Source organism: Mauremys mutica, chromosome 7 (assembly GCF_020497125.1).
Source record: "Mauremys mutica isolate MM-2020 ecotype Southern chromosome 7, ASM2049712v1, whole genome shotgun sequence".
NCBI lineage: Eukaryota > Metazoa > Chordata > Testudines > Geoemydidae > Mauremys > Mauremys mutica.
Window position 1 is genome coordinate 978395 of NC_059078.1, and position 139691 is coordinate 1118085.

Consider the following 139691-nt stretch of genomic DNA (forward strand, 5'->3'; position numbering starts at 1 on the left):
GGAGCCCATATAAGTTGGCGCCCATGGGCTCAGGAACCTCTAAAGTGGGACATCGGTGAGCACCACTTTCTCCTACACCAGATTCAGAGGTGGAGGGAAACCGGTCACAAGTTCAGCAGCCTGAGTGTGAGATGACTTGACCCGATGCCATTGTTCTGGGGGGTCTGTGCCCAAAGGGTTTGCACGGCACTGCTGTGCAGGGAGACAGGCGCACAGGGGAGCCACTGGAAGCATAGACAGTGGGACTCAGGTCCTGGCCTCTCCCTGCCCCCCCCGCCCCCTCCCTAACACAGCTTTGGTAGCATTGCAGGGCTTTGGGGTACCTCTGAAAATGGCTGGAGGGTTGCTAGGACATAAAAAGACCACAGGGGAGCATCGGCTTGGGACTCTTGTTTAGTGTCTGGGTCTGAAACTTCTCATCATTTAAAAGCAGTAAGGCCATGCCCCCTCCAGTAACCCTCCCCCTCCTCGCCCCCAATGGGCTGCAGGAAGTGAGAGCTCAGCAGGACAGGGAGGTTGCAATTATCCCAAAACCAAATGACGCTGCTTATTACGACAGTCTGTAACCCACTAACAACCGCCCCCAGCTGCTTCCCCCTTCCTCCCCCTGTGACGGGGGGCAGGACGGATGAAGTTAACCGGCTGCTTCCCTGGAATGGGCCCTGGAAATCCCTGTTAACTGCTCAAGACAAACAATCCCTTTCCCCTTGTGTAGCTGGGACCCCCACAGCCCCTCTCCCAGCCCTGAGGAAAAGCTCTGTGCAGCTCTGAAGCTTCTGTCCCTCACAACAGAGGCAGAGCGGGCAAGAGACATTGTTCCTCCCCCCAACCCCTTACCCACGAACCCAGGCCAGCCTGTGTGCACCTGGCTGGCCCGCCCTGCTCCTGGCGGCTGCACTAGGACCCAGGTGTGTGGGAGCAGCAGCAGGAAGCTGGGCTTGAACCCACTTGCCCTTTGCCTGGCAGCCTGAGGCTCGGGAAGGGGAGGGGAAAGGGCAGGGCTGGGACTGGGGCAGTGTGCAGTGCAGTACAGACCAGAGCACTGAGCTGAGTGCAACCAGGTGGGATCCCAGGGCTGTGCTGGCTATGCCAACCCCCTCTGCACGGTGCCTGGCTGGGGCTGGGGGGCTGAGTGGGAAGCCCTGAGTCAGGTGCTCTTGTTTTGGGGGCTGGCTACTCCCTGGAGGACCTAGGAGCTGTCGCTGCAGCCTGGCCCGAAGGGAGGCCTGAGCTGGGTGCTGGCTTCTGCCAGGGGAAGGGGCTCCCCGCTGGAGCCACTCATGGCTGGCAGGAACAGCCCCTGGCGCTGGCTCTGACCCCGCAGGCCCAGGAGATGCAGGCTGCGGGGCTAGGGCTCTTTCTCCTGCTCCTGCCCAGAGCGGGGCTCCATGCCCTCCCGGACTCTGTCAACTGCTCCCAGGTGTGTATGAGCTGGGATTGGGGCTCTCCACTGCCGCTCAGGAGGCGGCTCTGCCCTGGGGGGCCACTGATGGGGCGCAGGCAGGTTGGGGGCTGTTGAGTCCCCCTGACAACACCCAGCCTCAAGCCCTGGTTGCACCCCGGCCCATGGGCCTGCAGGTGTTGGTCTCTGTTTATGCTGGTAACCGGCCCACCTGCCTGGCACGGCCTTGGCCTCCCCCTGCTCCGACCATGGCTGGGAAGCTGCCGCAGAGGGTCCCTCTCCTGGCAGGAGGGGGGCAGGGAAGGGCAGTTCCCAGGGGGGTGCCCTGCCTGGGGACAGATACCCCAGTAGCAAATGGGTTGAGTGGGTCTGTGTCCCACCAGCTGGTGCCAAGGCTTTGGGGACTGGGGTGGGACAAGCTGTGCCGTGGGGCTGGCCTGTGCTGGGGGTACCCAGAGCCAATTTACCCCCAAACCACCTGCCAAGAGAAACACCCTGTGAAGGCCTCCCCACTTGCCCTCCCGCTGTGGTGAGAGTGGCAGGATCGCTCAGCCCTGGGCTGGGGCATGAGAGCTGGGGGGGACGGGGCAATGGGGGGGGGGGAAGGAGGCGGGGAGGTGTAGGGGCCTGGCTTGGGCAGAACCGGAGGGGGGGCTCTGCAGGCCTCAGTGGGCCCTGGGGGAGCCCCTTCGGCCTCTCTGAGCAGGTGATGAGTGTGACGGGGGCCTGGCCCCCCATCATGGCTGGAGGGGGCGCCCTGCCCCGGTACTGGGGACTGGCAGGGAGGGTGGGCCCCCGACGCAGGGCTGCGCAGGGCCTCCTGCGTCAGACAGGGAGAGCTGGGCGTGGGCCTCCGCGCTGCTGTTTGCTCAGCTAACAAACCAGCTGGGCCTGGCAGCTCTGTGTGCTCAAGCCATAAACCCGGCCTGGTGCTTGTGGCCATGGAGACGGGGCCAGCAGGGGCAGTGGGGCGAGGGGCCGGGCTCTGGGCTGCAGCACCCTGCTTACAGCCCGGGGAGAGCCAGCGGGGGCTGGGCCAGGCCGGGCCACTAATCCCCCCACTGGGCTTGGTGCCCTGCTCTGTTGCATTACACAGCGTGGGCGACACTGACCCCTGGACTGGCCCCCCCAGAGCCAGGCACAGAGTGCCCAGGAGGTCTGCGTCCCCTAGAGCCACTGCTGGAATGAGGGAGGCCTGGGGGTGTGGGGCTGGCTAATGCAGCCCTGGCCTCTCCCAGCAGGGGGCGCTGTGGGGGCAGGGCAGGGCACTGGCTGTGGGGAGCTCCCAGCAGGGGGCGCTGTGGGGGCGGGGCAGGGCACTGGATGTGGGGGGAGCTCCCAGCAGGGGGCGCTGTGGGGGCAGGGCAGGGCACTGGCTGTGGGGAGCTCCCAGCAGGGGGCGCTGTGGGGGCGGGGCAAGGCGCTACCTAGGGGGGCTCCCAGCAGGGGGCGCTGTGGGGGCGGGGCAGGGCGCTGACTATGGGGGCTCCCAGCAGGGGGTGCTGTGGGGGTGGGGCAGGGCGCTGGCTGTGGGGGAGCTCCCAGCAGGGGGCGCTGTGGGGCAGGGCAGGGCGCTGGCTGTGGGGGAGCTCCCAGGAGGGGGTGCTGTGGGGGCGGGGCAGGGCACTGGCTGTGGGGGAGCTCCCAGCAGGGGGCACTGTGGGGGTGGGGCAGGGTGCTGGATGTGGGGGAGCTCCCAGCAGGGGGCGCTGTGGGGTGGGGCAGGGTGTTGGATGGGGGGGAAGCTCCCAGCAGGGGGTGCTGTGGGGGCAGGGTGCTGGCTGTGGGGGAGCTCCCAGCAGGGGGTGCTGTGGGGGGGCAGGGCGCTGGCTGGGGGGGCTCCCAGCAGGGGGTGCTGTGGGGGCGGGGCAGGGCACTGGCTGTGGGGGAGCTCCCAGCAGGGGGCGCTGGGGGGGGGGGGCAGGGTGCTGGATGTGGGGGAAGCTCCCAGCAGGGGGCGCTGTGGGGGCAGGGCAGGGCACTGGCAGGGGGTGAGCGCCCAGCAGGGGGCGCTGTGGGGACAGGGCAGGGCGCTGGCTGTGGGGGAGCTCCCAGCAGGGGGCGCTGTGGGGGTGGGGCAGGGCGCTGGATGGGGGGAGCTCCCAGCAGGGGGTGCTGTGGGGGCGGTGCAGGGCGCTGGCTGTGGGGGAGCTCCCAGCAGGGGGTGCTGTGGGGGGGGCTCCCAGTAGGGGGCGCTGTGGGGGCAGGGTGCTGGCTGAGGCGGGGTCCATGCAGCGGGGGCAGCATGTGAATGGGGAGGACCTGGCTTCTCCCTCATCTTTCTCTTCTTCTCCTGCAGGGCCTGTCCTGCCGGCTGCTGGGTAAGTACCATATTGCTTTGTCCGACAGGCGGCTAGAGCGCTGTTTCTGGGGAAACGTTGGTGGGTGGGCAGGTGGAATCCCCCCTCCCCCACAGCAGGGGTCTGGCCATGCTCTGTCCACAGGTAGGGCATGTGACCCTGGTGTCTGGGTCCCCAGGCTCACTAGGCTCCCACAGCCTGTCCTTCAAGCACTGTGGAAACCTCCCGCTCAGTGGGGCTGAGGGTCCCCGGTGCCCAGCCCCCGCTCAGTGGGGCTGAGGGTCCCTGGTGCCCAGCCCCCGCTCAGTGGGGCTGAGGGTCCCTGGTGCCCAGCCCCCGCTCAGTGGGGCTGAGGGTCCCTGGTGCCCAGCCCCCGCTCAGTGGGGCTGAGGGTCCCCGGTGCCCAGCCGTGCCCTGTCACAGAGTTAATAGAAATCAGAGAAATGTTGGGGGTGAAAAAGACCTTGAAAGGGCAACTAGTGAAGTCCAGCCCCCGCGCTGGGGCAGGGCCACGTAACCCTGGACCATCCCTCGCGGGGGGTTGTCCAACCTGTGCTCAAAACCCTCCAGTGACGGGGATCCCACAGCCTCCCCTGGAAGTCTATTGCAGAGCTTAGCTCCCCTGAGAGGGAGAAAGGGTTTCCGAATATCTACTCGAGATCTCCCTGGCTGCAGATTGAGCCCATCACTTCTTGTCCGGCCTTCCATGGACATGGAGAACAATCGATCCCCGTCCTCTTCAGAGCAGCCCTTAACAGACGTGAAGACTGTTCTCAGGTCCCCCTCAGTCCTCGTCTCTCCAGGCTAAACAGGCCCTGGTTTTAAAGCTTTCCTCCCAGGGCAGGTTTTCTAAACCTTCCATCATTTGTGCTGCTCTCCCAGGATTGTCTCCAGTTTGTCCACATCTGCCCTACAGTGCGGCCCCCAGACCTGGACACGAACCCCCGCTGAGGCCTCGCCAGTGTCCCACTCTGCTCGGCAATCCCCTCCCATGTCTGACATACGACACTCCTGTTAATACACCCCAGAATGATACTTACCTTTTCCACAAGGGCATCCCATTGTTGACTCATATTCAGTTTGTGATACTCTATAACCCCAGATCCTTCTCAGCAGTACTACCACCTAGCCAGTTATTCCCCATTTTGTAGTTGTGCTTTTGATTTTTCCTTCCTAAGTGAAGTGCTTTGCCCTTCATTGAATTTCATCTTGTTGAATTCAGACCAATTCTCCATTTCCCAAGGTCAGTTTGAATTCTAATCCTGCCCTCTAAAGTGCTTGCAACCCCTCCCAGCTTGGTGTCATCTGCAGATTTTATAAGCGCATGTCCGCTCCATTATCCAAGTCATTAATGAAAATATTGACTAGTACTGGACCCAGGCCTGACCCTGATGGGCCCCACTAGTTCAAAAAAGAACTAGATAAATTCATGGAGGATAGATCCATCAATGGCTATTAGCCAGGCTGGGCAGGGATGGGGTCCCTGGCCTCTGTTTGCCAGAAGCTGGGAATGGGCGACAGGGGATGGATCACTTGGTGATTCCCTGTTCTGTTCATTCCCTCTGAAGCACCTGGCATGGCCACTATCAGAAGACAGGATACTGGTCTAGATGGACCTTTGGTCACCGTCTGACCCAGTATGGCTGTTGTTATATTCTTACAAGATACAGCCTTCCAGTTTGACAGCAAAGCATTGATAACTACTCTTTGAGTACAGGCTTTCAATCGGTTTTGCACTCACCTTATATTTTCATCTAGTCCAGTGGTTTTCAACTTGTGGTCTGTGGACCCCTGGGGGTCCACAGACTGTCTAAGATTTCCAAAGGGGTCCGCACCTCCATTTGACATTTTTTAGAGGTCTACAGATGAAAAAATTTTGAAAACCCCTGCTCTGGCCCACATTCCCTTAGTTTGCTCATGAGGCTGCCAGGTGGGACTGTGTCAAAAGCCTGACTAAAATCAAGATACACCATATCTACAGCTTCCCCCCCCACACCCATCCACTAGACCAGTAGCCCTGTCTGAGAAGGAAATTAGGTTGGTTTGGCATAGTTTGTCCTTGATAGATCCATGCTGGCTGTTCCTTATAACCCTATTATCCTCTAGCTGCTTACAAATTGATCATTTAATCACTTGTTCCAGTATCTTTCCAGGTATCGAAGTTCAGCTGACTGGTCTGTAATTCCCTGGGTCCACTTTGTTCCCCTTTTTAAAGATAGGTGCTATGTTTGCCCTTCTCCCATGTTCTGGGTCATGACCCATCCTCCAGGAGTTCTCAGAGATAACTGCTTCAGCTAGTTCCTTAAGTACCCCAGGGTGACTTTCATCCAGCCCTGCTGAGGTGAATACAGCTAACTTCTCTAAATGTTCGTTCACCTGTTCTTTCCTTATTTTTACTTGCATTCCTTCCCCCGGTTGTGTTGAGCATCTGGTCACCATTAGCCTTTTTAATGATAATTGAAGCAAAATGAGCATGAAACACCTCAACTTTCTTGATGTCATCAGTTATTAGCTGTCCACCCTTGCTAAGCAGAACACCTGCACTTTTCCTTGTCTTTCTCTTTCCCCAGTGTATTTATAGTATCTTTTCTTCTTGCCTTTTATGTCCCTTGCTAGTGTAACTCATTTTGTGCCTTGGCCGTTCTGATTTTGGCCCTGCACACTTGTGTTTTTCTTTTTACTCCTCCTTAGCAAGTTGTTCATGTTTCTGCTTCTTGTAGGATTCCTTTTTGATTGTCAGGTCATTCAAGACTCCTGATGGAGTCATACTGGCCTCTGAATACTCTTCCTACCCTTTCCTTCACATCGGGACAGCTTGTAATTGTGTGTTTGTGCCTCTCCTGAACTCCTTTATTCCCTTGATTTCCCTATGGGCCCTGACCTACAGATTCGCTACCAATTCCTCCCTGTTGGTCAGAATCCCAGAATTTGATAGCTGCTTTCAACTACCTGAAAGGCGGTTCCAAGGAGAATGGAGCTCAGCTGTTCTCAGTGGCGGCAGATGACAGAACAAGGAGTAATGGTTTCAAGTTGCAGTGGGGGAGGTCTAGGTTGGATATTAGGGAAAACAATTTCACTAGGAGGGTGGTGAAGCACTGGAATGGGTTCCCTAGGGAGGTGGTGGAATCTCCTTCCTTAGAGGTTTTTAAGGTCAGGCTTGACAAAGCCCTGGCTGGGATGATTTAGTTGGGGATTGGTCCTGCTTTGAGCAGGGGGTTGGACTAGATACCTCCTGAGGTCCCTTCCGACCCTGATATTCTATGATTCTATGTCTGGTCCCAGGTAAAAGACCCATGACTCTGGGAGCCCAGTTCTCTGAAGATGTCCACGCAGTGTGCAGAGGCGGTCAAAAAAGCAAACAGGATGTTAGGAATCATTAAAAAGGGGATAGAAAATAAGACTGAGAATATATTATTGCCCTTATATAAATCCATGGTACGCCCACATCTCGAATACTGTGTACAGATGTGGTCTCCTCACCTCAAAAAAGATATTCTAGCACTAGAAAAGGTTCAGAAAAGGGCAACTAAAATGATTAGGGGTTTGGAGAGGGTCCCATACGAGGAAAGATTAAAGAGGCTAGGACTCTTCAGCTTGGAAAAGAGAAGACTAAGGGGGGATATGATAGAGGTATATAAAATCATGAGTGATGTGGAGAAAGTGGATAAGGAAAAGTTATTTACTTATTCCCATAATACAAGAACTAGGGGTCACCAAATGAAATTAATAGGCAGCAGGTTTAAAACAAATAAAAGGAAGTTCTTCTTCACGCAGCGCACAGTCAACTTGTGGAACTCCTTACCTGAGGAGGTTGTGAAGGCTAGGACTATAACAATGTTTAAAAGGGGACTGGATAAATTCATGGTGGCTAAGTCCATAAATGGCTATTAGCCAGGATGGGTAAGGAATGGTGTCCCTAGCCTCTGTTCGTCAGAGGATGGAGATGGATGGCAGGAGAGAGATCACTTGATCATTGCCTGTTAGGTTCACTCCCTCTGGGGCACCTGGCATTGGCCACTGTCGGTAGACAGATACTGGGCTAGATGGACCTTTGGTCTGACCCGGTACGGCCTTTCTTATGTTCTTATGGCCTGCTGCCAACCCCTGAGTTCGTGTGTCCAGCCTCCTGAGCGTCCCACTGGCAGCTCTCCCTCATTCAGGCTGTGGGGCTCCCCTGGTCTTTTCCAGTCCTCTGTGGTTATGGGTCGGTGCCAGCTAGTCTGTGACACCCCATTCCTATGCCCCAGCCAGCTACCCTCCCATCTCCTGCAGTGCCCGAGGAGCAGCATTTTAATTTTTCTGCACCTGCAGGGCAGTGATGCCAAGGGGCTGGGCACAGTCACACGGTTCATAACAGTGTTACAGACAATCCCCACCTTGTCACAGCCCCCACACCTGCTGGGGGGAGGCAGAGTGCCCATTGTCCAGCTGCCCTGCTCCATGCCCGCTGAGGGCAAAATGCCTGGTACCAGGTCTGCTCATGTTGTGGGGTGGGATGTGTCGGAATAAATGGTTTTCTCTCTCCTCTGCAGAGGACGATGTGCTGTGCAGCCCTGGGGCTGTGGGGCTGGCCTCTGGTCCAGTTCTGGTGCCAACCCAAATGACGATGGAGTCTGTGCTGCACTGCGCAGCAGCGTCTGACTGCTCCCCCTGCGTGCAGGTCAAGCTGCAGCTAGCTGTGCTGGGTGAGAGCAGGTTGGGGCAGTGTCACGGAGTCCCCGGGTGATGCTGGCTCTGCTCCCTACGGAGCCGGTGGGTGATGCTGACTCTGCCCTGGGGGCCCCGGGCGATGCCGGCTCTGCTCCCTACGGAGCCGGGCAGGACTCTGGGGGAGCCTCCTCTCTCAGAGCAGACGGTCCCCAGGGCAAGAAGCTCCCACAGCTTCCACCTTCCTGGGTCTGAGCTCGGAGCATCCAGCATCCCCTGCCCCTCCGTGCGCTTCCCGCAGCCAGTCGCCCGGGCGGGGTCCTGGGGCAGCCAGAGGGCCCTGCCCCCCCACTCCGCAGGCAGACGGGACTCTCAGCCAGCCGGGGAAACAGCAGGTTTATCAGTCGACAGGATCACGGCGAAGGGCAGAGCTCGTTAGCACAGAAATCAGGGACTTTCAGCCAAGACCATCTTTGGGGGAGGGGAGCCCAGAACCAGGGCTCTGCCCCTCCCCCTGCGCCCCAAGCCAGCCCAGACTGACTCCTTCCAGCTGCCTGGCCCCTGCCCAGCCCGTTGCTCCTCCTCCGGCCTTTGTCTCACTTCGCTTCCCCTGCCAAGAGTCACCTGGTCTCATCCCCCTCCTGGGTCTCAGGTTACGAAGGGGCGGCCATAGCATCCCTGCAGGCAGCTGGAGCAGCCCCCACAAGTCACACACGCTTAGTCCCACCACCCAGGCATTGGTGCAATACACAGGGAAACTGAGGCACGCACAATTCATGCAAAACAGTAAGACTCACATACAACATAACAAGGGAAAATCTCCACTTCGTCACAGGCAGAAAGGCAGCCCCAGAGCCCAGTTCTACCCAATTCCTGTGCCCCCCAGGTATGAGAGTGCCAGTGGCTTGGGGCTGTCCCCCCAGGGGCAGGGTGGAGGCAGGAGTATCATTTCCCTCGCCTTAGTGCAGTGCCCTGGGCCCCTCAGCCTGGCCTGTGCTGAGCCAGCCAGGCATATCTGCTCTTGGCCGGTCAGGGGGTTGGGGCTGGGTACCAGGTGCCAGAGGTGTGAGTGTGTCTGGCTGGGGCCCGCTCTGGGCACACGCTGCCCCACTGTCTGTGTGGCACAGTCTGGTGAGTGGCTGTTTCTGTTTCAGGGCCCCAGGAGGAGGTGGCAGGCGAGGGGACCCGAGACGGACCTAGGATGGATGCCCTGCAGCATCAGGACAGTGGTGAGGGCCTGCGGGCAGCACCGACCCCGTGCCCCTCTCCCTGCCCGCTGGGCCCCTGCCTGCCACTCACGGCTCCCTTTGCTCCCTGCTCTCCCAGGGCCGCTACGGAGCTGGGTGCTGCTCTCGGGGCGGACGTACCCCTCCTCCCGCTGTGTCGCCATCGAGGTCCAGCTGCCCCGCGCCCTGGCACAGCCCAGCGACACCGTGGTATGCGGCCCAGCCCTGCGGGGCCTTGGGGAGACGGACTGACCCAGACCCTGGGGGATGCGCTCGGCTCCCCAGTGGGGACTGAATGGGCGTCACGTCCAGGCCCCAGGAGAGATGGAGGAGGGGCTGGGCTGGGCCTCCTTGGCTGAGTGACCCCTGGCCCGGGGGGGGGGAGGGGCTGGGCTGGGTCCCCTTGGCTGAGTGACCCCTGGCCCCCGGGGGGGAGGGGCTGGGCTGGGCTGAGCTCCGTCGGCTGAGTGACCCCTGGTCCCCCGGGGGGGAGGGGCTGGTCTGGGCCCCTTTGGCTGAGTGACCCCTGGCCCCCGGGGGGGAGGGGGTGGGCTGGGTCCCCTTGGCTGAGTGACCCCTGGCCCGGGGGGGGAGGGGCTGGGCTGGGCTGAGCTCCGTCGGCTGAGTGACCCCTGGCCCCCCGGGGGGGAGGGGCGGGACTGGGCCCCTTTGGCTGAGTGACCCCTGGCCCCCGGGGGGGAGGGGCGGGGCTGGGCCCCTTCGGCTGAGTGACCCCTGGCCCCCCGGGGGGGAGGGGCTGGTCTGGGCCCCTTTGGCTGAGTGACCCCAGGCCCCCCGGGGGGGAGGGGCTGGGCTGGGCCCCTTCAGCTGAGTGACCCCAGGCCCCCCGGGGGGGGAGGGGCTGGGCTGGGCCCCTTCGGCTGAGTGACCCCTGCCCCCGGGGGGGAGGGGCTGGTCTGGGCCCCTTTGGCTGAGTGACCCCTGGCCCCCCGGGGGGGGAGGGGCTGGGCTGGGCCCCTTCGGCTGAGTGACCCCTGGCCCCCCGGGGGGGAGGGGCTGGTCTGGGCCCCTTTCGCTGAGTGACCCCTGGCCCCCGGGGGGGAGGGGCGGGGCTGGGCCCCTTCAGCTGAGTGACCCCAGGCCCCCCGGGGGGGGAGGGGCTGGGCTGGGCCCCTTCGGCTGAGTGACCCCTGGCCCCCGGGGGGGAGGGGCTGGGCTGGGCTGAGCCCCGTCGGCTGAGTGACCCCTCTGCTCCCCCAGGGCTCCATGTGGTTTCATTGCTTTGAGGCGGCCTTGCGAGGGGAGCTGCACGTCACATCCTACACGAGTCCCCGGTACCGGGAGGTGCTGAGCCAGACGCACCGTGTGCCTGGTGAGTGCCTGCCCACAGTGCCAGCGTGGCACAGCCCCCAGGCCTGGAGCAGGGGGATTCCAGGATTGATAACCTGCTGCTGGCCCCTCTCCCATGACTGCCGGGGGGAGGAGCCGCCCTTCCCCACCTCCGCCTGTCCCCAGAGCTGTCTGTGGCCCCTGCTGACCCCTGCACTGTCTTCCCCCCAGACTGTTCCTGGCCTGCAGCACGGGCTGCCATCCGGCTGTGCCAAGGTAGGAGCTTGTGATGCCTGATTCATGCAGGTGTCACCAACTCCCTAATGGGCCCCCCTTGCTGAGCATCTTTGGGAGCCAGACACCCCCCCCAGCCCATTGCTGTGGGGCCGTCTCACGTGGCCCCCTGGGCCTGGCAGCTGGGTCAGTTCCAGCCCCTCCGCCCAGGGGAAGCTGGGCACAGAGAGCTCGGGGGTCACCCACTGAGGCCCTGGCAGGGCTGAGGCAGTGAGTGAAGGGGGAGGGTCCCTGGGGCAGGGCTCTCTGGGCTGGGGGTCCCTGGGGCAGTGAGGGGTCCCTAGGGCAGGGCTCTCTGGGCTGGGGGTCCCTGGGGCAGTGAGGAGGTATCTGGGACAGGGCTCTCTGGGCTGGGGGTCCCTGGGGCAGTGAGGAGTCCCTGGGGCAGGGCTCTCTGGGCTGTGGGTCCCTGGGGCAGTGAGGAGGTATCTGGGGCAGGGCTCGCTGGGCTGGGGGTCCCTGGGGCAGTGAGGAGGTATCGGGGGCAGGGCTCTCTGGGCTGGGGGTCCCTGGGGCAGTGAGGAGGTCCCTGGGGCAGGGCTCGCTGGGCTGGGGGTTCCTGGGGCAGTGAGGGGTCCCTAGGGCAGGGCTCTCTGGGCTGGGGGTCCCTGGGGCAGTGAGGGGTCCCTGGGGCAGGGCTCTCTGGGCTGGGGGTCCCTGGGGCAGTGAGGAGGTATCTGGGGCAGGGCTCGCTGGGCTGGGGGTCCCTGGGGCAGTGAGGGGCCCCTGGGGCAGGGCTCGCTGGGCTGGGGGTCCCTGGGGTAGTGAGGGGTCCCTGGGGCAGGGCTCTCTGGGCTGGGGGTCCCTGGGGCAGTGAGGGGTCCCTGGGGCAGGGCTCTCTGGGCTGGGGGTCCCTGGGGCAGTGAGGAGGTATCTGGGGCTGGGCTCTCTGGGCTGGGGGTCCCTGGGGCAGTGAGGAGGTATCTCGGGCAGGGCTCTCTGGGTTGGGGGTCCCTGGGGCAGTGAGGGGTCCCTGGGGCAGGGCTCGCTGGGCTGAGGGTCCCTGGGGCAGTGAGGAGGTATCTGGGGCACGGTTCTCTGCGCTGGGGGTCCCTGGGGCAGTGAGGGGTCTCTGGGGCACGGTTCTCTGGGCGGGGGGTCCCTGGGGCAGTGAGGGGTCCCTGGGGCAGGGCTCTCTGGGCTGGGGGTCCCTGGGGCAGTGAGGGGTCCCTGGGGCAGGGCTCTCTGGGCTGGGGGTCCCTGGGGCAGTGAGGAGGTATCTGGGGCAGGGCTCTCTGGGCTGGGGGTCCCTGGGGCAGTGAGGAGGTATCTGGGGCAGGGCTCTCTGGGCTGGGGGTCCCTGGGGCAGTGAGGAGGTATCTGGGGCAGGGCTCTCTGGGCTGGGGGTCCCTGGGGCAGTGAGGGGTCCCTGGGGCAGGGCTCTCTGGGCTGGGGGTCCCTGGGGCAGTGAGGAGGTATCTGGGGCAGGGCTCTCTGGGCTGGGGGTCCCTGGGGCAGTGAGGGGTCCCTGGGGCAGGGCTCTCTGGGCTGGGGGTCCCTGGGGCAGTGAGGAGGTATCTGGGGCAGGGCTCTCTGGCCTGGGGGTCCCTGGGGCAGTGAGGGGTCCCTGGGGCAGGGCTCGCTGGGCTGGGGGTCCCTGGGGCAGTGAGGGGTCCCTGGGGCAGGGCTCTCTGGGCTGGGGGTCCCTGGGGCAGTGAGGAGGTATCTGGGACAGGGCTCTCTGGGCTGGGGGTCCCTGGGCAGTGAGGGGCCCCTGGGGCAGGGCTCTCTGGGCTGGGGGTCCCTGGGGCAGTGAGGGGTCCCTGGGGCAGGGCTCTCTGGGCTGGGGTCCCTGGGGCAGTGAGGAGGTATCTGGGGCAGGGCTCTCTGGGCTGGGGGTCCCTGGGGCAGTGAGGGGTCCCTGGGGCAGGGCTCTCTGGGCTGGGGGTCCCTGGGGCAGTGAGGAGGTATCTGGGGCAGGGCTCTCTGGGCTGGCGGTCCCTGGGGCAGTGAGGAGGTATCTGGGGCAGGGCTCTCTGGGCTGGGGGTCCCTGGGGCAGTGAGGGGTAAACTGGGGCAGGGCTCCCTGGGCTGGGGGTCCCTGGGGCAGTGAGGGGACCCTGGGGGAGGGCTCTCTGGGCTGGGGTCCCTGGTGCAGTGAGGAGGTATCTGGGACAGGGCTCTCTGGGCTGGGGGTCCCTGGGCAGTGAGGGGCCCCTGGGGCAGGGCTCTCTGGGCTGGGGGTCCCTGGGGCAGTGAGGGGTCCCTGGGGCAGGGCTCGCTGGACTGGGGGTCCCTGGGGCAGTGAGGGGTCCCTGGGGCAGGGCTCTCTGGGCTGGGGGTCCCTGGGGCAGTGAGGAGGTACCTGGGCTCGCTGGGCTGGGGGTCCCTGGGGCAGGGCTCGCTGGGCTGGGGGTCCCTGGGGCAGTGAGGGGTCCCTGGGGCAGTGAGGAGGTATCTGGGGCAGGGTTCGCTGGGCTGGGGGTCCCTGGGGCAGTGAGGAGGTATCTGGGGCAGGGCTCTCTGGGCTGGGGGTCCCTGGGGCAGTGAGGAGGTATCTGGGGCAGGGCTCGCTGGGCTGGGGGTCCCTGGGGCAGTGAGGGGCCCCTGGGGCAGGGCTCTCTGGGCAGGGGGTCCCTGCGGCAGTGAGGGGTCCCTGGGGCAGGGCTCTCTGGGCTGGGGGTCCCTGGGGCAGTGAGGGGTCCCTGGGGCAGGGCTCTCTGGGCTGGGGGTCCCTGGGGCAGTGAGGAGGTATCTGGGGCAGGGCTCTCTGGCCTGGGGGTCCCTGGGGCAGTGAGGGGTCCCTGGGGCAGGGCTCGCTGGGCTGGGGGTCCCTGGGGCAGTGAGGGGTCCCTGGGGCAGGGCTCTCTGGGCTGGGGGTCCCTGGGGCAGTGAGGAGGTATCTGGGACAGGGCTCTCTGGGCTGGGGGTCCCTGGGCAGTGAGGGGCCCCTGGGGCAGGGCTCTCTGGGCTGGGGGTCCCTGGGGCAGTGAGGGGTCCCTGGGGCAGGGCTCTCTGGGCTGGGGGTCCCTGGGGCAGTGAGGAGGTATCTGGGGCAGGGCTCTCTGGGCTGGGGGTCCCTGGGGCAGTGAGGGGTCCCTGGGGCAGGGCTCTCTGGGCTGGGGGTCCCTGGGGCAGTGAGGAGGTATCTGGGGCAGGGCTCTCTGGGCTGGCGGTCCCTGGGGCAGTGAGGAGGTATCTGGGGCAGGGCTCTCTGGGCTGGGGGTCCCTGGGGCAGTGAGGGGTCCCTGGGGCAGGGCTCGCTGGGCTGGGGGTCCCTGGGGCAGTGAGGGGTCCCTGGGGCAGGGCTCTCTGGGCTGGGGGTCCCTGGGGCAGTGAGGAGGTATCTGGGACAGGGCTCTCTGGGCTGGGGGTCCCTGGGCAGTGAGGGGCCCCTGGGGCAGGGCTCTCTGGGCTGGGGGTCCCTGGGGCAGTGAGGGGTCCCTGGGGCAGGGCTCGCTGGACTGGGGGTCCCTGGGGCAGTGAGGGGTCCCTGGGGCAGGGCTCTCTGGGCTGGGGGTCCCTGGGGCAGTGAGGAGGTACCTGGGCTCGCTGGGCTGGGGGTCCCTGGGGCAGGGCTCGCTGGGCTGGGGGTCCCTGGGGCAGTGAGGGGTCCCTGGGGCAGTGAGGAGGTATCTGGGGCAGGGTTCGCTGGGCTGGGGGTCCCTGGGGCAGTGAGGAGGTATCTGGGGCAGGGCTCTCTGGGCTGGGGGTCCCTGGGGCAGTGAGGAGGTATCTGGGGCAGGGCTCGCTGGGCTGGGGGTCCCTGGGGCAGTGAGGGGCCCCTGGGGCAGGGCTCTCTGGGCTGGGGGTCCCTGGGGCAGTGAGGGGTCCCTGGGGCAGGGCTCTCTGGGCTGGGGGTCCCTGGGGCAGTGAGGGGTCCCTGGGGCAGGGCTCTCTGGGCTGGGGGTCCCTGGGGCAGTGAGGAGGTATCTGGGGCAGGGCTCTCTGGGCTGGGGGTCCCTGGGGCAGTGAGGAGGTATCTGGGGCAGGGCTCTCTGGGCTGGGGGTCCCTGGGGCAGTGAGGGGTCCCTGGGGCAGTGAGGAGGTATCTGGGGCAGGGCTCTCTGGGCTGGGGGTCCCTGGGGCAGTGAGGGGTCCCTGGGGCAGTGAGGAGGTATCTGGGGCAGGGCTCTCTGGGCTGGGGGTCCCTGGGGCAGTGAGGGGTCCCTGGGGCAGTGAGGGGTCCCTGGGGCAGGGCTCTCTGGGCTGGGGGTCCCTGGGGCAGTGAGGAGGTATCTGGGACAGGGCTCTCTGGGCTGGGGGTCCCTGGGCAGTGAGGGGCCCCTGGGGCAGGGCTCTCTGGGCTGGGGGTCCCTGGGGCAGTGAGGGGTCCCTGGGGCAGGGCTCTCTGGGCTGGGGGTCCCTGGGGCAGTGAGGGGTCCCTGGGGCAGGGCTCTCTGGGCTGGGGGTCCCTGGGGCAGTGAGGGGTCCCTGGGCTCGCTGGGCTGGAGTCTCACTCGCTGTTCCATGGCAGTGCCCAGGCTGCAGGTCTCCATGGGGACAGAGCACGTGGTGGTGCAGTTGCAGGACGTGCCCGTGGAGCAGAACTTCATTGTGTGGTTCTATTGGAACCAGACACTTGAACTCAAAGGACTCAGGACAGAGGTGAGTGAGGGGCCGGCCCCAGAGTCCTTCTTCCCTATCCACTTTGTACCCTGCCCCCTGTGCCCTTCAACCCCCCCCACTCCTCTGGACCTCCCCAGTGCCCAGCCCACAGCCTCCCTGCGGGCCCCCAGCGGCACTCTGGCCTTTGTTCCCTGTAGCCCTCCATGGGAGGGGAGTGGGGTCGAGAGCTTAGATCCAGGGGCTGGGAGCCAGGACTCCTGGGTTCTGCCCCAGCAGCCTGGGCTGAGCCCTTCCCTCAGGTTCCTGCTCTGTGCCACGGGGGCACTTTGTGGCGCTGGCAGTTGCATGGCAGCGAGGGGGTGGCCAGACCGGCTGGCAGGTGACCAGTGTCTCCTCTGTTCCTGTCTGCAGAGGGGTACTCAGAACTTCAGCCTGCCCTTCGCCCAGCTGCTGCCCTGCCTCTGTCTGCAGGTAGGGCCTGGGCTGGGACTGCTCCCCACGGGGCCTGGCACTTGGCAGGCACTTAGGGGGGGCCCAGCGGCGGGTGCTGTGCCCAGGGTGGAGGCACTGAGAGCCCAGGGGTTCCCCAGGGCGGAGTGGGGGGCCCAGCAGGGGTAACTGAGAGCCCAGGGGTTCCCCAGGGCGGAGTGGGGGGGGCCCAGCGGGGGTAACTGAGAGCCCAGGGGTTCCCCAGGGCGGAGTGGGGGGCCCAGCAGGGGGCACTGAGAGTCCAGGGGTTCCCCAGGGCGGAGTGGGGGGCCCAGCAGGGGGCACTGAGAGCCCAGGGGTTCCCCAGGGCAGAGTGGGGGGCCCAGGAGGGGGTGCTGTTCCTAGGGTGGGGGGTGGGATCACTTTGTGCTGCCACACACTGTTTCTTGCCCAGGTCTGGCCAGATATCCCGGACCCCCCCAGGATCAGCCGCTGCCCCTTCACTCAGGGTAACTAGGCCACAGTCATCTACACCTGTCTCGGGGCGGGGTGTGCTGGGGGGCTGGGCTCCTGTCCGTGTGCCGGGATGGGAAGTTGCGGGGATCTGGGTTGTCTGTGCGCTCTGTGTGTGTGTGTGGGGGGGGGGGTCATGTCTGTGAGCTGGGCGGGTATTGGGGGTCTCTCGGCAAGGGTTGTATCTGTGAGCTGGGTGGGTGTTGGGGGGCTCCGGGCGGGTGTTGGGGGGCTCTTGGCAGGGGTTATATCTGTGAGCTGGGCGGGTGTTGGGGGGCTCTGGGCGGGTGTGGGGGGGCTCTGGGCAGGGGGTATATCTGTGAGCTGGGTGGGTGTTGGGGGGCTCTCGGCAGGGGTTATATCTGTGATCTGGGCGGGTGTTGGGCTCTGGGCGGGTGTTGGGAGGCTCTGGGCAGGGGTTATATCTGTGAGCTGGGTGGGTGTTGGGGGGCTCCGGGCGGGTGTTGGGGGGCTCTCGGCAGGGGTTATATCTGTGAGCTGGGTGGGTGTTGGGGGGCTCTCGGCAGGGGTTATATCTGTGATCTGGGCGGGTGTTGGGGGGCTCTCGGCAGGGGTTATATCTGTGATCTGGGCGGGTGTTGGGCTCTGGGCAGGTGTTGGGGGGCTCTGGGCAGGGGTTATATCTGTGAGCTGAGCGGGTGTTGGGGGGCTCTGGGTGGGTGTTGGGGGGCCCTGGGCGGTCGGGTTCAGGTAGTGGGCAGAGTAGTGAGCTGTGCCAGGCTGTCTCCTGCATAGAGCAGGCTGGCGCGGCTGGTAGCGAGAGGGAGGGGGGAACTGCAGGCGGGTGGGTGAGGGGTGTGCCTGGGACGGGCTGAGCCCTTTGCCCCATGGCTGTTGCAGACCCTGCGGCGTGGACCCGGCTGTGGGCACAGGCCCAGCTGAAGCTGCATCTCACTGGGGAGAGGCTGAGCTGCTCCGTGTCGGTGCCATGCATGGTGCCAGCCGAGCTCGTGCCCTGCTGGAGGCTGAAGAGGGACGGGCCCTGCCATGAGCTGCCCCACCTGCGCCAGGCCCTCACCGTGCCTGTAAGTAGGTCTGCTGGCCGGGGCTGGTGGAGAAGGGGGCAGTCGTTTGGGGGAGGGATGGGGAAGGGCAGGGCAAGGTGGGGGGATGGGTCAGGCAAGGTTGGGGAAGGGGAGGTGGAGGGGTGGGGATGGGCATCGGGGGGCAGGAGCAGAGGCGGGATGGAGCAGTGCGTGCTCGGGGGCTGAGGTTGGCATGTCATGTCCCCTCCCTCCTCCCTGCAGAGTCTCCATGAGTTTGGGACGTTGGAGCCTCATCCGAACCTGTGTGTCCAGGTAGGAGACCCTGGGCAGGGGGCACCAGCTGGCAGCGCCATAGGGCCGGGGCGCCGCGTTCCCGCTCCCTCCGGGCCGGGCCGGGACCCCCCAGCAGCGCCATAGGGCCGGGGCGCCGCGTTCCCGCTCCCTCCGGGCCGGGCCGGGCCCCCCCAGCAGAGCCATAGGGCCGGGGCTCCATGTTCCTGCTCCCTCCGGGCCGGGCCGGGACCCCCCAGCAGCGCCATAGGGCCGGGGCGCCGCATTCCCGCTCCCTCCGGGCCGGGCCGGGACCCCCCAGCAGCGCCATAGGGCCGGGGCGCCGCGTTCCCGCTCCCTCCGGGCCGGGCCGGGACCCCCCAGCAGAGCCATAGGGCCGGGGCGCCGCATTCCCGCTCCCTCCGGGCCGGGCCGGGACCCCCCAGCAGAGCCATAGGGCCGGGGCGCCACGTTCCCGCTCCCTCCGGGCCGGGCCGGGACCCCTCAGCAGCGCCATAGGGCCGGGACGCCGCGTTCCCGCTCCCTCCGGGCCGGGCCGGGACCCCCCAGCAGAGCCATAGGGCCGGGGCGCCGCTTTCCCGCTCCCTCCGGGCCGGGCCGGGCCCCCCCAGCAGCGCCATAGGGCCGGGACGCCGCATTCCCGCTCCCTCCGGGCCGGGCCGGGACCCCCCAGCAGCGCCATAGGGCCGGGGCGCCGCGTTCCCGCTCCCTCCGGGCCGGGCCGGGACCCCCCAGCAGAGCCATAGGGCCGGGGCGCCGCATTCCCGCTCCCTCCGGGCCGGGCCGGGACCCCCCAGCAGCGCCATAGGGCCGGGGTGCCGCATTCCCGCTCCCTCCGGGCCGGGCCGGGACCCCCCAGCAGAGCCATAGGGCCGGGGCGCCACGTTCCCGCTCCCTCCGGGCCGGGCCAGGACCCCTCAGCAGCGCCATAGGGCCGGGACGCCGCGTTCCCGCTCCCTCCGGGCCGGGCCGGGACCCCCCAGCAGTGCCATAGGGCCGGGACGCCGCGTTCCCGCTCCCTCCGGGCCGGGACCCCCCAGCAGAGCCATAGGGCCGGGGCGCCGCGTTCCCGCTCCCTCCGGGCCGGGCCGGGCCCCCCCAGCAGCGCCATAGGGCCGGGGCTCCATGTTCCCGCTCCCTCCGGGCCGGGCCGGGCCCCCCCAGCAGCGCCATAGGGCCGGGACGCCGCGTTCCCGCTCCCTCCGGGCCGGGCCGGGACCCCCCAGCAGAGCCATAGGGCCGGGGCGCCGCATTCCCGCTCCCTCCGGGCCGGGCCGGGACCCCCCAGCAGCGCCATAGGGCCGGGGTGCCGCGTTCCCGCTCCCTCCGGGCCGGGCCGGGACCCCCCAGCAGAGCCATAGGGCCGGGGCGCCGCGTTCCCGCTCCCTCCGGGCCGGGCCCCCCCAGCAGTGCCATAGGGCCGGGGCGCCGCGTTCCCGCTCCCTCCGGGCCGGGCCGGGACCCCCCAGCAGAGCCATAGGGCCGGGGCGCCGCGTTCCCGCTCCCTCCGGGCCGGGCCGGGCCCCCCCAGCAGCGCCATAGGGCCGGGGCTCCATGTTCCCGCTCCCTCCGGGCCGGGCCGGGCCCCCCCAGCAGCGCCATAGGGCCGGGACGCCGCGTTCCCGCTCCCTCCGGGCCGGGCCGGGCCCCCCCAGCAGCACCATAGGGCCGGGACGCCGCATTCCCGCTCCCTCTGGGCCGGGCCAGGACTCCCCGAGTGCCCTCAGAGCTGCTTCCCTGTCCCGGGTTTATGCCCTGCCCCTTCAGTTCACCCCTTTCCCTCCCCCAGACTAGTTGTTGTTTTCTCTCCAGGTGTGGAGTGGTGGGCAGGTCCGGCTCATGCAGTGCCTGCAGGAAGGTGAGTGCCACGCTGGGATGCTGATGCCAGCTCTTCTCTAAGGGGAGCCAGCTGGGCTGGGGTTCCCCTGAGCCTGGTGCCCCCTCAGCCTCTCCTCTGCCCTAGGTGCCATGCAGGGCCAGCCGGCCGACTTCTTGCTGATGGAGACCAGGGACCCACAGGGGAACATGTTGCTCTGTGCCATGGAGCGAGGCACCTGCGTTCCACTAGCCAACTCCACCTGTATGGTGAGGGGCCCCTTGCCCTATGTGGCTCCATGGAGGGCAGGAGCCCCGGGCAGGGCCCACAGGGACCCCCTCCCCAGGCCCTGCCCGCAGGCTGCGGGCCCAGCAGCTCCTGTACCATTCTCATCCTTTGCCTCCTTTGCAGGGAGTTGGGGTGCGGGCCCTGGAGCAGCAGCTGCGATGGGATGTGCAGTCGGGGCAGTGTCTGCAGGTCAGTGCCGTGGGGGAGCGGTATTGTCACACCCATGGGTGTAGATGGGCCCTTGCGCTGGGCCAGTAACGGGCAGTTGTCTCCACAGGTCTGGCGTGCTGAAGGCAGCCTGGTGGGCACCGGCTGGGCCTGCTCGCTGGAGAAGTGTGAGTATGTTGGGGGACGAGGAGGCGGGGCGGGGGGCAGGCAGCAGCCTGGCTCCCATTGAGCCAAGGCCTCTCTGCTCTGGAGCTGAACAACGCTGGCTGGCGCTCAACCACTGGTGCTGGACCCATGGGCCCAGTGCGGGGGAAGGGAGATGCTGGACCCCCAGCCCACAGGGAGAGGGCAGAAACCAGCCTTCCCACCTGCCTCGTGAAGGGGGCTCCTAGTGGCTCCGTTGGGAGGGAGGGATGGGGTGCAGCTCCCTGGTAGGGGCAGGGCTTAGAGGAGGGCCTTAGGCAAGGTGCCCGCCCATGGCCAGGCGCTCCCTGGGCTGCGGCGATTCTAGAGAGAGCAGGGAAAGCTGCTGAGCTGCCAGGCCGAAGCCCTGCCCTGCCCAGTGTGAGTCCTTCGAGCCCGCCTTGGGATAATTCGCTGCCACCAGGGGCCCTAGCCCTGACCCCTCCCACCCCCGTGCCCTGAGCACCACCTGCCCCTGATAGGGTTGCCAACTTTCTCATCGCACAAAACCAAACACTCTTGCCCCACCCCTGCTTACTCCACCCCCTCCCCCGTCTCTTGTTCTCTCCCCCCTCACTCCCTTGCTTATTTTCATCCGGATGGGGCAGGGGGTTGTGGTTCGGGAGGAGGTGAGGGGTGCGGGCTCTGAGTGGTGCTTACCTCGGGGGCTCCCTGGAATTGGTGACATCTCCCTTGGCTCCTAGGCAGAAACTCAGCCAGGTGGCTCTGCTTGGTGCATGCTGCCTCTGCCCATAGGCACCGCCCCCGCAGCTCCCATTGGCTGTGGTTCCCGGCCAGTGGGAGCTGCAGAGCCAGCGCTCAGGGCAGGGGCAGTGCGTGGAGCCTCCCTGGCCATGCCTCTGCCTAGGAGCTGAGGGATATGTCACCGGTTCCGAGGAGCCACGTGGAGCCAGTTAGGGAGCCTGCCAGCCCCACTGACCAGACTTTTAATGGCCCGGTCCGTGGTGCCGACCGGAGCCGCCAGGGTCCCTTTTTGACTGGACATTCCTGTCGAAAACTGGACACCTGGCAACCCTAACCCGTGTCCTGGCAGATCTCCGGGCCCGCTGGGTGCTGGCTTGGATGGGGGTTCTCCTCAGCACCTTCTGCATCCTGCTTCTGCTCCTGCTCAAGAAGGAAAATCTGAAAGGTGAGAGCTCCCCTCCCCCTTCCCACGGGGTGCGCTGCCCTCCCCACTCCCTGCACTGCCAAGTCCCCTTCTCCACCGAGCCCTAGGGCCGTGTGGGGCACTGGGGCCAGCACTGACTGCAGGGCAGAGCACCCCCTACTGAGCCCCCCTCTGAGAGCACAGGCCCCCTAGTGCCCCACTGGGGCCAGCACTGCCTGGTGGGCAGAGCGCCCCCTACTGAGCCCCCCTCCGAGAGCATAGGTCTCCCAGCAGCACACTGGGGCACTGGGGTAGCACTGACTGTGAGGCGAGTGTGTCCCCTGATCTAACATGTGCCTTAGACAGAGCTGGGGTTTGCTCCACCTATTTTTGGGTGGGCCTGGTTCTGCTGGGGTGGGTGCGGGACAGGTGCCCGACCTGCTAACTCACCATGTCTTCCCCTTTCATCTTCCAGGGTGGCTGAAGATGCTGAAGGAGGATTATAGCTCTGGGGGTGAGTGCTTGGGGAGAGGGCGCCCTGTGGCAGGTCTGAGTGGGGTGCTGAGCCCCAGGGCACCTGGGGGCCAGGGCCAGGACAGCGAGGAGGAGCAGGAGCCCCGATGCAGCTCTCCAGGCTGGGATGCTGCAGCTGGGAACGCATGCCCTCACACCTGGGCCTGGGGTGGGGGCAGGGCCCCATGACCCTGTGCCCAGGGCTCTGTCCCTGCCAGGCAGAGCTGCCAGAGCCTGAGTGAGCAGAGCATGGGGCCAGGCAGGGGGTGGTGACTGGGCTGCTGGGCCGCACACAGCCTGTCTAGCCCGCCCTGGCCACTCCATGGCTCTGCCCAGCCTGATGCTAAGTGCTCATGGCTCTCTCTGTCCCAGCAGGCCTGCTGCGGGGCCGGCGCGCCCTGATCCTCTACTCGCCCGACCACGCCGGCTTTGAGCGGCTGGTGAGCACCCTGGCCTGCGCCCTGACACGGCTGCAGCTGGCGGTGTCAGTGGAGCTGTGGAGCCGGGCCGAGCTCTGTGCCATCGGCCCCATGCAGTGGTTCCATGCCCAGCGGCTGCGGGTCCTACAGGAGGGTGGCACAGTGGTCCTACTGTTCTCCAGGGGCGCCGTGGCCAGGTGCACGGAGTGGCTGCTCTGGAAGCCGGGGGAACTGCTGCCCCAGGATGATCCGTACAGCGCCTTCTCGGCCTCCCTCAACTGCATCCTCCCAGATTTCCTGGCTGGCAAGGCTGGGGGCCGGTACCTGGTAGCCTGCTTTGAGGATCTCCTCCAGCCGGCTGACATCCCGGAGCTCTTCCGCTCCGTGCCCATCTTCACACTGCCCTCCCAGCTGCCCACCTTCCTCCTGGCACTGGCTGGCACTGCTGCAGGCAGGGAGCAGAAAAGCAGCCTGAAGAAGCACTCCCTGTGGATCAGCGACAGCCTGCAGCGCGCCATCAAAGAGTGCCAGCTGCAGGAGCCCAATGGGCACTGCTCACCACAGGCGTCCGCCCTGCCTGGGAGCGGACAGGTACCGATGGGTGCAAAGAGTGAGGCTGGGGAGCTCTCTCCACCCATGGACTCCACGTGACTGAGACTCTGGGCACTGCCGGTAGACAGGATACTGGGCTAGATGGACCTTTGGCCTGACCCAGTGGGGCCGTTCTTATGTTCTCCTGCCAAGCCAGAGTGTGTCTGCCACTGTCTCTGCGCCAGCTGGGCTGGGCATGGAGGGAAAGACTCCGCTGGCACCTGGCTGGAGCATATGCTGGCAGGGCCTGGCCCCTGCCCTGCGGCGGGCTCTGCGGGTCACTGCCCCACACTCCCAATAAAGGCTGGTTATTTTTCTAATGGTGCGTGGGCGTTTCCTGGGCTCCGGGCTAGAAGCAAGTAGCTGGGGCCTGGCCACGAGTGGGGCAAGGCTGGGGCAGGTCAGGCGGGGGCTTGGCTGTGACACTGGTGCCCATGGGAGCCAGCCGAGGTCACTCAGGGTGAATTGCAAACAGAACGGGGCAGACAAACCCTAAATGCTGATGGATATTCTAATACTTAGATTTACCAACCAGCCCAAACCAGCCTCTGTGTTACCTCCCTGGTTACTCAGAAGTCCAAGCAACGCAGTTCCCTTAAAGTACCTAGCCTCAGGCCTCTTTCCAGATGCATACATCAAACATATGGTGGTGATAAATTCTGAAAATCTTATTTCATCATATAAAAGAAAAGGTTCTTCCAACCCCAAAGGATCAGCCACACACCCAGGTCAAATGATAACTTACCCAAAATACACGCTTATAGCCAATTCTTATTAACTAAACTAAAATTTATTAAAAAATAAAAGAGAGAGAGAGAGTTGGTTGAAAGATCAATATACAGACAGACTTGAGTTAAATTTATTGAGGTCCAGATCCATAGCAGAGATGGTGAGTTTGTAGTTGCCAAAAGTTCTTTTAGAAATAGTGATAGAATCATAGAAGATTAGGGTTGGAAGAGACCTCAGGAAGTCATCTAGTCCAATCCCAACTAAATCATCCCAGCCAGGGCTTTGTCAAGCCTGACCTTAAAAACCTCTAAGAATGGAGATTCCACCACCTCCCTAGGGAACCCATTCCAGTGCTTCACCACCCTCCAAGTGAAATAGTGTTTCCTAATATCCAACCTAGACCTCCCTGCACTGCATCTTGAATATATTCCATACGTTATAGTCCAATGTTCATCAGGGTTTTCCCCAGGAATTGAAATTAGGGGGGCTGTTCGAATTTACGGGGTGGGGGGTCAGGGCCGATGAGGGGTGAGACTGTGAGGGTGAAGGTGGGCTGTATGGCACCACAGTAAAAACTGAAAACTCTTTCATGACCATTTTATTAGATTTAACTCATGTTTTGAAATCATCACACAAATTAAAGTTGGCTACTCAAGCATTCTATGAAGCACGACATCTACGTTCTTCTTGGTTTCTTGTTATAATTTTGCACAACTCTGTTAATGAATTTCTTGAATGCAATGCGTTCATCTTTGATGGCTTCTTGTGTGTCCAGTACGTCCATTCTTCAATTGATATGCTCATTAGTTCATTCACATGATCAGGCAGAAGGCGACTTCTTTCAGAACACAAAATTCTATTCAATGATGAAAAAGAACATTCAACTGTAGCTGCTGTGACTGGGAGTAGTAAGAGATGAATTCCTACTTCTTTCATCCCAGGAAGCATAGGATAAAGAGCGGGTCAAACCACTATGAAAAAGAAGTTGAAGTCAAATCTTCATTCATTCATTGTATGATATTCCACTCTGTGTTCAAATTCTCTATTCTGTCCTGAGCACGTGGCAGCCCCATTGCTGGTAGTGCCTCACTCCACTCAGCTGTTGGTGTTTTTCTAGGACAGGGATCTGTAAAAGCGACATAGAGGTTGAATAGAATCTAGAAGTCGCTGTTGTAGATTTTTAAGAATCAAGTCTGTGTACTTTTTCAGTTCTCTTAACAAACACTTCTTGTCCTCTTCACTTAAGGATTCAATATAAATGCCTTTATTAGTCAACTTCTGGACTGAAGTCTTTGCTTCTTCCAGTACTATTTCAATGGATAGCTCTCTGATTGATCCAAATGTAGCTTCTATTGCTGGACAAAGATCTCTTATTGTTGTAGCAGATGCCTGGATGGCATTGTGGTTTCAACAATAGACTTACGAGAGAGAGAATGGCAATAGTCTTCTCTGACCGTAGTAGCAAAAGTAATCCACCAGCGTCACTACTTTGATCCATCCCATCTTGGTAGATAGTTTCCAAAGCCAGTAATAACGGCTGGAGTAATTTTAAGACAACAGCCAAGGATCGCTCATGAGAAAGCCAGAGGGTTTTCCCAGGTTGGACTAATTTGAACTTCAGATCCAGTGTATCTTCTGTATTTTCCAAGATATTCAGTCTTTTTGGACTCTTGCTGAAAAAATAATATAATGAAGACATTAAATGTATAGCTTTTTAAATGTCTTTTGAAGAGTCTGCAGCTCATACTAGCGCTAGTTGGAGTAGATGGCCTCTGCAGTGTGTATAGGAGAGATTAGGCATACACTTTTCTTTGAGCAAAGCTTGTACTCCACCATATCTTCCAGAGAAGTTTGCAGCTCCATGAAATGCACAAGCAGCCATCTGTTTAGAGTCCAAATGACAAGCATTTAACTCTTCTAAGATGTGGGTTGTCACAGATGTAGCCCAGTGCCGTAACAAGGGTGAGACGAGTGAGGCACTTGCCTCGGGTGCGCAAAGTGGAGGGGCACAGCTCTACTGCGATCGGTGGTGCTTTGGCGGCAGCTCTACTGCCGCCGCTTCTTCGGTGGCAATTCGGCGGCGGGTCCCTGAGTCCCTCTCAGAGGGAAGGACCTGCCGCCAAATTGCCGCCGCTGCTTCATTCATTCTTTGGCGGCAATTCGGCTGTGGGTCCTTTTCTCCGAGAGGGACTCAGGCACCTGCCACCGAATTGCTGTCAAAGAGCCTGGAGCCAGCCCTTGCCTCAGGCACAAAAATTCCTTGTTATGGCTCTGATGCAGCTGATGTGTCTTCTGTAACTCAAACATCTAGAAATGCATCTACTTGCCGACCACTGACATCAAGATAACGTACATAATGATGTAATACATGATGCCCATTTGCATCAGTACATTCATCAGCCATGTATGCAAATATTTTGAATGTGGTGAGAGAGTTCTTCACCTTTTCAACTGTTGAGTCTTTCACTGTTGCACCGCATGCTTCTAGCCAGTCAGTTGAGTTTCTTGCAGAAAGATAGTGAGTATTTGCTGGTCTTGTTCAGAACCAGTGTTCAACTTCAGGATGAACAAGTGACAATGCCCTTAACATTGGCCTCCAGTTTGTAGTGTGGTATCTCTGGCTTAAATAGAGAGTATGATGCCACAGCCATGTTTGTTCGCATGAACTGTGTTGTGTCTCCAGCCTTCTTAACAGCCTCATTAACACTCACCAGTGTTGTCCTTGGTCAGTAGAGACTCGGAGTTCAGAGGTGCTTTCACATGAGTTCAGCTCCCAGGTTGGGGGCAAGAAGGCACCTTGCTCGTTCCTCCAGCTGCTCACTGTTTGCTCTGGCCACTGTTGTTCATTGTGCCACCGTTCACTCCATTGCTCTGTTGCCTGCACCATCACCTTCTGCTGCCACCTGTGACCTCTGCGAGTTGGTCTCTTGAGGTTCCACCAGCTCTCAGTGATTTCAGCTGAGCTCTCAGTGGGGGAACCTCGCTGCTAGTGCAGTCTGGGCCGTCTCTTCCACAGAAACACTGTCCCACAGCAGGTCTAAGCACTTAGACCTGATTCTCAGTGATTTCAGCTGTAGCGGTCACTTAACAAAACAAAAGCCTCTCTAGGGAGCCTAATCAGCTCTGTCTTTAAACAGTGGAGAGGGCAGGTCAAATAGTACTTGTGACTGGCAGACCATCAAGCAAAACACCTGTCCCCACCCTCTCTCTTGATGCCCTCAATCAGCACAGGCTAAGTACAGTTCTACTACCCTCTACTCATACAATAAGAACAACAACATTAAATTACCCCCCACCTCGCATTCAAGTGATCTGTAACCCAACCCCGGCCAAAATCTATCACTTGGGCAACACAGCTCTGTTTGCTGGATACCTAGGTAGATTAGGTGTGACTGTAAATACAATCTGGTCCCGAAGCCTTTTCCCCCAGCCCCTAGCTCAGGGGTCCCCAATGCGGTGCGGCATCCATGTACGCCCGCCTACTAGCCGTCGGACAAGCAGCCACCAAAATGCTGCCGAGAAGTGTCAATGTCAAGAAGCACTATCTCTGAAATCCCGCCGAATTTCAGCAGCAACGCCTCTTGATGACGCTCTTCATGGCGGCATTTCAGCAGTGACACCTGTTGACGTTGCCGCTTCATGGCGGCATTTCGGTGACTGCTTGTCCGGCAGCCACGGTCCTCGGTGGCTAGTCGTCCGGCGCCCGCCCCACGGAAAAGGTTGGGGACCACTGCCCTAGCTCATCAGTAGCTATCAGGGAGCACTCATTTAGACTTTGCTTACAAATCATAATTTGGCCAACATCACCAAAATGAATGCACTGGTAATAATTGGAGATATACCAATCTCCTAGAACTGGAAGGGACCTTGAAAGGTCATCGAGTCCAGCCCCCTGTCTTCACTAGCAGGACCAATTTTTGCCCCAGATCCCTAAGTGGCCTCCTCAAGGATTGAACTCACAACCCTGGGTTTAGCAGGCCAATGCTCAAACCACTGAGATATCCCTCCTGACATCATCATAAAAACAAAAGCTGTATAAGGAAGCTAGTCTATGTTCATACTTTTTCAGATGCACATATTTTATCATACACTTTATATGCTTTTAAAGTATGTATTATTGTTTCAATTTCAGTTCAAATTTCCAAACAATCACTAAATTGGCAACACTGCATGTAACTAATTCACAAAACTGGGGAGGCGGTGTTGGGGAAATTAAGGGGGGATGTAGGGAAATTCCTGATGTCCATATTCAGGGTGACTCCAGTCAATGACTGGGGATCTCAATCCTTATGGCTCAGGGTTTCCCCCTCTTGAAACGCAAAGCAGATCTGAGATGAAGAAGGATCATGTCCCAGGGTTTTTATATATTTCCAGCAGCCTTTTGGCCTGAGCAAACAACAGGCTTAACTTTCTGTCTTCCAAACATCCTGGCCGGGGCGGCTCTAGTTTTTTTGCCGCCCCAAGCATGGCAGTCAGGCAGCCTTCGGCGGCTTGCCTGCAGGAGGTCCCCCGGTCCCGCGGATTCGGCGGCTTGCCTGTGGGAGGTCCACTGGTCCCACGGCTTCGGCGTACCCACCGCCGAATTGCCACCAAATCCATGGGACTGGGGACCTCCCGCAGGCAGGCCAACGAAGGCAGCCTGACTGCCGCCCTCGCACGGACCAGCAGGGCGTCCCCTGCACGTTTGGAGCACTGGTGCCTGGCGCCTCCGCAGATCATGGCAATTAGCACAGGGTAATTTATCCATTAAACAGTTCAGATACAGGTTACCACAACCTTCAAAAAGACATATGGACAATAATACTATTTCCCTCAAGTGTCTTTCTAAACGTTAATATTCCTTTTTTGATCTTTGAATCAAAGCCATAGCAATAGACAAGACTTGTTTGCTTACATCACAAGACCTGAGCAAACATCTACCCTTCTATCTCTAACAATGCAGACTTGCATTTCAATGCTCTATTCATTTACATATCTTCCTAACAAGTTGGCCATGGGTCATGTCAGTCTGTGAGTTAATTAACTCTTTCTGGCCTTGTGTCACCTTTCAATGAGAGATTATATTACACTCTTAATGTCACACCCCCAACGCAAAATTGATGCAGGAAGGGATGACACAAACATGGCCGAGTGGATCCCAAAAGCTCTCCATCCTAGGTTCTGTCTCACTAGGGCCATGGCTACGCTTGCAGATTTGCAGCGCTGCAGCAGGGTGTGAAAAAACACCCCCTCCAGCGCTGCAAGTTGCGGCGCTGCAAAGCGCCAGTGTGGTCAGAGCCCCAGCGCTGTACCTTAATCCCCACAGGGAGGTGGAGTACAGACAGCGCTGGGAGAGCTCTCTCCCAGCGCTGGCGCTCCGCCCACCCTCGCGCTTCAAAGCGCTGCCGCGGCAGCGCTGTGCAGCGCTAAGTGTAGCCATAGCCTACAGCTTGTGCTGGGTTAGAAGCCGTGTCAGTGTATAACTGAAATGGTTTATCAAAATCATGTTCAATAACAAATTCAAGGCAGGGCCGCCCAGAGGAGTCAGGGGGCCTGAGGCAAAGCAATTTCAGGAGCTCCTTCCATAAAAAAAAGTTGCAATACTGTAGTAACATGTATTTGGAAATGTAAAAAATAACCAGTAAAAGACATTCAAAAATTAATTTTTAATAATTTGAAAATACACGAAATACATTATTTAAAAACATTAAATGCTTTAATGGTATGTATACATTTGCAATTATATAATGCTTCTTATGAAATCATTTTTTTACAAATTGTTATGAACATTAATTATACAGCTGCAAATTTTGTCCTCACTTTCATTTTGACGAACTCATTAATAATGTCATCAAAACTTATGTCTTTGGCCATTTCATATTCTATGCTCAAAGTGAGCAAATAGTTCAGCGTTTCTTCCCTGGTGGCTGAACGCAAACGATTTTTAATCAATGTTAGCTTACTAAATACATGCTCTCCCGGTGCTACTGACACTGGCAACAGTGTTAGTAGGCGTAAACAAATACAAATCTGTGGAAACACATTTTCCAACCCTTTTTTGAAGAGAGCATTAAGAAGTGTAAGTGCAGAGGTTATATGTCCATCAACTCTTAAGTTGGAATCTTCTTTTATTTTGTAAAAGATTCTAAGTTCCTCTTTAAGATCTTCTCTTTGCATGTCTTTGGATATGTGGCCAAAGTGTCAACAAAATTTTCTATAGAAGATTCATCTTCTTTATCTGGCGGACACAAAATGGGTGAAAATAAATTTGAGACTTCAGCCATTCTTTCGCCAAGACCTCCTAGCTCTGATAGAAGCAAATCCGTTGTCGGGAAGAACACCTGTGCTTTGAACTGAATGTCAGGAGAGTCAAACATATAGTCTGCATCCCCTGTGACATCAAAGAATCGCTTGTTCTTCCGGATCCTTGAGTCACTTTTCATTTTGGGGTTAATGCCGAGGCTTGAAGCGACTTGTTTGGCTTCTTCAACAAAAACTGGCCAAGAATCTTTCAGTGTTTGAATTTCCTTGACTAAGTTGCTCAAGTGTTTAGCTCCCTCTTCCATTGTTAATTTGGGGCTTTGTAGGACCTTGTTCTTATCCTCAATACAGTGAAGCACTTTAAACCATATAAGAAGTACAAATTCAAATGACTTAAGCCACTTAATCAAACATAAGAACATAAGAACATAAGAACATAAGAAAGGCCGTACTGGGTCAGACCAAAGGTCCATCTAGCCCAGTATCTGTCTACCGACAGTGGCCAATGCCAGGTGCCCCTGAGGGAGTGAACCTAAAAGGCAACGATCAAGTGATCTCTCTCCTGCCATCCATCTCCATCCTCTGACGAACAGAGGCTAGGGACACCATTCTTACCCATCCTGGCTAATAGCCATTTATGGACTTAGCCACCATGAATTCATCCAGTCCCCTTTTAAACATTGTTATAGTCCTAGCCTTCACAACCTCCTCAGGTAAGGAGTTCCACAAGTTGACTGTGCGCTGCGTGAAGAAGAACTTCCTTTTATTTGTTTTAAACCTGCTGCCTATTAATTTCATTTGGTGACCCCTAGTTCTTGTATTATGGGAATAAGTAAATAACTTTTCCTTATCCACTTTCTCAACATCACTCATGATTTTATATACCTCTATCATGTCCCCCCTTAGTCTTCTCTTTTCCAAACTGAAGAGTCCTAGCCTCTTTAATCTTTCCTCATATGGGACCCTCTCTAAACCCCTAATAATTTTAGTTGCTCTTTTCTGAACCTTTTCTAGTGCTAGAATATCTTTTTTGAGGTGAGGAGACCACATCTGTACACAGTATTCGAGATGTGGGCGTACCATGGATTTATATAAGGGCAATAATATATTCTCAGTCTTATTCTCTAGCCCCTTTTTAATGATTCCTAACATCCTGTTTGCTTTTTTGACCGCCTCTGCACACTGCGTGGACATCTTCAGAGAACTATCCACGATAACTCCAAGATCTTTTTCCTGACTCGTTGTAGCTAAATTAGCCCCCATCATGTTGTATGTATAGTTGGGGTTATTTTTTCCAATGTGCATTACTTTACATTTATCCACATTAAATTTCATTTGCCATTTTGTTGCCCAATCACTTAGTTTTGTGAGATCTTTTTGAAGTTCTTCACAATCTGCTTTGGTCTTAACTATCTTGAGTAGTTTAGTATCATCTGCAAACTTTGCCACCTCACTGTTTACCCCTTTCTCCAGATCATTTATGAATAAATTGAATAGGATTGGTCCTAGGACTGACCCTTGGGGAACACCACTAGTTACCCCTCTCCATTCTGAGAATTTACCATTAATTCCTACCCTTTGTTCCCTGTCCATTAACCAGTTCTCAATCCATGAAAGGACCTTTCCTTTTATCCCATGACAGCTTAATTTACGTAAGAGCCTTTGGTGAGGGACCTTGTCAAAGGCTTTCTGGAAATCTAAGTACACTATGTCCACCGGATCCCCCTTGTCCACATGTTTGTTGACCCCTTCAAAGAACTCTAATAGATTAGTAAGACACGATTTCCCTTTACAGAAACCATGTTGACTATTGCTCAAGAGTTTATGTTTTTCTATGTGTCTGACAATTTTATTCTTTACTATTGTTTCAACTAATTTGCCCGGTACCGACGTTAGACTTACCGGTCTGTAATTGCCGGGATCACCCCTAGAGCCCTTTTTAAATATTGGCGTTACATTAGCTAACTTCCAGTCATTGGGTACCGAAGCCGATTTAAAGGACAGGTTACAAACCTTAGTTAATAGTTCCGCAACTTCACATTTGAGTTCTTTCAGAACTCTTGGGTGAATGCCATCTGGTCCCGGTGACTTGTTAATGTTGAGTTTATCAATTAATTCCAAAACCTCCTCTAGTGACACTTCAATCTGTGACAATTCCTCAGATTTGTCACCTACAAAAGCCAGCTCAGGTTTGGGAATCTCCCTAACATCCTCAGCCGTGAAGACTGAAGCAAAGAATCCATTTAGTTTCTCCGCAATGACTTTATCATCTTTAAGCGCTCCTTTTGAATTTTGATCATCAAGGGGCCCCACTGGTTGTTTAGCAGGCTTCCTGCTTCTGATGTACTTAAAAAACATTTTGTTATTACCTTTGGAGTTTTTGGCTAGCCGTTCTTCAAACTCCTCTTTGGCTTTTCTTATTACACTCTTGCACTTAAGTTGGCAGTGTTTGTGCTCCTTTCTATTTGCCTCACTATTTACACTCAACATCTGCCTGGATTTCAGGAGGTAAATGAAGCTCCTCTTCAATTTTAATTAAACTTTCCAGCACGCCTGTGTGATTTTTGATTAGGGGGTGAATAGCATCAACTCTTGCGCTACACCTACTTTTAGATACAGAGTGACGAGATCTATTTGCAGTGGTCTGCAAAATTTTCCATCTTGCAGGGCTAACAGCAAATAGTTTATAGAGTTTCTGAACATTTCCAAAATATGTTTTCCCCTCTACACTGGTTTCCATAGCGTGGGTGCCACAGAGGTTCAGCGTGTGAGCGCTGCATGGAGAAAAATAGGCTTGGGCATTTTCTTCCAAAATTCTTGTCTTTACTCCCTGAAATTTTCCTGACATGCTAGAGGCATTGTCATATCCCTGCCCTCTGCACCAAGATAGTTCTAAGTCATGTTCTTTTAAAAACCTCTTTATCTGTTCTGCTATATCTGCGCCAGTCTTCTTTTCAAAAGCTACTAGTTTAACAAATCTTTCATGCACATCCCAATTTCCATGTTTTTGCATCACATAACTGCTGTGTGTGAAACATCAGGTGTACCATCAACAACAATGCTGAAATATCGGGCTTTTCTTACCTCTTCAAGAATAGAGTTTAAAACTTTTTCCCCACCCAATTTCAATAACTCATTCTGACTACGCCATGACAGGTAGTGAGCCTGCATTCTTCAACCAGACTCTCTGCACTGAGCTACCATCTCTAGAGGTTGTTTCACCTCAGTATTGTACCTGTCCACAAGCTTCAGTGTTGTCAAGAAAAGCCCACAGTCGTCATAATCAACAGTAGAATGGCTACCACGAAATGGCAGATTATTCTTTGCTAAGAAAAGAATTACGTCAACAACAGAAGTTAATATTTTACGTCATTTTTCCTCCTCCTGTTTAATACTATGCTGTAATTTTTCGTCATTCCCATCTACAGCAGCAGGACTAGTTGACTGTACCAGTTTCTCAGCTATAACAGTGTTACCGCTGTGTTCTCCATTGTCTAGCCAAAGAGGCTGGATTTCCTTCTCTTCCTCTGCAACAACCATAACATTGTTTTCTGAATGTGGTAATATTTTGGATTCCTCATACACCGCCTTTTCTTTTCTTGGATTGTGCCTGAAGAAATTTGTGAAGAGTTATTTTTTCCCCTTTTCTTCTTGTGTCTGTCAAGCTTTCTTCTGCTTTCTCGTCTCAAACCCTGAAAGATATGGACATTTCATTTTTCTAACTCCTACGATCATTGACTATGTGATGATACCTGCAAACAAATTAATTCCCTTGGTATCTTTCATTTCGTTAGGTAGCGTGACGCTGTGCCCCATATGCTTTATGGGAATAGGACATAACTGGAATATGATCTACTGAATCTATCTATGCTACATATGCTATGTAACAGATCTATATAAAGGTTATGATCTACTGAATCTATTAATCCTATCTGCATGCATGTATCATTGTTGTATTCAAAGTTATAAATAATGCTTGTGTACTGGCTTGATTTCTAAATAACCTTAGTAGAGCATTTGGTCAGTTCCTGGAGAAAGGAATGTTGAAGTTAAGTACCTAAGCAAGAGACACTTAAAGGACAATTATCAGAGGGGAGCCGTGTTAGTCTGGATCTGTAAAAGCAGCAAAGAGTCTTGTGGCACCTTATAGACTAACAGACATTTTTGGAGCATGAGCTTTCCTGGGTGAATACTCGCTTTGTCGGACAATGAATCTTGGAAAGCTCCAATCCACATAAGAAGTCCACTTGAGGACGTTTAAGGTAGCATGTAAACAATGGATGCCTCAGACATTCTCTTGGGGGCCTCTGCGGAGCCTGGGGCAAATTGCCCCACTTCCCCCCCACTCCCTCGGGCAGCCCTGATTCAAGGTAAAACTTGGTTAGAACACAATAATGGATTGGATCTGCTGTTGCAGCATGATTCCTGTATGTTTCATGCGATCTTGCCACGAGCTAAAGAAAACAGCTACTTTATCCATACAAACTCTGGCAAATATTTGGAACCACGCAGACTATGCTGACAGATTGTGCCCCACACTCTCAAAGAAATTGCGGAACCACCTGATCAACATCCTACACAGCAATCAGGGAAAGATTTAAGAATGAGCTCTCAAAACTGGAGACTCTCATAAAAAAACAACCTTCCACACATACTTCCTCGTGGCTGGACTTTACAAAAACTAGACAAGCCATTTACAACACACACTTTGCTTCTCTACAAAGGAAAAAGGACACTAGGGCCATGGCTACACTTGCAGGTGTGCAGCGCTGGGAGTTACAGCTGTCTTTGTACAGCTGTGTAGGGAAAGCGCTGCAGTGTGGCCACACTGACAGTTACCAGCGCTGCAGTGTGGCCACATTTGCAGCATTTGCAGCGCTGCTGGGAGTGGTGCATTATGGGCAGCTATCCCAGCGTTCAAGTGGCTGCAACGTGCTTTTCAAAAGAGTGGGGTGGGGTGGAGTGTGACAGGGAGCGTGGGGGAGACAGAGAGAGTGGATTTTTGGAGCTGACACTGTGTGAGCTCCCTGCCTTGCAAGTTCTAAGGACTGGAAGATACACAGCACCAACCTTCAATCATTTTAAAACTTTCGACCCCTTCCCCCACCCCTCTCTTATTTGTTAAATGCAAATAGTCTTCAGACCACATAAGCAGCTGTTTCAAAACGGACCCCTCCTCCCCCCGCTTCTCTCCTCAAGCAAATTATCTCTCTCCTCAAGCAAACACTAGCAAACACTAGCTGTGCACATTCCAAAGGAATTCCCCTGCCTGCCTCTGCTCCAGCAAACAGGAGCTGTGTTTGTTTTTTAGATAAGCAGCTCCCAGAACCCCCGGAGTTCACAACAAAACAAAGAGAGGCATCACAACAAAACAAAGAATATTATCTGGTTCTTAAAGCATTTTGGGAGGGTTCCGGAGGTCAGTTACAGCGTAGTAAGATTAATCACTGTTTACACTTGCTCCCCAGCGCTGCACTCATTATACCTGAGGCAGATCAGGTGTACGGCCAGCGCTGCAGCCAGGGAGATGCAGCGCTGGATGTGCCTTGCAGGTGTGGACAGTTACTAAGTTGCAGCGCTGTAAACCCACCACCAGCGCTGCAACTCTCCAGCGTAGCCAAGCCCTAAACTATCTAAACTACTGCATGCCACAAGGGGCCACAACAGTGGTTCCCTTAACCCACCCAACAATATTGTTAATCTATCCAGCTATACTCTTAGCCCAGCAGAAGAATCTGTCCTATCTCAGGAACAACTCTGACATCATAATCAAAAAGTCTGACAAAGGAGGTGCTGTCGTCATCATGAATAGGTCCGAATATGAACGAGAGGCTGCTAGGCAGCTCTCTAACTCCACATTCTACAGGCCATTACCTTCTGATCCCACTGAGGGTTACCAAAAGAAACTATACCATCTGCTCAGGAAACTCCCTGAAAAAGCACAGGAACAGATCTGAACAGACACACCCCTAAAACTCTGACCAGGGGTATTCTATCTGCTACCCAAGATCCATAAACCTGGAAACCCTTGATGCCCCATCATCTCAGGCATTGGCACCTTAACAGCAGGATTGTCTGGCTATGTGGACTCTCTCCTCAGGCCCTACACTACCAGCACTCCTAGCTATCTTCGAGACACCACTGACTTCCTGAGGAAACTACAGTGCATCCGAAGAAGTGAGCTGTAGCTCACGAAAGCTCATGCTGAAATAAATTTGTTAGTCTCTAAGGTGCCACAAGTCCTCCTGTTCTTTTTGCGGATACAGACTAACACGGCTGCTACTCTGAATACAGTCCATTGGTGATCTTCCTGAAAACACATCCTGGCCACTATGGATGTAGAAGCTCTTTACACCAATATTCCACACGAGGATGGACTACAAGCTGTCAGGAACAGTATCCCTGATGAGGCCACGGCACACCTGGTGGCTGAGCTTTGTGACTTTGTTCTCGCCCACAACCATTTCAGATTTGGGGACAACTTATACCTTCAAGGCAGCGGCACTGCTATGGGTCCCCGCATGGCCCCACAGTATGCCAACAGTTTTATGGCTGACTTAGAACAACACTTCCTCAGCTCTCGTCCCCTAACGCCCCTACTCTACTTGCGCTACATTGATGAGATCTTCATCATCTGTACCTGTGGAAAAGAAGCCTTTGAGGAATTCCACCATGATTTCAACAACTTCCATCCCACCATCAACCTCAGCCTGGACCAGTCCACACAAGAGATCCACTTCCTGGACACTACAGTGCTAATAAGCGATGGTCACATAAACACCACCCTATACCAGAAACCTATGCCTGCTATACTTACCTACATGCCTCCAGGGCCGGCGTTTTCATTAGGTGACTCTAGGCAGTCGCCTAGGGCGCCAGGATTCGGGGGGTGGCATTTTGTGCGCTCCCCACGGGGCGTGCAGGAGCTTCCGGTTCCGCTCCCGTCACGCTGCCGAAGAAGGACCTTCTGCCGACGTGTCGTGGAAAACAGCGGCAGGCAATTAAGCAGCTCAGTGACTGCTGCTGTCGCCTGCGGCATTTCGGCGGAAGGTCCTTCTTCGGCGGCACGATGGGAGCGGAACTGGAAGCTCCTGCGCGCCCCGCGGGGAGTGCACAAAATGCCGCCCCCCGAATTCTGCCTACGGCGCCAGAAACTCTGAGGCTCCTGCACGCCTCCAGCTTCCATCCAGACCACATCACACGATCCATTGTCTACAGCCAAGCTCTAAGATACAACCGCATTTGCTCCAATCCCTCAGATAGAGATAAACACCCACAAGATCTCTATCAAGCGTTCTTACAACTACAATACCCACCTGCTGTAGTGAAGAAACAGACTGACAGGGCCGGAAGAGTACCTAGAAGTCACCTACTACAGGACAGACCCAACAAAGAAAGTAACAGAACGACACTAGCCATCACCTACAGCCCCAACTAAAACCTCTCCAGCGCATCATCAAGGATCTACAACCTATCCTGAAGGACGATCCCTCACTCTCACAGATCTTGGGAGACAGACCAGTCCTCGCTTACAGACAGCCCCCCAACCTGAAGCAAATACTCACCAGCAACCGCACACCACACAAAAAAAAAAACACTAACCCGGGAACCTATCCTTGCAACAAACCCCGGTGCCAACTCTGTCCACATAACTATTCAAGTGACACCATCATAGGGCCTAACCACATCAACCACACCATCTGGGGCTTGTTCACCTGCACATCTACCAATGTGATATATGCCATCATGTGACAGCAAAGCACACTTAATCAGATGAATGCAGTGGAAAATACAGTAGGAAGATTAGATATATACACTCACAGACAGAGAACATGAAAAAATGGATGTTCCCATACCAACTCTAATGAGACTAATCGAAAAGGTGGGCTATTAGCAGGAGAAACAAAACTTTTATAGTGATAATCAGGGTGGCCCATTTCCAACAGTTGACAAGAAGGAGTGAGTAACAGTAGGGGGAACATTAGCATGGGGAAATAGTTTAGTTTGTGTAATGACTCATCCAGTCCCACTCTATTCAAGACTAATTTAATGGTGTCTATTTTGCAAATTAATTCCAGTTCTGCAGTTTCTCGTTGGAGTCTGTTTTTGAATTTTTGTTGTTGAATAATTGAGACTTTTAGGTCTGTAATTGAGTGACCAGGGAGGTAGAAGTATCTCCGACTGGCTTTTGAATGTTATAATTCTTGACGTCTGATTTGTGTCTTTATTCTTTTCCGTAGAGAGTGTCCGCTTGGCCAATGTACATGGCAGAGGGGCATTGCTGGCACGTGATGGCATATAACACATTGGTAGATGTGCAGGTGAACGAGCCTCTGACACTGTGGCTGATGTGATTATGATGGTGCCCCCTGAATAGTTTTGTGGACAGAGTTGGCAATGGGCTTTGTTGCAGGGATAGGTTCCTGGGTTAGTATTTTTGTTGTGTGGTTGCTTGTGAGTATTTGCTTCAGGCTTGGGGGCCTGGTGGCGGGGGGTGGGGTGCGTGCCGGGGAGCTGTGCTGGGGGAGGGGCCTGGGGGGCTCTGTTGGGGGGGAGGCTGTGCAGGGGGGGCTGTGGGGGGGGGCCTAGTGGGGGGAGCTGTGCCGGGGGGGCGGCTTGGGAGGCTGTGCGGGGGGGCCTGGCGGCAGGGGGGGCCTGGGGGCCGTGTAGGGGGGGCTGGGCCGGGGTGTGTGTGCCGGGAGGGCCTGGGGGCCGTGTAGGGGGGGTCTGGCGGGGGGGGCTGTGGGCGGTGTTGGGGGGGCTGGGCCGGGGGGTGTGTGCCCGGAGGGCCTGGGGGCCGTGTAGGGGGGGGTCTGGCGGGGGGGGGCTGCGGGCTGGGTTGGGGGGGCTGGGCCGGGGGTGTGTGCCAGGAGGGCCTGGGGGCCGTGTAGGGGGGGTCTGGCGGGGGGGCTGCGGGCTGTGTTGGGGGGGCTGGGCCGGGGGGGTGTGCCAGGAGGGCCTGGGGGCCGTGTAGGGGGGGTCTGGCGGGGGGGGGCTGCGGGCTGTGTTGGGGGGTGTGCCGGGAGGGCCTGGGGGCCGTGGAGGGGGGGGCTGGCGGGGGGGCCTGCGGGCTGTGTTGGGGGGGCTGGGCCGGGGGGTGTGTGCCGGGAGGGCCTGGGGGCCGTGTAGGGGGGGGTCTGGCGGGGGGGGCTGTGGGCTGTGGGGGGGGGGCCTAGTGGGGGGAGCTGTGCCGGGGGGGCGGCTTGGGAGGCTGTGCGGGGGGGCCTGGCGGCAGGGGGGGCCTGGGGGCCGTGTAGGGGGGGCTGGGCCGGGGTGGTTGTGCCGGGAGGGCCTGGCGGCAGTGAAGGCGGGGACGGGCGGGGGGGGCTGTGGGCTGTGTTGGGGGGGCTGGGCCGGGGGTTTTGTCCCGGGAGGGCCTGGGGCCAGTGGAGGGGGCGATCTGGCCGGGGGGTCAGCGGGGTGTGTTGGGGGGGCTGGGCCGGGGGTGTGTGCCAGGAGGGCCTGGGGGCCGTGTAGGGGGGGTCTGGCGGGGGGGGCAGCGGGCTGTGTAGGGGGGGCTGGGCCGGGGGGGTGTGCCAGGAGGGCCTGGGGGCCGTGTAGGGGGGGTCTGGCGGGGGGGGCTGCGGGCTGTGTTGGGGGGGCTGGGCCGGGGGTGTGTGCCAGGAGGGCCTGGGGACCGTGTAGGGGGGGTCTGGCGGGGGGGCTGCGGGCTGTGTTGGGGGGGCTGGGCCGGGAGGGCCTGGGGGCCGTGTAGGGGGGGTCTGGCGGGGGGGCCTGCGGGCTGTGTTGGGAGGGCTGGGCCGGGGGGTGTGTGCCGGGAGGGCCTGGGGGCCGTGTAGGGGGGGGGGTCTGGCGGGGGGGGCTGCGGGCTGTGTTGGGGGGGCTGGGCCGGGGGGGGGGGGCCTGGCGGCGGCTGCGGCCCCACGTTGGGCTTTGCCAGCCTAGAGGAGGGGCGGGGCCAGGCGCGAAGGGGGCGGGGCAGGGAGGAGAACCAGGGCTCCTAGCACCGCCCAGTTACCAAGTGCAGGCCGCGCGGAGCGCGCTGATTGGCTGCGTATCGCTGCGGGTGACGTCTCTGCGCCGGGCCTGCTGCCATTGGCGGAGCGCGGTGCGGCTCAGCGCGTGGGCGCTGCTGGGAGTCGCAGGCCGCCGCATCGGCCGCTCGCGCCGCGCTGGGCAGGTGGGGGCGGGGCGGGCGGGCTGGCTGGCTGGCTGGCTCCCTCCACCCCCCCCACCCCCCCGTGCCGCGCTGCTGCTCCCCGGGCGGGGCTGTTCTCGCGCGTGCCCCCCCCCCCGGGGCCTTACAGCCCGCCCGGGAGCCCGCCCCGCCCCGCCGCGCCGCGGGAGCGTCCAGCTAGCGCCCCCCCCGTCCCGCCTGCCCCCCGCGCCCCCCCGGCCCAGCGCCCCTCCCGGCCCAGCGCCCTCCCGGTTCTGCCCCAGTCCAGCCTGGCCCATCCCCGCCCAGGCCCCTTGACCCATCCCCGGCCACGCGCCCCCCCAGTTCTGCCCCAGTCGCGCCTGGCCCCCGGCCCAGTGCCCCCCTGTCAGGTCCCCCCCAGCTCCCACAGAGCAGGGAGAGGTGGGAACTGGAATTGGGGGGAGGCCCGTGCCCCCCAGGGTCACCCCTTGAGCAGGGAGCTCTGTCCCCCTCAGCTGCCGGGTCTCTGCTGGAGGCTCCCAGGCATCGCCCCCATCTTTTGGTGCTAGTGCCCCACAGGTGGGTTGGGGGTTCACGTTTCAGGGCCACCCGCTGGGACCTGCCCCGTGCTCCCCACGCAGCCCCTGCCGGCCGCCCGCCCAGGAAGGGCCGTGCCCAGGCCCCGCACCCCAGTGGGGCCCGGGTCTCAGGCCTGCGCTCTCCCCCCAGCCTGCCCCTGCCGTGAGGATGGGGTTGCACTGGAGAAGGCTCCTGCCCTTGCTGCTGGGGCTGCTGCTGGGCCCCTGGGGCACAGGCTCCTCCCCAGCTGAGCCCTGCCGGACCTGCCGGGACCTTGCCAGCAGCTTTCTCAAGGTGCTGGGCTGCAGGGGCTGTGGGGCAGAGGGAGGTGACCGGGCATTTCCCAGGGCCAGGCCCTGAGCGCAGCAGGATTGGTGCCCCCCATGGGCACTAGTGCTGAGTTCCCCACACAGCACTGCCCCCCCCCCCAAAGGGAGAGGCTGAGCATGGGGCTGGGGCTATGGGGCATAGCTAGGCTGGGCTAGGCTTGTTGCTGGGATGGGGCTGCGCTGGGTGCAGGGGATGCTGGGTGGGTGGGTGGGCTGGGAGGGGTTTGCTGTGGGGCTGGGCCTCGGGCTGTGACCTTCCCTTGCTTCCCCAGGGCCTGGAGCGGACAGAGCGGGAGAATTTCGGGGGAGGGAACACGGCCTGGGAGGAGGAGAAGCTGGCGAAATATGCGCACAGGTGAGCAGGTGGCATGCGCTCCCTCTGCCTGATTCCTGCCCCAGCTCACCCATGGGTGGTGCGGACAGGAGCTCAGTGCCATCCCTCCCTCCAGTCGGGGGCTCCGGCCTGGAGGTGAAGATCCTACAGAGAGCAGGCTTCCTGGAGCTCCAGTTGCTACCATGACCTTGGGGCTGGCTGGCTGGATCAGTAGTTTTGTGGGGGAGTCCTATGGGGCTGGCAGTTTGGGTCAGGGAGGAGGGAGGCACTATGGGGAGGTCAGGGGAGACTGTGGGGCAGTGGTTGCGTCGTGGGAGGCAGGAGGGTGCTATGGGGCTGGTGGTCTGGGCAGGGAAGAGGGTGATATGGGGCGGTGGTGTGGGTGGGACTATGGGGCTGGTGGTCTGGGCTAAGGAGCTGGTCTGGTTGGGGGGTGCTATGGGGCTGGCAGTTTGGGTCAGGGGAGGAGGGGGCACTATGGGTCCGATGGTCCGGGCATGGGCAGGACTATGAGACCATAGGTTGGGGCATGGGAAGGAGGGTGCTATGGGGCTGGTGGTCTGGGTAGGGGGGTTGCTGCGGGGCTGGTGGTCTGGGTGGGGGGGTTGCTGTGGTGGTCTAGGTAGGGGGGTTGCTGGAGGTCTGGGTAGGGGGGTTGCTGTGGGGCTTGTGGTCTGGGTAGGGGTGTCATGGAGTCACAGTCTGTGCTCGGGAATAGCTCCGCATGAAGCCAGGCAGGACTCGGGGCAGCGTCTCCCCTCAGGGCCGCACTCACCAGGGCAAGGAGCCTGCTCGGCTTCGGTGCTTCCTGGGTCCAGCCTTGGAGCGTTCAGCCCCATGGTCACCCCGTTCGCTCCCTGCAGCAAGTCCCCCTGGATGGGACCCCAGGGAGCCTCACATGCCCCCAACGGGCCCTCCCCCCACCTGCAGCCAGTGGTGACTCCCAGCCCTCGTGTGATACAGACGGGTTCCTAGTGTAGAACAGAGCTTGTGAGCACCACAGAAATCAGGGACCTGCAGCAGAATCCAGCTTGGGGGGGATCCAGGGCCCTGGGCTCTCCCCCTGAGTCCCAAGCCAGGAGACTGCCCACCCAGCTTCCATCAGCCCAGCCTCAGACATGCCTGTTGCCCCTCCTCCATCCTGGGCAAACAGGTCACCTGGTCACCACCTCTCACTTTGCTCCAGCTTGTCAGACCATCAGTTGCCAGGTTACAAAGCACTTCGGCCATTCTCTGTGTGCACTAGGGGCTCTGCAAAAATCACACACCTTTGTCCTGCCACCTAGGCATTGGGGTGTAATACAGGGAAACTGAGGCACACACAGTATTCATGCAAAACATTAAGAAAAAACCTCCTGCTTTGTCACAGGGAAGAGGGCACTGTGGGGGCTGTTGGTCTGTGGGGGAGTGCTATGGGGTCCGGTGAGTGAGGTGGGAAGGAGGGTCCTGTGGGGCTGATGCTATGGGGCCGTGCCTGCCATGTCCTGACCCCCGTTCCTGCGCAGTGAGACGCGCCTGCTGGAGGTGTTGGAGAGCGTGTGTGGCAAGTCGGACTTTGCGTGTCACCAGCTGCTGGAGCAGAGTGAGGACCATGTGGAGAGCTGGTGGTTCCAGGGGTGAGTGATGGACAAGGAGCAGCAGGGTCTGTGCCACACCGGGGCTCTGCTCTGGGCCTGGCCCAGGCTCCCGTTCTCCCAGGCCCCCATCCGGACACGGGCTGGGCCGTGCACTGCCCCATCCTGGGGTGGCAGGGGTGGGGCCCCAGCAGCAGGGTGTGGGGAGGAGGAGGGGGACTTTGCATCCCAGCCAGTGCTCCTGGCAGTGCATCCTGCCCAGATGTCCGTGTCCAGGGCAGTGAAAGTGCCTGGGCATTGCAGTGGGCACAACCAGTGGTGGTAGCACAGGGTGCAGTGTTTATGTAGGACCTACCTTAACGGGCTTCTCCTGTGGTGGTAACAGTGTGTCCTGCTGTATCCCTCAGACAGCAGCAGCACCTCGACTTCTTCCAGTGGCTCTGCATGGACACTCTGAAGGTCTGCTGCCCACCTGGCACCTATGGCTCTGACTGCCTGCGTGAGTCGCCAGCCCTGCTGGCTTCTGGAGCACCTCTCCTCAGGGCCAGGCTGGGGGCACCATGGGAAGGGATGGGGGGGCAGGCCAGGCAGGGGGGCCTGGACTGGTGCCATGGGCAGGAACTGGGGGCTGGGAGGGGCAGCACTGGGCAGGAACTGGGGTTTTGAGGGGTGGCACCATGGGTAGGGGTTGGGGCAGAGGAACAGGTGCCATGGGCAGGGTCGGAGGTGGGTGCGGGGCACGGTGGGACAGGACAGGTTCTGTGCCCAGCACCGGTGATCAGCACAGTAACCCGTCTCCCTGCAGCATGTGCTGGTGGGCACCAGCAGCCGTGCAGCGGGAATGGTAAATGTGACGGCGAGGGGACGCGCACGGGCACTGGCCTATGCATGTGCAGCCCGGGCTACGGCGGCTCCTTCTGCTCCGAGTGCGCAGACGGCTACTACGAGGCAGCCAGGAACGAGAGCCACCTGATATGTGCTGGTAGGTAGTGCGGCCTGGCACATGTGGGGCGGGGTGGGAACAGCGCATGTCCTGGCAAGCAGGGGGGCGAGCTGCACTGCCCCTACTGCTTGGGATGGCCCTGCCCGAGAGCTCTGGGAGGGGGTCAACAAGCATGTGGACAAGGGGGATCCAGTGGGTACAGTGTATTTGGATATTCAGAAAGCCTGTGACCAGGTCCCACACCAAAGGCTCTTAAGCAAAGTAAGGAGTCCTGAGAGAAGGTTCTCTCATGGAACAGTAGCTGGTTAAAAGACAGGAAACAAAGGGTAGGAATAAATGGTCAGTTTTCAGAATGGAGAGAGGTAAATAGTGGTGTCCCCCAGGGCTCTGTACTGGGCCGGTCCTGTTCAACATATTCATAAATGATCTGGAAAAAAGGGGTAACAGCAAGGTGGAAAAATTTACAGATGATACAAAACTACTCAGGATAGTTAAGTCCCAGGCAGACACTGAAGCGCTACAAAAGGATCTCTCAAAACTGGGTGACGGGGCAACAAAATGGCAGATGAAATTCAGTGTTGATAAATGCAAAGTACTGCACATTGGAAAACAGAATCCCAACTATACATATAAAATGATGGGGTCTAAATTAGTTGTTACCACTCAAGAGAGAGATCTTGGAGTCATTGTGGATAGTTCTCTGAAAACATCCGCTCAATGTGCAGCGGCAGTCAAAAAAGTGAACAGAATGTTGGGACTCATTAAGAAAGGGACAGATAATAGAGAAAATATTGTATTGCCTCTATATAAATCCCTGGTACGCCCACATCTTGAATACTGCGTGCAGATGTGGTCTCCCCATCTCAAAAAAGATATATTGGAATTGGAAAAGGGAGACAAAAAGGATTAGGGGTATGGAACAGCTGCCATATGAGGAGAGATTAATAAGACTGGGACTGTTCAGCTTGGAAAAGAGATAACTAAGGGGGGATATGATAGAGGTTGTCACGGACTTGCAGATCGGGCCCAGTCTTGGCCCCGTGGGGGGATGCCCCTTTCACTGAGACAGCCCTTCTCGGGGGTCCACTTTCTCTCAGGGTCAGGCCCCTCCACCTGGAGCCGCACCTCTCTGAGCCTCAGCACGTCTGTCTCTGCCATGGGCCCCTCAGGGAGTCCCCTCGCTCTGGACCCCTGGGGCCTCCTCACCCTCGAAGGGGACAATGCCCCCTGTTCTCTAGTCCGGAGCGACTCTCAGCCAGTGCAAAACAAGGGGGTTTATTGAGCATTGAACCCAGCACAGGAAACACTCAGGGCCTCAGGCCTGGCCTCCCTCAGCACAGCACATCCCAGTCCCCCTGCAGCCAGGTGGGCTCTGCCTGCTCCCCCTCTCCAGCCCAGAGCCCCCCTGCTTCCCAGCTGGGCCTCCGATATCCCCGGCCCCAAGCCTGCCTCTGTCCATTGGCTTCTCTCCAGGGAAACAGGGTCACCTGGGCCCCCTTTCCTCTCTTCGCAGCCCATTGTCCTCCCACTGGTCAGAACCGGCTGTGATTCCTGAGCTGGGCCTTTGGGTCACCAGATCACCGTCGCTGGGGTCTCCGTTCTCCACGCCAGCGGTTGGAGTCCCAAGTTCCCTCTCTGGTCCTCTGTAATAGCAAACTCCCTCTCCCATCACCTCTTTAAACCTGTAGCACCCAGGGACAGTGAGTCCCACCCTCCCAACATGCAAACCATCGGAAAACCAAGAAAATCCCCCATAGGAAACAAGGAAAAACAAGAAACTCTCCCACTTTGTGTCAGAGGTCTATAAAATCATGACTGGTGTGGAGAAAGTAAATAAGGAAGTGTTTGTTATTTACTCCTTCTGATAACACAAGAACTAGGGGTCACCCAATGAAATTAATAAGCAGCAGGTTTAAAACAAACAAAAGGAAGTATTTCTTCACACTACACATAGTCTGTGGAACTCCTTGCCAGGGGATGTTGTGAAGGCCAAGACTATAACAGGGTTCAAAAAAACTAGAGAAGTTCATGGAGGATGGTTCCATCAATGGCTATTAGCCAGGATGGGCAGGGATGGTGTCCCTGGCCTCGGTTTGCCAGAAGCTGGGGATGGGTGACAGGGGATGGGTCACTGGATGATTCCCTGCTCTGTTCATTCCCTCAGGGGCACCTGGCATTGGCCACTGTTGGCAGACAGGATACTGGGCTGGATGGACCTTTGGTCTGACCCAGTCTGGTGGTTGTGTAAGAGCTGGCAATGGGCTCCGCTCTAGGGCTGGCTGGAGCCCCGGGTGACTGGATCTGTCAGCCTGCTGGGTTTGCCTGGGCAGCTGGCGAGGGACTGGGCTGGGCTCTGCTGCACGCTCACAGCCTGTCTCTCCCCTGTCTTGGCAGAGTGCTACCGGGCATGCGGGCGCTGCTGGGGGCCAGAGGACTCCAGCTGTCTGCGCTGCAAGAGGGGCTGGGCGCTGCATGAGCACAGGTGCATTGGTGAGTTCCTGCTGCCCCTGGAGTGCTCAGGCCCTGGCCCCACCTTGCGGGGGCTCGTAAGGCAGAAGATGCTGGGGAGGGAAGGCCCTGCTGCCTAGGAGCCCTGAGGTGAGCTTTAACCTGTGCCTGGGTGTTGTGCCCCCGGGCCAGGGCTGAAGCGACAGGGACATGGCTCAGCACGCTGGGCCCTTGTCACTGTGGGCGGAGGGGTGGGGTCTGGGGCTGGGTTGTGAGGCGCAAGGCTGGGCAGGGGGCAGGGGTGGGTATGGGGTGAACCGTGGGGTGCAGGGCTGGGCAGGTGTGGGGCAGGGGGAGGGGCAGTGGGCCTGAAGCCACTCTCTTCGCAGACATTGATGAATGCGGCACGGAGATGGCACATTGTCGGGCCAACCAGTTCTGCGTCAACACCGAAGGCTCCTATGAGTGTCGAGGTCAGAGCTTGTCCCCGGGGCCGGGCCTGTGCAGCCCGTTGGCGTTTTCACCCTGGGCGGGGTGTGCCCTCGCGGCACGGCCTCGCCTGTGTCTGCCCTGGGCGGGGCAGAGCGCTGGGCTACCTGGCCATTCCCGTGCCCTGTCCTTCGGTGCGGCGGGCCCAGAGCCCGGCGCGGGAGGGGGTGTGGTGGTCCCTGCAGGGCGTAGCCAAGTCAGGATCCATGCGCCGCTGCCCCCCGCAGGGCACCCTGCTCTCTGCGGAAGGGAATCCCACTCAGTGCTGCCCCTCACCCTTCATCGCCCCCTGCAGAATGAGGGCTGGTCCTGTGGTGCTGGGCGGCACCTGATGCACCTCGGCTGTGGCTCCCCAGCCGGCCCGGCCTGCGCTGCTCTGCTCTGGCCAAGCTGGGGGGACAGGTTCTAGCCACCAAAATCCTCGGCAAGGTGGGTCCGTCTGTCCCCGGGGGATGCAGCCCCCCCACTTGTGTGGGTGCCCGGTGGTGCCGTCGGTGCCCTCACGCCCGCTCTGTCCCTAGACTGCGCCAAGGCCTGTGTCGGCTGCATGGGCGCCGGGCCTGCCCGCTGCAAAAGGTGCAACAAAGGCTACCAGCGGGATGGAGCAAAGTGCCTGGGTGAGTGCCGTGCCCTCCTGCCCCGCCGGCTCTGACCTCCCCCCCGCGCTGCCCCCACCCTGCCCCACCGGCTCTGACCTCCCCCCCGCGCTGCCCCCACCCTGCCCCACCGGCTCTGATCTCCCCCCCCCGTGCTGCCCCCCCCCTGCCCCACCGGCTCTGACCTCCCCCCCGCGCGGCCCCACCGGCTCTGACCTCCCCCCCCGTGCTGCCCCCCTCCTGCCCCACCGGCTCGGTCCTCCCTCCTGCCCCCCCGGCTCGGACCTCCCTCCTGCCCCACTGGCTCTGACCTCCCCCCCGCCCTGCCCCCCCCTGCCCCCCCCCCCGCCCCACCGGCTCTGACCTCCTCACCGGCTCTGATCTCTCCCCCCTGCCCCACTGGCTCTGACCTCCCCCCTGCCCTGCCCCTGCCCCACTGGCTCTAATCTTCCCTCCCCCGACACACCCCACTGGCTCTGACCTCCCCCCGTGCTTGCCTTGCCCTTGCCCAACCGGCTCTAATCTCCCCCCCACCCTTCCCTGCCCCACCGGCTCTGACCTCCCCCCCACCCTGCCTCTGCCCTGCCCCACCGGCTCTGACCTCCCACTAGCTCTGACCCCCCCCCCGCCCCACCGGCTCTGACCTCCCCCCCACCCTGCCTCTGCCCTGCCCCACCGGCTCTGACCTCCCACTAGCTCTGACCCCCCCCCACCGGCTCTGACCTCCCCCCTGCCCTGCCTCTGCCCTGCCCCACCGGCTCTGACCTCCCACTAGCTCTGACCCCGCCCCACCGGCTCTGACCTCCCCCCTGCCCTGCCCCACCGGCTCTGACCCCTTCTCCCCCCCCCCCCCCCGCGCTGCTCCCACCCTGCCCCACCGGCTCTAATCTCCCTCCTGCCCCACTGGCTCTGACCTCTCCCGCCACCCTGCCCTGCCCCACCAGCTTTAATCTGCCCTCCCCTGCCCCCCCCAGCTCTAACTTCCTCCCCCGCCCCGCCGTCTCTAATGCCCTCCCTCACCCTGGCAGACGTGGACGAGTGTGCCAGCGCGCAGGAACCCGTCTGCACCGGGGCCCACGAGGTGTGTGAGAACACGGACGGCAGCTACCGGTGCGTGTGTGCAGAGGGCCACATGCGCAGGGACGGCGAGTGTGTGGAGGACAAACCCCCAGGTGAGACTCTGCAGGGACCCCCCTGGCTCCTCCCCCTCCAGGGGCCCTGGGGAGTCTGGGTGGGAGGGGTCTCACATGGGGGTGGTACTGCTTTCCAGAGGGGCTGGGCTGGGGTTTCACCCGGGGATGCGGTGCTGCTCCCTGGGGGCGGGACGGGGGTCTCTCTGGAGAGTCTCTGCCCTAGGAAGGAGGAGAGGATGGAAGATGGTAAAATGCAGGTAGGATCTGTTGAGTAAGGCTGTGGGTTGGTCACGGAGGGCACAGATTCTGTGACTTCCCATGACTTCTGCAGCGGTTGGTGCACCTGGCTCTGGGGCAGCTCAGGCAGTCCCTGCGCCAGTCAGAATAGGGCAGTCTTGGGCCCCCGCCCCCCCTCCCCAGCAGAGTGTGGGAGGGGGCAGGGGGTTGGGATGAGGGGGCGCTGGTGGAGCTTACCCGAGGGGCTCCCCGGAAGCGGTGACATCCCCCTTGCTCAGCTGCTAGGTGGGGGCAGGGCCGGGTAGCTCTGTGCTGCCTGTGCCCAGAGCGCCAGCTTCGCAGCGCACATTGGTGGGGAACCTAAAGACACCATAATAGAGGCTCAACTTAAACGTGTGCCCCAGATTGAAAAACACAGTAAGAGAACCAAAAAACCTGCCACCCTGGCTAAACAACACAGGGAAAGAAGCAGTGAGAGGCAAAAAGGCGTCCTTTAAACATTGTAAGTTAAATCCTAGTGAGGAAAATAGAAAGGAGCCTAAACTCTGGCAAGTGACGTGTAAAAATCCAATGAGGAAGGCCAGAAAAGAATCTGAAGAACAGCTAGCCAAAGACTCAAGAACTAACAGGACATTTTTAAGTACATCAAAAGCAGGAAGCCTGCTAAGCAACCAGTGGGGCCACTGGACGATCGAGGTGCTAACGGAGCACTCGAGGATGACAAGGTCGTTGAGGAGAAACTAAATGAATTCTTTGCATCGGTCTTCATGGCTGAGGATGTGAGGGAGATTCCCAAACCTGAGCCATTGTTTTTAGGTGACAATCTGAGGAACTGTCCCAGACTGAGGTGTCAATAGAGGAGGCTTTGGAACAAATTGATAAATTAAACAGTAGTAAGTCACCAGGACCAGATGGTATCACCCAAGAGTTCTGAAGGAACTGAAATGTGAAATTGCAGAACTAATAACTGTGGTTTGTAACCTGTCATTTAAATCGGCTTCTGTACCAAATGAGTGGAGGATAGCTAGTGTGACACCAGTTTTTAAAAAGGCTCCAGAGGTAACCCTGGCAAACCCTTAGTTTGCCAGAAGCTGGGAATGGGCGATGGGATGGCTCACTTGGTGATTCCCTGTTCTGTTCATTCCCTCTGGGGCACCTGGCATTGGCCACTGTTGGCAGACAGGACACTGGGCTAGATGGACCTTTGGTCTGACCTAGTCTGGCCGTTCTTTTGGGTTCCTGGCCTGGGGCGTTACCCCCTGACTGCCTCCCTTTGTCCCCCGTAGACGCCCCGGCAAAGGGCTTTTTCGACGAGGTGACGGAGGACGAGGTGGTGGTGCTGCAGCAGATGTTCTTCGGCGTGGTGATCTGTGCACTGGCCACGCTGGCTGCCAAGGGCGACATGGTCTTCACCGCCATCTTCATTGGCGCGGTGGCAGCCATGGCTGGCTACTGGCTCTCGGAGCGCAGCGACCGCGTGCTCGACGGGTTCCTGAAGGGCAGATAGCTCCGGGCGGGAGGCTCCTCCCTGCCCCGATACAGGGCCTGGGTGGGCGAGGCCCGTAGCACCGGCTTGGGGACTGTCCCTGTAATGTGGAGCAGGGGGCCCCAGGACTGAGGGTGGGGTGGGAAGCTGGTGGGGGCCCCTGGCTCTGGGGGGCCCCAGGGGATGGGGTGGTGCAGGGCAGGATCTGGCACCCCCTGGCCAGGCCTGTCCAGAGTTCTCAGAGTTGCTTTCCCCTGGAGATGTTTTGTCCGTGTGGATCGCACTTGCTGTTTAGGCGCTTCGTGCCGTGTCACTGGGGCTGTGCCCTGCATGTGGCCCCCCTCCAGCGCATGGGGCTGCAGGGCAGGTGGTGGTTCCCGCTGGGAGTTGCCAGGCCGGAGGAGACCTAGCGCTGCAGAGTGGAGCGAGCGCTCCAAAGATGGCATCTGCCCAGTCGGGGGCCTTGTGTCTGGCACAGCAGTGGGCAGCATGCCAGGCCCCCCTGGCAGAGAACAGCCTGCCTGCTGGGAGAGAGGGGGCTGCTGGTACCGCCTGGCGCCACACCGGAAGCCTTTGGCAGGGGGGGCCGGGGCTGTGTCCCGTGCGACAGGCAGGGACTCGTCTGCCGGGTTTGGTCCCGTTGCCTCTCTCGCTGTCTGGGGCTGGAACTGTTTCTCCTGGGCTTACGAACATAAGAATGGCTGGACTGGGTCAGACCAAAGGTCCATCCAGCCAGGCTTGAATGATCTTTAGGAAAGACACCAGGGAGGGTGGCTGGCCAATTGACGTGGACTCTGCCCCCATCTCCACATGTGGTGCAGGACGGGCCTGCCAGAGAGCTGGGAGCTGGCGGACGCTGGCTCGCCCTTGGCCAGCGGGGGCGATGTGCAGAGAGGACAGATCCGTCAGCCCCAGAGACCTGCCTTGGGATCCCCACAGAGTGAGTGTGGGGGTAGCATGCTGAGCCACCTCGGCAAGCTGCAGCCTCCAGAGGGGAGCAGCTGTGCAGAGCTCAGCCAGCCCTCGGGTGCAGCCTGGGGCTCTGGGTGGAGAACAGGGTCGTGGGTCTTGGGAGAGCGGGAGGGGAACTGGTGGATGGGTGGAGAGTTGCAGTCAGGCTGAGTGTTCCTGGGCTGCAGCCTGCCTCATCTCCTCGTGTCTGCGGGATGGGGGAAGCAGTGAGAAAAGGGCCTGGTGGGATCCCCGGCTGGGGCCCGCTCTGGAGCGCCATAGGGGTGTTTTATGTCTGTTGGTGGCAAACAGGACGGTCCTAGGAGAGCCCCATCTGCAGAACGGGTTTGAGACCAGAGTCCTCCGGCGACCTCTCAGGCTGACCATGTGCTGGCTGTGGAGAGCGTGCGGGGCTGATGGTTGGTCAGTGGAGAGTGGCTGGGTTCTCCCGGGGATCCGACACTGCTGCTGGCTGAGAGGAGGGGCAGGCGTCTCCTAGGTGTTGACGTGGTGGTGGATGGCTTGGAGTGCCAGCACAGTGTGGAGCGGCAGCCTTTGTGCCCAGAGGGCTTGGGGAGCTTGCTGTGAGGCTGCGGAAAGCTCTGCTCAGGGCACAGCTGCAAGGTCAGGGTCCATGAGATCTTTGGGGGCTGGGACACGGATCTGAGTGGCCAGGAGGGGGTTCCAGGGGAAGTCTGGCAGGAGGTGCAGCATATGCCCAGGATGGCTTGTGGCCCAGTCGTTTGAGGCAGGTCCTTGGTGTGGTTTGGGATTTGCGCTGCAGGTGGTGGTGGGGTGGGTGTCTCCCCAGGGAGGTAGGCACCTGCTCAGGCCTATGAGCTCTGCACTGGCCTCTGCAGCCCTGGAGGGGGGCAGCTGGCAGCGGAGGCCAGACAAATTCAAATTGGAAGTCGGGTGCGTGACTGACCCCAGGAAGGGGCGGGACGGATGCTGGCCAGCTCTGGAAGCTGCTGGGCCCAGCACAGGGGTAGCTGGGCAGTACGGACTGGCCTGTGCTGGACAGGAGTCAGGATGTGAGCAAATGGCCCCTTCTGGCCTTGAACCCTGAGTCTCTGGAGGGCTCCTGACTTCTCTTGGCTGAGCCAGTCGACGCAGGTGGTTGGGAGCAGGCCCTGTTGCCTCAGGGCAGGGGAGGCTTTGGCTCGTGCTGGCGGAGCTGCGCTGAGAACTGGGTCCCAGGGGGAATGGCGAGAGCTGCAAACCAACCCTGAGCATCTCCAGTGAGGACAGTGGAGGCAGCGCTGAGCCTTGCTGGCTTGGCTCCAGAATAGGACTCAGCCCCCCAAAGTCTCCAGGTACTTTACTGGAGGAAGGGGGATCTGGAGGCTGCTGCTTGTCTGGCATGAGAAAGTCCCTGAAAGGGGCGGGGGTGTTTGGGGCAGAGACTGAACGTGTCTGGAGAGCCTGTTGGGAAGGAACTCTAGCAGACAGCTGGCTGGTTCTGGCCCAAGCCCGGGAGATGTAGGCGAGCTGGCATAGAGGGCAGGGCAGGGGCCGGAGCTCGCATTCAATTAGCAGGGGGCCCTTGCCCACTGTGTCAGAGCTGCCTCCTGGCTGAGGATGGAGGCTGGAAAACAGCCTGCCTTCTGCGCGGACAGTGGGGTGCTGAGGGGCAGATGTTCCCAGCTCTGGCTGCTGGAGTCCCTAGTTCTGGGGGTCCTGGGGGACTGACTGGAGTGCGAACCCCTGCATGAGACGATGGAGCTGCCAGGGATCAGGCCAGACTCCACAGCCTGAAATCAGCTTGGCCTTGTGGGACCGTGATCCAGCCCAGGTGAAGTGCTGCTGTGTGGTGCATTGTGCCTGGGCACTGCCCGCTGGCAGGGGTTTGACGCACGCTGGGGAACTGGGATGTGTCTGCATGTAGCTGGTGGAGATGAGGGTGCCGGACTCTGCCGTGGGTTGCTGGCTCCCAGAAGTCCTGCTGCCAGGCACTGCCAGCCCCCTGGGCAAAGGGTGAATATCGAGCAGCTGCTGAGCCTCCCCTTGCACTGCTGTGATCTCGGTCTCCAGTGTTTGCTGTTCTGCCCTTGGCGCCTGCTTCATGGGGGGACGATGAAGGGTCCTTACACGGAGGAAGAGCCGGGTTGTGAAACTCCTCCCCAGGGACGTCCTCTACTGCATGCCAGCTCCGGGGGCAGTGCGGGGTGTCCACAGGTGGGACACAGCTGGGGAGCGAGGTCCTGCTCACCTTTGGGCTGAGCGGGAAGGAGACACCCCCCCCCCGCACTGCGCCACAGGGGCCACGTGGCTGAAGAGAAGCTCCTGCCCCAGGATCTACCCAGCTGCCCCCTTTGGCCTGAGCCTCAGTCTAGGGACCTGTCACTCTGGCGGTGGAGCACCTCTGCCATGGGGGGCCCGCGGCGAGGGGACAGGCCCAGGCAGATGAAGTGACTGGGAACTGAGCCTTGGTCGTCTCTATCCCTGCCCTCGGCGGGAGAACAGGAGCAGGGTCCCTGCTCAAGGATGGGAGCCTGGGCAGGGCTGGAGCTGAGTGCCCAGCGAGGCTGGGTGCTGGCACCGGGCTAGCTGAGAACAGCAGGGCTGGGCCTGTTCAGCACAAGGCCCCTGACTCGGGCCTCTGATCTCTTGGGGCGCAGCAGAGCGGTGGCAGGTGCCCGCGAGGCAGGACCACACGTGGCCACTCCTGGGCTCTGGGAAGGGAGGCACCTGCCCCTGCTGGGGGTGGAGGGGCTTTTAAAGAGTGCGCTGTCCTGCCCCCGCATCTGTGGCCTCATGACCGCCAGCCAATGGCAGAGAGAAGCAGGGCCAGTCCTGGCTGAGTGCCAGGTGGGGGGGCCCCAAGGCTAGAAAAGCAGGTTTAATACTGGCCGTGGGGCCTGATCCACAGACTGCCCCCCCCCCCCGGGAGCTGGGTGTGGTTGGGGGAGTAGGGCCAGCTGGCTGCAGCCACACTCCAAAGCCCATGATGACTGCTCCAGGAGCAACAGCTTGAGATGGGTACCCTGACCAGCGAGGCCTGGCTCAGCCCCTCACTCCAGCACTGCTCAGGGCCCCGGGCATGCCTCCACCCTCTCCACCAACCAGCACCGCAGGGGCAAAGGGGGTTAGTTTGAATATGCCCCCCCCTGGCTGCCTAGATCCGTTAGCACTAGGGCTGGCAAGAGATTAAAAAAATGGTATCTACAGTGTGATTAATTTATTTCAGTGTTTGTTTTCTACATTTTCAAATATGTCAATTTCAATTATAGTACAGAATACAAAATGTACAGTGCTCACTTTGATTATGAATATTTACACTGTAAAAAGACAAAAGAAATAGTATTTTTCAGTTCACCTCATACAACTACTGTAGTGCAATCTATCATGAAAGTTGAATTTATAAATGTAGAATTATGTACAAAAAAGTCTGCATTCAAAAATAAAACAATGTAAAACTTTAAACCTACAAGTCCACTCAGTCCTACTTCTTCTTCAGCCAATCACTCAGACAAACAAGTTTGGTTACATTTACAAGTGATAATGCTGCCTGCTTCTTGTTTACAATGTCACCTGAAAGTGAGAGCAGGCGTTCGCATGGTGCTGTTGTAACTGGAATCACAAGATGTTTATGTGCCAGATGCCCTAAAGTTTCACACGTCCTTTCATGCTTCTGCCACCATTCCGGGGGCCATGCGTCCATGCTGATGACGGGTTCTGTTCGATAATGATCCAAAGCAGTGTGGACCGACCCATGTTCATTTTCATCATCTGAGTCAGACGCCACCAGCACAAGGTTGATTTTCTTTTTTAGTGGTTCAGGTTCTGTAGTTTCCCAATGGGAGTGTTGCTCTTTTAAGACTTCTGAAAGCATGCTCCACACCTCATCCCTCTCAGATTTTGGATCGAGTGCTGTAGCTATCCTTAACCTCTCATATTGGTATCTTCTTTGTGTTTTGTCAAATCTGCAGTGAAAGTGTTCTTAAAACAAACATGCTGGGTCATCAACCGAGACTGCCATAACATGAAATAGGTGGGTAAAACAGAGCCAGAGATATACAATTCTTCCCCTGAGATGTTCAGTCACAAATTTAATTAACACTTTTTTAATGAGCATCATCAGCAGGGAAGCAGGTCCTCTGGAATGGTGTGTTGAGGGGTGGGGCATAGAGCACAGGGAGGGGCTGTGTCTTGGGGGCGGGGCATGGAGCACAGGGAGGGGCTGTTTTGGGGGGGGCGGGGCATGGCAGCTTGCCCCTGGAGTCAGAATTCAGCCCCTTTCTCCCCCACAACAGCTTGGTTACTCACTGAACTGAGAGCCCCAACTCCACTGCATGGGGGGGGGGGGGGAATCTCCATCCCCAGCTCCATCCCCCCCAAGCTGGCAGGTCCCAGCCTCGCCCATGGCCGCGGCTGCGGCGTTGGTCCGTCCTGGTCATGGCTGTTTGTAGTTCTTGGGTCGCAGGGCAGGAAAATAGACGTGTTCTCACCCGGCCCGGCGCTGTGCTCCTTGGGCTCGGGGGTGGGGGCTGGAGTGGGTGCAGCTCCCCCCCGCACCCTACGGGGAGGTGGGGGGCATCAGACCCAGGCTGGGGGGGGAGCTGGTGCTCGGGGCAAAAGGCGGGGGGGGGCACACAGCGGAGTGGTCTTGGGAGCCAGTCCCACCAGCCAGCTGAGTGGCCCTGTGACAGGTCGCCCCGGGGCTCCCAAACCCAGATGGGGGGGGGGGAAGTGGGGGCAGGGCCGCCTTCGGCGTTCATTGGACTGGTCTGCGCACTTCGGGGGGGGCCGACAGGTTTCCCCCCCTCCTCTGAAACACAGCCCCTCCCTGTGCTCCATGCCCCCCCCGAGACACCCCCCCCGCCCTGTGCTCCATGCCCCCCCGAGTCACAGCCCCTCCCTGTGCTCCATGCCCCCCGAGTCACAGCCCCGCCCTGTGCTCCATGCCCCCCCGAGACCCCCCCCGCCCTGTGCTCCATGCCCCCCCCGAGTCACAGTCCCGCCCTGTGCTCCATGCCCCCCCTTAGTCACAGCCCCGCCCTGTGCTCCATGCCCCCCGAGACCCCCCCCGCCCTGTGCTCCATGCCCCCCCCGAGTCACAGTCCCGCCCTGTGCTCCATGCCCCCCCTTACTCACAGCCCCGCCCTGTGCTCCATGCCCCCCGAGACCCCCGCCGCGCTGTGCTCCCCGCCCCCCCGACACAGCCCCTCCCTCTGCTCCGTGCCCCCCCCGAGTCAGTCCCGCCCTGTGCTCCATGCCCCCCCGAGACCCCTCCGCCCTGTGCTCCATGCCCCCCCCGAGACCCCCCCACCCTGTGCTCCATGCCCCCCCCGAGACACCCCCCCCGCCCTGTGCTCCATGCCCCCCCCGAGTCACAGCCCCGCCCTGTGCTCCATGCCCCCCTGACACACAGCCCTGCCTGTGCCCACAGCGCCCCCCAGGCCCGGCACACTGGGTCGGGGGATTGTCCTGGGGTTATTGGTGTCATAGGCACCTGGTCTGGGGCCCGCAGTCGCTTGGGGGTGGGGGGGTGGGGCAGCGCAGCATGTGTGGGGCTACTCGATGGGGCTGGCCAATGGGGGGGGGGGGGAGGTGGCTGCCTCCTGCTGGGTACCAAGGGCTTGTGGGCGGCCAGGGCCCCCCTGTGTCTGGGGGCTCCCGGCCTTCGGGGGGGGGGCAGTGCATGAGCCCAGCCGGCTGCAGGATCAGGCCCCGCGTGCGCTGGGCTGACCCAGGTGAGGGAAAACAGCCCCCCCCCCCTTGGGCTTCTGGTGCCCAGCAGGGGAACCCCCATGTGACTCCCCCCATCCCACGCAGACTCTGCAGGGGACGCCCCAGCACCAGGCACGGCCCCCCCCCCGCCCACTGCAGCCCATGGGGGGGGGGTGTGACGAAGTGGGACTGTTCGCACTGGGGGCTGGGTACAGATCCTAAGTATCTAGCAGCAAAAGGCCATGCAGCCAAATGCCTGAAGCTCTGTCTCCTAGCAACGGATGGCCGGGCCCCTCCCTGCAAAGGTGCGGGCTAAAGGTGTTGGAGACAAAGGGGTCAGGTGACCTCCTGGCCCGGGAAAGAGGCAGAGCAGAGAGGAGGGGGCTGGGCAGGTTGGAGTTGGCTGGAGAACAGAGGGGAGGCAGGGAGACCGGGCTCTGATCCCCGAGGGGGGCTGTGGGGCCCCAAGATGGACCTAACCGGGGGGATCCTGTTATCTGTGCCTGCAAGACCTGTGCTGGACTGTGTTCCTGTCGTCTAAATAAACCTTCTGCTTTACTGGCTGGCTGAGAGTCCTTGTGAAGCGGCAGGGAGCCCGGGGGTGCAGGGCCTGACTCCCCCACACTCCGTGACGGGGCGGAGAGGTGCACCAGTCTCGGGGGCTGAAAGGCTCAACCGGCTTATGGGAGACATGGGCTGGGGGGGCCTGGGGACGGTGCAGAGTGGGATGGGGAAGGCGCCCCCCCCACACTTGCTCTGGCCCAGGAACCCTTCATTTGCCTCCGGGGCCAGTTTTGGGCTGGGGGGCCACCGGGAGCCAACCCCACCCCAGCCCATAATGCAGGGCACTGGCAGGGCCTGTCCCCCCCTCCCCCGCGACCCCAGCATGCAGCCAGGGGATCGCCCTGCAGGGTACAGCCCCGGGCGATCCCCCTGCCCGCCCCCCTGCGACGGGCCCAGCTGCAGGGAAGAAATGCTCCAGCACCGCGGGGGGGCTCGTGAGAGCAAGTTTATTTCCTTCTTTTGGCACAAACAGACCCACAGCCACAGCCCCCCCTACCCCTGGGCCTGCACCTCTTTGCAGGCAGGGGCCCGGTGGGGGCTGCCCCCTGGGATCAGGGCAGGGAGCTCCTGTCATGGTGCCTGTGCAGTGCTGGTCCCTGGGGCAGCCTCACCCCAGAGCTGCTCCCTGGTGGGGGACTCAGCCCTGCCGTGCCCCTGGGTCCTCCTTAGCTAAGGCCACCTGCCCCCCCCTGCAGCAGCCCTGGCTCCATGGGCCGGGTGCTCCTCCCTGGCCTTGGCCCTCACTCAGCCGGAGCCAGCGCTGCCCCCAGCCCCGGCCTGGCTCTGCAGCGTGGGCTGGGAAAGTAAGTCCTCCCCCCCCCCGTGCTCGTGTTTCCTGGGCTGGCCCAGCTCCCTGCCCCCCCCCCCCCCCAGTGCAAAATCTGAGCTGGGAAAATAGATCTCCATAAAAATCACTGATGGGGGTTGGGGGTTGGCACTAGGCCAGGCTGGGGCCAGCAGGGAGCCCTCAGTCGTGGGCTCCCCCTGGCAGGGCGCCGGCTGCTCTCCTCCGCACGGTGCTGAGGGGGGCTGCCCTGGCCCTGCCCCTCACAGTTCAATGGTGTCACTGGACAGGCTGCGGGAATCCACCTGCTTGCTGAGCGCCAGGAAGCTCCGCCTGGCTTCGCCCTCAGAGTCTGCGGCCCCTGCCGCGGTGCTGGGCCCCGGGGCCTCCTCGGGGAGCAGCGGGGCCCGGCTGGGCGTCTCCTCCAGGGGCAGGCTCTCCAGCGAGGAGAGGCCGTGCCGCCAGGGGTTCCAGCTGATCTTCAGGGAGCCCTTGGAGAAGCTGTCCAGGGAGCTGCCCGAGATGGCGCCCTCGGTGGGGGGCTCGCTGGGCAGGCCCTTGCTGGGGGGCAGGCTGGCGCTCTGGGAGGGCAGGTCGCTGAGCGAGCTGCAGCGGGCCAGGCTGTACAGGTAGTCGGGGTCGCTGCTGCGCCGCTGCCAGGCCTTGGCGGGCAGCAGGGGCTCGGCCATGGGCGTGAGGGCAGGGCTCCTGCGCAGCGAGGAGCAGGAGTCCTGGCGCGCCAGGCGCCCCGGGCACTGCAGGCTGGAGCGCAGGAAGATGCTGTCGCGCACCAGGTGCTCCTTGAAGAGGGCCTCATCGATGCTGCGGCTCAGGCTGATGGGCGAGGGCGGGCGGAACTCCAGCTCCCCCAGCGACAGCACCGACTCCTTCTCGAAGCAGACGCTGGTGTAGGAGCGCCCCACGCGCGCGGCATTGGGGCACTTGGGGCTGACCGCAGGCCGGCCCAGGGAGGAGGGGGAGCCCCCGGCAGAGAAGGCCTCAGGCGCCCTCCCCTCATTGCTGTCCTTCAGCGCCCGCAGGTGCAGCTGCTCGGGCGGGTTGCGGATCAGGCTCTTGCTGATGTCGGTGCTGGCTGCCCGCTCCTGCATGCCATTGGCCCAGTCGTAGCAGTTGTTGGGGTACTCGGGCGCCTCGGCCTTGCGGTAGGTGCAGAAGTGGCGGACGAGCTTGGCCCAGCAGGTGTGGTCAGCGGAGCCGCAGCACTGGCAGAAGGGGTGTGAGGCCACGAAGCACAGGCCAAAGGCCAGCAGCAGCTCGCAGACTCGGAACCAGAACTGCACGAACCACCAGAGCCAGGAGAACTCCCCTGGCGGGCCCAGCACCGCCCCCAGCCACAGGACCCCGTAGGCCTGGAGCCCACAGCACAGCAGCCCCAGAGCGCTGCACCCCAGCAGCACCCGCGGGCAGGGGCCCAGCGCCTGGCCAGGCAGCTCCTGGGGGTCCTCACAGCCAAGCGACACCCGCTGGGCCTCGCCCGGCCTGGCAGCCTGCTGGGGCCGCAGCTGCCAATATGCAGCCAGGTTGGCCAGCATGAGGGAGGTGCCGCAGGCGCAGGAGAGCAGGTGCAGCCCCACGCCCAGCACGGGGCTCAGCACGGGGCTCAGCAGGTCGGCTCCCAGCAGCACGGTGCTCTGGAGCGCAGCCAGCGCAGCCAGCAGGGGCAGGCTCTGCAGGGGGGGCGGCAGCAGCTGCAGCTGGGCCACGCGCAGGAGCAGCAGCAGCAGCAGGGCGAAGGCGCTGAGCAGCAGCGGGAAGGGCGCGTTGTACAGCAGCCGCACGGCCGGGGCGGGCAGCCTGGCCCTGGCGCCGTAGGGGTCGCTGAGGAGGAAGGTGGCGCGGAGCAGGCCGGCACCCAGCAGCAGGGCGTTGGCACCCAGCGTGTAGGGCAGGTGGGGCAGGTCCAGGAGGGGCGAGCCGATGAGGCTGGCCACGCAGACCAGGCTGAGCAGCAGGAAGAGGGCGCTGGCGCCATAGACGTGCAGCTCCCAGGCAAAGCCGAGCGTGCGCTGCAGGTCAGCCCAGCGCAGCAGCGTCTGGTTGGGCTGCAGGAGGCTGCAGGCCCCACTGGCATGGGGGCAGGGCAGGCTAGAGGCAGGCACCGTGGCTGGGACGCTGGGCCCAGGCTTGGGCAGAGGGGGGCGCTGGAGAGCTCGCTGGGTGCTGACTCTGATCAGACCCCGCTGGGGAGTGGCTGGGGACTGGGGTGGGGTGGGCACGGGGGCCGTGGTGCTGCCATGGCCAGGAGGTCGGGTCCCATCTGCAAACAGCAAGGAGCACATTGTCACCAGGGCGGCGTGTGCCACCTCCCTGCAGAACGTCCTACAGCTGGGCTGCTCCCCACCCGCTGGCCCTCTCCCCTCCCAAGGCTTCCAGCCCCCTTGCGCCCCCCAGATCTCGGTGCCAGTTTTGCACTGCTCTGCCAGCGGATCCAGCAGCCGGCCAGGGCTCCTGCTGCTCAGCCCCATTCCTTGCATCCAATCAGCTGCTGCCAGGGTCCCCATCCAGGGCAGAAGCCTGAGCCCCTCACCCGTCCCCTCTGGACCTCCCAACGGGGCTGGGCACCAGCAGGAGCAGCAATGGGCCTGGGGCTGCCGTGGGAGATACTTGAGTGCTGGGGCAGGGGGAGGGAGAGGGGCTCTATCCTTCTCTCCCTGACAAGTTCAGCCCCAGGCGCCCATGGACAGGGCAGGGTGTTCCCCCTCCCAGCACGGCCGAGCCCATCACCAGCAGGGAGCCCTGCCCCGCTCCCCGCACCAGCTCCCTGAGGGCTCTGGGCCAAGCCCTGTCCTGCATTGGGGCAGGGGGGGAAATCCCCTGGGCCTGGACCATTCACCCACCCTGCGGGGTCTGGGCACGCACCCAAGTGCCCCCACTGCCAACCCCCTGTGGGTAACTGGCCCCCGCTCAGTAAGTACCCACAGTGCCCTGCGGCCGCAGCGGCAGATACCCGGGCTCCGGTTCTGGCTGTGCCCGGCGTTCTCACTGCACCCAGGGTGCTGTGGCCAGCCCCCCGCCCAGCACCCATGCTCTGCACGGGGAGGGGCCTGCAGGGCCGTGCTGCCAGCTCCGGCTCCAGCCCAGCCTGTTCCCTGCTCCTGTTCCCAGCACCTGGCCGAGGCCGGTCCTGCCCCTGCGGGGCTCTTGCAGGCAGCCCTGATGCAGACGCCTCCTGCCCGCAGCTTTTGGGGCTGCTCCCGTCACAGAGATGGGAGAGCTGGGCCCAGGGCCGGGCCTGCAGTGAGTCAGTGCTGGGCCAGGCCTGCACTCCGTGCCGCCCCCAGGAACGAGGGTTTGTCCCAGGCAGGATCAGGGCCCACGGAAAGCCCAGCCGGATGGGCGGGGGGGGGGGGGGAGGGGATTAACACCATCACTAGGCACAGCCCTGATTGAAGCTGTCACTGAGCTGCTCCCTGCCCCCAATCCCCTTAGGGACCAGCCTGGCTCCTCTGACGCCATCAGTGCCCCTGTGACCCCCCGACTGCCTGGCTGGGGGCCAAAGCCCAGCCGGCCCTACAGCTCCTGTCTGGCCCAGGCCTCTGACGAGCCCCTCTGCTCTGCAGGCATTCAGGCTGCCAGGGCCTGACCCCCCCAGAGGTGCCGGGGGGGAGCCCCTCGACAGCCCCACTGGCACCTCGCAAGACGGGTCCCAGCACCCCCCAGGAGCGCCTCTAAACTCTGCATCCTCAGTCCGCAGAGGGCGGGGTAGGACTGGGCTGGTTGGGACCCATTGGGGCCATCTCTGAGCCCACGGTGCCCAGGCCCTGCCGGGGCAGCCCCCAGGCCCAGCTGCCTGTGGTGGTGGGACAGAAGGGCTGGCTGAGGCACAGGGGCGGGGTCCCCCATCACCTGAGTGCAGCGTCCCCGGCGGCGGCAGCCTGGGGGCAGAGGGGGCCGTGGAGGTGGCGTTCACGGGGGTTCTTGGGTCCACCGCTCCCCGGACTCGCTGTGGGGCCCCAATCTCCTCCTTTGCTGCAGCCCCTGAAACAGAACCAAGGGCCCGGGGGCCTCAGGTGGCTGCACCTGCTGCCCCACGGCCGTGCAGACTCAGCCTCGCTCACCCATGGGTGCTGCTGCCCCAGCCTTTCCCGCGGCCACAGGGTGGGACAGCAGAAGGGGCATCCCAGTGCCTTTGGCAGAGGGCGAGGCCCCCGGCCAGGGGTGACAGGCTTGTGGGAACATGGGGAGGTGCCCGTGGCTCCAAAGGAGGGCAGGGAGGGGACCCCGGGAGCAGCCCCCAGCAGCCGCATGGGCTACTCACACGTACCTGGGCGAGGAGGCGTTGGGGCAGGCGACGTTCCCAGGCTGGTGTGGAGGGTGGGCCTGGCGTGGGGGTGCTCCGCTCCCTGTTCTGCACCAGGAGCAGCTTTCCTGGGGAGGTGCGGTGGCTGGGTCGCGGATCCAGGCAGCGCCCGCCGAGTGCTTCTCTGATGAGCCGAGAGCCCCTCTGTCCAGGCCGGGGCTCTGGTTTCCGTCCGGGCTGGGGTGAGCCTCCAGGTGGGGCTCCCGGGGGCTGGGGGAGCCGGCTCTGCCAGGCGGCCAGCGCTGAGCACAGCGGGAGGAAGACCAGGCCACATACCAGCCATGGAGCCCTCTGCTCCAGGCGTCTGCTGCGGCTGGGAGGTAGCAGCAGGCCTAGCAGCCAGGCTGGCTCCAGGGACCCACCATGCCTCCGGCTGGGGCTGGCCATCCCTGCCTGTGGGGTGCGGGGGCAGCCCCTGGGCATTGCCCCAGGGAGGGAGGGAGTAACCCTGGGTGTAGGAAGCCCGGCCCTTCTCCCAGACATGCTCCAGGGGTTCCCTGGGCTCCCGGGGGACATTGGCCTGAGGGGCCGGCTGCCCCTTCCCTGGAGCCCAGCTCACAGGCTGGCCCTCCTGACCCACGCTCCCAGGGCCTGCGTCTGCCGCCTGCCACCCCTCGGCGCTGCTGGCTCCTGCTGCGGAGCCCGGCCTGGCCGCCAAGGTGACAGTGGACACCGTTGGCCTGGGGTGTGGCGTCCCAGCTGTGCCAGGACTGTCCTGCCCAGCAGGGCCTGGGCTGCTCTCTGCCCCAGGAGGCCTGGCCGGGCTGGGGAAAACTGGCTGCAGGCTCCTGGGCTCTGAGCCCGAGGGCCGTTCTCTGCTCTCGAAAGCCAAGGCTCCTGGGCTGCCTTCGGTTCTCAGAGCCCCGGAGCCCGGCGTGGGCGTGAAGGGCCAGCTCCCCGAGCCAAGCCCAGTGTGTCCCCGGAACGTGGCAGTGGCTGGGCCAGCGCCCACAGTGCCAGCAGGTCCCGGAGCCGGGGGCACCTCCAGCGTCTGCTGAGAGTCGTCAGCCCCCAGGAGCAGGGGCCACGCCGGGGGTGGGAGAGCAGAGCTTCCTGCTGGGGCAGGGGGGGTCCCCGCGTCATGGCCGATGGCTGCAGAGTGGGCAGGATTGGAGCCTCGCCACAGCTCATCATCCGGCTCTCCAGCCCCACTGAAGACCAGGCTCCCCCCTGGGGCAGCCAGCGCCAATGGGGAGAGGGCTGGCAGATCCTGGCGGGTCCAGAGAGCCTCTTCGGAGGGGCTGCCCAGAGGGGGCCACCCAGCCAGCTCCTGCACCCAGCCAGGGCCCAGGGAGGCTCCTGCAGCCCATGGCCTGGAGTGTCGCTCACTGCTGAACGGCTGGGGCAGGGGAGAGGCTGGGAGCAGCGCCGGCCCCAGGACCAGGCTCCAGGCAAGGAGCTGCGCTGCAGTCGCCATGGCACACTGCTCCCTGCTCTTCACCCTGCAAGAGAAAGCAAGAGGCAGCCTAAGGGCGAGCCGGCCCTCGGGGATGGGCCGTGCCGTGCAGTGCCCGGGCCAGCGGGGAAAATGGCAGGCAGAGCCAGAGACGACGACATGCCGAGAAGCCTGGAAAAGAGCAGTCGGGCCTTGCAGCCAGCGAGGGAGGAGGGGGTGGAGCCAGGAGCCGTGCACATGCAGAAGCAGCCCCAGCTTGCATGCACACCACCATCTGCTCTTCTGGATGCTGCGAAGACCCCCAGCTGCTGGATCTCCTGTCAAATCTCAGGGCGCCAGCCTCCCCAGGCTGGACCAGGCAGCCTGCCCACTGCCCCCGAGAAGGGGACGCTCAGGCCTGTTGTTCCTTCCCCAGGGTTCCCCTCCCCACTGGAGGAACCTTGTTAGCAGCCCCTGCTGCAGGGCTGGGCTCAAGGCTCCAGCTCCCACCTTAGTGTGGGCACCCAGCCCGGGGGCTTTGCCCCCTGCCTCCCCATGGCACCCACTGCTGCACAGCCGGCACAGAGCAGGTGGGGGCAGCGGGACCACTAGGGGAGCGGATCAGTCCTCCTTGGGGAAGGTGCAGCCACCACCCTGCTGTGCCAAGGGAGGCTGTGCACTTCCCTGCAGCAGTGCCCTGCGCAGGCCCCCTCCCAGCTGGCTGGCAGAGTCAGCGAGCCCTGGGGCCGCCACGCAGGGACACAGGAGTTGCAGCTGGCCGCCTCAAGGCACCACAGGCCCCGGCCCCTCTCCCCAGGCAGCCCAGGGCCAAGTTCACCTTGGCAGCATCCTCCAGCTCCAGCTCCAGCAGCAGCCCGGTGATGGGGATGCTCAGGCACAGCTAATGGAGCCCAGCACGCCTGATCAGAAACAGCTGTTAACCCTTCCCCGCCACAGTGCCAGCAGGCTGAGCACAGGCCTGGGGCCTCCTGAATTCCAGCCCCGGGCACCTGCTGCCCAGGGCCTGTGCTGGGCAATGGGGGGCCTGGCTTGACATAGGCAGGGAGAGTGTCCCTGGCCCATTTGCCAAACGCTGGGAATGGGCGACAGGGGATGGGTCACTTGGTGATTCCCTGTTCTGGTCACTCCCTCTGGGGCACCTGGCATTGGCCACGGTCGGCAGACAGGACACGGGGCTGGATGGACCCTGGGTCTGACCCAGTGTGGACGCTCTCATGGGTGTCTCGGGGAAGTGGAGGGTCTGGGGGGGCTGGTGCCCGGGCAGGGGGGGCCGTGCCATGGCTGAAGCACTGGCCACTGCTGACCCTGCCTCTGCCCTTGAGCTCCTGTGGGGCCAGGGCCACCCCCAAAGGACAGGGCGGAGCTCTGCAGTGGGATGAATGCCCAGAGCTGTTGCTGAATGACAGAATCTCCAGCCAAGCCAGGCTCTTCTCCTCTCCCTCTGACACGTTCTGGGTAGCCACGACACAGGGCCCCATGGCTCTAGCCCCCCCGCCACCCCACCCACACCTGAACTCCTCACTGCCCCACTCTGGGCACAGGGTCCCTGCTCTGCAACACGGAGAGACCTGCCATGCCCCAGCTCTCGCTGCCCAGCCCCCGGGCAAGGCCCCTCCTCTCCCTGGCCTGTTTCCAGCCGGGCCCAGGCTGTCTCTGGTGGGCATGGCAGGTCTTAGGCCAGGCAAATGCTGCCATCAGCAGCGCCAAAGCCAAGCTACTGTCCCCGCAGCCATGGAGCTCAGCCCAGCAGGGCCCTTCGCCCCACATCTCAGAGCACGAGGAAGGTCAGCCAGCAAAGACGCAAAGAGAGCAGTGGCTGCCTGGCTCGCTGCCTGCTCGGACCACTGGGGAACTCCCGCCCAGGACCCATAAGCCAGGCCCCAGCAATGGTGAGGTGGATAGCTAGCGAGGGCTGGCACTGCCTCTCTCGCCCCCCGCCTGGGGATCCTGCACGGCACATCAGCCTCCAGCTGCAGCTGGGAGAAGGGCTGGTGTCATTCTGGGGTGTATTAACAGGAGTGTCGTATGTCAGACATGGGAGGGGATTGCCGAGCAGAGCGGGACACTGGCGAGGCCTCAGCGGGGGTTCGTGTCCAGGTCTGGGGGCCGCACTGTAGGGCAGATGTGGACAAACTGGAGACAATCCTGGGAGAGCAGCACAAATGATGGAAGGTTTAGAAAACCTGCCCTGGGAGGAAAGCTTTAAAACCAGGGCCTGTTTAGCCTGGAGAGCCGAGGACTGAGGGGGACCTGAGAACAGTCTTCACGTCTGTTAAGGGCTGTTCTGAAGAGGACGGGGATCGATTGTTCTCCATGTCCATGGAAGGCCAGACAAGAAGTGATGGGCTCAATCTGCAGCCAGGGAGATCTCGGGTAGATATTCGGAAACCCTTTCTCCCTCTCAGGGGAGCTAAGCTCTGCAATAGGCTTCCAGGGGAGGCTGTGGGATCCCCGTCACTGGAGGGTTTTGAGCACAGGTTGGACAACCCCCCGCCAGGGATGGTCCAGGGTTATGCGGCCCTGCCCCAGCGCGGGGGCTGGACTTCACTAGTTGCCCTTTCAAGGTCTTTTTCACCCCCAACATTTCTCTGATTTCTATTAACTCTGTGACAGGGCACGGCTGGGCACCGGGGACCCTCAGCCCCACTGAGCGGGGGCTGGGCACCGGGGACCCTCAGCCCCACTGAGCGGGAGCTGGGCACCGGGGACCCTCAGCCCCACTGAGCGGGGGCTGGGCACCGGGGCCTTTCCAGGTCCCTTCCAGCCCTGCTTTTCTCTGACTGTTTTCTGCCTCTCTCCACTCACCCAGGGCCTGGTGTGCACCTGAGGCCCCAACTGCCCAGAATGTGCCCAGGGCAGTGGGGGGCTGCTGGGTGGGGAGCGTGCAAGGAGCGTGCGGGGAGCACACCCAGGCATTAGCTCAGCGCTCATGAACGGCCTGGCTGGTGCTGAGGAGCTGGGAGACACTCGGGGACTAGGATGCTCTATGACCTCACCGGCGGCAACGAACCAGACTCCCCATTTTCCCTTCCTGCCCCAAAACCCGCATCCCCTCACCTCTGCATCTCCCACCCCATCCCCTTCCTGTCCCAAAACCCCCATCCTCCCACCCCTCTGCATCTCCCATCCCTCCACCAACCCCCTACCTGCCCCATAACCCCCATCCCCTCACCTCTGCATCTCCCACCCCATCCCCTTCCTGCCCCAAAACCCCCATCCTCCCACCCCTCTGCATCTCCCATCCCTCCACCTGCCCCATCCCCCCCGCATGTCCCATCCCCTTCCTGCCCCATAACCCCCATCCTCCCACCCCTCTGCATCTCCCATCCTCCCACCAACCCCCTACCTGCCCCATAACCCCCATCCCCTCACCTCTGCATCTCCCACCCCATCCCCTTCCTGCCCCAAAACCCCCATCCTCCCACCCCTCTGCATCTCCCATCCCCCCACCTGCCCCCTTCCTGCCCCATGCCCCCCGCATGTCCCACCCCCCCTCATGTCCCATCCCCTTCCTGCCCCATAACCCCCACCTCCCCCACCAACCCCTACCCGCCCCATAACCCCCATCCCCTCACCTCTCTGCATCTCCCATCCCCCCCACCTGCCCCCTTCCTGCCCCACCCCCCCACATGTCCCATCCCCTTCCTGCCCCATAACCCCCATCCTCCCACCCCTCTGCATCTCCCATCCTCCCACCAACCCCCTACCTGCCCCATAACCCCCATCCCCTCACCTCTCTGCATCTCCCACCCCATCCCCTTCCTGCCCCAAAACCCCCATCCTCCCACCCCTCTGCATCTCCCATCCTCCCACCAACCCCCTACCTGCCCCATAACCCCCCTCCCCTCACCTCTGCATCTCCCACCCCATCCCCTTCCTGCCCCAAAACCCCCATCCTCCCTGCCCTCTGCATCTCCCATCCTCCCACCTACCCCCTACCTGCCCCATAACCCCCATCCCCTCACCTCTGCATCTCCCACCCCATCCCCTTCCTGTCCCCAAATCCCCATCCTCCCACCCCTCTGCATCTCCCATCCCCCCACCTGCCCCCTTCCTGCCCCATCCCCCCGCATGTTCCACCCCCTCACATGTCCCATCCCCTTCCTGCCCCATAACCCCCATCCCCCCCACCAACCCCCTACCCGCCCCATAACCCCCATCCCCTCACCTCTCTGCATCTCCCATCCCCCCCACCTGCCCCCTTCCTGCCCCACCCCCCGCATGTCCCACCCCCATCCCACCCCATAACCCCCATCCCCCGGCCCCTCCGCATCTCCCATCCCCTCACCCCCTTCCTGACACATAACCCCCATCTCCCCACCCCTCTGCATCTCCCATCCCCCCACCTGCCCCCTTCCCAGCCCACCCCCCCGGCATCTCCCGTCCTCTTCCTGCCCCATAACCCCCTTCCTCCCACCCCTCCACATCTCTCATCCCCCCACCTCCCCCATCCCCCCCGCATGTCCCACCCCCTTCTCGCCCCATCACCCCCATCCCCTCACCTCTCTGCATCTCCCACCCCCATCCCGCCCCATAACCCCCATCCTCCCACCCCTCTGCATCTCCCATCCTCCCACCAACCCCCTACCTGCCCCATAACCCCCATCCCCTCACCTCTCTGCATCTCCCACCCCCATCCCGCCCCATAACCCCCATCCCCCGGCCCCTCCGTATCTCCCATCCCCTCACCCCCTTCCTGACACATAACCCCCATCTCCCCACCCCTCTGCATCTCCCATCCCCCCACCTGCCCCCTTCCCAGCCCACCCCCCCGGCATCTCCCATCCTCTTCCTGCCCCATAACCCCCTTCCTCCCACCCCTCCGCATCTCTCATCCCCCCACCTCCCCCCTTCCTGCCCCATCCCCCCGCATGTCCCACCCCCTTCTCGCCCCATCACCCCGCATCTCCCATCCCCTTCCTGCCCCATAACCCGCATCCCGCCACCCCTCCGCATCGCCCATCCCCCGCATCCCACCTCCGCCCAGCAGAAGCGGGGGCCGGTGCCCAGCGCGGCCCGCCCCAGTCCCGGCCCCGGCCCCAGGGCACCGTCAGGCCCCAATCCGCGCCCCCAGCCCCGCGCGGGGCCGAGCCGGGCACCTGGCGCTGCTGAGCCGGGCCCCGCTGCCCCTCCGTGCGGGGGGGACGCAGCACAGAGCCCCCCCGGGGCCCGCTGCCGCCCCTCACCTGGGGCCTCCGCACCGATGCCAAGCGCAGAAGGGCCCGGCCCGGCCCGCCCCGCCATCGCGGGCTCCCCGCCAGACCAGCCGCGCGCCCATCACCGTGGCCCCGCGCCCGGCGCAGCCAGAGCGCTCCGGGCCCCTCACCTGCTCCCCGGCTCTGCCCCGCCGCGCTCCCGGGAGCCCGGTCCGCTCCAGTCACGTGCCGCGGCACCGCCGCTAATGGGCCGGGCCGGGCCGGGCCAGGCCCCCCCCCGCGCCGGGATTAGTCACGGGCCACGTGGGCTCCAACCTGCCCAGACCCGGCCCCGGCCTGGGGGCGGGCAGGGGAAATAGCAATGAGGGGAACTGAGGCATATGGAGAGTCCAGGGGTGGTGGGCTGGCAGGGGCTGCGGGTCGGGAGTGAGGGGCACCGGCAGGGCTGAGGGGGGAGCCCAGGGCTGGGCTGGCAGGGGCTGCGGGTCGGGAGTGAGGGGCACCGGCAGGGCGGGGGGGGGAGCCCAGGGCTGGGCTGGCAGGGGCTGCGGGTCGGGAGTGAGGGGCACCGGCAGGGCTGGGGGGGGAGCCCAGGGCTGGGCTGGCAGGGGCTGCGGGTCAGGAGTGAGGGGCACCGGCAGGGCTGGGGGGGGAGCCCAGGGCTGGGCTGGCAGGGGCTGCGGGTCAGGAGTGAGGGGCACTGGCAGGGCTGGGGGGGGAGCCCAGGGCTGGGCTGGCAGGGGCTGCGGGTCAGGAGTGAGGGGCACCGGCAGGGCTGGGGGGCCCAGGGCTGGGCTGGCAGGGGCTGCGGGTCGGGAGTGAGGGGCACCGGCAGGGCTGGGGGGAGGGGGGAGCCCAGGATTTGGACAGCAGGATTTAAGGCTGTCTGCCCAGCTCCGTCTCTCTCTGCCCTGTCTGGCTAAGCGGGCGACTTACACTTAAAATGGCCTTCACCGAACAAGGATCCCCCTCCCCCCCAGTCCTGGCAGAAATCTTTCCCAACCCCCCTCCTCCGCCTGCAAACAGCCCCCCCAAGCTCATCAGCGGAACCAGCTCCCCACAGGCCAGGACCCACCAACTCAGACCCTGCCAGAACAGGTGCAAAACCTGCAGCCACATCCCCCCACGAAATGTGGCACCTCACCCAGGGCACTCACTGGGGGCTCGAAGGCACTCGCGGGAAGATGGTAAAAGATAAGAACCCCCCACGGCCCGGGGTCAACCCTCCCCAAATGATCCCTCGTGTCTGAGCTCTGAGTCCTGCTCCGAGGAGCCTGCCCGGCACCTTCCAGGGCAGAGCCTGGGAGCGTCAATTCCCCACTCTTGGGTTTAATAAAGACACAAGCTGAACCCCACTAACGCCCTCGTTGTCCTGTGAGGGGAGAGGCACTAACAGGCCCCCTGCCCGTGTTCACTTCTGCTGAACAATCCGTCCAGCGTCTCTGGGTGTGTCTGCAGCAAAAACCCAGGCTGCCGGGCCAGGCGGCGGGCTGAGGGGCTGCCTATGGCCCTGTACATGCTCAGTGAGCAGGCCGGAGCCCCCCCGGCCCCTGGGGGGAGCAGGCCAGGGGACCCCCGGCCCCTGGGGGGAGCAGGCCAGAGCCCCTCCCGGCCCCTGGGGGGAGCAGGCCGGAGCCCCCCCCGGCCCCTGGGGGGAGCAGGCCAGAGCCCCTCCCGGCCCCTGGGGGGAGCAGGCCAGGGGACCCCCGGCCCCTGGGGGGAGCAGGCCAGAGCCCCTCCCGGCCCCTGGGGGGAGCAGGCCAGGGGACCCCCGGCCCCTGGGGGGAGAAGGCCAGAGCCCCTCCGGCCCCTGGGGGGAGCAGGCCAGAGCCCCTCTGGCCCCTGGGGGGAGCAGGCCAGGGGGGAGAAGGCCAGAGCCCCTCCGGCCCCTGGGGGGAGCAGGCCAGAGCCCCTCCCGGCCCCTGGGGGGAGCAGGCCACAGGGCTAGGGAATCCTGGCGGGACCCCCGGGCTGAAGCCTGTGTGAGCTAATTTGCTAGTCCAGGGCCCTGGAGAAGGGAGCCGTGTGTCCCCACGACAGGCTGCCGGCCCTGCCAGCACGGCCAGCCCTGGGCGAGGGCTGCCCCAGGGAAACAGGCAGCTCCTGCCCCCTCAGAGGGCATCTCTCATGCAAGAGCTGGAGCTGAGCCCCACCAAACTCAGCTCTTGCCGGAAAGGGCCCAGCCTGCCAGGGGCTCGGTGACCTGCAGGGCACGGCCTGGAGCAGCTGGCCCCCAAGGAGCGAATCTCGCACCGTCAGGAAGCAGCTCTTGTCTGGACGATACATTTCTCAGCTAAGGACCGGAGCTCTCCGGAGCTGACACAGGCAGTGCCCCAGCTGGGCCTAAGGGCGCAAACCCGCCACGAAACACACCGACAAACGAGCAGCGGCCAAAGAACATAACGTCACAGCTGCAATTCCTCCCACGGTGCCAGCCTCACGGTAACTTCAGAGGGGTCCCCATGCGTGTGTAGATACACACCTGCATATTCCTGCACGCACACACACGCATGCACACCCGCTCACCCCCACCCCATGTGCAAACACCCCCCACGTGCACACACACTTGTGTGCACACCCCCATGGGTGTGTAGATACACACCTGCATATTCCTGCACGCGCACACACACACACACACACACACACCCCTGCTTTCTCTCTCTCACACACACACACACACACAGACACCTGCTCACCCCCCCATAGGCAAACATATCCCTACATGCACCCCCCGTGTGCGCACCCCAGTGTGTGTACATACACACCTGTATATTCCTGCGTGCACACACACACACACACGCACACCCCATCACGCCTCCGCGCGCACCCCCCATGCGTACGTGTAGACACACGTGCATATTCCTGCACACACCACACACAGACATGCACACCCACTCACACATCCACTCACCAGTGCGCACATACACCCCCATGCATGTGCACGAACACCCATGTGCTCACAATCCCCATGTGCACCCCCCTTTTTGCGCACTCACCCCCCCCCAGCGCGCACTCACACACAATGTAGGGGGCCCAGTCCGGCTCTCAGCCCTTAGGCACTCCCAGCTTTCCGGGTCCCTGCCCAGCTGCAGGGCCCCCCGAGTGCGTGCACTGGGACAGTCATTGCTCACATGCTCCCATGCTATTTTTCCAGCCCTGCAGCTCCAGAGCCGAGACCCTTCTCCCCTGGGGCAGAGGAGCGATAGGGGCAGGACTAGGACGTTGCCTGCGCATGGAGGGTGCCAGAGGGTCCCTGGCTATTTGTGAGCCAGCGGAGGCATCTCAGGGAGCAGGATTCCTGCGCTGGCCTGGCTCTTGGAGCAGTGTTGTCTAGTGGTTACAGACAGCACAGCTAAGCACGTCTGCCTGCCAGGACCCCCCGAATGGATCCCCCTACTCCTGGGGCAGGGCCTGAGGCCTTGCTCAGCTGAAAGGGGTGAAGGGCCCAGAAATACGACTTGCCAGGAGAGGAGGGGCTGGGAGATGAGCCCACAGCTCAGCACCTGCTCCGGGCACAAGGGCTGCCCTGGTCACCGAGCCCTTTCGCCTCAGTCGGCAGGTCCGGGCGCTGAGCCACAGGCCCCCACTAGCACCCCAGGAAGAGGGCACCTCCCCCTCCTGCTGCCCCTGGGCAATGCCCCCCCCGGCACTGAGGAGACACGGACCCAACCTGGATCTCTGGGGGAGGAGCAGCTTGGGCACGAGCTGGGAGCTGGCTGGGGGTGGCACCTCAAGGACCCAGAGGGGACCCACAGACCTCTGCCAAATGTGTCTCCCCCTGCAGCAGAGCTGCTCCTGGCCCCGCCCCCAGCCTGCCCTGCAGCCGCCCCGTGACCCCAATCTCCACGGGATTTGCAGAGCATGTGATGGGCTGGGGCTGGGGCTGGAGCCCAGCGAGCTGGGCAATGCCAGAGGGCCTGGCAGCTAATCCGCAGGGATTAGTGCAGGGGAGGCCGGGAGCCAAGGGGGCGAGCGGTGCCCAGATGGGGGGGGAGGGCAGAGCACACAGACCCAGCCTGGGCCCCGGCGTGGGGACAGCCAGCAGGAATCAGCATAAAGCACCTTCCTCTGCTGGGCCCCTGCTCCCCACCCCGGGCGCGGCAGGGCAGGGCCTCCAGCGGCATCTCTCAGCTGGGGAACCTGAGGCAGGAAAGGACTTGGCCAACATCCCTGAGACTTCCCGGCAGAGCTGGGACAAGAACTCGAGCCTCAACTCACTGCTCTAACCCCCTCCCAGAGCCGGGGAGAGAACCCAGGAGTCCTGGCTCCCAGCCCCCCTGCTCTAACTACCAGCCCCCACTCCCCTCCCAGAACCAGGGAGAGAACCCAGGAGTCCTGGCTCCCAGCCCCCCTGCTCTAGCCCACCAGCCCCCACTCCCCTCCCAGAGCCGGGGAGAGAACCCAGGAGTCCTGGCTCCCAGCTCCCCTGCTCTAACCCACCAGCCCCCACTCCCCTGCCAGAGCCGGGGAGAGAACCCAGGAGTCCTGGCTCCCAGCTCCCCCTGCTCCAACCCACCAGCCCCCACTCCCCTCCCAGAGCCGGGGAGAGAACCCAGGAGTCCTGGCTCCCAGCTCCCCCTGCTCCAACCCACCAGCCCCCACTCCCCTCCCAGAGCCGGGGAGAGAACCCAGGAGTCCTGGCTCCCATCCCCCGCCTGCTCCAACCCACCAGCCCCCACTCCCCTCCCAGAGCCGGGGAGAGAACCCAGGAGTCCTGGCTCCCATCCCCCCCCGCTCCAACCCACCTGCCCCCACTCCTCTCCCAGAGCCGGGGAGAGAACCCAGGAGTCCTGGCTCCCATCCCCCGCCTGCTCCAACCCACCAGCCCCCACTCCCCTCCCAGAGCCGGGGAGAGAACCCAGGAGTCCTGGCTCCCAGCCCCCCTGCTCTATCTCCCCAACCCTCACTCCCCTCCCAAAGCCGTGGAGAGAACCCAGGAGTCCTGGCTTCCAGCCCCCCAGCTCCAACCTGCTGACCCAGCTCCCAGCCCCCCATGGGGCAAAGTCCAGCTTAGACTGGGGCCATTCATAGAATCGTGGGACTGGAAGGGACCTCGAGAGGTCGTCCAGTCCAGTCCCCTGCACTCATGCAGAACTAGGTATTAGCTAGACCATCCCTGACAGGTGTTTGTCCAACTTGCTCTTAAAAATCCCCAGTGATGGAGATTCCACAACCTCCCTGGGCAATTTATTCCAGTGTTTAACCACCCTGACAGTTAAGGAGTTTTTCCTAATGTCCAACCTAAACCCCATGAGCTGCCCCTGCCAGTACCCAGCCCCCAGCACTGGCAGTGCTGGGGCACTGAGCCCACCAGCCCTACGGAGGGTGTCAGGGATCCAGACTCAGCTGCCACGTGACACTGGCTGCTTGTTAGTGTCACGGCATCCCCGGGCGATGCTCTGGAACTGCTCCCCACCAAGCCAGGCAGGCAGGGGCGGCTCTATAAATTACACTGCCCCAAGCAAGGCGGCGCGCTCGCCGCCCTTCCCCGGTCCCGCGGCCGGGGCAGAAGCGTCTGCGGCGGGTGCGCTGGTCCTGCGGCTCCGGTGGAGCATCCGCAGGCATGACTGCGGGAGCTCCGTCCGAGCCGCGGGACCAGCGCGCCCGCCGCAGTTATGCCTGCGGGAGCTCAAGCGGAGCCGCGGGAAGAGGGGACCCTCCGCAGTCGTGCCTGCGGCAGGTCCGCTCGTCCCGGGGCTCCGCTGGACCTCCCGCAGGCATGACTGCGGAAGGTCTGCCGGAGCAAAATGCCGCCCTGCTCCGACAATGCCGCCCCACGCGCCTGCTTGGCGCGCTGGGGTCTGGAGCCGGCCCTGCAGGCAGGACTCTGGGGAGCCTCCTCTCCCTCAGAGCAGCCTGTCTGCAGGGCAAGAAGCTCCCATGGCTTCACCTCCTGGGTCTCTCCTTGGAGCATTCAGCATCCCCTGCCCCTCCGTGCGCTTCCCACAGCCAGTCCACCCAGGCGGGGTCCTGGGGGGGCCACAGGGTCCTGCCCCCCCACTGCGCAGTCAGACGTGACTCTCAGCCAGCCAGTAACACAGAGGTTTATTCGATGACAGGAACAGGGTCTAACACAGAGCTTGTAGGTACAGAGAACTGGACCCCTCGGCTGGGTCCATTCTGGGGGGCAGTGAGCCAGACCCCCACATCTGCCCTCACTCCTCGTCCCCAGCCAGCTCCAGACTGACACCCCTCCAGCCCCTCCTCTCTGCTCAGCTCCTTTCCCGGGCCAGGAGGGCACCTGACCTCTTTGTCTCCAACACCTTCAGCCGGCACCTTTGCAGAGGAGGGGCCCAGACCATCAGTTGCTAGGAGACAGAGTGCCAGGCATTTAGGTGCACTGGCCCCTTGCTCTGCAGCAACCAGACCCCCTGATCCCCCCACCTGGATACTTAAGAACTGCAGAGGGGACACTGAGGCACCAGCACCGTATTCAGAGCAAACATTCAGAACATTCCCAGCTCGTCACAGTTAGGAACTGCCTTTCTGCAGGCAGCCCCTGGAGCCCATCCCCGGCCGGGCACGGGAAAGGCAGAGAAGGGAGTGGGGCTGGAAGGGAGCCCCCACAGCTCAGCGGAGACAAGGGGATGCCCAGCTCTGAACACTGGCATGTGGAGTGCTTTGGCGCATTGCCCCTCTCGGAACGGGTCACCCCCGGCAGGCTCCAAAAGTCATGAGAGTTTTAAAGGGACCTGGGTCAAGTCTGTCCTTGGTTCTCTGGTTTCTGACCCTTCAGGGGACATGGTGCAATGTGCCTTGCCAGCAGCAGGGCTAGGATCTCCTGTTTAAATGAAGGCTGAGAGGCTCCCTTCGGTGCTGGGCTTTAACCGGGGACAGCATGTGAGCGTGGGGGAGGGCAGACTGCTGGGGAGGGACCAGGGCCAGGCTGGAGTGCCGAGCACTTCACTGGAGTTGTGGCTTGTTCCAGCGTTTGCTCACAGGCTCTGGGATTGTCAGCTTAGCACTTCCAAGGCCCTTTGCAGTCGGTCCCCAGCCAACCCACCCTCTCTTAGTGGCTGTTGAGCTGACTCCTGCCTCTGACCGGCCACCAGGCCAGCCTCCCTCGCCCGCTCTGAGGTTTCGAACCTCCCCTGCTGCCCCTCCAAAGCCACCTCATTGTCCTCCTGCACAGCCCTCCTTCAACAGCTCCGGCTGCTTTGCCGCGATGCCCCGAAACACGTGGCCAGGTCTCGGCTGCTGGTGCTGAGCTCACGGCACTGGCTGTCTCCAGCTGTTGTCTGTTGTTACTATTTATAACACACATTCTTTGAAGCAGGGTCTCTCTGTTCTGTGTGCACAGCTCCAAGCACAGCAGGGTCCTGGCTCAGAGCTGAGGCTCCTGGGTGCCCTGGTAATACAGATATGTGACAAAACCTCATATTTCAGGGCTGAGTTGATCCACTGCAGGGACCAGGAAGTAATGTTTTTCTCTCACATGATACTGTGAAGCTGCCCAGGTGCGTTTTCGGGTGTCACTTCCCTGTCTCTGAGCCTCAGGAGCTCTGATCTGATATGGTTCGGAATCGGTACCTTTTGCAAAGAAGCAGTGTACACGGTCACACTTGCTTACCGAAAGCAAAGGCCTTACCAGAACCCTGCTGTGTGCACTGATCATCCTCATCCCCAAGTGAAGCAAGGGCAGCCCCATCTGTAAGCACGGTAAAGAAGGGTAATGCACAGAGTGTGTGTTTTCCGTCCATTGCACAGAGGACCCAGCTGGGGAACAGGGCTCCTGAGCAGCTGCTTGGGTCTTTCCTCTCACAGCCCGGCAAGCAGGACGGGTGCCCTCATTCCAACTCCCATGGAGCTGGCGTTGCTTTCCTGTGGGCAGCGTGTGGGCAGTGGGGGACGCTCTCCTTTCTGTAAAAACAACGAGGAGTCCTTGTGGCACCTTAGAGACTAACACATTTATTTGGGCTTAAGCTTCCGTGGGCTAAAACCCACTTTGTCAGATGCACGGAGTAAGAGATACAGGAGCAGGTATAAATACATGAGCTCCTGTATCTTTTACTTCATACAGCTGTTGAAGTGGGTTTTAGCCCACGGAAGCTTATGCTCAAATAAATGTGTTAGTCTCTAAGGTGCCACAAGGACTCCTGTTCTTTTTGCGGCTACAGACTAATGCGTCTACCACTGAAACCGGTCTCCTCCCTGTGTGTGCCCCTGCTCTGTCCCTTCAGATGCCAGGCAATGTTACGGGGCTACTCGGAGTCCCATGTCCCAGACACACGAGCTGTGGTGGCAGAGTCAGCAGGTGGCACTGCTGATACAAGTCTCAGCTGCAAAGACTGTGATTATGAAGGTTATTACTTCACAGCAGGGCTGGCTCCAGGCACCAGCTCAGCAAGCAGGTGCTTGGGGCGGCCAAGGGGAAGGGGCGGCACGTCGGGCTCTTCAGAGGCAATTTGGCGGCGGGTCCCTCGGTCCCTCGACCTGCTGCCGAATAGCCGCCGAAGAAGAAAGCGGTGGAGCCGCCACCGATCGCGATCTCGGCTTTTTTTTTTCCCGCCACTTGGGGCAGCAAACCCCCTGGAGCCGGCCCTGCTTCATAGGTATATTCCAGTAGCACTCGGAGCCCCTCCAGATCAGGGACGGGGAGTGTTCAGTGGCGTGCGCACACCTGGCACAAGGTCTCTGCCCCGAGCAGACTGCAGTCTAAGACAGTCGGTAGCTCACAACTTTCATACTCCAGCAGCGGGTCAGCCTCCCAGTGCTGGGGCGGGTGCCAAGCCTGAGTGCGGCTCAGACCCGGCATGCTGGTGTGAGACGTGGGGCACGTTCCCTAGGGGCTGGCTTAGCGCTAGGGTTATAGACTCAGAGAGTCCCAGGCCGGAAGGGAGCCCGGGACCATTGAAGCTGGCCTCCTAGAGCAGATCTGTTAGGGAAACGTTGGCATGACTTTAAAATTGCCAGTGACGGAGAATCCACCACGAGCCCCTGGAAACTGTTCCAGTGGTTAGTTACTGGCACTGTTCAAATGTCCGTCCGATGGCCAGTCTGAATGTGTCCAGCTCTGCTCGCTACAAGCCACTGGCTGCGGTTCTGCATCCCCCTGCTGGACTGCAGAGCCCATTCTCCAGAATTTGCTCCCCGTGTAGGCACGTACTGACCGTACCCTAATCACCCGGATCCTTCCCTTTGTTATGCTAAAGAGCCTGAGCTCCCGCAGTCTCTCACTAGCAGGTAGGGTTTCTCATCCTTTCATCAGTCTCATGACTCTTCTCTGAACCCTCCCCAGCGTGTCAACATCCTTCTCGAACTGTGAGCACCAGACCTGGCCCCAGGACTCCAGCAGCGTCGCACCAGCCCCAAGTGCAGACGGAAAAGCTCCTGTTTACTCATCCCAGGCTCCCCTGAGCTCTTCTGGCCAGAGCAGCTCCTGTTCAGCTGCTACCTGCCTCTCAAAGGCCTGCCCTTGTGTGGGTGCCGATCAGTAGCTAGAGGCACTAGCGCGCTCCCTTGCTCTGGCCTTTCATGCACCCTGAGCACAGTTAAACTGGTTCAGTCCTGCAGTCCCACAAGGCAGGCTACAGACTCCTTCCTTCATGCACTGATTCCCATGCACCGCGGTGCAGCTGCTGCTGGTCAGACGCTGTGCAAGCATGCCGTTCCGGGGCTCACTGCTAGTGCCTAGGGAGGGCCTCTGTGACAGAGTCACAGGTCTGACGCTCTGGAACTGCTCCATGTGAAGCCAGCCAGGACTCTGGGTAGCGTGGCTCTCCTCAGGGCACTCTGTCCAGGACAAAAAGCTTCCTTGGCTACAGCCTTCCCGGTCTGACCTCGGAGCATTCAGCATCCCTGTTCCCTCCGCACACTTCCCCTTGGTGGGGGAAACCAGAGGGCCCTGCACCCCAACTCCGCAGTCATTGGTGCCTCTCAGCCAGCGCTGTAAAGCAGAAGGTTTATTAGTCGACAGGAGGCTTGTTAGCTCAGAAGTCAGTGACTTTCAGCAAAGTCCATCTTGGGAGGATCCCGGAGTAACTGGGATGCCCACTTCTCCTTGTCCAAGATTGCCTCCTCCTAGCTTGGTGCACTCTCGACCGGAGAATCCACAGTGGCCTTCGCAGTGGAGGTGGGGTCACTGCCGAGTATCGCGTCCAGCTCTTTGTAGAACCAGCAGCTCGTGGGCGCAGCACCGGAGTGGTGGTTTGTCTCCTGCGCCTTGTGGTAGGCGTTCTGCAGCTCCTTCACTTTGCCGCTGCACTGCAGTGTGTCCCGGTCATGGCCCCTTTCTGTCATGCATCTAGAAATCTGTCTGTAGGTGTCATCATTCCTACAGCTGGAGTGCAGCTGGGACTGGACAGCTTCCTCTCCCTGAATGCTGGAGGTCCAGCAGCTCAGCATTGCTCCAAGCGGGGGATGGCCTGGTGCGTGGAGCAGGCCTGGCCACCTGGAAAGAGGGGCTGAGACCACTGCACATGTCACCGAGCAAACAGGAAGGGGACTTTCAAACCTGCAAAGGAATATACAGGGCGGGGCTGCCGGTTGGTCACCTGAGGGCAGGGCAGTAGAGTTCAAACCGATGGCCAGAGAGGTGAGAACAGGCATTGTGGGACACCTGCCGGAGGCAAATCACAGCTCTGTAATCGACCAGGGTGTCTACACCGGCCCCACAGCGCTGTACCCCCGGCACAGGAAGGTCTACGCCTCTTGGGGTGGGTTTTTTACAGCGCTGCATCTGCGCAGCTTCTGCGCACTGAGTGGCTTGGCAGCGTGTGCACCCCGGGAGTTACCGCGCTCAGAGCTGCTTTACTGCGCACAAACTCATCAGTGCAGACAAGGCCAAACTCTTCACCTCCAAGGGTCCATAGCTGCTGGGTTTGAGCTCCTGGCCTTCAGAGCCACGACAGAGAGCTTGTGCGCTGCCCAGCCCACATCAGATACAACGCGCACCAGTGGCTTCCACCCGTGTTTGCGAGTCAGCAGTGGGACACTGGGTAGCAGGATTCTGTTCCTGGTGCTGGGCCCAGACTGGGGGTAGTGGTTACAGAAAACAGAGTGAAAGGTTAACAACCCCCTGGTTTGGGCTCAGACTTCCAGCTGGACAAGTGTGAGTCTCTGCAGCTCTCTTCGATTCAGGCCAGCGCAGACCCCACCTCTGATTGTGGTTTAGCTGCTAACGGGTGATTTACAGAAGCACCTGCTGTGAGATCTGCCAGGCTGTATTGCAAAGTAGATGAGACTTGGCTCGGGTAAGCTGGAGCCCTGGGCTCTGTTCCCAGCTCTGGCTGAGGTGACCTTGTGCAAGCTGTGAGTTGTCTTATCTGTGACACCGATGAATGATAGGAAGGGCACTTTGCCATGAACAGGCCCTGGAAATATGTGTTAACTACTCATGCTAAGCCAGTGTTACCGGTAACATGCTGAGGCCAGGTCTATGCCACAGACCTACATGGGTGTAACGATGTCACTCAGGGGTGTGAAAAATCCACAGTTACCCTGACCAACCCCCGCCCCCCATGTAGACAGGACTATATCGATGGGGGAGCGTCTCCAGGGACAGCTTCCGTCTCGCGCCGAGGGGGTTAACAGCGCCAACGGGAGACGCTGCCCCACTGGCGTAGGGGCAGCTTCACTTAGGCGCCGCAGCTGCCCAGGGCAGGGGGTTAAGCGTAGACCTGCCCACAGGCAGGGGCGGTGAGTTGTATGGGCCTGTGATGCCTGGGCTCCACCAATGTTCGGGGTCGGGTCTCTCCCCCGTCCCCGCCTGCCCTGGGCAGCAGGTGGCTTTCCCCTGCAGCTCCATGCTACGAGGGAGCGGTGCCTGCAGAGGGAGGAGGGGAGGAGGCGCATGGTGCTGGCCCTGGCTGGACCCCCTGAGCAGCAGCCGGGGTGGGGGCTTGGGTGATTGTTGTGCTGGGCGGGATAGGGGTCCCGGTCCCACTCCCCCTCCCTTGCTGCTGCCAGTGGGAGAGGGCTGGGGGGAGTCCTCCTCTCTGGTTGCCCCACCCCAGCCCCGGGGCAGCCTGCCTGCTGCACCCCAAACTCCTCATCCCCAGCCCAGCCTCATGCCCTGCACCCCGTCCTGCACCCCAACCCCCTGCCCCAGCACCCAACCCCCCTCCCAGAGCCTTAGGCAGGTGTGTGTGGAGGGAGGGGGCGGGACTTGGACCCGTTCTGGGCACCACCAAGCATTATACGAACCTGCCGCCCCTGCCCACAGGAAGTTTCTCACACTGGAAGCAGAGCTCTGTGTGGCTCAACAGCTCGTCTCTAGACGTCCCCTCCCCCACCTCGTGTGTCTAATATCCTGGGACTCACATGGCCACAGCAACTCTGCAGAGTTCCCCCAAGGTCTGTGATCTTGGCTGTGAAGGGCACAAAAATAGCCTCAGGGAATCACAGAATCGTGGGACTGGAAGGGACCTCGAGAGGTCTCTAGGCCAGTCCCCAGCACTCAAGGCAGGACTAAGTATTATCTAGACCATCCCTGACAGGTGTTTGTCCAACCTGCTCTTAAAAATCCCCCATGATGGAGATTCCACAACCTCCCTGGGCAATTTATTCCAGTGCTTAACCACCATGACAGCTAGGAAGTTTTTCCTAATGTCTAACCTAAGCCTCCCTTGCTGCAATTTAAGCTTCTTGTCCTATCCTCAGAGGTTAAGGATAACAATTTACCTCCCTCCTCCTTGTAACAACTTTTTATGTACTTGAAAACTGCTGTCATGTCCCCTCTCACTCTTCTCTTCTCCAGACTAAACAAACCCCATTTTTTCAATCTTCCCTCACAGGTCATGTTTTCTAGACCTTTAATCATTTTTGTTGCTCTTCTCTGGACTTTCTCCAATTTGTCCACATCTTTCCTGAAATGTGGCACCCAGAACTGGACACTATATTCCAGTTGAGGCGTAATCAGCGCGGAGTAGAGCAGAAGAATTACTTCTCGTGTCTTGCTCACAACACTCCTGCTAATATATCCCAGAATGATGTTTGCTTTTTTTGCAGCAGCGTTACACTGTTGACTCATATTTAGCTTGTGATCCACTATGACCCCCCAGATCCCTTTCCGCAGTTCTCCTTCCTAGGCAGTCATTTTCTGTTTTGTATGTGTGCAGCTGATTGTTCCTTCCTAACTGGAGAACTTTGCATTTGTCCTTATTGAATTTCATCCTATTTATTTCAAACCATTTCTCCAGTTTGTCCAGATCATTTTGAATTTTAATCCTATCCTCCAAAGCACTTGCAACTCCTCCCAGCTTGGTATCATCTGCAAACTTTATAAGTGTACTCTCTATGTCATTATCTAAATCACTGATGAAGATATTGATCAGAACCAGACCCAGAACGGATCCCTGTGGGACCCCACTCGATATGCCCTTCCAGCTTGACTGTGAACCATGGATAACTACTCTCTGGGAATGATTTTCCAACCAGTTCCGCACCCACCTGATAGTAGCTCCATCTAGGTTGTATTTCCGAGTTTGTTTATGAGAAGATCATGTGAGACAATATCGAAAGCCTTACTGAAGTCAAGCTACACCACATCTACCGCTTCCCCCCATCCACAAGGCTTGTTACCCTGTCACAGAAAGCTATCAGGTTGGTTTGACACGATTTGTTCTTGACAGATCCACGCTGACTGTTACTTATCACCTCATTATCTTCTAGGTGTTTGCAAATTGATTGTTGAATTATTTGCTCCATTATCTCTCCGGGGACAGAAGTTGAGCTGACTGGTCTGTAATTCCCCGGGTTGTCCTTATTCCCCTGTTTATAGCTGGGCACTAGATTTGCCCTTTTCCAGTCTGCTGGAATCTCTCCCATCTCCCACGACTTTTCAGAGATAATCGCTAATGGCTCAGATATCTCCTCAGTCAACTCCTTGACTATTCTGGGATGTATTTCATCAGGCCCTGGTGACTTGAAAACATCTATCTTGTCTAAGAAATTTTTGACTTGTTCTTTCCCTATTTTAGACTCTGCTCCTACCTCCTTCTCACTGGCACTCACTACGTTAGTCGTCCAATCACCATTAACCTTCTCGGTGAAAACCGAAACGAAGATGGAGCTCGTGGCATCAGGGGCTTGCTGTTAGTGGTGCACCTTCCACAAGGCTGCTGGCCAGGCTCTGTCTCTCAGCTCCGTCTCTCAGCTCCAGTGAAGACTGCAGCTTTTCACATCCCTGGGAGACAGTCCACAAATCAGGGCAAAGTCACAAGGCTTCTGAGAGCTGGCAACACTGATTAATGCGCCCCTGAAACTGCCCAGAGCGTTTACTGCAGGGACTGATCCTGTGTGGGCAGCGGCAGGGGAGAGAGGAGCGGAGCTGAGCAAAGCCGTTTGCATCTCTCATTTCTGTAGCCAGGCCAGTACGTTCTCCCTGGCATCAGAAAGGCGGGAGTGCTCTCCATTGCACAGGGCCTAGCCAGGGGCCAGGCAAGTCAACGGGCAGCATGGCAGTCTGCTCTGGGAGGCCATGGGTAGACCCAGCCACCAAAGAGAGCCCCACACCCAGGCTACTTTGCTGGGGGACGTGCAGAACAAGGCATAGACACACATCAGTCATCTGTAGCTGGGTGCCAGGCAGTTTGTAACCATGGAACAAGTTTAATTGAGCCCTCTGCAGTGAGAACTGAAGCTCCCGCACTCCCGCCCTTTGCAGACAGCTGCCTGCATGCTCAGTAACCAAATCGACAAACGTGGCTCAGCTCCAGTGAGGGCCCGATCCCAGCTAACAGCACAGCTCTGAGCTGTCCCTGGCCTGCTTTTCAGAGGGTTGAGCAGTCCCAGCTCCCACGCAGGTCAGTGGGAATGACAGGTGCTCAGCTCTTATGTCCTCGCTGCAGCAACTCGTCGTTTCTCCAGGTGCAGCCCCCTGGGTTTTGCAGGGACTGGTTCGTGTAGTCCTCGGGACTGGGACTGGATGGCCTCATACCAAGCACAGAACACCCTCCCTCTAAAGAACCTGTCGGGTCCAAGCCTTTTGTTCGTTATACCCAGGGGCTCGTTATAGCGAAAGGCCAATCAAAACGTCAGGGCCAGGCAGCGGGGGTGGGGCTGTGCTGTACCTGTCACTGGGATCTGGGGACCTGGTTCGTTACAGCCGAAGGTTCGTTACAGCTGAAGGGCGCTACAGAAGGTGCACTGAAAGGCTCAGCTTGTACTCTGGATTTCAAGGCAGAGTTTGGAGTCAGTTTCTGGGCTTTCCAGTGCGGAGGCCATGAGAACCCATGACCCAGGTGTTTCACCTCAGTGTTTAAGGGCGGGGGAGAAGAGTGGGAAATGTTTGGTAACCGTTTCTTTACTTTAGGTAGCAGAAAACTTTCTAAACCTGACAAGGTTTCTTATTTTGTTTTCCTTTGTACAGACATTTTTAGCCCCAAAAATAACAGCACTGACATACATATTACCATGGAAACATAATACCAGTGTCACTTCAGCTGGCAATCAAACAATACGCAAGTGAGATCCCTGCAGATGCAGGGCACTGGTGAAGTTATCAGCTGCGTAGGTAGCTAGGAAGGAGGGAAGGCCAAACCTCAGAGTGATCCCTTCCTGATCCCCTGACCTCACAACGAGCTGCCCAGCAGGACCCCACCTCTGCAGCATTGCTACTGTGAGTTACCAGCCCTGAGCCTCCCCTCTGATCCCCAAGATTCAGCCCCCAGTTGTCAGAGGGTGGGATTGAACCTGGGACCTCTGGAGCTAAATGCAGGAGCCGCTACTGCAGGAGCGAAAAGCCACATGGCTCAGGCTGTAGCAGACTCATTCATCTCTAAGGGTCTCGGTGCCACCAGAGGGGTCAGAGCCCCACACCCAGGAGGTGTCTGGGTTCCACTTGCCCCCTGACGCGCCTCATGCACGGAGATCCCAGGGCCGCCCCTTGGCAGCAGGGGAACGACTGCCAGCCCCACTGGCTTAGCCACAGCGCTCCGCACAGGCAGCCTGGGAAAAAGCTGCTGGAGCAAATGGGGCCAAAAAGCAGGAAGATGTGGACCTTAAAAAGGCCTCTCTGCCCAGCGTCCGCCCGAGGCAGCATTATCCCGCCAGGCTGACAAACATGCACCAGCCCGATTAGTACAAAGCCTGGTGGTGAAGCTGTGCAAGTAAACCTGGAGCTGAGCCCCACCAAACTCATCTCATACAGGGGCACCAAATCTCCATGAGACGGGACAGCTTGGGAGGCTAGTGGGCTGGGCAGGGTTCTGACTGGTGACTCCACGTGCACGGCGACCTCTAGTGCATTAGCAAACACTTCACGCAGCCCCTCCCCCAAGAACAGCTAGAGCTAATGTTGCACTTTCCAGAATGTTCCACATGCTGCTCCGCCTCGTCAGAGTCCCCCTGCAATCCGGGCCCCACCTGTTCTTACAGAGGGCACCTCCTTTAACCAAAATGTAACACACAGCAATACAACAAATACTAATACAGTGTCCAAAATCTCTTCGAAATAGAAGGTTTTGCAATACAAAATAATTCCGCCAATTACATTTATTCGAGGGGCTTCACACTAGTAGAAGTCTTACAGCTATATACGCCCGCTAAGCATAAGAACCAAGAACGGCCAGACTGGGTCAGACCAAAGGTCCATCTAGGCCAGTGTCCTGTCTCTGACAGTGGCCAGTGCCAGGTGCCCCAGAGGGTGTACAGGATAAGGCAGCTGGAATGATCCCCCAGACTTCCCCTCCTGGCTTCCGGCAGTCAGAGGGTTAGCATGGCCTCAAGCATGGGGCTGCTAATAGCCACTGAGGGACCCGTCTTCCATGAACTTCTCTAGTGCATTTTTGAACCCAGTTATACTTTTGGCCTTCACAACATCCCCTGGCAATGAGTTCCACAGGTTAATTGTACGTTGTGAGAAAAAGTACTTCCTCTTGTTTGTATTCAACCTGCTGCCTATTAATTTCATCAGGTGATCCTTGGTTGTTGTATTGTGGGAAAGGGTAAATAACATTTCTCTCTTCAATTAACAGACCAGTCATGATTTTATAGACCCCTATCATATCCCCCTTAGTTGTCTCTTTTCTAAAATGAACAGTCTCAGTCTTATTAATCTTTCCTCGTATGAAAGCTGTTGATCATCTCTGTTGCCATTCTCTGAACCATTTCCAGTTCCACTATATCCTTTTAGAGATGGAGTGACCAGAACTGGACACAGTATTTAAGGTCTGGGTACACCATGGATGTATATAGTAGCATTAGGATATTCCCCGTCCTAATAATTCCTAACATTCCGTTTGCCTTTTTAATTGCTGCTATGCACTGAGCTGAAGTTTTTGCAGAACTATCCAGCAAGACTCCAAGAGCTCTTTCTGGAGTGGTAACAGCTAATTTAGTTTTCCAATGTGCATTACTTTGCATTTATCAACACTGAATTTCATCTGCCATTTTGTTCCTGAGTCACCCAGTTTTGTGAGATCCCTTTGTAGCTCTTTGCAGTCTGCTTTGGATTTAAACTATTTTAAATAATTTTGTACCATCTGCAGATTTGTCACTTCACGGTTCTCTCCCTTTTCCAGATCATTAATGACTGTGCTGAACAGCACAAGTCGCAATGCAGATCCTTGGGGGACCCCGCTGTTTACCTTTCTCTATTGTGAAAACCAAATATTTATTCCTACCCTTTGTTTCCTATCTTTTAACCAGTTACTGATCCGTGAGAGGACCTTCCCTCCTGTCCCATGACTACATAGTTTCCTTAAGAGCCTTCGGTGAGGGACCTTGTCAGAGTGTTTCTGAAAATCCAAGTACACAATATTGATTGGATCCCCCTTGTCCACATGCTTATTCCCACCCTCCAAGAATTCTAGTAGATTGGTGAGGCATGATTTCCCTTTTCAAAAGCCATGTTGACTCTTCCCCAACAAATCATGTTCATCTATGTGTCTGACAATTCTGTTCTTTACTATAGTTTCTACCAATTTGCCCACTGCTGAAGTTAGATTAACTGGCCTGTAATGCCCAAGACCGCCTCTGGAGCCCTACTTAAAAATGTGCGTTACATTAGCTATCCGGTCATCTGGTACAGAGGCTTGTTTCAGCGATAGGTTACATACCATAGTTAGTGGCAAAGAGTCCTGTGGCACCTTATAGACTAACAGATGTATTGGAGCATGAGCTTTCGTGAGTGAATACCCACTTCGTCAGATCCACGAAAGCTCACGCTCCAATACGTCTGTTAGTCTATAAAGTGCCACAGGACTCTCTGTTGCTTTTTACAGATCCAGACTAACACGACTACCCCTCTGATACTTGATACCATAGTTAATAGTTCTGCAACTTCATAGCTGGGTTCCTTCAGAACTCTTGGGTGAATCCCATCTGGGCCGGTGACTCACTACTGTTTAATTTATCAGTTTGTTCTAACATCTCTTCTATTGACCCATCAGGGTGTGTCTGTACTTCAGATTTGTCCCCCGCAAAGGATAGCTCTGATGTAGGCTCTCCCCCACATCCTCTGCAGTGCAGACCAACGCAATGAATTCATTTGGCTTCTCTGCAATGGCCTTGTCTTCCTTGAGTGCTCCTGTAGCACCCGGGTTGTCTAGTGGCCCCCCTGCCTGTTTGGAAGGCTTCCTGTTTCTGGTGTGCTTAAAAACATTCTTACCGTTTCTTGCTGTATCTTTAGCAAGTTGCTTCTCAAGTTCTTTCTTGGCCTGCTGTATTATCCTGTTACCATCAACCTGCCAGAGTTTGTGCTCCTTCTTACTACCTCACTAGGATCTTACTTTCACACTTTAACGGATGCCGTTGGCCCCAATGGCCTCTATTACTCTGCTGTGTAGCCACAGTGGCACTCTTTGGGCCTCTTCTTGTCTTTCCTGGTTTGGGGTATACGTTTACTCTGAGTTATATTATGGCATCTGTAACTTGTCCCCATGCTGCTTGCAGGCGCGTAGCCCTTGTAATCTCTGTCTAACGAGGAGCCTCATTCTTGTCTAGTTACATGGCACTGCGATGGGTCCTGTGCCCCATCCTGGTCAGGGGTCAGTAGCACAGTCCTGCTGCTGTGCTCTTTATTTGCACACAGAATTTCTACCCGGACATTCTGTGGTACAGTTTGTTTGATATATGTTGTTTGCCTTATTTGACTCTCTGCTTTCTTTACCGTAATGCCACTGCCCCACCAGCACAACCGACTCTGTCGTTCCTGTATATACTATAGCCTGGTATTACCATGGCCCACTGGTTATCCTGATTCCACCTGCTAACCCACCCTGACCTCATCAGCATGCAGAGCACTCAGAGGACTGGGGGCGACGAGGCACCTGTTCCGAAAGCGCGCTGAGCCCGCCCTAGAGCAGTCACTTGCACCATCACGTGTTGGAACGCTGGCCTTCCCGTTAAACACGTGCAGTCTGGCAGGGCAGACCGGCAGAGTACAGTCCCTGGGGAGCCAGGAGATCCAGACTACATTGCTATAGCACCTTCCAGGCACGAGTTCTCTCTTAATCCTTTGCCCCTCTTCTACTATTCATGTCATCCCAAGTAACGAAAGAGCTGGCCTCACAGCCAGGGTATTTGCTGCCTGTACCCAGCACATCTCCACCCATCAACATTTAGCACCAGCTTGAAAGGAATGTTTGAGAGTTCCCGTCCCCACCGTGAGAGCTTCTCATGGTCATCATTTGCCCTGGCTTGCTATCTCCCTTTCATTGACTCTGAAGCCAACAAGCCTCCTCCTCACATGCAGCAAACACCTTGTATTTAGCTGAATTATCAGAGTAAGGCAGCTTAGGGCAGGGATACACCACAAGTGAAGTTAGAATAGTACTGCAGGCAGACATACCTGGGCTAGCTCTCCTCTAGCTAGCAGGGATAACAATGAGGTCATGGTGGCATGGATTTCACTGGAGGCTAGCCACCCTGTAATGGAGGGGGGCATAGGTGGTCTGGCCTTGAAGTCACAGCTGGCTGGGGTCTGCACATCAGGGATGGTACTCACTGAGCAGGAGTTGGAGAAATTGCAAGAACCAGGTTTGGTAAGCAAGGGTGAGGGTGGGCTCAGAGACTGGAGCTCAGAGATAGAATCATAGAATATCAGGGTTGGAAGGGACCTCAGAAGGTATCTAGTCCACCCTCCTGCTCAAAGCAGGACCAACACCAACTAAATCATCCCAGCCAGGGCGTTGTCAAGCCTGACCTTAAAAACCTCTAAGGAAGAAGATTCCACCACCTCCCTAGGTAACCCATTCCAGTGCTTCACCACCCGCCTAGTGAAATAGTGTTTCCTAATATCCAACCTAAACCTCCCCCACTGCAACTTGAGACCATTACTTCTTGTTCTGTCATCTGCTACCACTGAGAACAGTCTAGATCCATCCTCTTTGGAACCCCCCTTCAGGTAGTTAAAGGCCACTATCAAATCCCCCCTCACTCTTCTGTTCTGCAGACTAAACAATCCCAGTTCCCTCAGCCTCTCCTCATAGGTCATGTGCTCCAGCCCCTTAATCAATTTTGTTGCCCTCTGCTGGACTCTTTCCAATTTTTCCACATCCTCCTTGTACTGTGGGGCCCAAAACTGGACACAGTATCCAGATGAGGCCTCACCAATGCCGAATAGAGGGGAATGATCATGTCTCTCGATCTGCTGGCAATGCCCCTACTTATATAGCCCAAAATCCCATTAGCCTTCTCGACAACAAGGGCACACTGCCGACTCACATCCAGCTTCTCGTCCACTGTAACCCCTAGGTCCTTTTCTGCAGAACTGCTGCCTAGCCACTTGGTCCCTAGTCTGTAGCAGTGCATGGGATTCTTCTGTCCTAAGTGCAGGACTCTGCATTTGTCCTTGTCGTACCTCATCATATTTCTTTTGGCCCAATCCTCTAATTTGTCTAGGTCCCTCTGTATCCTATCCCTACCCTCCAGTGTATCTGCCACTTCTCCCAGTTTAGTGTCACCTGCAAACTTGCTGAGGGTGCAGTCCACACCATCCTCCAGATCATTAATGAAGATATTGAACAAAACCGGCCCCAGGAGCGACCCTTGGGGCACTCCGCTTGAAACCAGCTGCCAACTAGACATGGAGCCGTTGATCACTACCTGTTGAGCCAACAATCTAACCAGCTTTCTATCCATCTTATAGTCCATTCATCCAGCCCCATACTTCTTTAACTTGCTGGCAAGAATACTGTGGGAGACCGTATCAAAAGCTTTGCTAAAGTCAAGAAATAGCACATCCACTGCTTTCCCCTCATCCACAGACCCAGTTATCTCCTCATAGAAGGCAATTAGGTTAGTCAGGCATGACTTGCCCTTGGTGAATCCATGCTGACTGTTCCTGGTCACTTTCCTCTCCTCCAAGTGCTTCAGAATTGATTCCTTGAGGACCTGCTCCATGATTTTTCCAGGGACTGAGGTGAGAGTACCAGGCTGGAGTCAGGGGCGGAGTCAGGCTGAGATCAGGAGACAAGGTGAGGTCTGACGTCATGGCAGAGCAGTCTATGTGGTTACCCAAACAGCTTCCCGGGCTCACCCCTGGGGTTACACAGTGCACTTGGCCAGAGGGCTGCAGGGCTCCGTCACTCTGGGGCTTGTGGGGGCACGTCCTGTGTGCTCCCCGGCTGTGCTGCTGCTGGGCTCCCCGTGGCTGGGTGGGACACTGACCCTTATGTGCCCCAATACCAGCCTGGCAGGGACCCAGGGTATGGGCATGTACTCAGGCAACTAACCCACACCACAATGGCTATGTGACTTGTTACCTGTACTAGCGAAATGGATATCTAGCTAGCATTGGGCGTTAGACTAGAGCAGAGATGGGCAAACTACGGCCCGCGGGACTCCCCTGCCCGGCCTCTCAGCTCCTGGCCCCTTCGCTGCGGTTCCCCCTCCCCTGCAGCCTCAGCTCACCACGCCACCGGTGCAATGCTCTGGGCAGCGGGGCTGCAGGCTTCTGGGGCAGCGCAGCTGCAGAGCCCGGCCTGACCCAGTCTCTGTGCTGCATGATGGCGGTGGCATGGCCTGGCTCCAGCCACCGGTGCTCCAGGCAGCGCAGTAAGGGGGCAGGGAGCGTGTGTGTGTGTGTGTGGATAGAGGGCAGGGAAGTTCGGGGTGGTGGTGAGGAGGAGGGGGTGTGGATGGGGGAGGGGAGGTCAGGGGGCGGGGCGGTCAGGAAGGAAAGGTGGGTTGGATGGGGCGGTGGGGGGCAGTCAGGGGCAGGGGTTCTGGGGGCTGTCAGAGGACAGGGAGCGAGGTGTGTGTGGATGGGGCAGAGGTCCCAGGGGGGCCGTCAGGGAGCAAGAAGTGGGGAGACGGATAGGGCACAGCCTCCCCTAACCAGCCCTCCATACAATTTCCGAAACCTGATGTGGCCCTCAGGCCAAAGAGTTTGCCCGCCCTGGACTAGATGACGGCGACCCCTCCTGACGCTATGGTTCACTGAGTCTGTGCCTCCCTGCACTAGTTACACCTTCATTTGTGGTGTAGCCATACTCTTAATCCCTGCGCATTGACCAGGGCATTGCTGTTGTTCTCGACGAGAAATGAATGAACTCTACAGACTGGCCCAGTTACGGCGCACGCTTTCCTTTAATCCAAATCTTTCGCTAGTCCCGGCCTTTCCTCCTACAGTGATTTCAGAGGCTGTTCCATCCCACAGGTCAAGATCACTTACAGCTTCTCAACACAAGAGTGAAATAATTTTTAATCCTTTTAGAGAATACATGGAAATTGGGATCCCAAACTTGGAGCTTAACGGTTTTATATACTTTATTCCTAGCCACAGCAATCCTTTCTTTGTTTGCAGTTAGGATAAGGCTACAGAGCTGTGGGAAGGGGGGAAAAGGGAAATGGGGGTGAAAGTATCTTCCTTTTGACTAGCCAAGAGATGCACAAGAGAAAAAAGAGTGAAACTGAACAACCAGACCAGAGAATTAAGGTTATAGGCCAGTTAATTCAACCTCGGGCGTGGGCAAAATCATGGAAAGGCTGATATGGGATGCACTCAGTAAAGAAATAAAGGTTGGCAGCATAATTAATGCCAATAAACATAGTTTTATGGAAAATAGGTCTTGTTAAACAAACCTGAGTCTTTTTAAAATGAGATTACTGGTTTGGTTGATACAGGTAACTGTGTTGACATAATAGACTTCTACAAGGCACTGGATTTAGTCGCACATGAGATTCTGATTAAGAAATTAGCACTACAGAAAATCAGTATAGCATATCTAAGATGGGTTAAAATCTGGTTAACTGATAGAGCTCAAAAAAGTAATTGTAAATGGAGAATCATCATCTAATGGAGTATTTCTGGTGGGGTCCCAGAGGGATCTGTTCTCAGTGATGTGCTATTCAAAATCTTTATCAATAATCTAGAAGAAAATATAAAATTCACTGCTGGTAAAGTCTGCAGATGACACTAACATTGGTGGAGTGGTAAATATTGTTGGGGACAGGCCAGTTATACAGACCAGCCTGGTTCGCTTGGTAATGTGGGCTCATTTGATGCATTGTAACTCAACGAAATGCAAGGTCCTACATCAAAGAACCAAGTATGCAGGTCACACTTACAAAATGGGGGACTGCAGCCTGGAAAGCAGTGACACTGAAAACAACCTAGGGATCATGGTAGATAACCAGCTGAACCTGAGCTCCCAGGGCCGTGCTGCAAAGAAGGCTGTGCCCACCCCTGCTGTAGTGAGTGTCTCTACTGCAGCGCTACGTTTCTTCTGGAGACAGAGCCTAAGGGTGTGTGTGCTGGAGTGCTGGGCAAAGCATGGACCAGCGCTTTGCTCCCTGGATCACCAGTTAAATCGCTCAGAGGAACCCTAAGCTGCAAAGCTGCGCCCAGTTGACAGATTGGGGATCAGCTAGGGACAGATACAAGGCTAATGAACCTATTAGCCCAGAAAGCAGAGAAGGCCCAGGAAGGAAGCCCTCAGTGGGAGGTGGTGACATGGGAAGTTTTTACAATGGGGATGCAGAGAGCCACTGAACCAAACTGCAAACCCTAGCTATGATGGAAACCAAGGCAGGGGGTGTCGCCGCACCCCTGGCAGAAGGAGAGAGACTGGCAGGCTTTTGAGAGTCCGAGTCAGGAGAGCTCTCTCAGGGGGAAGATCCCTTATGCCTCCCCCACTCCGTGGCAGAGTGAGCTAAGGGGTGTATGTGCACAGGCGTCGACTTTGTCATTTCCTCGGGGGTGCTTGACCCCCACTCCACCCCAGGCCTGGCCCCCACTGCACCCTTTCCCCCAAGGCCCCACCCCCACCCCACCTCTTCCTGCCCCCTGCTACGCCCCCTCCCCCAAGCACATCCCGCCCTCGCTACACCCCCTTGCCTGCCGCGCCTCCTGTACGGCACTGAACAGCTGATTGCAGCGGCAGGAGGCGCTGGGAGGGAGGGGGAGGATCTGATCGGTGGGGCCACCGGTAGGTGCTGAGCACTATTTTTTTCCCCGGGGGTGCTCCAGGGAGTTGGCGCCTGTGCGTATGTGTCATTACAGAGCTGCTCCCGTCTGTAAGGGTGATGGGGAGAACGCTGTAGATCAATTGCACAAGGTGTTTGCCGAGCTCTCCGAGCGCTTTGTGGCTAGAGAAGAGACGGGGCAGAAGCGGTCTCTTGGCTCTGACTCTCGGAAAGCTGCCAATCTCTCTCCTCCCCTTCCCCCCACAGTCCCTTCCTGGGCCTGCTCTACTTTCTGGACTAATGGGCTAATTGGCCTTGTAGCTCTCTCAAGCCGTCCCCAATCTATCAGGTAGGCACAGGGAAGTGTAACTGCTGATCCAGTGATCACACTGCTGAACTGAGGTGTAAATTCCACTCCAGGAGACACCCTGGTGCTAGCTCTGATTGAGCTAGTGCATCGCCCAATGGTGTGCGTGGCCCCGCGTACATACCTACTCTCTGATCTGCAGAAGTGCTGAGCACTCCCGGCTGCAGCCGAGGTCGAGCTGTGATTTGAACATAGCAAGTGCTAAGTACACTGAGGAATGCAGCAAACACCCTCGATGATACTCACATGGTTTATAAAATGGCTCAGCAACTTCTCCAATCTCATTTCTTCCTCCAGCTACTGCAGTGGCCGTCCAAGCACAGCATCACTTCTCCAGGGGGATGTTAAATGGGTGGGAGCACCATGGGGAGGCCAGTGGTGTCACCTGAGGGCATATACAATTTGAGTATTGGCCAGGGTATTTGTTGCATTATAATGCCACACCACACACCAGAAAAATCACATTGACTCTGCAACCTTAATGTTCCTTTAATCATCCAAAAGTTAGGAAATGCCAGTTTTAAGTTTGCCTGTGCCACCTTACTCCAGCTGCTTTGTGACTGTGCATATGAGACCATTTTGAATTACACGATCACATCCTATTTATCCCACCGGGCCCCTGCCTCATTCAGTGCCCAGGATGGACCGTGCTCACTGAATGAGGGAGAGCTTTGCAGTGTGTCTGTTAGCTAACGACCTCTTCTGTTTTCTGTTTTTCAGACCTTGGGTGTGTGGAGATGCTGCAGCAGCAGGTGGCAATCCCTATGTGTTTCTCAGGAGAATCCCTGAGGCAGAAAGGAAGTGTCGTAATCTACATGTGATTACAGTTATATTTTATTGTCCTTTTTGGGCCCATTTAATCTGAGTGTTAGGGGTACCTTATGGAGCTGAGAGGACCTGAGTACTACCTCCGATGCTGCCATACCTGGAGGAGGAAGGTGTTGGGACAGAGACGACTGCAGCTTGACAGATGATAGATTGTGGGATTATACTGGGAAGGACAACTGATTTAGTGCAGCTGGTATGCTAACACTTGGTGTCCACAGTGGCACCACAGCAGTGCAGATTGACCACCATCACATCAGCCTCACTCAGAGTAAGCTGAATCCTATGGTAGTGCGACTGTCTGTTTGGTAGCAAAGGTGTCTGTGGATATGTGTACTCCGCCCCTGCCGGTGTGACCTCACGCATATGGTGTGTGCTAAGTCACATTGCGTGGAGGTTGCCATTTCATTTCTGTATAAAATGGTGCCCTCCATGCGGTGTGACCTCGCATGTACGGTGCGTATGACCGCAAGGTGTGCATTCCCGCTCCACTACAGCACTCACATCTTGGAGACTCGCTTCATCTTTTGTCTTGCTGTCACTCTCCGAGACATGTTAGTTCCTCAGACGATGCTGCCACACTGATTGAAAATGTCACCTGTCATGTTCACCAAAGAGCATTAACACAGAATCTGACATTACAGTTATAAAAAGCGATGTTATCCCTCTTCGTTAAATATCAGACAAGCTGAATAAAACGAATTATCCCAATTATATCATCTGTAGGAGACAAACTAGCTAAACAGCATATGCCTGTTAACCCACAGCAATACATGCATACGAGCCTATCCCCTGAAATCATTAGTCAGAAATTTGACATTCATGAAGAAATGGACTTGATAATCAAGTAATAGATAAACAAGGTCTTTTTATTTTGGAATGACAAAATTAGGCCATTTATATTCATGACAGCAGATCTCTTATATATTGAAGTGTTTCATTTGTTAGAGCAAACCTGATTCTGAAATTAAATAGAATAAAATTATTTGAAGTGATCAAAACTTAAACTCGAGGCTGGATGCCTTTCTAAAGGAGCTGCTGGAGTCCCATCACACTAGGAGCTGGAGGCAAGATTCTCCGGGTGGAGTTCTATGGCCTGTGTCATGCTGGAGCTCAGAACTGGTGATTCATGGTCCCTTCTGACCTTAAAACCTATGAATTTGAAACCACTGTTAACCAGAAATACTTCAGTCTTTTAAACAAAAACAGACAGAACCAAGGGTCTTTCTGGGCATCTTGTTTTATGAGTGCCACCTTTCTAGGCTTTTCTTTGAGGCCCTAATACACTAGAAACACATAAGACCAAGTTCTTGATTAGCTAAGAGATGCAGATGAGAAAAAAAAAGAGACTGAAATTGAAGAAAGTGACCAGAGAAATAAGCCCGGAAGGAGAAGAAATGCTGTATTTGGTGAACACAACAAGATATTAGGGTTTTTTTTTCCCCACACAAAAGGTACGTTTACCCAGAATAGGGCAAAAGACCTGGGGCTAATCTTAACTGTGTGAAGTCAATCATAAAAATTCCCATTCATTTCAGTGGGACCACGATTGAGTCCTTAGCCATCTGAACCACTCTAAAGAGAAAGAACGAAAAACTAGAATGAAAGCCCTAGGCCACAGACACATGTCTTTAAAAGTTTTAAATAGACTCCACTTCTAGATATAGTAACAACAGACTCAGCTGTGTTTCTGTGCCCCATATCCTGCTAGCAGGGTTCGCGCTAGTGGAAATTTAGGCAAGCATCACAGAGCCTCTTCTGCTAAGCAAAGATGACAGCAATTAGAGAACAATGGCATTTCTGCTAAGAGCAGGGAGACACCAAAATATAAAAATAATAAGGAGCACGACAGCTTTCCCAGGTGAATGGGAATCCTTGCCCCAGGCCTCATTTCTGGACAGAATACAGCAATATATTCTCATTTACAATACCCAAAGCTTGCCAATGACATGTCAATGTAGTTTAGGTCCGAGTACATCTTGTATATTGCCAGAGGGGGATGCCTTGTGTATGAAAAAGCCTTATCCCTCCATACAGGGCTCCAAGGTGCCACATGCTCAGTTATGTGCCATGTCTAAAGAGTGACAGAACCTGAGAAATTAAAAAGCCAACAGACCTAAAGGAAAAAAACGGATTGAACCAGCCACACTTCTGTTATACCTCAGGAAAATCAAACTGAAAATGTCAATCAGAATAATCACTATCAAAAACTAAGGAGCAAAATGTTGGATTCTTATGCTGGGCAGGGGCAAAAGAAAGACACGACTTATTAGAAGCCATGGTGCTTGGGAGAGTGAACCAGCTCATCTCTTTTTCGCCCTTTATGTCACTCTCCCTGGGAGAACAATCCCAGAAACAGAGAGTCTCTTTGGTATTGCAAATATCCACTCTCCTCTTATTTTCCAGTATTCCCTTTCTCTTGGCTGCAAGCCGTTCCAGGTTTTCATGGGAGTGGAGCACTGGCAAGGAGTTTTCTTTCTTCCTGTGTTGGGCCCTGCTTAGCTTTTGGTGACTGGGAGCTGAAGACCCTGGGCCAGAGTTCTCTGAATGAAGCGTAACTGTATCAGTGGGAGAGTAATTTTTTCTGGAATCCTCCAACTCCATCCACCTGCTAGTCATTTTTTTCTTCAGACCACTGTCAGGACACTTGGAAAGGTCTCCTTTTTTCTTAGTAACGTACATTCTTTTCCTCACTGTTAATTTACTCCGGCGGGGTTTTTTGGACTTTTCTTTTTTTAGTCTATTTCCTACAACTGTGATATGCATCATGTTGTCTGTGGCAAAGTCTTTGTCTCTTTGTCCAGCCATATTGTTTTGCGCAAGAGGTTGGCAAAGTTGGCTCTGATTTTGTTGTGAAGGAGTCACAGTTTTGATTCCCTTAGAGTCTTTCCTGATTAGCATCCTCAGTGGTGTGGCTTGAGGTATTTCTTGAGTAAGCAGCTGATGTCTCTCATGACTATCCCCAGAAACGTCAGTGTTGGAGCAGCGGGCACAAGGTGGATTGTTAGCAGAGGGTTGCTTTTCTAAAGCAGACGTCATCTCTTGTATAGTCATGTTTTCTTTGCCTTGTAAAGCTGTAGTAGTGAGATTAACCTTCCTTTCAGCAACTGTGTTTAAATCAGTCCTGTTTGTATCATCTTTAGCTATGTGATTCTTCATATGGGAATCTCCATGTCTATTTGCCATTGTCATGGTGTGTGGCTGAGTCTGAAAGGAACTCGTTCTGCAAACCCTCATGGTCTGATAGCACTGACAGCATGTTTTTTCCTGACTGGTGAGATAGAGGTCCTGTAATATATCTGGAGAGGTCTGGGATGCGTTATCCTTTATGCAGCTGGGAAATCTGGAAGTGGAAATGAATGTCTGCAGTTCAGCTAAGAGGTTGGGGAACGGTAGGTGATTTAACTGTTCACATAGCTTCTGATGTTGCTTATTCTGCTGAGACGTCAGTAGTTCCAGACTCTCCTTCAGTAACTGTAAGTTGGATTTCACATCTAAAATTTCCATATCTTTCTGGGGAAAGTAGTCAGCAGAGTAGAAATATTAGGCAACAAACACTAAAAACTCCAGCAGTAACATTCAAACCAAAACCCCTTTAGTATTAAATCTTAGATGGTCCACTTAGCTTTCATATCAACCCAAGTATCAGCAGTCGGGATGTTTCTGTGCAGAGCCATGTTTTCAAAAAGCAATATGGTGGTAACATTTCTTTGGGTGGGGTGAATTTCTAATTCACGGTGGTGTCTCCCTATCTTCATGAAAACAACATACCACTTCCTCCTGTGGCTTATTGTTTGCCACAAACATACAATGTGGGGCCCTTCTGGGAATCCAGCTCCATCTAGGTAGCTTAAAGTCTGACATTTCAATCTTGCACCTGTATGACAAGTCATATTTTGCTCCCTCTAAGTCCCTTGTTCTCTCCCTGAGGCCCTGTCTGACCTGACTTTCCACAAGAAGCACGCCCATCCCTCTTTATCGGAGACATACTGCACCAGCATTCTCCAAGCTGCCAGAACCCAGGCCCTTCCAGAGCACAGCTCCCAGAGCATTGGGAAATGGGGCCACCAGCACGCTGACGGCACTCTGGGACTGGCACCTGCTATCCTGGCGAACAAAAGATCATGATCAACACCCCGGTTTGGATCCCTGCAGGGCAGCATAGTGCACGATTACTAGATGGCACAGTTAGCCTAGAATTAGCATTTTAATATACATATTTTCCTCTATTAGAATGGTAACTTTCATCTTCATAACCTATCACAGGAAGGCATAATCTAATATATCATTAGTATTTTTTAAGAAATGGGAGAAATTCAGGACCCTGATTCAGCACAACAGATGAATTTCTGAACTTACAGCTGCAAGTCTCCTCTCCATCTCCAGTAATATCTGCTCAATTTGGCTTTTGTCTGTTAGAGCATTCAGCACTGATTCATAGTGGGACTGAGCAGTCTCTTGCACTAAACAAGGAAATTAATAAAAACTGCATTTACTCTTTAATTTGTAAATATGAATAAAATACTGCTTGATTCTTCCCCAGGGGGTTGAATGAAATGCTTTGCTGTGCTACACAAACATAGTGACTGGCCAGCTGAAATCTTCTGGGTCACCAATATAGGACATAAAGTAGTTTCCCCCACACCACAATAATTAGTCTTAACACTATTACTAATGCCTAATACATGCCAAAGCAAAGTAAGTGTGCAGATGAAAAATCCTATACAATCTTATACCAAAACACCATTCTTCTATATAGAACTAAATGTTTCTAATCTAAGCACATTCCACAGGGAACTACAGACCAGTCAGCCTCACCTCACTCCCCGGAAAAATCAGGAAGCAGGTCCTCAAGGAATCCATTCTGAAGCACTTGGAGGAGAGGAAGGTGATCAGGAACAGTCAACATGGATTCACTAAGGGCAAGTCATGCCTGACCAACTTGATTGCCTTCTATGATGTAATAATTGGCTCTGTGGATATGGGGAAAGTGGTGGACGTGATATACCTTGACTTTAGCAAAGCTTTTGATACAGTCTCCCACAGTATTCTTGCCAGCAAGTTAAAGAAGTATGGATTGGATGAATGGACTATAAGGTGGATAGAAAGATGGTTAGATGGTTGGCTCAACGGGTAGTGACCAACGGCTCAATGTCTAGTTGGCAGCCGGTATCAAGTGGAGTGCCCCAGGGGTCGGTCCTGGGGCCAGTTTTGTTCAACATCTTCATTAATAATCTGGATGATGGGATGGATTGCACCCTCAGCAAGTTCACAGATGACACTAAGCTGGGGGGAGAGGTAGATATGCTGGAGGGTAGGGATAGAGTCCAGAGTGACCTAGACAAATTGGAGGATTGGGCCAAAAGAAATCTGATGAGGTTCAACAAGGACAAGTGCAGAGTCCTGCACTTAGGACGGAAGAATCCCATGCACTGCTACAGGCTGGGGATCGACTGGCTAAGCAGCAGTTCTACAGAAAAGGACCTGGGGATTACAGCGGATAAGAAGCTGGATATGAGTCGGCAGTGTGCCCTTGTTGCCAAGAAGGCTAACGGCATATTGGGCTGTATTAGTAGGGCCATTGCCAGCAGATCGAGGGAAGTGATTATTCCCCTCTATTCCGCACTGGTGAGGCCACAGCTGGAGTATTGTTTCCGTTTTGGGCCCCCCACTACAGAAAGGATGTGGACAAACTGGAGAGAGTCCAGCCGTGTGTGTGTGTGTGTGTGTGTGTGTGAACAAAAATGATTAGGGGGCTGGAGCACATGTCTTATGAGGAGAGGCTGAGGGAACTGGGCTTATTTAGTCTGCAGAAGAGAAGAATGCGGGGGGATTTGATAGCAGCCTTCAATTATCATAGAATCATAGAATCATAGAATCTCAGGGTTGGAAGGGACCTCAGGAGGTCATCTAGTCCAACCCCCTGCTCAAAGCAGGACCAAACCCAACTAAATCATCCCAGCCAGGGCTTTGTCAAGCCTGACCTTAAAAACCTCTAAGGAAGGAGATTCCACCACCTCCCTAGGTAACCCATTCCAGTTCTTCACCACCCTACTAGTGAAAAAGTTTTTCCTAATGTCCAACCTAAACCTCCCCCTCTGCAACTTGAGACCATTACTCCTTGTTCTGTCATCTTCTACCACTGAGAACAGTCTAGATCCATCCTCTTTGGAACCCCCTTTCAGGTAGTTGAAAGCAGCTATCAAATCCCCCCTCATTCTTCTCTTCTGCAGGCTAAACAATCTCAGTTCCCTCAGCCTCTCCTCATAAGTCATGTGCTCCAGCCCCCTAATCATTTTTGTTGCCCTCCGCTGGACTCTCTCCAATTTATCCACATCCTTCTTGTAGTGTGGGGCCCAAAGCTGGACACAGTACTCCAAATGAGGCCTCACCAGTGCTGAATAGAGGGGAATGATCACGTCCCTCGATCTGCTGGAAATGCCCCTACTTATACAACCCAAAATGCCATTAGCCTTCTTGGCAACAAGGGCACACTGTTGACTCATATTCAGCTTTTCGTCCACCATAACCCCTAGGTCCTTTTCTGCAGAACTGCTGCCCAGCCATTCGGTCCCTAGTCTGTAGCAGTGCATGGGATTCTTCCGTCCTAAGTGCAGGACTCTGCACTTGTCCTTGTTGAACCTCATCATATTTCTTTTGGCCCAATCCTCTAATTTGTCTAGGTCCCTCTGTATCCTATCCCTACCCTCCAGCGTACCAACCACTCCTCCCAGTTTAGTGTCATCTGCAAACTTGCTAAGGGTGCAGTCCACATCATCCTCCAGATCGTTAATGAAGATATTGAACAAAACCGGCCCCAGCACCGGCCCTTGGGGCACTCCACTTGATACCGGCTGCCAACTAGACATGGAACCATTGATCACTACCCGTTGAGCCCGACCATCTAGCCAGTTTTCTATCCACCTTACCGTCCATTCATCCAGCCCATACTTCTTTAACTTGCTGGCAAGAATACTGTGGGAGACTGTATCAAAAGCTTTGCTAAAGTCCAGAAATAGCACATCCACTGCTTTCCCCTCATCCACAGAGCCTGAAAGGGGGTTCCAAAGAGGATGGAGCTTGGCTGTTCTCAGTGGTAGCAGATGACAGAACAAGGAGTAATGGTTTCAAGTTGCAGTGGGTGAGGTCTAGGTTGGATATTAGGAAACACTATTTCACTAGGAGGGTGGTGAAGCACTGGAATGGGTTCCTTAGGGAGGTGGTGGAATCTCCTTCCTTAGAGGTTTTTAAGGTCAGGCTTGACAAAGCCCTGGCTGGGATGATTTAGTTGGGGATTGGTCCTGCTTTGAGCAGGGGGTTGGATTAGATACCTCCTGAGGTCCCTTCCAACCCTGATATTCTATGATTAGCTTGTAGACCCTAGTGTCTTTAGCCCATAGTCCCAAAGGTTTTCTCTCTCGCTTTTCCCAGGGTCATACTGTATTCACAGGCTACTGATGGGCTTTCTTGCTTTTAACCTCTGCTTCTCGCATTGTTCCTGTCTGATCTCAGTCTGAGTGTTCTCACACACCCCTGTCCTGTCAACACCCAGTGCAACCCTCGGCCCACCCGGTGCTAGTTTCTGGGCAGACTCTAGTAGGCCTTTGTTTAAAGTGTGGCCCCTTAACTGTCTCTTACAGCTAACTTAACTGACGAGCTCGTACACACATCAGTTTGAACAATGTTTTAACTCAATCCATAACAAGGCTTCACCCAGTTCATGACAATATATTAAAGAAATTATGGATCTGTAGAGGGTTAGGTCAAGAATTAACAATCAACCAGAGATGGGGCAACTAGTTCCTATGTTAAACAACAAGGAGCTAAGAGGACTGTGCCAGTCTTCACCCTGCTTGTTTGTATGACATGTCCCTTTCCCTTGCTCTTTCTTTTGTTTTTGGGATGGGGCCTGCGTTTTTCCTTTGTGTATGGAATGTGCACACCATGTGATGTACACTTTCATAATGTAAATAAATCATTTAAATCTTTCTAAAACCTTAGGTAAAACAGCAGTAGCACAGGGGCGCCCAGAGGGGGGGGGCAAGGGGGGCAATTTGCCCCAGGCCCCACAGGGGCCCCCACGAGAGTTTTTCGGGGCCCCTGGAGTGGGGTCCCTCACTCACTCCGGGGGGCCCAGAAAACTCTTGCGGGGCCCGGGCCCCGGAGCTTCTTCCGCTCCCGGTCTTCACCGGTGGGGGGTCCTTCTGCTCCAGGGCGGAAGGACCCCCCACTGGCGAATTACCGCTGAAGCGGGACCCGCCGCCGAAGTTCAGCTCGGTCTTCGGCGGTAATTCGGCGGCGGGGGGCCCTTCCGTTCCGGGACCCGCCGCCGAAGTGCCCCGAAGACCGGACTGCACTTCGGCGGCGGGTCCCGCTTCAGCGGTAATTTGGCGGCGGGGGGGGCCCCGCCGCGGGTCTTCGGGGCACTTTGGCGGCGGTCCCGGAACGGAAGGGCCCCCCACTGCCAAAGACCCCAGGCCCCTGGAATCCTCTGGGTGGCCCTGGAGTAGCATATTCTGCTGCTTGGCATTACTCTGGGACTACCAGAGAGCATGGAAATAATTTCTATACAAGAGGTACAGTGAGTGAGGCAAAGGCTCCTACAGAGCATTCCTATGTCATGAGCAGCTGGAGCCACTGAAAACATTAAGTTTTCAATGCAGTGGCAAGCGTTCTGGGCTGATTCTCCTTGACACTAGGGCCCCTTCAGGGCCCCTTGACATTACTGACGCAATGTAAAAGGATTTTAATATAAACAAGAATCAAACCCACAGTTTTCCAGCTGTGCAAGTCAATGGACACTTCACTGTGTAAAGAATGAATTAGACTCTATCTCATTCACCTTTAGAGGGCCATAATGAAGAAGACAGAGAGTCTTTCAGAACCCTGTCTTCCTTAATCCACTCTTTGCTACACAGTAAATTAAGCTGGGCTCCTACAAATCCATGCTACACCCAATGCAAAATCTTTACTCCACTTTAACTTTCTAGTAGGTAGCAAAGCTGCCCCCCCAGGCACACCCAGTGGAACACAGGCCTCTTTGGAACACTGTCAGGCTGTTTGTTATAAACACTGCTAGCATTAAAAACTACTGCATGATCACCAAGTGGAACTTTTCATAGGCTCAGAGCTCAGCCACACTGGACTGAATTTTCTCTGGAACATTCCAAAGCACTCTTCCTTATAACGACCTTCTACTTCCAACCACCTCAGGGCTAGGTATACTCAAACAGGGCTGTAAACATTTTTCTTATGATGGGGAAAGTATATTTCCATTTGCCTCATACTCAGAAATGACTACAATTTCCCCCTCAGACTTAAAAAACCCCAAAAACTTCAAGCAGAGACTAGGTCTGGAAATTTTAATTCTGGTAGATGAAAAGTTTGAGAAAGTTGTGAAAACCTGATAATGGGTGCTCAGAATGTAATGTTCAGGTAACCTTAATTATAAAGATCATTAGTGCTCCAAGGATTCTAATAACGATCATCATCTACACAGAGCCAAAGATGTGCATAGTGGTTGTCTGTTGAAAACAACATTTCAGAACTCTGCTTGACACAGCAATAAACAACGTGCATGGATGGCAAATACTGCTAAGAGAAAGATCATGAATGTAGACCAGTGTTTCTCAAACCTGGGACTCCTCTTGTGTAGGGAAAGTCCCTGGCAGGCCGGGCCGGTTTGTTTACCTGCCGCGTCCGCAGTCGAACTGGCCACACGGTTCACTGCTCCAGGCCAATGGGAGCTGCTGGAAGCGGTGTGGGCCGAGGGACTTACTGGTTGCCACTTCCAGCAGCCCCCATTGGCCTGCAGTGGGCCAGACCTGCAGCCCACTGCAGCCCCCATTGGCCTGCTGTGATCAGCCAGACCTGCGGATGGGGCAGGTACACAAACCAGCCCGGCTTGCCAGGGGCTTTCCCTACACAAGCGGCGACCCCAATTTGAGAAACACTGGTGTAGACAAACCCATGATCTTGCACTACTAGTCTTATCTCCCAGCTCGGAGAAAACACACTAACTTCAGCAGTTTGACAATGTCCTCTGCTATTAACAGAAATATAGCAAGTGCTTACAGGTCTTAGAAATGGCTTCCAAGCCATCCAAAATGGATTTATTTCTTGAATCCAAACTTTCTTCAAACTTGTCCAAGCATGTTTGCAACTGCAAAAACCAAGACAAATAGGAAAATTCATGGCTTGTCATCTATTCACTGGCATTACAGTATTTGCAATAAATTGTGAAAACTGAATGGAATGCATCGAAAAGGAGTATTTATTTATACTTTAAAATGTCATTCAAAAAGGCAATCATTGCATTAAACTAAAAATAAAATTAATGCACTGCAATATTTCTAACCTCTTTATTTTGAACTTTGTAGCTAATTAATTCATTTAATGGTGTGATCTATTGTTATGGTTCACTTAAATGTCATTTCATATGTAATCAATGTGTGATTAATAGATTTAAATGGTAGGATTATAGGAGTATAAGACTGACAAGTATTTAGGAGTGACGAGTGTGTATTAGGTATATAAGTAAAGTACGGCTGTAATGCAAGGCCTACAGGTTAGGTTCTGTAAGATTTCAGTTTAGCCAAACTAGGCCTCAAGCTTAAGGAGACTTGACACGATTGGATGACGTAAGACTGACCCTATGCCAATAAAACCGGAAGATTACTGTAAAAGGTGTGCCAATAGGTAATATTACAGGAAAATAAGCCACAATGTATCTGTTCATCCCGCAAGACACCTGATTGTAACATCACAGAAAATGCTGTTCTGACTGCAGGTTACCATAGGAATATGTTTATGTAAATGTTAATAAGAAAAAGAGGAATTAATAAACAACCTCTGAAAAGCAGGGTACCCCAAAATTCATGGGATGTGGAAGTGCAGATATGGAAAAAGGGGTTGGTGTCACGCTGTCTGGAGTGGCTCACGACCATGAGTGCCCACCGCAGGGCAAGCTGTGAAAAACAGGACAGACATTCCAAATGGATGATGTGTTCTATAATTAGATTTCACCAAGCCAATATGAAATGTGAACTCCTGGATCACTGTACCAGTCTTACCTTGGAGTCACAGACAGTCCCCTTAGACTCTCCAGTCTATCTTGCCACCCAAATTGGACTTAGGCCTGGTCTACACTAGGACTTTAAATCGAATTTAGCAGCGTTAATTCGAATTAACCGCTCAACCGTCCACACCAGGAAGCCGTTTAATTCGACCTAGAGGGCTCTTTAGTTCGAATTTGGTACTCCACCCCGACGAGGGGAGTAGCGCTAAATTCGACATGGCTATCTCGAATTAGGCTAGGTGTGGATGCAAATCGAACTTAGTAGCTCCGGGAGCTATCCCACAGTGCACCACTCTGTTGACGCTCTGGACAGCAGTCCAAGCTTGGATTCTCTGACCAGCCACACAGGAAACGACCCGGGAAAATTTGAATTCCTTTTCCTGTCTGGGCACTTTGAATCTGATGTCCTGGTTGGACATCGGGGCGAGCTCAGCAGCACCTGCAACGATGCAGAGCTCTCCAGCAGAGGAGTCCATGCAATCCCAGAATAGAAAGAGGTCCCCAGCATGGACAGACCGGGAAGTCCTGGATCTGATCGCTGTGTGGGGCGAGGAGTCTGTGCTTTCGGAGCTGCGCTCCAACAAACGGAATGCAAAGACCTACGAGAAGGTCTCCAAAGCCATGGCACTCAGAGGATACAGCCGGGATACAACGCAGTGCCGCGTGAAAATCAAGGACCTGAGACAAGGCTACCAAAAAGTCAGAGCGGCAAACGGACGCTCCGGAGCCCAGCCCCAGACATGCCGCTTCTACGAGGCACTGCATGCCATTCTAGGTGGGTCTGCCACCACTGCCCCACCAGTGACCGTGGACTCTGAGTATGGGATAGTGTCGAGGGGCAGTTCCTCGGCGATGTTCGCCGATGGGGAAGATGAGGAAGGGTTTGTGGAGGACGACGCAGGTGACAGCGCTTACAATACCGCTTTCCCCGACAGCCAGGATCTCTTCATCACCCTCACAGAGATCCCCTACCAACCCTCCCCGGCCGTTAACCCGGACTCAGAATCAGGGGAAGGATCAGTCGGTAAGTGCTATAAACACGGAAACATTTATTTTTTAAAAAACAGGAATAAAAAATATGTAAAAACTATATAAAAACTTTTCCATAAAAAACTATATAAAGAGAAGGTCCACACATATAGGGATGGAACAGAAATCCTCCTGGGACACTTCCACGAAGCTCTCGGAGAGCAGCTCAAAAAGTCTCCGCAGGAGGTTCCTGGGGAGAGGTGCCTTATTTGGTGCTCCGTGGAAGCACACTCTTCCACACCAGGCCATCCTAATGTACAGCGGAATCATTGCCTCCACCAGCATGGCAGCATACGGTCCTGGTCTGTGCAGGGATTCTATCAGTATCCTCTCTCTCTCTCTCCGAGTGACCTGCCTCAGGGTAATCTCGTTCGGCGACTGCTGCATCTAATTAGGGCAATTAGTGTACTGTTACTATTGTGAATGCTTAACTTTTACTTTGCATAGCAATGACCTTCGTTTAACAGCCACGTGTTGGAGGCCGCAGAGGAAAAGCATACAGTGATCTTTCCCAGGCACAGCCGCGAGGGGCTGGAACAGGGTCAGACTTTATGCTTTCCAGATTGCCTTCAGCGGGAGGGCACAGCTATCCATTAACTGTTAAGCAGCCTATAGTGTAGTGCTTACCAGGCCTGGCTGCTACACGGATTCAGCTGTACCGCCCCGCTTGTCCGATCTCCTGTGCAAGACCGCAGCCAATGAAAGCGTATTCCGAAATCTCAAACTTGTCCTGAGAGCTCGTGAGACTAGGTGCCCTGTATGGTCTTGTTCACAGAAACTGAGTAGACTGTGTTCAGTGTTCGCAAACATGTATCTTTTCAAGGAAATCACTTCCTTTTTCCCATCACACAGCTGCGGCTCTTTCACGAACTGCCCCGGCATCCCCCTCACAGAGGCTGGCGCAGATTAGGCGGCGAAAGAAAAAGACTAGGGACGACATGTTCTCGGAACTGATGGCTTGCTCCAGAGCCGAGGCGGCCGAGCAGAGACAGTGGAGGGAGACCCTATGTCAGCACCAGCGCTCACACAGCGAACGGGAGGACAGGTGGCGGCAGGAAGACCAGCAGGCGACTCAAACGCTGCTTGGGCTAATGAGGGAGCAAACGGACACGCTCCGGCGCCTTGTAGATGTTCTGCAGGACCGCAGGCAGGAGCAGAGAGCCCCCCTGAACTGTATCTGCAACCGCCTTCCCCCGCCACAAAGTCCTGTCCCCCCCTCACCAAAAATCACAAGAAGGAGGGGCGCTAGGGGCCGTGAAAACTGTCACTCCACCCCAGCAGAGCACTCATGTACCAAACAGCTCTCATTCCCTAAAGTATGAGAAGTGCTTCCCTTCCTGGATCACCCAGTCCAAAATCCAAGTTTCATCCCCCCACTGTGTAGTTGAGTATTAAGAGTAGTTTGTTGTTATTCACTGTTTCCGTTACGTTTTCCTTGTCAGAAGACTTTGTGTGAAGGGGGGGAGGGGTTTTTTAATTGCATAGGACAGCCTCCATTACCAGGGTACAGACTTGGGGGCAGGATCAACAGCAGGACACACACAGACTGCAGTCACTAGGCACTAGGGTCATTCTGGGAGGTGAATGCTGCCCCGGGTCAGTCTGTGAGGTGTATGCTGTCCCAGGGTTCTAGCGCCTGATATCCACAAATGGCAAGGCAGGCTGCCCTTACCATGCCCTTCCACCCTAGCCACGAGCCTCTCCGATGCCCTGAGCCCCAGCAAGAGCCCTCATCCACGGACACATACTCACCCTTCCCACACACCCCTCACCCCTTCCTACGCCCCAACCCCCAGCCCAGAGCCTGCATCCAAACTCTGTCCCAAAGACGGCACCTCTCACCCCTTCCTGCAAACCCACCCCTTCCTGCACACCCACCTGCAACCGTCCTCCCCCCAGAGACCGCTGTAGGAGCAGGAGCCTGTCATTCCTCTAGTGTAGAAGCGGTCTGTACATCAGTGCACACCGTACCCACCACAGTCCGCGTCCATGTTTCAACCCTTGAACAGGAATTCATAATTAAAGAAAACTTTATTAATAATCAGTGTTCCATTAAAGTTATTTTAAAACGTGTGTTGGAAGGGGGGAAACCTGGAGAACGGGGTATGTAACCGCAGATCGAAGTCAACAGTCAGTGAAACAGGCTCAGGTTCAGCTTCTCTGTAAATCAACTGGAGAGTCATAGGTTACCCTGCTCTCCGAGGAACCTATCTTTCAAAGCCTCCCGGATGCACAGCGCTTCCCGCTGGGATCTTCTATCGGCACGGCTGTCTGGCTGAGCGTAATCAGCAGCCAGGCGATTGGCCTCAACCTCCCATCCCGCCATAAAGGTCTCCCCCTTGCTCTCACAGAGATTGTGGAGCACACAGCAAGCAGCAATAACAACGGGGATATTTTTTTCGCTGAGGTCCGAGCGAGTCAGTAAGCTCCTCCATCTCCCCTTGAGACGTCCGAAAGCACACTCCACCACCATTCTGCACTTGCTCAGCCGGTAGTTGAAGAGTTCCTTCTCACTGTCCAAGGCGCCTGTATAGGGCTTCATGAGCCAGGGCATTAGCGGGTAGGCTGGGTCCCCGAGGATCACTGTAGCCATCTGCACATCCCCAACCGTTATTTTGTGGTCCGGGAAGAAACTACCTGCCTGGAGGCGTTTAAACAGACCAGAGTTCCTGAACACACGCGCGTCATGAACCTTGCCCGGCCACCCGACGTAGATGTTGGTAAAACGTCCCCTATGGTCCACCAGTGCTTGCAGCACCATAGAAAAGTAGCCCTTTCGGTTAATGTACTCGCTGGCCTGGTGGGCCGGTCCCAGGATAGGGATGTGAGTGCCATCTATAGCCCCACCGCAGTTTGGGAATCCCATCGCGCCGAAGCCATCTATGACGACTTGGACATTTCCCAGGGTCACTACCTTTGAGAACAGTTGCTCAACGATTGCGTGGGCTACTTGAATCACAGCAAGCCCTACGGTAGATTTGCCCACGCCAAAGTGGTTCGCTACTGACCGGTAGCTGTCTGGCGTTGCAAGTTTCCAGAGGGCTATGGCCACTCGCTTCTGCACAGTCAGGGCTGCTCGCATCCGGGTGTCCTGGCGCTTCAGGGCAGGGGACAGCAAGTCACAGAGTTCAAGGAAAGTGCCCTTACGCATCCTGAAGTTTCGCAGCCACTGTGATTCATCCCAGACCTGCAGCACTATGCGGTCCCACCAGTCCGTGCTTGTTTCCCGGCCCCAGAATCGCCGTTCCACACCGTGAACTTGACCCGTTGCCACCATGATCTCCACTGCGCGGCGTACCTTGCTTTGTGAGAGGTCTGCGCCACTCTGTGACTTCCTGTCCTCACCGGGCTGCCAGAGCCTCCTCGCCCGATTTCTCAGCAGCTGACTGTGGAAGAGGTGGACGATAAGGTGCGAGGAGTTGACAACGGCCATAAGTGCAGCGATGATCGCAGCGGGCTCCATGCTCGCAGTGCTGTGGCGTCCGAGCTGTAACCGACCAGAGAAGGGCGCGAACAGATTTCCCGCCAGTGCTTTCAAGGAGAGAGGGCGTGATTGACGGTTCAATGATGACAGTTACCCAAAACCACCCTCGACACATTTTTTCCCCCAGCAGGCATTGGGGGCTCTACCCAGCATTCCACTGGGCAGCGGGGACTGCGGGAACTGTGGGATAGCTTCCCACAGTGCACCGCTTCCAAAGTCGACGCTGGCCCCGTTACTGTGGACTCAGACAGTCGAATTAGTGTATTTAGTGTGGATACACAAATTCGACTTCATAAGGTCGATTCCACAAATTCGAATTAAGTAGATTCGAAATAGTCTTGTAGTGTAGACGTACCCTTAGTGATAGTCTCTTATACCAAAAATCATAAATATTCCAGGTTATTCCCAGTCCCAAGAGACCAGTCACTCACTCAGGCCAAGTTGCATTCTAGATCTCACACCACAGACAACACTGCCAGCCAATTCTATAGTAAGCTAATTATAGAAAAGGAAAGGAGAGCTATTGAGAGGTTAAAGTAGGTAAAATATATGTACAGGTGAGTCACGGTGTACAATTCCAAATGGTGGCAGGGATATAAAACTTCCAATTTCCCAAAAGTCTTTTCAGAATACCCAGATTGTCTCTTAGGATCTCTGCTTTGTATCTGGTACCCTTCCCTGTAAGAGCCTAAACAGTCTAGAGATGCAGGATCTTTCCCTGAATCCACAACTTATAGCTTCTTCTCACAGAAAACAAGCTGACAGGGTCACCACCCATGTGGCCTCTTTCTTTGGTTGGTGGAGAGACAGGAGTGCATTTAGAGTCTTTGAGCTCTGATACTCATATACAATGACCACTAGCCTTGAAATGTGCACAAATTAGTGCTAAAGTTCTTCCTTTGCATTACACACAGCTTCTTTCTCATTTGATGGGTTATTTCATTACCAGGGTATATACAATATAAACATTATAACAGGATACATATAAATTAAAACAATGCATGTAATATCCAATAGTTTTTATGAAGTTTAAACACCAAATACATTCTTATACAATTAACAATCATTTTAATCTATACTGATATACAAGTGAATTGGCCTGGTGCTTTGGCATGAGCTGGCACCTATTTACATAAATGTTAATAATATGTATGTAAGCAGAGTCAGGATGAGCTCTACCCTGACATCTGGTGGTGAATTGTGGCGAGTTGTGGAAAAGAACTTCAGGGGCTGATCTTGTTTGCATAGGCACACCCACCCCACCTAGCATGAGCCCACAGCTGCCCAAATGGTCACTTTGGCTGCTGTGGGATCCCCAGTTTCTCTGTTATTGGGGCAGGAAGAATAAAGTGTTGTTACCCTGATTATGTAAATCAAGGCCAGTGGAACTGTTTTATGACAGAGGGACTCACCATCAACCAAGTACACTCGCTAGACAAGGGACATGGGTTCCAAAACCCTGTGAATAGAGAGAGGCTGGGTACAGGTATTTGTACCTGATGGTGTGGGCCCCTTTTGAGGGCTTAAAACACCAGTTGCGCCTCCTCCTCTCTCCACTGTTGAATAGTAGAGCTAATTTTAATTCCATTAAGAGTCTAGTTACAGGCTGCTGTGCTGAACTCAGTTTGGGCTAATGGTGCACCAGCACTGGGCTCTCCTACTACAAGCAGAAATCACTAAAGAGCTAAAATTACTAAGAGCTGAAATCACTGAGTGCTGTGTTAACTAGTTGGGGAGCCTGAAGATCTATTGCTAAGCAGCTGGCAAAGCGGAGCGGCTCGTGGTGAACATAAAGTGCCCCTTAACACCCTGTGTGCTCCTTCTCCCCCCTCCCATTTCCACCCAAGTTTGGGGGGGGGGGTGTAAAACTCTGCAAATAAACTTTTGAACTCTGGGGCTGCACTGACCAGAGACAGAGACTTTTAGGGTGTTGGACTTTTGGGGTGATCTTTTGGGTTGTTGGGCTTAAGATCCTGAGGGGAAAAGGATACTGCCAAACTTACTTGGGGGTGGGTCTTTTGCTCATGGTTTGTGTTATAAATCCTGTTTGTGGTGTTTCCCCAACATAATGCCACATTGTTTCCCTCCTTTATTAAAATGATTTTGCTACACTAAAACTCTGTGCTTGCAAGAGAAAAAGTATTGCCTCTTAAATGTGCCTGGGGTGTGGTATGTAATTATCCCAGGTCACTGGGTTGGGGCTCGAGCCGGTTTTGCACTGCGTTATTAAAACGGAACCCCTAAATACTGAACCCGGCCTTTGTTGCTGCCAACTCAAATGGGCAGAAGGGTTACATGTAAATAGGAAAAAGGGGAACTAAGAGAACAACCTCTGGAAAGTGGGGCACCGCAAAATGTATGGGGTGTGGCAGTACAGCTAGATAAAAGGAGGTTGGAACCCCATGCATATGCACAAGGTGTTAGGAGTAGTCAGAACAACAAGCAGTTTCCTGGTAGGGAGAGGGTGGAAAGACTCCAAGAGAAGACCTCAGCAGGAACTACCATTCTATCATGACCACCCGTTGAGAGACCCATCAGACTCTGTAATGGCTCTGGGTATGTGAGTATGAATATGGCATTGGGCTCTCTCAGGTTGCGTAGATGGGTATGTGCATTTAACTTATTATACAAACAAGATTTTTTACTTGTAATTGTGTTTGTGGTCACTGTATTCATTCTTTGTGTGCTCTTAAGAGTCTCCCAATCTAAGAGAATGGTAAAGAGTAACTCACCCTATTGATCTGAAACCTGTAGTGTCACAGGAGTTGAGCTCACACCCTATGGACACAGTTTAATGCAGAACCACAATTCAATTTTAGATAAAGGCTACAACTTGGCATTTGGATTTACTTACCCCCTGAATGCTTTCTTTGACACTGGAAATAAAGGTGCTTAAAACTTCACTAAAATGGAAACACAGAGACCATAAAATAGGTATGCAAACAATACTGAAACAATTAGAAATGAGAAAGCTTAGGGGGATCATGAGGCATGAAACATTGCAAGACATAATGCAGAATAAGAGACTTTGTCCTTCACCCCTTAAAATCATCTTACTTTCATTAGAAAAACCTCAGTGGCCTTACCTCTGACAAAGATTTTTTAAAAATCCTCCCACTCTTGCTTTAGCACTAGTACAACTCCAAAGATGCTAGCAATGGTGGGAACTGTGGACTGGCTATTAGCATTTTTACCAACATTCTGTCAGCTCAGAATAGGACTACTCAAGATGATGGTGAAATGCCTGCAGATGGTCTACACTAGAGCAGCAACAGTGCTGAAGCAATTGTAGGAAAATTTCAGAAAATCTTCAGTGTAGACAAGGCCAGTGTCAGGAAGAACTGTAACCAGGGGCGGCTCTAGGAATTTGGCCGCCCCAAGCACGGCGGCATGCTGCAGGGGGCGCGCTGCTGGTCGCCGGTCCCGTGGCTCCGGGGGACCTCTTGCAGATATGCCTGCGGAGGGTCCGCTAGTCCCGCGGCTCCGGTGGAGCATCCGCAGGCATGCCTGCGCGAGGTCCACCCGAGCCGCGGGACCAGCAGACCCTCCGCAGTCATGCCCTCCCGGCAAAATGCCGCCCCAAGCGCGCGCTTGGCGCGCTGGGGTCTGGAGCCAGCCCTGACTGTAACAGAGGGTAACAAAGGCCTTTCATCTGAACGACTGAATATGTTTTCTGTAAATTAATCTACCTCTTTGATGTGTGCTAACCAATCAGAATTCATATGCTTTTCATGATTAACCTATCAAGGGCAAAATGCAAAGACTGATGCTAAGCAAAGAGCTACCTTGTCTCCCTTTCTGAGGATTCAGATCACTTTGGATTGATCATCTATGGACTCAAACTGCAGCATCCAAAAGGGCAGGGGAGGCAGAGTCTAATAACTTATGGGTAGGTAGGTGCACTGAAATAGTTCTATTGCTAGGGAAAAGAGGAGGGTCATTGCAATAGTCAAACTGGTGGGGATACAACTTGATACATTATCATATTTAACTTTACAATGATGATGATTATTTACTATAAAAATTGTCTAATTCTTGGAGTGAGCTTTTCCCTTGCAATATATACAACTCTACATCCCTTGCTGAAGTTCCACTGGGGATATTACCCCTTCCCCTCCCTCTGCCTCTCTCTCTCCCTGCACTTAGAGGTTCAGCAAGTAGCTCACTCAGGTACTAGGTTGATAAAACCTAAAATAGATTAGACAGAATCTTTACAGGCCTTCCTTTTGTTTGCCTAGTTATTTCGCTTTCTAACAAAAGTGATCTAGAAATATGATGAAAACATTGTTCCAAAATTGGTTCCCTTTGATAGCAAACTTCTCCTACTCCAGTGAGAGGTAGAAGATCTGATCGCATACAATACACTCCAGGGGGATAGTTACACTGATTGAAGGAAGGCTGGACTTCAGGACACATTTTAGTACCATGGGCATCCTAGAATGACTTGAAAACCATGAATTGACAATGTTACCGTGCCCTTGATTTTGCCAAGTTCCTGAGTTTAAATAAGGCTGCAAGTCTATTGTGGGATCACTTCACTTTACAAATTACAACACTTCTTTAAAAACACTTGGACAGATACTGTACCTACCAGAACATATTCTCTCCTCTGAGAGGGACAATTATACTTACCTGTAATTCAACTCACTGACTGACTATAGCCGAGAAGGAACTGACTAGAAGGTTCTGGCGGCTGAGGTAGTGGCAGCAAGTACTGTGCAACTGGGCAATAAAGGGAAGGCTTATGCATTATCCACTGTCTCAGAGGATCAAAAAACTTTGAGCCAGGGGTGGCTTGTGCTGGCGCTGTGACCCAAGAGTAATAACACTGTGCAGATGGCATCTTTTAAAAAATATCTTCTTTGGAACTTATGGAAAACCAAAACTGATTCACAGAATATACAAAACAGAATTCAGAACTTTGCCTAAACATTTAAAATTCAATATTTGCACATCCCTTTATTCACACATATACAATTCTTACTCTCACTTAATAGGAACTAGAATTTCAAATTTTATATTATCAGAGACCTTTAAAAATATCTCAGGAGAAAGTCAGTGACATACAAACCTGAATTGATTAAAGGCTTTCCACAAAACGTAGTTCACCTAGGACTCATTTTTCATATTTTCTCATTTTTTTTAATGAAATACACAGAGCTAGGAATTATTTCTCAGCCTTTGGAGAACTTGTCATTCTTTGTACTGAAGACTGAAGCCCTTACTTTTCTCAACAAAACCTGATAGGATTAGCATGTACCTGAGCATCTTTAGTATATGATAAAGGGCTTATTAGGAAATGAAGGTGGTCTCAGCAGAAAATACAGCTCTAATCATCTTGCATACAAAATAAAAATGGAATAGGTGTAAATTTTCAAATATGTAATTATAATCCTATTCAGTTCCACACAAATGTCCCTAGCAATCTCCTTCTTTATTCTATATGTAAATGCTGATGCATTGAGCTGTTTGATCACTCACAACACAACCCTTTGAATGTAGAGAAATATGGGTTTTCATGGGGAATCTGCATGGAATAAAATCTGCTGAAAGATGAAGGTAAATTCAGGAAAAATCTTTACACTTCCTTATGGTTTATTGATAGAAGTGTTATATAAATCTACATTGTAAGTATAACACTCTCCAGCCTGTGATGTCTTCCAATCAGAGAACATCTACAAACACGAATGACACCTTTCCTGCAGGAATGTGCAGCTTGATCATATTACTGGTTGTTTTTGCTATGAGAATGCCAGCTGCCTTCATAATCACAGTTTGTAATGGATTCTTGCATACCTGTCATGTTTGTCCTTTATTTTTTTCTTATTCACTTCAAACTGCTCCAAGACATTCTTGAGCTTTCCAACACCAAAATTAAATGAACCCTTTTCCTTTTCATCGCCACCAAACAACTGAGGTTTTGTCTGGTACTTTGTAAAAATACTGGGCTCGCTCTGTTGTGTCAAAAAGGAAAAAATGACAATATTTAAGGAACAAAAATATTCAGAACATTAATTAGAGAAAACATACATGCATCAAATTCTCTGCAGACCGTGGGGCACCACAGTGACTGGGTGTGGCAGGCTGGATTGGACAGACAGATTACGAATCTAATGAGATTCTTGGTTCACATGCAGTAGCTACATCAACTTCCTGCAGAAGGGAATGAAGGCTGGCTGTATTCCCATCAGACAAAAGCAGGTGAAACTTTACTTAGATTGTACTTTATAAAAAGAAAGCTTCCCTTATTTTGCTCTGTGCAGTGCGCTGTATTGGTTGCTGTTGCCAAACACACCAAATATGTCCAAGGAAAAAACATATGCTGCTCTGCTGGACAGTACAGGCTTGAAATGATGAAAGCACAGCAAGTTCAGGGGAGGAAAAGCAGTGAAAGAATTCAAGTTCCCACAGTGAGATATCTGTAAATTATTTAACTTAAATAGCTGATGCTGAGCTTCCTACTAAATGACAACATTTTGCTGGCATGTAAACATCACCCCAATATTCTAGCATTATACACTGGAAGTCAGTTTTTAATATGCTTCAATATGGGTTTGAGGACAAGATTTTTAATGTTTAATATTTAAGGAGCAAAAACCTCCTTCTCATCCTACAAACTTTCCAAACACTATGCTGAGCAAAATGGAATCAACTTCCCCTTAAATTTTAATTTAATCTGAATGCAAATCACATCAAATTGCCCTCTTTCATCTTGAAGAGAGAATTTCCTTTTCCATGTTGGATGAAAAGCTACTGCAGTCAATGGAGGGAGACTTTAGCAAACTGCAGGGGGGTCAGAAAGAGGCTAGAACTGAATTATTGCCTTAGACCACAAACTGGCACAATGACTCTTCGCTTATCTCTAATGACAAGTGTCTTTATTTTGATCCTCAAGTATGTACTAACAGTATAAGTGCTATTTGAGTATGAATAATATGATTGCACATGATAATCTGTTATAAAAGCATGTGAGAAATACCTAGAACATACAGGCTCACTCTCTCTGAAAATCAATGACATGACTGCTATAATATAATGAACAGCAATGGGTAAATAAATGTTCAGTCTGTGGAAGTAAATCAGAACAACACTGGACATTTAATTTGTCATGAATCCATCTCTCTTCCATGAAGCCTAATGAACAGAAACACATAAGAACATAAGAACATAAGAAAGGCCGTACCGGGTCAGACCAAAGGTCCATCTAGCCCAGTATCTGTCTACCGACAGTGGCCAATGCCAGGTGCCCCTGAGGGAGTGAACCTAACAGGCAATGATCAAGTGATCTCTCTCCTGCCATCCATCTCCATCCTCTGACGAACAGAGGCTAGGGACACCATTCTTACCCATCCTGGCTAATAGCCATTTATGGACTTAGCCACCATGAATTTATCCAGTCCCCTTTTAAACATTGTTATAGTCCTAGCCTTCACAACCTCCTCAGGTAAGGAGTTCCACAAGTTGACTGTGCGCTGCGTGAAGAAGAACTTCCTTTTATTTGTTTTAAACCTGCTGCCTATTAATTTCATTTGGTGACCCCTAGTTCTTGTATTATGGGAATAAGTAAATAACTTTTCCTTATCCACTTTCTCAACATCACTCATGATTTTATATACCTCTATCATGTCTCCCCTTAGTCTTCTCTTTTCCAAACTGAAGAGTCCTAGCCTCTTTAATCTTTCCTCATATGGGACCCTCTCTAAACCCCTAATCATTTTAGTTGCTCTTTTCTGAACCTTTTCTAGTGCTAGAATATCTTTTTTGAGGTGAGGAGACCACATCTGTACACAGTATTCGAGATGTGGGCATACCATGGATTTATATAAGGGCAATAATATATTCTCAGTCTTATTCTCTATCCCCTTTTTAATGATTCCTAACATCCTGTTTGCTTTTTTGACCGCCTCTGCACACTGCGTGGACATCTTCAGAGAACTATCCACGATAACTCCAAGATCTTTTTCCTGACTCGTTGTAGCTAAATTAGCCCCCATCATGTTGTATGTATCATGTTGTCCACAGAACATGATACATGTTATCCACAGAAGGAATAACTGATATTTTAGCTTAAATGTCTGGTATAAATGCATTCATGCTTGGAATAATTTTACATTATTTTAGTAATTGAAACGAAAAAATCAAATAAAATACCTACCCCATTAACAGAGAATCTAACATAAATTACATGTTCTTAGCTGATCAGTCATATGCTTTTGTGACAGTGTGTATAAACCCCTCACAGGACACAGGGGCGGTTCTATGTTTTTTGCCGCTCCAAGCACAGCAGTCACGCGGATTCGGCGGCGTTTCTGAGGGTGATCTGCCAGTCCCGTGCCTTCTGCGTATCCGCCGCCAAAGCCACGGGAGCGGCAGACCTCCCACAGGCGTGCCGCTGAAGGCTGCCTAACTGCTGCCCTCACAGTGACCACCAGGCCGCCCACCGCGGCTTGCTGCCCCAGGCATGCGCTTGCTGCACTGGTGCCTGGAGCTGCCCCTAACTGGACAAGAGGGGGTTAAGGATCAACTCTGGCCTCAGGAGGCCTCGCCCCGCTGCTTGTGCTGAGCATGCTAAGGTTGGAAGCAGGCTTAAAAGGCAGCCAGACAGGGCTGGCAGTCAAGGGAAAAGAATGTTCTCTGGGAGCTCCAGTGGAGATGTGGCCAGATCCCACGCCAAGCCAGGGAACAGGGAAGCTACGGCATCAGAGATTGGGACCAGGTAGGGTGACCAGATGAGAGGGAGAAAATATTGGGACACATGGGGCGGGGGAGGGTCTGCCGGGGGAGAAGAAGAAGAAGGGGAAAAAAAGGCGACTGCTGCTGGTGGACCAGTGAGGGGAAAAAAAAAAAAGCTGAGCGCTGCTGGCGGAGCAGCAATAAATCATAGATTATTAGGGTTGGAAGGGACCTCAAGAGAGCATCTAGTCCAACCCCCTGCTCAAAGCAGGACCAATCCCCAAATGGCCCCCTCAAGGATTGAACTCACAACCCTGTGTTTAGCAGGCCAATGCTCAAACCACTGAGCTATCCCTCCTCCCAAATAAATAAGTAAATAAATAGATAGATAGATAAAAAAGGCGAGTGCTGCCAGTGGAACGAAATATCAGCACAAATTGTGTCCTGACCAAAGATCAGTCGGGATGCGGGACAAACACCTAAATATCAGGACGTCTGGTCACCCTAGGAGCAGGGCAGGAAGTCCGGAAGGAAGTGCTCCCCAGGGACGGACGGTGGCTGGCTGGGATGCAGAGGAAGGTAGAAAGTGACCCAGAGAAGTAGACTGGAGGCTGACACAAGGCACCTCGGGGTGAGCGAAGATGAACCAGTCTTTCAGGGCCCTGGGTCAGAACCCAGTGGAGTGGGAGAGCCCTAGTTTCGCTACCCCACCAAGAACTGCACCTATTTGGTGAAGCTGCTGCCCATGACCTGGACCCACCAGGCAGGGTTGCCACTGGGAACTGTACTCGTTAGGTGGAGCTGCCCCAGAGAGCGACACCCACAAGGAGAGATTGTCGCCAGAGGCGAACTATTGGGTGTAAATACAACCTTGGGCTCCAACCACTAGGCAGAAGATGCTGCCTGCTGTCCACAGATTCTTTCAGCTAGTAATAAAAAAAAATCTTCCTACTACATCAAAAAGCATTTCTGTTTCACCAGCAACTAACATTTTCTTGCGTGCTGTATACCTTATTACTTTATTACACCTCTAACTCGATATAACGCTGTCCTCGGGAGCCAAAAAATCTTACCGCGTTATAGGTGAAACTGCGTTATATCAAACTTGCTTTGATCCACCAGAGTGCGCAGCCCCGCCCCACAGGAGCACTGCTTTACCGCGTTATAGCCAAATTTGTGTTATATCAGGTCGTGTTATATCGATCTTGAGGTGTATTTGTGTTGTGGTAGTGCCTGATCAAGCTTGGAGCCCCACTGTGCTAGACACAATGGTTACTTACCTTTTGTAACTGTTGTTCTTCAAGCTGTGTTGCACATGTCCATTCCACACTTGGTATGTCCACACCCCATGCACAGTCACCAGAAAATTTCCCCTCAGAGGTACCTGTCAGGAGAGCTTGAGAACCCTCTGCTGCTGGCCACACCAGTATAAATGGCTCACCTCCCTTAACTCCCAGCATTGCACCCCAGAACTATCCCATCTTACACTGCTCAAGGCTCCCTTGGGCAGTGCAAGTTCATTAAGTAGTTCGCCACTCAATGTGGAATGGACATATACTAGCCTTTATAATCTGAGCTGAGATTGCCCAAGCACTTCAACCAAAACCACACTATTTTAGGTAAAATATAAAACAGATTTATTAACTACAGAAAGATGGATTTTAAGTGATTATAAGTAGCAGGCATAGAAATTAGAGTTGGTTACTTAAGAAACAAAAAAAAATGTGCAGTCTAAATTCTCACTTAAACTAAACAAGATTTGAATCAAGCAGCGTCTCAACCTAACGAATGGTACAAGCAGCTTAGAGTTCCTCTATACACAGACTGTACCACCTTCCATTCTGGGACCAATCTTCCCCAGTTCAAAGTCTTTCTTCCAGACATTCTTCCAGGTGTTGAGATGGTGGGGGAGGGAAGAGGACATGTGATGATATCACTACCCCTCTTTTATACTTTCTTCTGGCTGCTAGAAAGATCCTTGCTGTGACATGGGTTAGTCCACCTCCATGGTGTACATGCCTTCTCTAAGAAGCCTTGGGGATAGTGGATTTTTTTTTTGATGGGCCATCAATATACGTATGGCTACTCCTTGTTGCAACTGAAAGCTCGCTGTGGGTGTTCCCAACCTCACAACATATTTCAGTAACATATATAGCAATACTTCATAACTTCACAAACAATGGTAGTTCATGCAATCCAACAGGATATTAATGTGAAGCAGATCAAGACTTTTAAAATGATACCTCACAAGGTATATTTTGTACAAAACATATAATCTTTTGATAGTGGTGAACATGAGGGCTCCAGGTTGCTACTTTGAAGTACAGTGTGTCACACATCTCATTAGAAAAAAACAAAACAGTTATCCACACAAGGGTGGAAAGCTGATATTGCTGCCAGGTGAACCTTGCTGGAGGAAATTGCTAACCCTTGTTGTTTCAGGTGCAACAGATAGTTTAATATTCATTGGAGGGACAACTGCGTCAGCGAGACTCCAGTTCAACAGCCAGATAGAGAACCACCTCCATTTTGACAGGTAGGCAGCCCTGGTGGAGGGCTTTCTGCTACTTAGTAAGACCTGGCAAACTTGCTCCGAGCAAGCCTTCTCCCTGGGATTTAGCCATGGAGTTTGCAGGCTATTAAATGAAGGAATTGCAGGTTCAGGTGGAAAAGCAGACCATGGTTTTAGGAAATCAAATCTAGGTGCAAAAGGAGTGAAACTGGAGTTGCCACTGAGAGATCCAGAAAAGCGGAGAACCAGGGCTTGCAGGGCCACATTTATGCTAATAATATAACATGAGCATTATCCCACTTGATCTTTTGTAGCACTCTGTTTAGGAGTGGGATTGGGGAAAAAACATAATAAAGCTTTCTTGTCCAGGGTAGCAGGAAGGCGTCTGTGATAGAGCCTGGACTGTGGCCTTGCATGGCTGATGGCATTTTCTGTTGGACTTGTTTGGAAATAGGTCTATTTGGGGAGTCCCCCGCTGCTGGAAAATACATCTGGCTACATCTGGGCAGAGAGGCCACTCGTGGTGACTTGAAAATGATCTGCTAGCTTGTTCTGTACCCTTGGAAGGTAAGAGGCCTCAAGGTTGATCAAATGGGCTATGCAAAATTCCCACAGGTGAATTGCTTCCTGACAATGGCGGGATGAGTGAGCTCCTTCCTACCTGCTGAGGTAAAATATTGCTGCAGTGTTGTCTGTAAGAACAAGCAGGTTTCTCCCTCTGATATAAGGTAGGAAAGCCTGATAGGCCAGATTAATCACTCTGAGCTCTCAGATGTTGAAATGAAGAGTGAGATCCTTCAAGGACCACAGGCCCTGATTTTGGAGGGGCCCCCATTGAGCTCCTGACCCTAGAAATGATGTATCTGAGACCAGTGTCATTGAAGGCTGAGGGTGAAGGAAGGGAATACCCGCACAGAACAGTGAGGGGTCAGTCACCAACTCAATGAAATTAGAACCTGCAAAAAGCTACCGTGACCAGTGTCGAGATGATGGTGATGTGGCAAGTAAACCGAGGCCAGCCATGTCTGGAGGGCCTGAGGTGCAGCCTTGTGTTTTGTACTACATAAACATAAACAAGGCCATGTGCCCCAGGAGCTTCAGACAGCTTTGAGCTGTTGTGATAGACATCAAGATTCATCCTATCACGAGAGATTGAATAGATTGGAATCTTGACTCTGGAAGGAACACAGTCCCTATAAACTCTATCCTCTGTACAGGGTAAAGTGTAGACTTGTCTGTGCTGATCAACAGGCCTAGGTCTTTGAAGGTTGACTGGATGAGTCGAATGCTGGATATAACCTGAGCTTTGGACCAGCCCTTGACTAGCCAGTCGTGCAGGTAAGGGTTGACCTGTGCTCCTACTCTTATCAGGAACGCTGCTACCATAGCCACACATTCTGTGAACCCCTTGGGAGCTTCAGACTGGCCAAACTGGTAATGTGAGTGCTTCATATGAACCTTAGAAACTTTCTGTGACCGTAGTATATTGACACATGTAAATAGGCATCTCTTAAATCAAGGGCAGTGTACCAGTCTACAGAATCCAGTGAGGGATTGATGGATGCCAGGACAACCATGCAAAACTATCTTTTTGAGATAATTGTTGAGCTAACACAAGTCGAAAATAAGTCTGAGAGTGCCCCTTGTTTTTGGGATTAGGAAATAACAGGAATAGAAGCCCTTCCCTCTTAAACGCTGTAGAACCTCCTCTAGGGCTCCCATGAGAAGAAGAGATTGGACATCCTGAACCAGAAGCTCCTCATGAAGAGGGACAGGGAGGGATGATGTGAAGGAGGGGCAGAAATAAACTGGAGCATGTATCCTACTTCCACTCAATGGTCCCTGGCGGTAGGGACCAAGCACTGAGGAAATGGGTACGGTAGTTTGCAAACAGAGGACAAATGGGGTCTGGCATCCTGGAAACTAGTACGGGATCCTTGGTCATCCCATCAGGATGCCTGCTTAGCACCCCCTGGATGTCGGGGGCGGGGCAGGCTTTGATGTAGGGGCAGAAAGAGGAAGTGCTCTATGCTTATAACCCCTACTCTGCTTTCTCTGCTTGTCCTGTCAGATAGCTGGGCAGGAATACCAGAGGGTTGTTGAGGGCTGAAGTGCTTCCTGGAAGGGGCTGGGGTGTACAACCCAAGGAACCTTATGGTTGCCCTTGAGTCCTATAACCCGTGGAGTTTAGCATCAGTCTGCTCCAAAAAGAGCGTGGATCCCTCATACAGGGACCTCCCGTGGAGGCCCAGAGGACTGCAATGAGGAGCTCCTGCGCATGGCCACTGCCAAAACCATGGACCTGGCAGGTGAGTCAGCTGCATCTAGAGCAGTTTGCAGCAATGCCCTCGCCACCGATTTCCCCTCATCCACAACTGAGGAGAACTCCTGTCTAGCATCTTCTGGCAGCAGGTCTTTAAATTTTAGCATGGAATTCCATACCTTAAAGTCACACCTGCCCAAAAGTTCATGCTGGTTGGCAGTCTGGAGTTGCAAACACCCCCCCTCCCTCCCCAGTGGAATAAACTTTTCTACCAAAGAGGTCCGGAGTTTTTTGTTGTTGTGTATTTTGATTTTGTGGTTGCACTCTGACTATCTCGCTCTAATTGGCAGCAGATACTACCAGACACTGGGGGGTGGTGAGGATGGGAGAAAGGAATTCATAACCGTGAGAGGGCACACAAAATTTGCACTCAGCCTTTTAGAAGTGGGGGCAAGTGATGCAGGGGTCTGCCACAGTGCCTTAATGGGGTCCATAATGGCCTCATTGACAGGTGTAGTCAATCTGGAAGGACCTGCTGTGGCCAAAATATCAATCAGGCAGCGTGAGGATTGTTTTACTTCTTCTACCTGTATGTCCAGGCTTAAGGCAACCCTCTTTAACAATTCTTAGTGTGCCTTATAGTCATCCGAGGAAGACAAAATGCCCTCTGCTGAGACTGCCTCACCAGGGGACGAGGAAGAGGAGGCCAGCACTGGCTGGGGTTGCTCTTCCTCCATTTCTTGACCTGCAGGATCTTGCTGATTTAGCTTTTGATGTCTGGTACTGGAGTCGGGAATGGGTGCTGCCTGGTGGGTAGGTGCAATATTTCTCTCTGAGGCCACCAAGTAGGAATGCCTGGAATATGATATGGAAACTGAGGGAAAGCCGCACAGATTCCAAAAAGGCCATTGGACAGGCATAGGCCCCTAGTGACCTCCTGGCCAAGTACTCGATGGTACTCCTGGGGAGGGGTCTGTGATAGGGTAGTAGTGCCTTGAGGAGGGATAGTGAGGGTGGCTCTGATGGTGGGAGACACAGGACCCAGTCTCTGACTTGGAGGAAGACCACTCTCCTTCTGCTGACCACAAAGGTGCTGTTCCCAATGGTGCCAGTGACTAGTGCCAAGGTGGAGAAGCATGCAGAGTGGTGAGCGTCGCAGGTTTCCCCGTTAACGGTATTGAAGGGCAAGCTGTCAGAGGTACATGGGCTGGCACAGCTAGTTCCCCCACATCTGGCAGCACTTATAGTGCCGAATCTTGAACTGCCAGTGATACCGGCACCCATAGGGCTAGAAGATCTCAGGCGCTCCAAATGCGTCCAGCGTGGGCAATAATGATCTGGAAAAATGGGTAAACAGTGAGGTGGCAAAATTTGCAGATGATACAGTATCTCCATACAGAAGACAGAGTTTATAGGATGATACAAAACTTCTCAAGATAGTTAGGTCCAAAGCAGATTGCGAAGAGCTACAAAAGGATCTCTCAAAACTGGGTGACTGGGCAACAAAATGGCAGGTGAGTTTATAGGGGCTGTGTTCCTTTCAGAGTCAAGATTCCAATCTATTCAATCTCTCGTGACAGACATCAAGATTGATCCTATCACAACACTATCACAATGTTGATAAATGCAAAGTAATGCACATTGGAAAACATAATCCCAACTATACATATAAAATGATGGGGTCTAAATTAGTTGTTACCACTCAAGAGAGAGATCTTGGAGTCATTGTGGATAGTTCTCTGAAAACATCCACTCAATGTGCAGCGGCAGTCAAAAAAGTGAACAGAATGTTGGGACTCATTAAGAAAGGGATAGATAATAAGACAGAAAATATCTTATTGCCTCTATATAAATCCATGGTACGCTCATATCTTGAATACTGCGTGCAGATGTGGTTGCCCCATCTCAAAAAAGATATACTGGAATTGGAAAAAGTTCAGAAAAGGGCAACAAAAAAGTTTAGGGGTATGGAACTGCTTCCGTATGAGGAGTGATTAATCAGACTGGGACTTTTCATCTTTGACTAAGGGGGGATACAATAGAAGACTATAAAATCATGACTTGTGTGGAGAAAGTAAATAAGGGAGTATTATTTACTCCTTCTCATAACACAAGAACTAGGGGTTACCCAATGAAATTAATAGGCAGCGGGTTTAAAACAAACAAAAGGAAGTATTTCTTCACACAACACACAGTCAACCTGTGGAACTCTTTGCCAGAGGATGTTGTGAACGCCAAGACTATAACAGGGTTAAAAAAAGAACTGGATACATTCATGGAGAATTGGTCCATCAATGGCTATTAGTCAGGATGGGCAGGGATGGTGCCCCTAGCCCAGGAGTGGGCAAACTTTTTGGCCTGAGAGCCACATCTGGGTATGGAAATTGTATGGCAGGCCATGAATGGTCACAAAATTGGGGGTAGGGGTGCAGGAGGGCATGAGGGCTCCGGCTGGGAGTGCAGGCGCTGGAATGGGGCTGGGGATGAGGAGTTGGGGGTGCAGAAGGGTGCTCCAAGCTGGGTCCAAGGGGTTCGGAGGGCAGGAGGGGGATATCAGGGCTGGGGCAGGGGGTTGGGGCACAGGAGGGAGTCGGGGGCAGACTCCGGGTGACGCTTACCTCAAGCAGCTCCCAGAAATAGCAGCATGTCCATCCTATGGCTCCTATGTGGAGGCACAGCCAGGCAACTCCGTGCACTGCCCTGTGCACAGCTGTCACCCCTGCACCTCCCATTGGCTGCAGTTCCCACCCAATGGGAGCTGCAGGGGTGGCGCTTGGGGTGGAGGCAGCATGCAGAGCCCCCTGGCTGCCCCTGTGCATAGGAGCCGGAGTGGGGAAGTGCTGCTGCTTCCAGGAGCTTTGCGGAATGAGACAAGACTCCGACCCCACTCCCCTGCTAGAGCGCCGGAGTGGTGCAAGCCCCAGACCCCGCTTCCCGGTGGGAGCTTGAGGGCTAGATTAAAACATCTGGAGAGCTGGATGTGGCCCCTGGGCCGCAGTTTGCCCACCTCTGCCCTAAACTCTGTTTGCCAGAAGCTGGGAATGAGCGACAGGGAATAGATCACTTGATGATCACCTGTTCATTCCCCCGGGGCACCTGGCATGGGCCACTGTTGGCAGACAGGATACTGGGCTAGATGGCTCTTTGGTCAGACCCAGTCTGGCCATTCTTATATTCTTATGTACCTGCCTAGGTTCCACTGTCCACGGTGCCAGCTTCTGTGGTGCCAAAGCAAAGGAGTGCTTTGAATAAGACTGCACTCTGCCCTTAACCTCATGCCTAGCAGACTTAGATACTGGGGATCTTCCCCTCTCGGCAGTCAGTTTCTTAGGCACTCTGGATGGTGAGTGGTGTTGAGATTCAGGCACAGTAGGAGGCGCACTCCTTACTGATCCTGCAGCACTTGGTGCTGAGTCTCACCAACCTGGCTCAGATGGAGGTCACAAGGCCACCTCCATGAGTAGAAACTTTAGCCTGGCTTCATGATCTCTCTTTGTGTGAGACTTAAAGTCCCTGCAAGTTTGGCAATGCTTCCCTATATGAGCTTCCCCAAGGCACTTTAAGCAACTTGAGTGGGGGTCGCCCACGGGCATAGCCTTATTGCAGGAAATTCAGGGCTTGAAGCCCTGTGACCAAGACTTCCCTCGGCACTAGGAATCGACGGAAACCCTCAGGTGGGGTAACACCTAACTAACTATACTGAAACACTGATACCTGTAATAACACAGTTCCAGCATCTTCCAGTTGCCAGATGCTGGGACTGGACAACAGGAGATGGATCAATTGATAATTGCCCTGTTCTGTTCATTCTCTTTGAAGCATCTGGGATGGGCCACTGTTGGAAGACAGGATACTGTCTGACCCATATGGCCATTCTTATGTTCTTACTAAACTATTTACAATACAATACATGAGTACCCCGTCTATTGAGAGCACTTGAAAGGAAGACGAACAGTTGCAGTTCCCCCTCAGTTCCTCCTTACCACCCAGCGACTGTCATGGGTGGTAAGGAGGAACTGAGGGGGCTCGGGGTCAGCTGAGCCCTTTATACTGGTGCCACTGGTGCATGGCAGCAAAGGGTGTTCAAGCTGCCCTGACAGGTACCACTGAGGGGAAAATTTCCAGCGACTGTGTATGTTGACACCAAGAGTGGAATGCACATGTGCAATCACTTGAACAAGAAACTGAGCCCTACCCCAAAGAGCTTACAGTCTTTTGAATTAATTTTGAATTGTTAATACTTCCCCACAGGTAGTACAATGCTAGCTGAGAAATTCCAAGAGTCAGACTCACATCCTGAGAGTTCTGCTGGGAGCTTTTTTGTTGTCTTGACTGTGCACTGCATTCCAGGGGCACTGGTGCTGACTGTGAGTTCTCTGGACAGAACTGGGAACCAAAGAGGAACTGAGAGTCACTGAGGCTGGAATAATCACTAGGAGCACTGCTCCGACTGGATGATTTATTAGTCCTGAAATAATGTAGAGCAGAAAGGGAATGAACCTCAAGTAAAAATCATGACTAAGTAATGAAATAGCAAACTATTTTAGATAATACTGTAAGTCAGTTAACCTTCAGACTTTGTGTTACAGAAAGGAAGGAAGGATGGTTCTGTAGTTAGGGCACTTGCATGGGACTTGAGAGACCCAAGTACAATTTCCTGCCCTGCCACAGACTTCCTTTGTGACCCTGGGCAAGTCATTTAGCCTCTCTGTGCCTTGATTGTGTTTCATCTGTAAAATGGAATAACAGCAAAGAGTCCTGTGGCACCTTATAGACTAACAGATGTATTGGAGCATGAGCTTTCATGGGTGATTACCCACTTCGTTGGATGCATGTGACGAAGTGGGTATTCACCCACGAAAGCTCATGCTCCAATAAGTCTGTTAGTCTATAAGGTGCCACAGGACTCTTTGCTGCTCTTACAGATCCAGACTAACACGGCTACCCCTCTGATACATGGAAATAACAGTAATACTCTATCTCATAAGGAGTGTTGCAAGAATAAATACATAAAAAAACGGGAGGCAGAGTCTATGGTAATGATATCATACATAAATCGAGATTAGCATGCATAAGAACAACATCATACTGTATGGCTCTCCAACATTTTCATTCTGCAGTCCACTTCAGAAAATAGCCACTCAGGGTAACACCTGTTCTACCAACCATCCAATCCTGTATTGTTGGTTATTAAACACATCCTAATGGACTACCATCAGTCCGGGGCCTACAAACCAGTTTGAGAGTCACTCTCTTGTTTTCTGCTAAAAGCTGACACACATTAATTGTTTACATTTACCCTGAATGAAGGATGGCTCTTATGCCCACCAGCTTCACAGATACTTTACCCAACACCCAGCATAACAAAAGCATAATTCCATAGTCCCACACATTCTCCAGAAAACCTCATTCAGCCTCAAGTTCTGGACACTGATGCTATAAAGGTGCCACATAAGTACCTGGACAAATAGACTTTTCCACACCTCCCTTTCCTTGGTCTTGCAATGGGGACACCCTTTTCAGGGGAATCCCCGAGGCAACCACTGGTTAGGGAAACACTGTCAGTGAGGTTTCAAGGGAAGCACCTTGCCAGGGAGTGGGAAGGAGCTGCTAAGAACACAAGGCTGGCATGAAGGGACAGGGCCTCCACACAGATGGAATTGGCCTCTTGTTGTTCTCCTATGGGAATTACAGGGTTTGAAGGTGGTTCCTGAAGGCTGCTTCCATGGGGAGACAGACCCTGTTCTACATTTCTGATGGAAAAATTTAAGAAAAATATCCACAAGGAGAATCTTGAAATTTCCTTCTCCTTTTCTCACTCCTGTAGATTTTCCTGCAGGCAAGGCTAGATAGGTGGGGGACAAGTGGGCTATTTCAGACAGCATTAAATATTACATAGTTAGATCAGATGCAATCAGGGCCGAAACTCCACTATAGCTAGTCCCAAGCCTGATTGAAAGAGGAGGAGTGTTGGAAGCCGGCCGTAAAACTTTGCCAAAGAAACCCATAAAATGAGTTATTTATGCACCCTCTATGAAAACTAGGGCATTCTTCAGAAACAAAGTATAGCATCCTCATCTGAGTGCGACTGCATCTTTCTGGACAGATGCAGTCAAAGAAGAAAGTCCAGAAAATAGGAATATAGGGACATTAACTGGAGAAAGTGTAGAACTGGCTTAGATGTTGATGAAAAGGAAAATACAGATTGACTGCATCCAAGAATCCACATGGAAGGTAGCAAAGGCAAGAGACAAAGAGCAGGCTATAAGCTTGGTACTTAATACTGTTCATACTTGGTTCATAATACTGTGGTACTCTGAATAAGAGAAATTGAGTTGGTCTAGTTTTACACAAAGTGATGTGGGAATGTGTAGTGGTTGTGGATAAAGCAAGTGACAGGATAATTTTGGTGAAAATGGCCCCCTAACTATTATATGTGCATAAGAATCCCAAGTGGGATGTAATGAACAAGAAAAAGAGGATTTCTGGGGAGAAATGGACACCATTGTACAGAATGTGAGAAAGAAAGAATCATAATTGGAGCCAACCTTAATGGTCACATGAGGAAAGATGACAAATACTTCCGGATAAACCAAGCTGAGCTGAAGAACATCAGAAACTGAAGGGTCATACCAGTGGAAAGTTATGCAACTCAACATAGAATGCTGGTTCTTGACGGTGGATACATATTCTACATAGGAAGAAAACCATCCAAAGCAGTAGAGAAAACCTAGTGGTAAAAGCACAATGAAGTTAGCAAGGAGATTACAACAGAATTGTTGCAGAAAAACTCTTTAGAAGGATTAAGAGACGTTACAAATCAATGACAGAATCATACTGCAAGCAAAATTCAAGAATGTGCAACGAACCTGCTTGGTAAAAAATAAAAACAAAAAAAACCAGAGCCTTTTCCCCCAGTGAGATCTGGTGGTGGAATGAGAAAGTACGAGAGGGTGGGAAGGAAAAGACAAGGTGTTTTAAACTTCGGCACTCAACACTCCAACAGCAGTATTTTCAAGACTGTAAAAAGAGCCAAAAAGCTAGAGGTGGAAGCCACGAAGGCTAAAGCTACGGAAGGCTTTTATGCCTCTCTTAAAATGAAGGACAATAAAGAAATAGACAGACTGGCAAAGACCCATGATAAGAGAACTAATGACATTGATCTCACCAAAGTCACTAAAGATTAAAGTGGAAATACGTTAATCAATGAGATCCAGATTAAGGAAAGATGGAGAAATTATTTTGAAAGATTTATGAATGAAGGGAATCCAAGAGAACCATGCTGTAGGATAAAACCAAACCAGGGTCTGGTGGCACCTGTTCTAGAAGTTGCAGAAGCATTGGGCAATGTGAAAAATAAAAAACCTCTTGGCCTTGATGGCACACCAGCAGAAATATGAAAGTGCCTGGGGCATGTAGGCATGACTATATTGGCATAACTGTTTAATTTCACCATGAGGACTGAGAAGATGCCTGATACCTGGAAAAAGAATACATTAGTACCAATCTTTAAGAGAAAAGGAGGCATAGAAAAAGACTGTAGTAACTCCCGTGGCATTAAACTCATGAGCCACGTGATGAAGATATGAGAAAAAGTTATTGATAAGAGTAAGAGACTACGAAGAGAAGTAAAGGTCAGTGACAATCAGTTTGTATTTGTGACAGACAAGTCAATAATGGATGCAATCCATAATGGATGCAATAGCTTGTACACAAACATAAATAAAAGAAGAAAATCCTGCACGTAGTATTCATCAAAGTTGAGAAGGCTTATGACCACGTTCTGAGAGCAGTCATCTGGTTTTATATGGGAAGGAAAGTGATCGCTGAAGACTATGTCAGTCTTGTCCAGGACATATTTGAGGGTGTTGTTACCACAGTTAGAAGCCCATGCAGAGAAACTGAACAGTTTCTAGTAAGAGTCGGAACACGGCAAGGGTCAGCACTAAGCTCCTTTTTGTTCACATGCTCAATACACTTACAGAAAACATCCAGAGAGTGACACCCTGGTGCATGCTTTTTGCAGATGATGTAGTACTCATGGGGGATAGCAAAGAGGAAGTGAAAGAAGATTTAAAGAGATGAAGGTGTATACTTGAATGAAATGGCAAGAAAATCATCAGAAATAAAACTGTAGATTCCAATGATACCTTGCAGGAAGACAAAGAGACTAAGTCTGGGGGGCCATGCACTACCAAAGGTAGAGAAGTTCAGTTACCGAGGTTTGATAGGGCAGAATAGTGGTGAACTCGATGACTAAAATATAAGCAGAACAGGAAAGACATGGCCTAAATGGAGAGAAGTGAGTGGTGTGATCTGCAACAGGTATTCTCCTATCAACTTGAGAAGTGAGATCTACAAGAGAATTAGGCACGTCCTTTTGGATGGCTCCGAATGCTGGGCACCGAGGAAGAGACAGGAGCAGATTTTGAACACAATGGAAATAGAAATGTTAAGACTGATGCTTGGAGCTATAAGGATGGATGATGTTGGGAACAAATGAATTAGGGGAAGTGTTAAGGTGGCACCAATTATAGCAAAACTGATGGAATCTGATGGCTTGGGCATGTGAGAAGGAGATTGAAAGAATATATAGGAAACTGGGTGTCACAATTAGAAATGGAGGGCAAGAGAAGCTTTGGAAAATCCAAAACTAGATGGATGGATGTTACACAAAAGGATTTGATTAGTTGAGGAGTTTCTGAGGATTACTTGCTTCAGAACAGACTGGAATGGAGAAGGACTAGGTGACTAAGGCTAGAAGAAGAGTAGTAATTTCTTCAGCTTGACATTGTTCCTGTGCAAAATGACAGGCCTGTAATTGCCCAGGTCTTCCCATTTACCCTTTATAAATATTGGCACAGCGTTAGCTTTCTTTCAGTCATCTGGAACTTCCCCAGTGTTCCCCGACTTACTGAAAAACAACATTAACAGCCCCAAGAGACCCTCAGCCAGCTCTTTGAAAATTCTCAGATGCAAGTTATCTGGATCTGCTGATTTAAAAAAGTCTAACTTTTAGTAGCTGCTGTTTAACATCCTCCTGAAATACTAGTGGAATGGACACCATCTGCTCAAGAAACTCCCTGCTATAGCACGGGAACACATCTACACAGACACACCCCTAGAGCCCCAACCAGGGGTATTCTATCTGCTATCCAAGCTCCATAAACCTGGAAATCCTGGACATCCCATCATCTCAGGCATTGGCACGGTTACAGCAGGATTATCTGGCTATTGGACTCTCTCCTCAGATCCTACGCTATCTTCAAGACACTACCGACTTCCTGAGGAAACTACAATCCATTGGTGATCTTCCTGAAAACACCATCCTGGCCACTATGGATGTAGAAGCTCTTTACACCAATATTCCACACAAGGATGGACTACAAGCTGTCAGGAACAGTATCCCTGATGAGGCCACGGCACACCTGGTGGCTGAGCTTTGTGACTTTGTTCTCACCCACAACCATTTCAGATTTGGGGACAACTTATACCTTCAAGGCAGCAGCACTGCTATGGGTCCCCGCATGGCCCCACAGTATGCCAACATTTTTATTGCTGACTTAGAACAATGCTTCCTCAGCTCTCGTTCCCTAGCGCCCATCCTTTACTTGTGCTACACTGATGACATCTTCATCATCTGGACCCACAAGAAGGAGGCCCTTGAAGAATTCCACCTGGATTTCAACAATTTCCACCTCACCATCAACCTCAGCCTGGACCAGTCCACACAAGAGATCCACTTCCTGGACACTACCGTGCAAATAAGTGATGGTCACATAAACACCACCCTATACCAGAAACCAACTGACCGCTAGAGTTACCTACATGCCTCCAGCTTCCATCCGGACCACATCACATGATCCATTGTCTATAGCCAAGCCTTAAAATACAACCACATTTGCTCCAATCCCTCAGACAGAGACAAACACCTACAAGATCTTTATCAAGCATTCTTAAAACTACAATACCCACCTGGGGAAGTGAGGAAACAGACTGACAGAGTGAGATAGGTACCCAGAAGTCACCTACTACAGGACAGGCCCAACAAGGAAAATAACAGAACACCACTAGCCATCACGTACAGCCCCCAGCTAAAACCTCTCCAGCACATCATCAACAATCTACAAGACTTTGGGAGGCAAGCCAGTCCTCACTTTCAGACAGCCCCTTAACCTGAAGTAAATACTCTCCTGCAACTACACACCATACCACAGAAACACTAATCCAGGAACCAATCCCTGTAACAAACCCCGTTGCCTACTCTGTCCCCATATCTACTCTAGCAACCCAACCACATCAGCCACACCATCAGGGGCTCATTCACCTGCACATCTACTAATGTGATATATGCCATCATGTGCCAGCAATGCCCCTCTGCCATGTACATTGGCTAAACCAGACAGTCTCTACTGGGGGAGGGATAGTTCAGTGGTTTGAGCATTGGCCTGCTAAACCCAGGGTTGTGAGCTCAATCCTGGAGGGGGCCATTTAGGAATCTAGGGCAAAAATCTGTCTGGGGATTGGTCCTGCTTTGAGCAGGGGGTTGGACTAGATGACCTCGTGAGGTCCCTTCCCAGTGGCAGCTCTAGGTATTTTGCCGCCCCAAGCACGGCAGGCAGGCAGGCAGCCTTCGGCGGCTTGCCTGCGGGAGGTCCCCAGTCCCGCGGATTTGGTGGCAGCCTGCGGGAGGTCCACCGAAGCCGCAGGACCAGCGGACCCTCCGCGGGCATGCTGCCGAAGGCAACCTGCCTGCCGCCCTCGCGGCGACCGGCAGAGCGCCCCCCATGGCTTGCTGTCCCAAGCATGCGCTCGGCGTGCTGGTGCCTGGAGCCGCCCCTGTCCCTTCCAACCCTGATATTCTATGAAAAAGTATAAATGGACACAAATCAGACATCAGGAATGGTAACACAAAAGCCAGTAGGAGAACACTTCAACCTCCCTGGACATTCAATAACAGATTTAAAAGTAGCCACCCTGCAACAAAAAAACTTCAGAGAAACTGCAGAGCTACAATTCATTTGCAAACTTAATACCATTAATTTGGGCTTGAATAGGGACTGGGAGTGGCTGGCTCACTACAAAAGCAATTTTCCCTCTCTTGGTATTGACACCTCCTCATCAATTATTGGGAGTGGACCACATCCACCCTGACTGAATTGGCCTTATCAACACTGGTTCTCCACTTGTAAGGTAACTCCCTTCTCTTCATGTGCCAGTATATTTATGCCTGTATCTGTAATTTTCACTCCATGCATCTGAAGAAGTGGGTTTTTTATGCACAAAAGCTTATGCCCAAATAAATCTGTTAGTCTTTAAGGTGCCACTGGACTCCTCGTTTTTGTGGATACAGATTAACATGGCTACCCCTTCTGATAGTGGAATGGAAAGTTCATCATTATCATATGATATGATTATATCATCTGGCTTTTTCTCAAATACAGAGCCCAAGTATTTATTGAACACTTCTGCCTCATTGACAATTCTACCAATTCCATCTAGTAATGGATTAATACCATTATTAGTATTCATTTTGTTCCTAATATATTTAAACTCTTATGGTCCTTAACTTTGCTGACCACTGATTTTTAACTTGTAAGAAATTGAGAAGGAAAGCAAAGGGATACAATTCAGAGCTTCCAATTTCTACCAACTTCCCTTTTCTTCCTTCTGTGTGCATGTATAAGATGTTTTCCCTTTTCCTCTAAGACAGGTTGGTTGGGTTTTTAAACCAGCACAGCCTTTCTTGACTGTGGATTTTTGAGCATCTAGTAAAATATTCTTAAATGAGTCTCAATCATTCACATTTTTCTGTTCAACTTCTCTCTGCCAGCTCATCTGGCTCATAACTGCTTTCAGTTTTGTAAAAACTGGCTCTTCACGAGCACCCCATATATATTTTATTTGTTTAGGCTTTACTCCACTTGCATACAATAAATATAACGAACAGTGCTTAATTTGTAATGAAAGAGGTTCCAGGACTCAAGCAACTAGGTGCCAGGCCTCAAGCAATTTATTTTCATAGAACTCAAGATGGCAACTCAGCTCTCTGGCCCTGTTATGCCAATCAGGAACGTTTACAAAAAGGAAAAGGCCCGTGTTATCTCTGAGGATGAGAAGAACTTCAAAGCCTTTGCCAGCCTGCGTATGGCCCGGGCAAATGCCCGTCTCTTTGGAATCCGTGCTAAACGAGCCAAGGAAGCTGCAGAGCAGGATGTGGAGAAGAAGAAATGAACTGTTCTCCCTCAAACTGTCAATAAAAGAATATAGAAATGTAAAAAAAAAAAAAAACTCATGTAGTGGTGTGGTCACCAGATAGGGTGACCAGATGTCCCGATTTTATAGAGACAGTCCCAATTTTTGGGTCTTTCTTATATAGGCTCCTGTTATCCCCCCACTCCCGTCCTGATTTTTCATATTTGCTGTCTTGTCACCTTAAGCCCAGAGATGCCAGGGCAATGAACTGCCGAGCCCAGAGGTGCTGGGGCTGAGCCCTGGCAAAAATTAATCATTGGTATCAAGTCATGATCATTTGCATCAAAGCAACCACTAATTTTTAGTTCTGCAATCAATTCCTCTTTATCTGTCAAGATAAGGTATATGGAGAGTTCCCCTGTGTTGGATGCAATACTTTTTGCTTTAAGAAATTGTCATGTATTAATTTTAGAAATTCCAAGGATATTTTAGTACTGGCGACATGAAACCTTCAGCACATCACTCAGATTAAAGTCCTTTATACATAGACTTTTTCTTAGTCTTCATTAATTACAGAGGCCTTTGTACTTAATTCCAACAAAATTAATGAACATTATAAAGGCATTCTACATCAACTCAATATGCTCCAATAAAATGGAAAATGGATTGAGTAAGCCATTCAGCATCAAGACAGGTGTAAGGCAGGAGTGTGTCCTGTCTTGTTTTTTGTTTATGCCAGTCATCGACTATGGATTAACATGATGCGACAGTGATACCTATGGCCTAAAATGGAACAATTCAACACTATTTGATCTAGACTTAGCTGACTACATCACTCTTATCAATGAAGATGCCAACGGACTACAAAAATGTACAAACCAAGTAAAAGAAGTAATGGAGAAGCTAGGTTTGAGATACAATGCAAAGAAATGTAAATTCATGTTATTGGGGACTATAGGGACAGAAATAAAAAATGAAGACGAGAAACTGGAGAAGGTGGACAATTTTACATATCTTGGAAATACCATTAGCCAGGATGGTACCAGTTCGGAGGAAATAAGAAGAAGAATCGGGAAGGCAAACACTGCATTTGGAAGACTCAAAAACAGCTCCCTGAAGACAAAACTGAATGTAAACAAAGCAGCTGTTATCGCCATCACAACATATAGCAGTGAGACATGGCAACTTACCAAGAAAGAGACACAAAAGCTGAATGCATTTCATCACAAATGTCTGAGAAGAATATTGGGAATAACATAGAGAGATAGGAAGATGAATGAAGAAGTCAGAAAAATGACTGGACAAGGCACCCACTCACAAATAATCTATAAAAGAAGACATCAGTGGCTGGGGCATGTGCTGAGAAAAAGAATGCTTACCAAATTCTGCCCTGGAATGGAAGCAAGAAAACACATGAAGAAAGAGAGGAAGACTGCGAATAACATGGAAATGAACAGTTCTGAGCGACATCAAGCACCTCAACATGAAATGGGAAGATTTGGAGAGAAGGACAAATGACAGGCAAGGATGGCTAATGTGGGTAGCCCAATGAGCAGCAAAGCACGGGATGGACTAAGGTCTAAGGTTGTACTTAATATGCTTCAAGATGTAAATAGGACAGAGGAAATCACAGATAAGACATACAAAGCCTCCAATCATTTTATCTGGCAGTAAAACATTTTCTTATGTGTTTTAATGTTTTCTCAAGTAAAATTAGAACACAGTATCAGATCAGTGCTACGGTAAGCATAGCTATTTTAGACTTTTTCATGGAGATCCTCAAATTCAGTAGCTGAAGTCTAAGTTGTACTGATGCATCACACCAAATAACAGTCATATCAGCTCCTTAACTGGAGACCTGCTAATGACCTCAGGAATAAACACGCCAGGAAAATTAGGATGTCAGCAGACAATGTTTCCAGTTTATTTGACTTAGTTCTGCAAACGGCAATTTAAATAACTTTTACTGCAAATTAATGGGAGCAGCTACTCAATCTTTTAGCTAAATACAACCAGTAGGCTATCATGATTATTTGAATATTATAAACATAATAACAAAACCCAAAACCACTTACTTTGAGGCTGTGGGAGTACTGAACATCTCTTTGATATTCCAGACATTAAAATTCATTTTTTATTCTTATCTGTTAAAAATGAAGGAAAATACATTAGGATTGTCATCAATTAGCTTAACATGAAAGTATTTGCTGCATCCAGAGGACACAAATGTTAACAGCTATATCTTTGTAAAACTGGCAATGACACATTACAATAAGCCATTCCCTCTAATTCAGGTTGGTTTGTTTTTTTAAACCAGCACAGCCTTTCTTGACTGTGGATTTTTGGGCATCTAGTAAAATATTCTTAAAGGAGTCTCAATTATCAACAGAGCCATAACAAGGAATTTTTGTGCCCGAGGCAGGGGCCGGCTCCAGGATCTTCGGTGGCGGGTCCCTGAGTCCCTGTCGGAGGGAAGGACCTGCCGCCGAATTGCCGAAGAATGAAGTGGTGGCAGCAATTTAGTGGCAGGTCCTTCCCTCTGAGAGGGACTCAGGGACCCACCGCCGAAGCGCTGCCGATCGCGGTAGAGCTGCGCCCCTCCACTTTGCGCGCCTGAGGCAAGTGCCTCACTCACCTCGTCCTTGTTACGGCACTGATTATCATTCACATTTTTCTGTTCAAGTTCTCTCTGCCAGCTGATCTGGCTCATAATTGCTTTCAGCTTTGTAAAAACTGGCTCTACAAGAGCACCAAGTATATATTTGTTTAGGCTTTACTCTGTTTGCATACAATAAATGTATTGAGCAGTGCTTCATTAATAGGTGCTGGGGCTAACTGCTGGGGTAAACATAAGCATTCCCTGAATTAAAGTTTATATTCGCCTGCTGTAAAACTTTCAAACTCAACCAACTTGTTGGATATGTTAAATAAGTGTTCAAAGCAGAATTCTGATTTTAGAGCTGCAGCTTCAGCTGGGGTTTTGGAAGCCTCTGCTTATTTGTGTTTTGCCAGACATGGAGCACTGTGTAGATGAAGTCTGTAGGCTAAGGAGCCCTCAGGCTTTCTTGGAAGTTAACAAGCCTTGGGAGTATTTCAAACCAAGTCTCTGCAGATGAATCATGTATGTCAAAAGGCACCACACTATTCCCATACAGTACCGAGCTCTGTGCAGATAACAAGCATATTGTGCTAAGCATCCAAGTTTGTCACCTCTATAAATGAAGATGAAGCAACCCTATTTTCCAATCCATCCCAAACTCAATATGAACCATCATTTTATTGATACTTATCTTATATTAATTTATTTTTAACTTCCCTTCTCAAAATCTCCATCACTGTGGGTTATACTACTATCCTCACTGTTACCCAGGCTTGCAACCTAAGTGTCAGTCAACTCCCTGCTCTCCTATCTCACTTCTATGAAGTCACCAAATCCTGTCAATTCTTTCTCTGCAACATCTTTAAAAATATATATTTCTTTCAATCCCCATGGCTAAAACGCTGGTCAATGCTTTGTTCATCTCCTGCCTTGATTAATGCAATCTCCTCCTCTTGCCTGTCTGCCTGTTCCCTCTGTCCCCTCCACTGTATTCAGAACACCACAGAGAAAATAATCTTCCTCTCAGGGCCCGCTCCAGACCCCAGCGCGCCAAGCGCGCGCTTGGGGCGGCATTTTGCCAGGAGGGTGGCAGGCGGCTCTGGCGGACCTTCCGCAGTCATGCCTGCGGGAGGTCCACCGGAGCCTCGGGACCAGCGGACCTCCCGCAGGCATGACTGCGGAGGGTCTGCTGGTCCCGCGACTCGGGTGGACCTCCCGCAGGCACATCTGCAAGAGGTCCCCTGGAGCTGCGGGACCGGCGACCGGCAGCGCGCCCCCTGCGGCATGCCGCCGTGCTTGGGGCGGCCAAATTCCTAGAGCC

At 55.2% G+C, this 139691-nt stretch overlaps 4 protein-coding genes across 10 annotated transcripts in view; 2 read left to right on the plus strand and 2 right to left on the minus strand.

The window, feature by feature from the left end:
• Positions 1-1031: 1031 nt before the first annotated feature.
• IL17RC (interleukin 17 receptor C) lies at positions 1032-23314 on the plus strand. Its single transcript, XM_045025169.1, has 19 exons — positions 1032-1420; positions 3702-3723; positions 8235-8387; positions 9504-9578; positions 9676-9785; positions 10797-10908; positions 11097-11141; positions 15577-15707; positions 16080-16139; positions 16552-16606; positions 17472-17656; positions 17879-17929; positions 19721-19766; positions 19872-19993; positions 20136-20201; positions 20290-20347; positions 21418-21513; positions 21947-21985; positions 22360-23314. Exons 1-19 carry the CDS (start codon positions 1334-1336, stop codon positions 23052-23054), a joined length of 2208 nt encoding a protein of 735 aa, XP_044881104.1. The 5' UTR covers positions 1032-1333; the 3' UTR covers positions 23055-23314.
• A 17032-nt stretch (positions 23315-40346) lies between these two features.
• Positions 40347-54430, plus strand: CRELD1 (cysteine rich with EGF like domains 1). Its single transcript, XM_045025181.1, has 10 exons — positions 40347-40935; positions 41243-41325; positions 42810-42920; positions 43286-43377; positions 43684-43860; positions 46216-46311; positions 46659-46742; positions 47280-47375; positions 48383-48526; positions 50011-54430. Exons 1-10 carry the CDS (start codon positions 40810-40812, stop codon positions 50229-50231), a joined length of 1230 nt encoding a protein of 409 aa, XP_044881116.1. The 5' UTR covers positions 40347-40809; the 3' UTR covers positions 50232-54430.
• Positions 54431-57852: 3422 nt separating this feature from the next.
• On the minus strand, positions 57853-69270 carry PRRT3 (proline rich transmembrane protein 3). 3 transcript variants are annotated; one of them, XM_045025160.1, is made up of 4 exons: positions 69226-69270; positions 62468-63945; positions 62050-62181; positions 57853-60460 (listed from the first exon to the last, which is right to left on the minus strand). In XM_045025160.1, the coding sequence occupies exons 2-4, from the start codon at positions 63918-63920 to the stop codon at positions 58446-58448; spliced, it is 3600 nt and encodes a 1199-aa protein (XP_044881095.1). In that variant the 5' UTR covers positions 63921-63945; positions 69226-69270; the 3' UTR covers positions 57853-58445. The 3 variants fall into 3 exon arrangements, with proteins under 3 accessions (XP_044881095.1, XP_044881096.1, XP_044881094.1); XM_045025161.1 differs by lacking the exon at positions 69226-69270 and adding an exon at positions 68877-68916; XM_045025159.1 differs by lacking the exon at positions 69226-69270 and adding an exon at positions 64717-66913.
• A 13681-nt stretch (positions 69271-82951) lies between these two features.
• IHO1 (interactor of HORMAD1 1) overlaps positions 82952-139691 on the minus strand; it is a 75454-nt gene continuing 18714 nt past the window's right edge. For 2 of the 5 annotated variants that reach the window (XM_045025171.1, XM_045025173.1), the window contains exons 2-8: positions 137847-137915; positions 127870-128044; positions 115925-116082; positions 112983-113031; positions 104613-104700; positions 98898-99001; positions 95502-98051 (exon numbers count right to left, since the gene is read on the minus strand). In XM_045025171.1, coding sequence (XP_044881106.1) covers positions 96723-98051; positions 98898-99001; positions 104613-104700; positions 112983-113031; positions 115925-116082; positions 127870-128044; positions 137847-137902 — 1959 coding nt within the window. In that variant the 5' untranslated portion in view covers positions 137903-137915 and the 3' untranslated portion in view covers positions 95502-96722. Of the gene's footprint in view, positions 83181-93959; positions 94099-95042; positions 95137-95501; positions 98052-98897; positions 99002-104612; positions 104701-112982; positions 113032-115924; positions 116083-127869; positions 128045-137846; positions 137916-139691 lie in introns of those variants that run through there. The other 3 variants (XM_045025175.1, XM_045025174.1, XM_045025176.1) reach the window with 3 other exon arrangements.

What these genes read in the sequence shown, in the direction of transcription:
- IL17RC (XM_045025169.1), top strand. Translation starts at nt 1,334, where the DNA reads ATGCAGGCTGCGGGGCTAGGGCTCTTTCTCCTGCTCCTGCCCAGAGCG. An exon ending in CCTGCAGCATCAGGACAGTG is followed by an intron (nt 9,579 to 9,675) that starts GTGAGGGCCTGC and finishes CTGCTCTCCCAG; the next exon opens with GGCCGCTACGGAGCTGGGTG. An exon ending in TAGCCAACTCCACCTGTATG is followed by an intron (nt 19,994 to 20,135) that starts GTGAGGGGCCCC and finishes CCTCCTTTGCAG; the next exon opens with GGAGTTGGGGTGCGGGCCCT.
- CRELD1 (XM_045025181.1), top strand. Translation starts at nt 40,810, where the DNA reads ATGGGGTTGCACTGGAGAAGGCTCCTGCCCTTGCTGCTGGGGCTGCTG. An exon ending in CTGGCGAAATATGCGCACAG is followed by an intron (nt 41,326 to 42,809) that starts GTGAGCAGGTGG and finishes GTTCCTGCGCAG; the next exon opens with TGAGACGCGCCTGCTGGAGG. An exon ending in GAGAGCTGGTGGTTCCAGGG is followed by an intron (nt 42,921 to 43,285) that starts GTGAGTGATGGA and finishes TGTATCCCTCAG; the next exon opens with ACAGCAGCAGCACCTCGACT.
- PRRT3 (XM_045025159.1), bottom strand. An exon ending in CCCAACGCCTCCTCGCCCAG is followed by an intron (nt 62,182 to 62,467) that starts GTACGTGTGAGT and finishes GTTCTGTTTCAG; the next exon opens with GGGCTGCAGCAAAGGAGGAG. An exon ending in GCCGGGGACGCTGCACTCAG is followed by an intron (nt 60,461 to 62,049) that starts GTGATGGGGGAC and finishes TGCTGTTTGCAG; the next exon opens with ATGGGACCCGACCTCCTGGC.